A 144,179-nucleotide genomic window follows, 5' to 3' on the forward strand; every position below is an offset into this window, starting at 1 on the left:
CTCAATAAATATATATCCACACCTCTAAGCACTTCCAGGAGCTCTTACCCCCAGCCGATAGCGATTGGCTCGAGGGCACCAATTGTACACACCCAGTGCTCATTAATTAACCTCACCCAGGGGAGTCCAGCCCCCTCATGGGGCCCTCCCCGCCGCATAATTAAGCCTCAATGCCACCAACCTCGAGGACCCCCCTCCGCACAGGCCACTGTGACAAAAAGACATCCTAGCAAATATTCTACCTAAACTATAAAAAATAGGGAAGGGTGGGTGGGAGCTGTTGAGAAAATCTCCCAGTGACCCCTATTTCCTGCCTGAACCCTGCTTATAAACCCCTCCAACACCCCGTTAAGCCCCTCCCCCTATGACCCTCTCCTTAAGCACTCCTCCTATGACTAACTGCTAGTCAGCTCCCTACAAACCCTGTCAGGGGAGCCTACCCCCAGGCTTTGCCTCCAGTCCGGCTCCTACATGACAGGGTATTGTCTAATCGCTGTGCCCAACTATCCCCCCACAAATGACATAACTCTCTTGTTGGATAAAATTGGCCACAGCAGCCATCTTTATTGAACAATACAATTTTAAACAATAATCCAAAAACATTCCCACGGAAGGTGGTCCCCGAGGCCCTCAATAAATATATATCCACACCTCTAAGCACTTCCAGGAGCTCTTACCCCCAGCCGATAGCGATTGGCTCGAGGGCACCAATTGTACACACCCAGTGCTCATTAATTAACCTCACCCAGGGGAGTCCAGCCCCCTCATGGGGCCCTCCCCGCCGCATAATTAAGCCTCAATGCCACCAACCTCGAGGACCCCCCTCCGCCACAAAGCACGAGGTTAAACCCTTAACCCCGTGCGCCCCCCCCACATCCGGAACGCTGTTTCTATTCCCTCTTGTAGTCCCAAAGACCAAACATCTATCCCCACAGCATTCAGGTGCACACCGTCACCTCTCCAAAATGCCCCGGCACCAGACTCAAGTTCCCTGTGCCTCACCACAACAGCCCCGTTCCTGGCCATAAAACGCCCAATCGCCCTGTTAACCTTAATCCGTGCCTTATTGAGCTTGTCAGCCGACCTCGCATCCCTCCAATAATGGCGTGGCACGATGTCTGACCAAACCGTGATTAATTCCGGAAACATTACCCATAACCGTAGGAGATCAAACTTGATATCCCGTATCAACTCCCTAAATGGTCTGCTCCCAAGGTCATTCCCGCCTACATGCAGAACTAATATGTCGGGAACCCTATCGAGCCGAACAAAACGGTGAAATTCCTGCAGCACTCCACTCCATACCATACCGCGTTTTCCCAGCCAGCGAACCACCGCCTCCTCTCTATCCAAACCCAGCTGGCGGCCGTTCGGTCTGACATCCGCCCGTAAAGCTCCCCAAAAGACATATGAATGTCCTAAAATCCAAATCAGGCACGGAGGCTGCCCTAAAACAGAAAAAACACGGTCAACCTCAACAATCCCCTAAACGAACATAAGACCGAAAGCGAGACGATTCCCACCGCCCAATACGCTTAATCAACTCATCCCCAAATCCCATTCTAGCAGCCTCAGTTGCGGCTACAATGCGGAAAGAGTGACCCGCGTATTCCTCCCCCTTGAGGCCCAACGTCCGCAGGACTGCTCTAAACACACTTGTGAACTGAAACCGTGATAAAAAGGATCCATTCGCATGCATCAGCAAAGGATCCCTTTCCCTGCCCACTCTGACTTCCTTAAAAATCCTCAGGCGTGCCACCGGGCACATATCCGACCCTGGTACAGAGAAGAGAACTACCTTCTTCCCCCTCCCTAACTGATCCGTCTTAGACCTCCTCACCACTAGCTCTACCCTATCCGAGTATAAATCCACATCCTCTCCTAACAAACCTCCCGGCCTGGACACGCTTGGACTCACGAGCTCCCCAATCCGCAGTGCCCCGAAGAAGGCAAGCGAAAAAGCTACCCCAAACAACCTTTCCTCGAAATTGGAACTACAGACCTCCCCTAACTTCATGCCCATATTCTGTAACAACTGGAAAGACACCGGCCTTCTCTGATCCTGTACGACATGGCCTCTCCTCCAACCTTTCAAAGCCTGCGCAATCAGGAAATTCTTAGTGACGTCAGGCCTGCCGCCTGCACGAAACCCAAAAGCCAAGCCCGCCATGCAGCGCGTGATTTTTGCCACTGACCAACCAATCTCCTTACAATGGCCTATATATAGCAAGACAGCCAACTCGTCATCATCCTCCTTCAGACCTACTACCTCACGCCATTCTAACCAGCTCCGCCATTCCTGATTGTATGCCGACCATGTATTCGGGGCCAAGGATTCCCTGATGAGCTGATCGACTACCCGTCCAGCAGAGCCCAGAGCCGACTTGGGAACCCAGTCCCCTCCCTGTCCGCCTCTGGTGCCAACTCCCGAAAACGCTCCCACTGTGAACGAGATAAAGCATCCGCAATGCCGTTAGAGACACCAGGAACGTGCCTAGCCACAACCCACAAATTCAAAGCCAGACATTACAATACTAACTGCTGCAAAACAGTGACCACTGACGGTGAAGATGCCGACAATTGGTTAATAGCCATGACAACCTCCAAATTATCGCAGTGAAAACAAATCTTCCTATTGCGGAATAGCTCCCCCCAAACAACTACTGCTACCAAGATAGGAAACAACTCCAACAATGCCAAGTTTTTAACCATGCCTCTCTGCACCCAAGACTCCGGCCACCGGCCTACACACCAATGTCCCTGGCAATATGCCCCGAACCCACCACTCCCGGCCGCGTCTGTGAAAAGGTCTAGCTCAGTAGCGACGCATGTGTCTGACATCCACAAAGCTCTGCCGTTAAAAACTTCCAAAAAAGTTGCCCACACCCGCAAGTCCCCTTTCAACTCGCTACCTAATCTGACAAAATGATGAGGAAGAACCACCCCTGCTGTCGCTGCTGCCAGCCTCCTGCTGAAAATGCGGCCCATAGGCATAATGCGACACGCAAAATTCAATTTGCCCAGCAAGGATTGCAATTCCCGCAATCTAATCTTCTTCAACAGCAATGCCCTCCCTACCTCGGCCTTCAAACCCAGCAATTTCTCCTCGGGCAAGCGGCACTCCATATTCTCGGTATCAATGACAATACCCAAAAAACTGATCACAGTCGCAGGGCCCTCCGTCTTACCTGGAGCAAGCGGGACCCCAAAGTCTGCCGACACCCTTTCAACAGTCCTCAACAATAAGTCACATACTCCGGTCCCCCCAGGACCAATACATAAGAAGTCATCTAGGTAATGAATAACTAAACTACACCCAGAGACATCCTTAACCACCCACTCCAAAAAGGAACTAAAGGCCTCAAAATAAGCACATGACAAAGAACAACCCATCGGTAAACAACGATCAACAAAAAACTCCCCGTCCCAACAACAACCCAACAAACGCAAACTGGTTGGGTGAACCGGCAGCAAACGGAATGCCGATTCAATATCAGTCTTTGCCAATCTGGCCCCTTTCCCAAACCGCTTCACCCACTGAACAGCCGCGTCAAACGATGTATAAACCACCGAGCAGATGTCAGGGTCAATGCCATCATTGACCGACGCCCCTTTTGGAAAAGATAAATGGTGTATAAGACGAAACTTGTTCGCCTCCTTTTTTGGCACCACCCCCAATGGAGAGACTATCAAATCTGGCCATGGTGCCGACCCAAAAGGTCCAGCCATACGACCCAGCTGCACCTCCTTACGCAGTTTATCCTGCACCACCTCTGGATGCTCCCTTGCAGACTTCAAATTCCTCCTCAAGCCCCCTGAAACCTGTACGTCGGAAGGTATCTTAAAACCTTCCCTAAACCCCTCCTCCAACAACACGGCTGTCTGCTGGTCAGGATACCTATGCAGATAGCCCAGCATCCTTTCCAGCCGAACCGGTGTCTCCCCCTTTTGAATTACCGTCCCGTGACTTCCCTCTGAAGCATTTATTTGCACCATGGGTCCCTCCACACGAGGAACATTCATGTTTAAATTTGAATTTTGCCCCAAAACGACATGACCCGTCATTAAAGGCAAAGCAGAGTCCCTTCTGCATGGCCGTCCCATTTGTGGCCTCCCTCGGCCCCCCCCCCCCCGTCCCCACGAAAGGGCTGCCCACTTTTTGTGGGAGCCGTCACCTTTAACCATAAAGCAATATCCTTATGGTCCCAACGTATGTTAGGGCGAACAGCCTTCCTCTGCCTAAACTGCTCATCGTACCTGAGCCAAGCCAAGCCCCCATACACACGGTATGCCTCTCCTATCGCATCCATGTAACAAAACAAGCCTGAACAATTGTCAGGCGCCTTCTCCCCAATCACACTAGCTAAAATAGCAAATGCTTGTAGCCAGTTCGTGAATGACCGCGGTATCAGCCGGTACCGCCGCCGTTCCTCCTCCTCCTTCTTCTCCTCCTTACGGGGCCTATCCAGATTAAAACGCTCTAAAGGGAGCAATGAAAATATATCAACGTATTCCCCTTTCCAAATCTTCTCCCTCACCTCCTGCTTCAGGTGGGCCCCCAATGGCCCCTCAAAGCATACATACACCTCCCCTTTTGCAGTGTCACTGAGCCTTCCACTCTCCTCCTGCGTCCCAACACTGCCCCCTTCTGCCCCTGCACTACTGCTACTTTGCTCACCGCCGGATACCGGCACCCCGCTGCTCACCGGCACCCCACTGCTAACCGGCCCCCCACTGCTAACCGGCACACTATTACTGACTGGCACACTAATGCTAGCTGGTGTGCCCGCATTCTGCGGCACCCATGCTGCCGCCGGGGACGGCCCCGCCCCCTGCCGCAAACCCACCAACCAATCTGCAAAACCTCTCAATAATTCAGTAAAACCTCTACTCATTTCCCCTTGGAGGGCTAACCCTCCCCCCCCTGACTCTGCGCTAAAGCATTAACAGACATAGAGACAGACTCACCAGGCTGCCTGGGGGCTGTGAACCCAGCAGCCGCAGGTCCAGTGTCCTGACGAACTCCAGCCAATGAGGAAGGACCAGGTATTTCTCCATCATCTGCTGACGCTGCCATCACTCTTCTCCTGACATCCCGACCCTCAGGTACAGCACCAGCCGGCGTGACCTCGTTGGAGGCGGAGCCAGCTGTGCGCCTCTCGCTCCGTGTACCAGGCCTGCGGTCCTCAGCCTGTACTTCTGCCCCCCTGGCACGACTCACCCCGCGCTGGGCAGCAGCATGCCCCGCATGCCCCACCGCACCTGGTCCAGTACCACGCAACGCCGGATCTTCTTGCACGTGGGGGGATCCCCCCCGCGCGGAGGGTTCCGCCTGCTGGTTGGATTCCTCCCAGACCTGGTCCTGCGGGCGGAAGGTGCCCGGCCCACAGCCTGGCCTGGAGGGTCCCTAAAGGGGCTCCGTGAACGGCGCTGAACCCTGGGGGACACAGATGGGCTAAAGCGCTCCGGAGGCCTGGACCTCCGAGGCCGTGCACCCGCTGGAGCAGCCTCTTGCGTTGCTGCTCCCAGTCCCCCCAGCAGACCTGACATCTGCTGCTGCAGCCACTCAGTCCCTCTGGTGCCAGCTGCCTCCCTGAGGGCAGCAAGCGCAGCGGATACCTCTGCATCAGCGTTGCCTGGAGAAGCCATGGGAGATGTCACGCTGCTTAGCTGTTGAGAAAATCTCCCAGTGACCCCTATTTCCTGCCTGAACCCTGCTTATAAACCCCTCCAACACCCCGTTAAGCCCCTCCCCCTATGACCCTCTCCTTAAGCACTCCTCCTATGACTAACTGCTAGTCAGCTCCCTACAAACCCTGTCAGGGGAGCCTACCCCCAGGCTTTGCCTCCAGTCCGGCTCCTACAAAATGGGTATGAATGCATTCGAGCTTCTGTTAAACTCCTAACATGGGCGTCTGGAGACCGCACCTGACGTCACCAGGGAATCCCTCAGTCTCGGGGAGGAGCCGCACTTAGGTGTTAGTGTGTTTTATAGGGCTAATGTTTCTGATGTAGAACTACAAGACCCAGCAGGCCCATTAATGCCCCGCATGCTGGGACTTGTGTTTCGCCAAATCCCATTCAGGGGAGGCTTGCAGGGACTTGTAGTTACACAACAGAACCCAATAGTTTACTCTAATTTGTATACTTTTACTGCCATCAGCCCGGTGCCCACCACCCAGGGCCAGGGTTCTGCTGGAGGGGGGGGGGGGGGCGTTCACACTCCCTCAGGGACCCTGCCTGGGCTGTTTGGTCATGGTGATCATGTTTTGGCCGGGGGGCCTTATGTAAAAAGTGTCCCCCGACTGTGGCATGACACCGTTGGCTGTTTGAGCCCGATACTGGTTGCTGAAATATAGGAGCCCCTACTTGCTTTGTCCCCCCTATTTTAGGAACCAGGACCAGGCCAAGAGCTGAGTGCTGGTTATAGAAATACAAGGGGACCCAGCATTCCCCCCCCTGTAGTTCTGCAACCAGGACTGGCTCAATGAGCCCAGGGCTGGTCATTGCCAGGTGGGGGAACCACATGACGTTTTTTTTTAAATGATTTATTTAAAAAAAAATGTTTACATTGAGAAGCATTGCATGGATCTGACTGATCAGTGCAACACAAGTGGCTTGTATGTATTTGGTTGCCGTAAATTCGGAAGCCAAATACGAATGGCTTTGCCATTGGCAAATACGAAACCGGAGAATATGGCAGCTTAGTAAATCTGCTATATTCTACGTATTTTCAGCCGAATACGGCCGATCCTGGCCAGACCTGTTCGTACCACGGATCAGCTTAAATCGGCAATCAGGTAGTACAGAGGTGGCTTTAGACTTCATGGGGCCCTAGGCAAGATAGTGGTTTGGGGCTCTCCTCAAACCATCCATAGTACTACGTTTTTGATGTTGATTGCAGGCGGCATCGGCAGGGTAACATCCGGGGCCACATCTGGGGCCAGAAGTGTGTCCACGCTTCTGAAGAAGGAATACCCAAAACGCATTAAGCGATTCAATTGCCTGTGGACATCTACCCTGACATGTGAACGCTTTGCTGGCTGTGGGATACCCCACTGTGGCCCAGATCCGGAATGAGGGACTATAGTTGGACGCACGCTGAACATCTTGCCGGCCTACCTAGCTGTTTGCCTGGGTTTATGACTTGTGCTTTCAAGTGCATTCGTATACGTTTATACCTACACGATTTGTTGTCTCGATTTCTCCCTGCATATACAAGGGACAATTTCATCCACAGCCCTGGTATATTATATATGGTTGTACTACAGTGTAATCATCATACGGGAACATCTTTATTGTTGTGATATCCATTTTTATATGTAACAAATCAGGTGTTTTGGTGCGTGGTTAACTATCAAGTGCTCACTACATTGTACACCCCTTTCACATTTGTTTCCATGTACGAGTATTTTAGATGTTATACTTGGTGCACTTTGTAACCAGCTGCATGTGGTTTTTATTGCACAATTCTATACCCTTTATTTCTCATTGTTTATTGTGTACCAATCTGAGTGAGGCTCTAGGACTTATGGAAGTAGACTTAATACCTTTGTCATATTAAAAGTGAACTGACTACCCACATATAATGTAGTGGATGAAGTCATTTTGTGTATCCAAATATCTTTTATCCTGTTAAAGAACATCAAAGGGACTTTGGGCAGGTCCCTGTGATGTCATGACATCACAAGGTAGTCGTGCAATGTTCCTCAGGGAATGTTTTGGATGCCAGAGACCTGCTGGGCCCTAGGCAGGTGCCTACGTTCCCTTGTGGAAAATCTGTCTCTGAGGTAGCCAGTGGCATGTATGGGGTCATTGACTGACAAGGAGTGCTTGTAGGGTACATCCCGAAAAGGGTTGTGTATGGGCAGATCCCCAAAAATGTCAGGGGCGGGAACTATGGTGGGGGATGAGAGGGACGAGCTTTAGAAAAGTGAGTGTGGCCTTGCAGAAAAGAGGATGTGTAAGGCAGTCAGTGGCAGGGAAAGGGTGTCAGGAAAGAGGTAGATGGAGATGGAAAGGCAGTGGGTAATGCAAAGGCAGAGGATGATGGAGCGAGTGGCAGGAAGTGGGTGACAGGAGAAAGGTGATGGGAAGAGATAGTGGGAGATGGAGAGGCAGTGGGTAATGCAAAGGCAGAGGATGATGGAGAGAGTGTCAGGAAGTGGGTGACAGGAGAAAGTTGATGGGAAGAGAGGGGGAGATGGAGAGGCAGTGGGTAATGCAAAGGCAGAGGATGATGGAGAGAGTGTCAGGAAGTGGGTGACAGGAGAAAGTTGATGGGAAGAGAGGGGGAGATGGAGAGGCAGTGGGTGATATATATATAAATATATAGGCTGGAATTGAAGAGGGCAGTGAGATGGTGGAGGGAGGGGAGAATAGTATGCTGGAGAATGGGGTACAGTGTAATGATTGAGTGGGGGGACACTGAACTTATGCTAAAAAGGAAGATGAGGCAGGGAGACACCGGGCTGGGGGTCAGTAGTAATGGGGGACACTAAGATGCAGAAGGGTTAGATTCTAAGGTACTTGTTTCCTAGCACGGCCACAATTGCGCCCATCGTGTACCTTAAAGTTAAGGTACACGATGGACGCGATGGACCCGATTTCCTTTGAAATCAGGTCCATTTTGCAGGCAAAGGCAAAATCGGGGGCATCGCGTCGGTCGCATGCATTAACATGGCCCCCGACGCGACCGACGCGATGGACGCGATTTTGCCATAGGGTGCAATGTTAAAATATTTTTAACATTGAAATTGGGAGCATCGCGTCGGTCTTGTGCCATTATATATTACCTGTGAAGTTATACGCGTCCCCTCGCGGGGCGCGCTGCGCTCGCCACGCTTCGGGCACGGTGGCTCGCTGCGCTCGCCACACTTTATATTCTCAACTCCACGCCGACGTGGATAGTAGGGGTATGAAAAGGTTGGAGGACGCGCACCGCTGTGCTCGCCACGCTTCGGGTTGGCGTCAATCGTGGGGTGCCGTTGAGGGGCGAAAATTGGGGGTCTGGGGAATACTTTACATTGAATCCAATGTAAAATAGGGTCCCAGGGGCCCTATTCACATTTGATTCAATGTAAAAATCGGGTCGATCGCGTCGGTCGCATCGCATGCGATTTGGTCGCATGCGATGCGACCGACACGATTTTTCCGTCACGATCACCCTGATACAAATCGGTGTGGCCGTGCTAGGAAACAAGTACCGATTCTAATATTGACTGGAGCACTGACCTGCTGCTTTCTGCCAGGCCCTGCGCACATGCTTTCACTGCAGCCTCCTGAGCAGCCTTTCCGATGACCTCTGCCATCTTCCATACTCCACTCCTTCTCTGCTTACTGTTGCAGGAACTGGCACCTGGCAGCGACAGGTCCGTCTCCTCTCTCTATTCTATCTCTTATAAATGCTGAGGACGCTGCAGGGGGAGCACGGTCATCCCTTTGCTGAGGTACCGTGGGTGCTGAAATGTAACTAATGCACTAGTGAATAATAAATAGTAATTATAAAAATCTTTGGGGCTCCCCTTGAATCCGCCACTGGGTTTGGCATACAGAAAAGTGCTATTTGCATTGCAAACTTGCCTTTACACCCAACTGCGTACCAGCCTCTTATGTATAAAGGGGGTTATTCTGGCCCGTTCACACGGACCAGAACATTCGCACGGGGGTGGGAATATGCTCATGCGCAGGATAATATCTGCGCATGTGAAAAACATCCATTCACAGCCAGTGCGTACGAACACATGCTGTGAATGGTGGCAGCCAGGCCACCATTCGCAAGGCGGGGTTTGGTGGACTGCGAATCAACCAGAATAACCCCCAAAGTCTGTACTATGGGCCTAATTCATGTAAGTAACACAAATTATCCAGCAATTGGGCAAAACCATGTGCACTGCAGCTGGGGCAGATGAAACGTGCAGAGAGATGTAGATTTGGGTGTCCAAACTGAAATCTGAATTGCAGTGTAAAAATAAAGCTGTGTAACATTTTTGGGCTACATGCAAAAGCAGCCAGTTTTTTCACTGCACAGAAAAAAAAAAATAATACTTTTGCTCCCCCACATGGTTTATCCAAATACAAAGTTACTTGCTTTTTTGTTTATTTTTATTTACTTACACTGTGTTCACACTGCCAGTGTGATGAACACAGGTTTTACCCAGCATTTATATTCCGGGTACTGCAGCGCTTGACCCCCTTTCTCACTGTTAAGGCAAATTCTCGGGGGAAGCAGTTCTACCTAGCAATTTGCCTTTTAACACGTTTTGCAGTGTAAACAGGTCAAGCTGTGTTGGCATATCCAGGTCTCCAACCTGGGTAAAAAGCAGAGTTGGAGACCTGGGAAATTCAACATGAGTTGAATCATTCACTGAAAAACAAACCTGTGTTAAAAAGGCATTTTACTGGGTCGACATGCTTGACCCAGGAATTTGAAAAGCAGTGCGGTGAGAATGGGGTATTACATTGGATCAATCAGGCCCCATGTCCGCTTTTTTTACTGGTTCAGTGCAATGTGTTTAGGGACTTTTCTGTGTGTGTTTTGCTTTGCTGTAATGTCAACTTGCGTAGCAGCATTTGTGAAGATGCCCATCTCATCACTGTTTAAAATAGCATTTACTTTTATCCTAGCTGAGTGACAAGATGGTAATGAGACAGCACGCAAACATCAAACAAATGTAAACTGAAAAGCGGAGCGGGTGGAATTTGTTGTATCATAAAAAGATCACAGAGGCTCATCTGAATCTTTGGGCAGAAAAATCAGACACAGCCCCTGGGAGTGCCGGTAATAGCTGTCCTTTAATAATCCATCCTCAGCCCTCTTAGAAATGTATTCCCTTTACTAGTCAAAGTTTTCATAGTCTATTTTCTAAAACAAAAGAAACAAATGTATTAATTACTAGACAGAACATTATAATCATGTATTCTAATCATTAACAAAGTGAGTGTGTTGCCATGCAAATTATTGTGGCTAGATTGTAATGGGTTGAATAAGGTGCAAGTTGGGTCCTGTGCAGTGGCGTAAGTTTGTCCCAGTTGCCCGGAGGCAAGATGAAAATTGGTGCCCCCCCCCCCCACACACACAACCTTATTCAAAATATATATAGTCTGTTATGAAATATATATATTATACTGTATACTGTATGTATATACAGAAAGAGAGGGAGAACACACATACTGTATATTTCAGAACTCAGCCACAGAATTTTGATGGCTTTCAATTAATGGATTTAAACTGGCAGTGGTGGAGAGGTGCCCCCTTGAGAGCAGGAGCCCGGCGGCAGATGACTCCATTGCCTCCCAGAGTTCTGCCTCTGGTCCTGTGAGACATTCTCCCAGCAAACCTGAACTGAAGATTTCATTTTTATTTCATTCCAAACTCACATTGTTTTTTTCGGAGGTAATTTGTGTGTTTCTGTGCAGATCGCCATGAGTAGGTGAAAAGGTAGAGAAAATGTTAGGACCCAAGAACTAATTCAGCCCTGATCGCTGGGCTGCGAACATTTGGAGCCCAGCAATCAGACAGCCACCTTCCCCCCCTGAATGAAATCCCACCCCTGTGAGATCCACAGGAGGAGCTAATTATGTCACTTGTGATTCTATCAGAAGACCTAGAAAATGTGCACTGTTGTGGGTCCGTAAGGACTGAGTTTGGGAACCATTGGGTTTGAGGATGTGGGACAGGCTCACGGAGGTGTTGTATTGTTTATTTAAAAAGGTATAAAAGCACAGAAAATAGCACTTTTCGGTCATTTTCTATATGCCAAAATGCTAGAAAGCCTTTAATTTAATGAAAATGTGTGCTATAATTGTTCCTGCATTAATAACAAGTGCAAAGATCAGCCATTTGATATATTTTGTTATAGCCACTAACCACCCTTTATATGTTCCTGATATCTCAGTTGCCACCTATTTGTGGTCCAGGATCAGGAATGTTTTAAGAGAGGATGCAGTCTATGTGCACTCTCCTTCATCCGGGCTTCCTCTAGAGACCCTACTGCGTATGTTCAGATCTCCGGGAAAATGGAGCGGCGAGACTCTGGAGGGTAAGTATTAAGAAAATGGGTGCAGCGCGTCCGGTGTGTGCCCACTTGGACTCAGTAGCCTGTGTGCAACACACATGCTGCACCCATTATAATACACCACTGTTGTGTTCCTTACTTTTTCATGCACTTTCCCAGTTAGTTTTTGTAGAAAAGTCATGCAACATCACCAAGACTACTGCAATCCGGCATATGAGTTTCATGAAACAAGTTCACTTTAGCAAACTCCCTTCTAAATAAGTCAGCCCCTTGTGTTGGGAACAGAAGTAGCAAATAACAATTGTGCTGCCAGTTTAGCTTCTTAAGTAGTGTTATTGGTCAGTCTGGCACAGTGCATGACAGATATGTATACATTTTACTCACGACATCTGGCGTCTAATCTTCTTTTGAGATTTGTCTCTCTCCTAATTGTTTGATCAGCTGCATAGAAAATAAATCTGTCATGTCTGATACGAATGATATACAATCAGGAAATGCCACAGCTGAAGATAACTAACAGACCAGGTCTGGGCATATTACATGTAAATTGCCACGAACATGTTACCACATTATGCTATTTATAATATTCTATAATAAAGTTTATTTTATGAAAAAATCCAACATTTTTCCTAGAGGGGAATGGGGATGCAGTCAGGATAATGGTGTTCAGTATATCGATGCCTGCATCCCGTCTGCCCGAAGAAAGGCACTGGAATATCGTAAGGACCTAGATGCTGAAGCCAGAATACTAACAGCCAGCATCCCAATCTGTAAGCAAGCGGGGAGTGGTAGTGGGCACAGCTGGGGATGTGGGGGGGGGGGTAGGCAGTACCGAGGGAATTTAGAGATAAGCTGTGAGGGGAAGGTTAGGGTTAGGCTGCAGGAATGGGAAGATTAGGGTCAGGCACTTAGAAGGGGGTTAGGCTGCAGTGCGGAGGGGGGTGTTAGGTTTGGGTGGTGGGGTGAAGGGGTTATGGTTAGGCACTAGCGGTGGAAAGTTATGGTCGGGTTGTGGCGGAGTTAGGATTAGAGTTAGGCTGTTAGAAGGGAGGGTTAGGGTCTGGAGGGAAGGTAAGTATACTTACCTGACTCCTGTCATCATTTCCTTCATCAGGATTCTGGCTTCAGTATTCTGATTGCTGGTCATCCGAATGTATCCCCTACAACAGTGGTCAGGGAACTCGGTCCACATTACCCCACACAGTGCATGTTTTGCTGGTAACCCAGCAGGTGCACAGGTGTACTAATTAGTCACAGACACATTTTATAAGGTCCGCAGGTGGAGTTAATTATTTCACTTGTGATTCTGTGAGGAGACCTGCAAAACATGCACTGCGTGGGGTAATGAGGACCGAGTTCCCTGACCACTGCCCTACAACATACCTCCCAACTTTACAATGATGCCAGATGGGACCCCTGCGTAAAGCACGTGCCTAAAATTCCCATCTATACAGCATGAACCAGACCAAAAGAATGGTTTTATATGACTCTGTAAAACTCGGCAACCCTACTCCATACTTTATGAAGGGCACCCTTCTAACTTGTTCCATTGGCCTTGTGGAAATGACTTCTCCTAAACCCATGCACTTTGGTTGAAATTTAGGTCTTCCAGCACAGAATAAGTCATTGGACTTCACGAACAATCATTTGGCACTGTATTCAGCTACTTTATGGTTACAAAAACAAATAGAAATTAGTCCCAAGGTGCAATCTCTTTTCTTCAGCCGGATCCAAAGAAGGGGTCACCCCTCAACCCCGTGTAGGTACAGTTTTTGTTGGGATCCATTTCTCCCAACAAAAACTGTAGCTACTTCAAGGTTGCCTACCCTCTCTGAATGGCCGTGGGGCTTTCGAAAATTGTGTCTACCTCAAATCCAACCAGTCTCCCGTGACCCACCCTAGGCGGCGGGGGGGGGGGGGGGGGGGGAGGGGGGGGATTGTGCTGTGGGACCAGATGGCATGAATCATGTCATTGTGGCCCAATTCCCAGCTGTGCAATGCCTGTAATACCAATATTGCACAACAGGGGGCATGGCTACTATGATGCAATCGTGCTGGCCTTAACCCCCACACAATGAGTTTACCTCATAGCTCCTCCCTATCCCACCCCTTTTCCATCATGCTGGCAGCCCCGTCCCCCTGCCTTACGGAACTGGCTGCCCTTCCTGAGTCACTTATAGCTGTGTACGCTGTCACAGAGAATGTGCAGTGCTAAAACTCATAAGAATCATCTGCAAAATGGAGTGGTGTGCAACTTGAACACACCCTATTCTATATCATTGGGTTGTAAGGGGCATAACTCCAAGAGGGCGGGATGTATTAAAATACATCGCCACCCTTCGCCGCCCGCTGCGATGCCAGCGCATATGTACTAACATATGCGGCTGGCATTGCGGTGCGGTAACGGAGAACCCCCGCGATACCTGTACTGTGGTGTGCGGGGGGGTCTCCGTGATACCTGTACTGTGGTGTGCGGGGGTTCTCCGGCTCCTCCCTGCCACCTCCACGCCAGCGACAGCTAAGCAGGCTGTCCCCGGTGCGTCCTCCTCCCCCCTGCAGTCGGAAGGACGTCCGGCTGCATTGCTAGGGGGAGGAAGGGCTTTCCTTCCGGGTCCAAGAGGACCTGCAAGAAGGTAAGCCGGAGGGAGGGGAGAGGGGGGGGGGGGGGGTCGGCGAGGTGGCGGTGTTGCGGCGGGTGGTGAAAAGAAGCCCATGGGCTTCTATAGGGTATTGCGATACCCTGGACAGCGAAATCGGTGCAGCCGGGTAATAGTACATATGAAAATGCGGTAAAACAGGGGTTTTACCGCATTTTAATTTTGATACATCTCGCCCAGAGTCAATGTAGGCGCCAGTCTCCAGGCTCCAAGCCCTGATAGAGCACCTGCATGTATAGAAACACCTGTGTGGTTCACAGTGGGATCCAAATATGACCACTGCTCTTCTAACAAAGCTCTGCGGAGCACACGTACAGTTAATTTACTCTATCACAGGAGCCCTGCTAACACCTGCAATAGAGGACAAGATGGCTCCCATCTGGTACCACTCCACTTGTGCTGCAGCAAGCAATGGTGCACCTGCAGCTGCTGCTGTACTCACCGCCCATTCTCACACATCATAGCTGGAGCCCTTTCATTTTTTAGTTGGGGCACCAAAGTCCAACTTGCCTCCAGGCATTTGGGACAAACTTACAACTCTGCTGGGTGTGGATCCCTAGGTTGACAGGAATTAGGTTGACCATGAATGGTTGAAACATAAAAAAGATCAACATGCACTAGGTCAACAAAAGGTCAATCCATGCAAAAGGGCGATATGGACATTGCCGACACAGGAAAAAGTGAACATGAGTTTTTCTCTTATTTTGTGTCTATCTGTCGACATGGACCCCCAGTGTAACACGTACCCTCACATGGCTCACTTTACTGTTCCCAATTGTAATCCACTTAGATCGGAAAGTACGAACAAGCTATCTATATGAAGAAAAAAATTGTCAACCTTTATCATGTGTCGATCTATTGCGTGTCAACATGTTGTCAATGTCGAAATAGTGCATGTTGACCTTTTGCCTGTCGACCAATAGTGTGACTTAGCAATCGGAACCAATTTTTGCTGGAGTTATATATAGGATACTTGGGACACACTTTACTAGCCAAAGTTGTACAGACAGCTACCAGTAATACTTATAGCAGCGCTTGTAATGACTTGTGTCAGAACAGGGCTTTCAATTTTGTTTGAGGTGTTTATGGGGAAAGCTTTTCATCGTCATATGCAATTGTTGCACAACAATTCAAATAGATATCTTCTGCACATTGCAAGTTGCATGTTGTGTAAGGAGCGACATGTAACTAGAACTCAGTGTATAAAGGTTGCCATGGAAACAATGATCTCTAAGGGAGATAATGAAGTATATAGTTGGGAGAAAACTCCTCCATTCGTGTTACGTTACAGAACCTGCAGTATTCACAGAATAGAATCATTCTCTTTCTTTATGTGTGTTATTATAGCGCCGATAAATGTGGAATTGTGTCACCTGTAGAGGAATTCTATAGCAGATAGGTGTCTCCATGCGATTCTCTATGGAGCCAACCACCACGGTGCTGGCAATTTAACAGGTTGTATATACTGGGCAGTGGTAGTGTCAGGGTTAATCTCTGGGCCTGATGTTCCCCTCCCTCCCCTAGCAGAGCTCCCCCCTCCTCCCAGGAGTGGATGGCACATAGCCTGCATGTCAGCACAGCCTGTGCGCTCCGCATGCGCGCTGCCTGCACTGCAGATTACAGGGAGCAGCAGCAGCAGAGCCTCTCCAGCCAGCCAGCCCGGGGCAGCGCGCTCTGCAGATCCTGCATGCATGGCCGCCACAGGTAGGATGTGCACATAGCAGCACCTGCTTTATCCTATGAGACGGGTGATGGGATGCAGAGCCCTGCAGGGAACAGCCGCGAGTGACGAGGGTGTAGTAGGTGTATAGAAAATGCTGTGCCGCTGTAGTACTAGCCAGGACACAACCATCCTGAATGTGCTGCCTGGCAGGCAAAGGGTTACAGCGGGGACAGCGCTCCAGTGTCTGTGTAATACTGTAGCATTTCCCTGTCGCGGGTGGATCCTGTGCTCAGGACGGGATGAGGAGGATGTTGCTGATGTGGGGAAATGCATCCAGTGTGGGTGGGAGGGAATTGGGGAGGGGGGATGATGGATGGAGGGGGAGTTCCGAGCCTGTGACACCTTGTTTACACCCTGACCATTGCATGCACAGCCCACGCAAGCCCCACTCTCTGCATTAACTGTTTCCATACAATCACACATTCTGTATTAGCCATAATGGCTTTCTAACTAGGACCCTGCTGCTGCTGTGCCCAGCACTGCTCAGCTCCTGCCCTCATCGCTTCACATAAGGCTGCAAGTATGCTGTTGCTCTATACCTGTTGCCAATAACATCTAGGTCTAGCAACATTAACACATTCATTGCTGACTCATTGGCAAGGACACAGACAATTCCCAAAGCTGTAGGCTATCTAGCCACTGTATTGACTATTTCAGTACCACAGCAGCTATAATGGCTCTATAGATACCTTCTGAGAAATCCACCCTCTAAACCCCATTCATTATTCAGCTCACACCATACTTGCCTCCTTGCCCCTCTCCATAAGGGAGAAATGCTCTGTGCCCGGACTTCCCTGGTAATGTATGATTGCCATCACCTGTGTGTAACACATTTCTTATCAATTACCTAGCTCCCCACAGGTGATGACAATCCTACATTACCAGGGAAGTCCAGGAACAGAGCATTTTCTCTCTCATGGAGAGGGTCAGGTAGACAAGTATGGCTGACACCTTATATTGTTGTTTGTGTTGTAATATTAACCCATTATATACTGTAGGTTTGTTCCACTAAGTATTCTGCATGCAATCTATGAAGCATTTTATAATTTTGGTGGGTGTGTCACTGGATGTTGTTCAATTCAATGGTTCTTTACAACTGAATGGGATACACATTTTTCTTATCGGCTGTCACTGGTTGTGTCAAGTTGACAAGCATTTTTAAGTAACTGTGAATAGTGCAATAATAAACTGTATTGTAACATTTAGCTCAATGTATTAGGTTTACAGTTATTATTAGTTTAGCTTATTTGACTGGATTTTTATGAGTTTATTGGTTTTCTAATGTTTATTAAGTATGCACTAGACATTTTTGGAGGAAATAGTATTGATTGAAATAGTAATGGTTGATTGCTAATTACATGCTTATTCTACACCTATTATTGTGTGTTTAGTAAAATATTTTTGTTTTTTAGAATTATGACTGGTCGACATATATAATATGTATTATATGACTTATGTGATCAGAGTACCACCATTTTATTGATACAGTGATCACTTCTCATTACTATTACAGTACCATTGCTGGTACTTGTGTATTATCACAGCGCCCATTGCATCGCATACCACTAATTAAGGTATGCTATGGCATGCGATGGACCCGATTTCAGCCTTTTTTCCTGAGTATACAATTTTAAAATCGGGTCACATCGCATGGCATTACAATGGCATGCGATGCTACGTGACGCAATTTGCCATTGAGTTCCATGTTAAATGGCACCCCCAGACCAGATTTTTAATTGTATACCCACCCTGATGGTTAATAAATATGTAAAATGCCCCCACATTGTTAATGCCACCCCACTATCAACGCCAACCCGAAGCGTGGCGAGCGCAGCCCGCCCGCGAGGGGCGGCGGTACGCGTCCTCCGACCTTTTCATACCCCCACTATCCACGTCGGAATGGAGTTGATTTTATAAAGTGTGGCGAGGGGACGCGCATAACTTCACAGGTATATGCGTCCCCTCGTGGGGCTCGCTGTGCTCGCCACGCTTCGGGCTCGGTGGCTCGCTGCACTCGCCACACTTTATAAATTAAACTTCACGCCGATGGATAGTGGAGGTATGAAAAGGTCGGAGGACGCGTACCGCCGCCCCTCGCGGGCTCGCTATGCTCGCCACGCTTCGGGTTGGCGTTCATAGTGGGGTGGCGTTAACAATGGGGGGCATTTCACATACTCATGACCCATGAGGGTGTGTATACAATTAAAAATCGGGTCTGGGGGGGGGGGCATTTAACATGGTAATAAGGCATCTGGGTGCCTGTACAATTAAAAATCGAGTGAAATCGCATCGCATGCGATGCAACGCGATTTTTCATCGTACAATGCCCTGCGATGGAAATCGGGGGCGCCGCGATAATACACAAGTACCCCATTGCTTGCCATTGACACTGCAGATTGTGTTTGATTTTTTTGTTATTTGACACCAGAGTATAAGTACATGGCAGAGCTGTCTATATTATTGACATTACAGTATTATTTATGCTTATACTCTTCAGAGTGTAAATTATTGTTGCTTTTACCAATAGGTTCAGCCAATGAAATCTGCTCACATGAAATACATTTGCTACTTGGCAATATGTCACGTGTATAACATTAAGGCATCATGTTTGACATGCGGTGGTTTACAAGCACTTGAATTTCTGACCGCATTTATGCTGGGTACACACCAGGACGACAAGGGTCCGATCCCATCAATCTAGATCCAATTCCGACCGATTGGATGTAGATTGTGTGCTGATTGGGCCCTTTTCTGTCCTGGTGTGCTCCGATACCGATCCGATGTCGGTCGGTCATTATTCAGATCCTACCTGCAGCAGGTAGGATCTGAATAATGACCATACTCCTGGGTGCGGGTCGCCATCGGATCGGACCTACTCATCGTGCACATCATGAGCGGGTCGTGCCCCCCACGTCCATCGTGAGCGGGTCGGAAGAAACACTGATGACCCTCTCACATTATGCATCGTGAGTGTGTCGTCCTGGTGTGTACGCGCATTAGTGAGCATTTTCACTTATGGTTGGAGTTCGGTAGTGAATATTCATTTTATCACAATGTGAACACAACTAATTGGCGAAGGTGGTACTGGAAACTGTGCAAAAGAATAAAAATTCTGAGCTACAAGTGCCAATCTTAGTTGGTATAGGACTATATCATTTATTTTTGTTTAATCCCGGTGGGTAAGGCAGGTATAATGCATCATCAACACATATTCCTTATGAGATCTTCTGCAATCATTAGTGCCTTACTGTCAGAATATTGTTAGCAGTGAGAAATAAATGACAGCATGTGCTAGTACATGTCTGGCAACTTGCGTGAATTGCCCTTGCCTGGTGGCGGCAGACATGCAATATTTATCAGGACTGCATGCAACATGCATATTTAATCTTTTTTTTTTTTTTTTTTACACACCTGACCTAACCGTACCAATCATCAGTGTGTCTTATTTTTACGGTAGGATTGGGTTGTCAGAGATTGTGTGACGCATATTTAATTTGTGTAACTACACTTTCTTCCAGGCCTGGGCTAGAAGCTGCGGCTGTAGGTTCTAACGACGTCTCACATACTCTATAAAAAATGGAGCAGACTTTGGGCCTGATTATGATTGCATTTTTGGCACTGTGCATGTGTCTGAGCTTAGAATACACAAACATTGGCAACTGTATTTGATTGAGAGATGTGCACATTCCAGTCACATTTGCACTTTTGGCTACATGGGTGTAACTGGATGGCATGTGGGGTCATGCCTCTGGATTCAGTGGGCATATAGACAGAATTGTGGGTCTTGCAGAGTTGTCTGTGCACAAAGATCTGTCTGATTTTAGATGGATCTCAGATGCAAGTTATATTCCTTTCACACTTAGAATATTTCCGGGGTTATTGCATATGAACGCGCAACATCAAATCGCATGCACATCGCATGCAGATCGAAATCGGTCAGTGTGAAAGGGTCCTGAAAGCATATCCCGGGTCCAGCGTTCCAGTATTTCAAACCGGGTCTTGATTGGGGTTGGACCTGGGACGCTCACAGGTCTAGGGGCATTGTAAACAGTAACACGGATGTCCCGTTCACTGCACTGTAAAGGCGCAGCTGGGAGAGGCTGTCATCTCCCAGTGCTGCCCCAGCCCCGCCTCCCGATGATGTCACCCACCCGGCTTTATGCTGGGTTAGGAGGCATATGTGAAAGCGCTAGCAGGTAGGGTATTATAGGTAGGTTTGTCATAATGGCCCCTATTCTGATCGTGATGCTGGCTGTAGTTATTCCGGCATTGGCATCCTCATCCTGCTTCTGGTGCCCTTCTTCTGATGGTAGTTGGGATGCTGGCGTCGGTATATCCTGACCAATGGGATGCTGACCGCATCCCTTCCTGTATACACTGGACATGCTATATACAGGAAGAAAGGAGATTGGAGCTGTTGGCATGGTACTGTGCAATCATAAGACACAATAGAGATATCAACCGGATTGGGATCATTGGGTTGACCAAAGGAAGGTCCACAGGCCGTAAGTCGACACCTGAAAAGGTCGACATGGCTTTAGGTCGACGGGCTCATTAGGTCGACATGGGCAAGGTCAACAGTCAAAAGTCAATATGGGTTTTTCAATTTTTGGTCCCTGATGTTGACACAGTCGACATGGCCACCATAACAGTGCACCGTGTCCCCTCACATGGCTCGCAGTGCTCGCCATGCTTTGGGCAAGGTACCTCGCTTCTGCACACACTATTCTGTTCTCCCTCCGCGCCTTAGTGCATGGTAGGGCATGAATTACCGCCTGTCGGCACATCTCGGCTCGAAAAAAGCGAAACACATGTCAACATTTACAATGTCAACATAATGCTTGTGTTGACCTAATGAGCTTGTCGACCATCTGTGAAAGAAAGTCGACCTTGCTTTGGTCAATAGTATTTAACATAGAGATTTTTTTAAGGGCATTGTTTCTTAAAATCTATTTTTCTATTTAAATATATAGAGAACTCTCTCTGTTTGATGTTCATATTTATAGCTGGCAAACCCAGTGAGGTTCCATCTCCAACCTATAATTATACCTACTGATCGTTCTATAAACACAATCTTTGCACACAGTACACTAAGCTCATCCATCATGCTGCACAATTAATTGTATTAGTACACAGAGTGAACTTCACACTGAAGCATCAGGGCAAGCTTTTCTATCTTCCTGGATTTGTTGACACTTGAATACCATTGTGTATCTCAGAGCACTGCTGTGTTATTAGCACTATAGCACTATTACCTAGGTGTCATAACTTGTGCCGCACTTTTTTATTTACGAGCATGACTGTAAAGATTCTCAGGTACAAAGCAATTATGAGAATCAATGTAGAGGAAAAATGTGCTGGAATCACTGACTGATACACCGTGAGTCTAATATGCCAGAAAGAATACCCATTAGAATGTTCTGTTCCTGCAACAGCACCTATTACAGTATAAAGAAATAGGTCCACAATTTGATCTGGAAGTAAAGCAAAAAAGCAAGTTAATTGTGCACCTGGACAAAACCGTGTTGCACAGTAGGTGGGCAGATGTAACGTCTAGAGAGATTAAAGCTTGGTACACATGACATAATTATCATCAACAATATACTCAATAGGGATATCGTTAACAATATTTTTGTGCACAATCGATGTTATTTAGACCTGATTGCTGGGCTTAATTTGGAGAGCTCAGTGATTAGGTAATTGCAGGGTTGCCGACTTTTAAAAGCTCCTCCTTTCAGCAGGAGTTCAGGGCGGGGGCCTTAATCGTGACGTCATTAAGCCCCGCCCGCATGAAGGAACGTTACTTAATTTGCCTATCTCCGTGGAGGGGGCGGGGCTAAATGACACGATTATAGCGCTTTAGCCCCGCCCCCGAGATCAGTGAAGATAACGTAATTTAAACGCTGCGGTCAGGGGGGGGGGGGGGGGAGCCGCAATCAGGGGGGGAGCGGGGGCCCCAGAACCCAGGAGGGTTGCCCACCTTTCCGGGGGGCCGGGAGGGTGACCCGATTTTCGGGATCCTCCTGGCCATTCCGGGAGGGTTGGCAACCCTGGGTAATGTGACCCTGCCTGAGTGAAATCCCACCCTGTGCAAGCCTACAAATTGGTGTGCAAGGTTTTCAAAAAGCTTGTGAAAATATTGCAGTCCTGTGATTAGCAGCAAATACAGATGTAAGCCACTCACCATCTAATTATTATTATTACCAGTTTCTTATATAGCGCACACATATTCCGCAGCGCTTTACAGAGAATATTTAAACAATTCCATCAGTCCCTGCCGCAGAAGAGCATCTGTATTCCATACCACATATACACACACACAGACATTCTAGAATGTAATTCTGTTGGAAGCCAATTAACCTACCAGTATATTTTTAGATTGTGAGAGGAAACCAGAGTACCCAGAGGAAACCCACGCAAGCACAGGGAGAATATACAAATTCCTAATAGTAAGTGTATGGTGGAAATCAAATCCATGACCTCAGTGCTGTGAGGCAGTAATGCTAACCATTACACCATCCATACTGCCCGAAAGATTTTTCCAGTGTGTACAGTCTGCCATGGACTTACTCGGCCGCTAAGCTAAAAAACAGGCTGATTGGGGCTGGAGCTGACATCACACGACTTCCCTACAAAAGCCTGGGCATGCCTGTGCTTTCCCTGACACTCCCAGAAAATGTCCAGTTACCATCCACAAATGCCGGCTTTCTGTCATATCAACTTGCATGCAGCCAATGATCAAAAAAGTAGCGGGATTTTATTGCAGGATGGCTTTGGGCATGTGTATTACGATCCATACGAATGTGCACTCATTCGATTGCGGGAATTCGCAGCCATGCGATCAGGTCTGAATAACCCCCTATATCAGTTTTGAGAAATTGGCACTCCAACTACAAATCCCAGCATGCCCTGCAATAGTTTTGGCATGGTTAAATAGCAAACTGTTGCAGGGCATGCTGGGATGTGTACTTCAAGAACAACTGGAGTGCCAAGCTTCTCTATCACTGCTCTATATCATTACCGATGTGTGCTTCCACGGGTCGCTAATGACCCTCTCTGTCATCTGTATATGCAGTAAAATCCTGACTATATCGGCAACGACCGCATGCTCCTGGTTTTATTGTTACCGATATTGTTTAATGTGTATACACAATATCATTTGCTCAGGGAGTTCCAGCAAGTTCAAAGGAAATTGTTAACAATATCATTCATGGATGTAAGTAAGTAAGTAAGTTTTATTTTATATAGCGCACTTTCTCCAACAGGACACAAAGCGCTTTACATTAAAAAACAATGCACATAATACAGAGGATGTTGGTAGTACAGTAACAGACAAGTCACAGACAAAAGAAACCCTTGAGCACACAGTAAGCATAATGCAGGATTGGTGCAGCATTTTGGATAATAACTTCCATGGGTTGTGTACTCCACCCAGGTGCGGCAGCCATTTTAGGCTCTCTGCATAGGATTACCCTGGGTGGAATAGATTACCCTTAAGAGAAATTACCCTTAAGAGAAATTACCCAAAATGAGTGATTTCAGTGTATAGGTCCATGTATTTTTCATCCCATGATGATGATGATGATGATATGGTCTAATGCAGTGGTTCTCAACCTTTGTCCTCAGGGCCCCCCAACAGTTCACATTTTCCAGGTCTCTACACAGAATCACAGATGTAATATTAGCTCCACCTGTGATCTTTTAAAATGTGTCAGTGAATAATGAGTGCACCTGTGCACTTGCCAGGTGACCTGGAAGATGTGCACTGTTGGGGGTGCTTAAGGACCGAGGTTGAGAACCACTTGTCTAATGTATACCCAGCTTTAGATTTCATTAGGGTGTGTTCAAACTGATATAACACTTTCAGTGTAAAAAGAAAGCTGTCCAACAGTTGTGGGCTTCGTGCAAAAGTAGACAGTATTTACCTGCACAGGAAAAAATCTAAATGTATTTTCTCTCATTGCATTGCAACATGGTTTGTTCTAGATACAAAGTTTTACCCCTTTCAGATCGCACCTAATTACCGGGTTCATGCCGGTTTGTTGTCCAGTAATTGATGCAATGCGATCTGAAAGGGGTTTCCGAGTCCAGCAAACCGGCAGCAACCCAGCATTACGAACCAGTAAAAAAGGAGGGGTTCTTACCGGTTCATTGCCGGGTTGCTGTGCAGTGTGAACGGGTTAATCGGGACGAGCAACCCGTTTCCTATAAACACTAATGGAGGAGACAGCCCCGATGATGTGCCGCCGCTCTGCCCCGCCCCCGCATGATGTCAGCGAACCGGCAATATTGCTTGTTTTATACTGCTTTACTTCCAAATCAAATTATGGCCTATAGTACACTACTAGTACCAGTAACAATACTAGTACTAATTGTGTATTATATCAGTAAAGATGATCATTTCAAAGTATGCCAGGAATACATACCTAGTGGGTAGAGTATGATAATAATAATTCACAGCATATTGTAGAAAGTAAATGAGCAAAAAATAGTTAATTATGCAATAGTTTATTATGCAAAGCATAATAATGCAAAGAGGCACCAACTATCTTAAGCTTTAGAAGTCTGTAGCTGAGCCTTCACAAGTCACAGATGATTACAGTTCACAGTCACAGTACTATTAATGATAGCTGCCTACTGATTGGAAAAGCACACAATTCTCTGACTTTATGGATAAACCACTTTAGTATATACCTTAGTGTTCTTAATTAATCATTTGAATTATACTTGTTAAAGACTGAACTCGATTTATTTGTTTATCTTTAACTTCTATTGCAATAATAAAGAAATATACTATGTGTAAATATTAAGGCCCATAGACACTAGGTGATAGGGTTCGTGGCCAATAAAATAAAAAATATTGGCAGCAGGTCCCTATATTGTGCATACACACTGAATGATATCAGTAAACGGTACCTTTCAATGACATCACTGGCTATATAGTCAAATTGTCATGCATGTGCAGCAGACATTAATCATCATTAATGATATATATTGAGAGTACACACTAGATCATGGGTCCTCAAACTGCGGCCCTCCAGATGTTGTGAAACTACAAATCCCAGCATGGCTTGCCACAGTTTTAACACTCCCTTATAGCAAAACTGTGGCAAGGCATGCTGGGATTTGTAGTTTCACAACATCTGGAGGGCCGCAGTTTGAGGACCCATGCTAGATGATATTGTGAAAGATATAGGGCTATAGAATATGGCAGTATCTGTGAATGATAGATAATGATATGATAAAATTACTGGAACATAATTTCCAGTACAAGCGGGAAAGAAGGGTCGCTTAAACCCCTTTCATATTGCATGTTGTAAAGGTATATTGCAGTTTAAATACAGTTTTTGTACCTTTCAGATTCAACCCGTTTTACCCATAGAAAGCCATACAATGTAATTTTAAATGTTTTTTTCCTGCTTGTGGGCGGGGATCATGTGTGGTTATCATTTGTAGCAAATATCGTTTCTGAGCTGTTCAGACTGCAGGGAAAACGGCTCTGAAACGTGTAGGATCCTGCTTTTAACACATTTCAAAATACCAGTATTTTGTAATCGGTAAATTGATTGTGGACCTTTCATATTGCAGCTGGTACCGTTTTAAAGCAGAATGCCGTGTTAAAACTGCAATGTGAAAGGGGCTTTAGTTTCCAGAATGCACTGTGGCACGGGTTTTCAAACTCGATCCTCGGTTCACGTTTTCAAGGTCACCTGTAGATTTTAAAAAATAAAGTGGCAGATTGAACATAGGGCTGTCAATGAAGAGTCCTGGTGGGCCAACGTTTATCGCAGACCTCTTTAGTTTGCTGACATGTGCGCCCTCCCTTCCACATGACAGACAGCCCACCACGCTCCTTACATTATATTGTACCTAGTCATTCTGACATTCCATCTCTGCAGTACAGTAACTCTGCCATTCAATTATGATGCCTTTGTTACACCACGCAGGGCCCCAGGCGAGTCGGGGTGGGGGCGCCCCGGTGCCGGGGGGGGGGGTACCTGTCCTGCGGCGCTGTGTATTTAAATCTGGCGGCGGAGGCAGCGGGGGTCCCTGCAGTCCATTAGAAATCACGAGCGCTATCCGCCGGGCTATGCGGAAGCGCTTCTAGTGTGAAAACACTGGCAGCACACTGATTGGCTGAGATCAGCGTGCGCCGTGCTGCCAGAGTTTTCACACTAGAAGCGCTTCCGCATAGCCCGGCGGATAGCGCTCATGATTTTTAATGGACTGCAGGGACCCCCGCTGCCTCCGCCGCCAGATTTAAATACACAGCGCCGTAGGACAGGTAACCGGGCGGCACAAAATGCCGCCCTCCAGTGGCCGGCGCCCTAGGCAAATGCCTAGATTTGCCTAGTGGTGGCGCCGGCCCTGACACCACGTGTTTTACATGTGGTGCTGCCCATGTCGGGCCATTTCTACAAAATGTTTCAGGGTCATTATTCCCAAGCTACCCTTTAAAATACCATTTCTGTCATATGATATGGTATTTTAGGCATATTACATGGACATTCTAAGTCCAGAGAACAGAGCAGTATGATGTCCTCAGTACAACACCTACAGTATTGAGCAGCATTAAATCCTCTGTACATCATATAAAGTCAAAGTTATCTATTACTCCTTACACACTCCTAAGAGCTGCAACTAAGGGGGGCTTGTGGGGCACGTGAAGGGGCCTGATCAAAGACACCAAGAAGTCTATGTAACCCCCTAACACTGATGCCGCAGCCAGGAGCCTTGCAGTGAAGAAAATTAAAATAAACTACATTTCCAGCAAACATTTCTGCTGGTAGCTCAAGGCTTCTCAGCGCTGTAGTTTACTTTCCGTTTATTCAATGTAGTGCGGTGTAGGGATGGCCATTAGTGTGTTTGGCCCTCAATGGCTATCCCTTTTCTTTGACTAATTTGCCCGTGGGCCAATCAGAAACTGGGGCCAGGCTTCACGGGTGCCAGGGGCGGAGCTATGCTCCGTGTCCCAGCACCTTGATGGAAAAAAATAATGTTATGCTGTGCCATTGAGGTAGGGGCACCATCTGGCTCTCACCAATCAATGGTGCGAACGGCCCATTGACATTGCAAGTTTCTGCAGCCGTTCGCAGTCGAAATGCACAGGTGCAAACCCCGACCATCGTTTCAGGGGCCAATTTCAGTTCACTGCAAGTGAACCAGAATTGGCCCCACAGAGTGGTGCCATCATCAGCAAGCGCATACACACTTGCTGTCGGCGGAAAGGAGCAGGAGGGGTCATCATCCTTGTCTGTACAGGCAACAGGACGGGACTTTAACGACCCATGGGAGCACACATTGTGCAACATTGGAGGAGTGCACTCTGGGAAATATAACGGGAGCCGTCAGAAGTGCCAAAATTAGCAATATCGTTCATTATATTGCCCAGTGTTTATGGTGTTTTAAATTGGAAACACAAATAATAAAATATATATGCAAAGATACCTGCAATGAGAGATTTCAGGTGGTGTTACCAAATAGCCCCCCTGGGCTTGCAGAGCTCACTGGAGGACCAGAGGTTACCATAGCAACTGTTGGTAAGCAGAAACTAATGTTATATTTAACACCAGTAATAGCTCAGTGAAAACAATAATTTACTTGCATCAAAAACACTTTTGTTTAAGTATACATGGAAAACTTTAATTTCAGAGTTGTCAGCTGCCTATTTGGTAAATTTACTGTACTAAGATGGGAGTTCTTTTGAAAATGAGCCTTATTCAGATCTGATCGCAGTACAAATTTGTTCTTAAAATGGGCAAAACCATGTGCACTGCAGATGGGGAAGATGTGTGCAGAGAGAGTTAAGGTGCCCACACACGCACCGATCCCGGCATGCGTTGTGGGCTTAACTAGCACACATAGCATCGCATCGTATGCCTTGTGCATACGATGTGCATGCGATGCGATGCTATGCTAGAAAAAGCTAGTACAAAAAGTATGTGCAACACATACTTTTTGTACTGTGCGATGAGGTGCCGCGGGAGCGCGCACCCCATCGTATAGCATCGCACCGCCGGGATCGGTGCGTGTGTGGGCACCTTTAGATTTGTGTGAGTTATTTTGTTTCTGTGCAGGGTAAATACTGGCTGCATTATTACACTGCAATTTAATTTTCAGTTTAAACACACCCAACCCAAATCTAACTCTTGCTGCACATGTTACATCTGCCCCACCTGCAGTGCACATGGTTTTGCCCATTTTGAGAACAGATTTGTACTGCGCCCAGATATGAATAAGGACCAGGGGATGTTGCCCATTGTTAAAAAACAAACATATTACCTCATTTACTCTAATTCCTAAAATACCCATCCTGTACATATTAGAAATTCTAGAAAAACAAAGGATGCACATACAAATTGTATTTAGCTGAGTGCACATACTGTAAGTATCTGCCCAACATGGATGTATTCTATGAAACCTATATGTTCTTTTCTTCTTTTGAGTTAATGTAGGAAACCTTTGCTCATGAAGTCATTAATTTTAATGAACTCTGCAGCCTTTTGTCCTAGTCATCCAAGGAGCCTTGATATCTGATGAAGACGTTTGTCACTCGTCTTTCAATAAATATTTTAAACCTCAGTTTAAAACATATATAACAGTTCCCTAGGCTATATTATGGAAAAGCAGTGTGCAATAGTGAGATGTTACTACTCAGTGTACTGCTACTATGAATGCACTGGGAGCTGAACTTTTTGTTCACATTAAAAGAGTTTTTAATAAAAAATTTTTTTTTTTACAAATTGTTCTATAAGGTATAAATATATATTTCTTACTGCTTGCTGGCTATTGTGAATGCATACTGGGGGTTCTCAAAGTTGATAGATAATGTATAGATTCACAGGGATGCAGTCAAAATCCCGATGGTCAAAATCCCGAATGGTCATAATATCGACAAGGACAAAATCCCGACAAGGACAAAATCCCCACAAAGGACAAAATCCCGACAAAGGACAAAATCCCGACAAGGACAAAATCCCGACATTTAAATTCCCGACAAGGACAAAATCCCGACTCCCGACAAGGACAAAATCCCGACAAAGGACAAAATCCCGACAAGGACAAAATTCCGACATTTAAAATCCCGACAAGGACAAAATCCCGACATTTAAAATCCCGACAAGGTCAAAATACCGACATATAGAATGTACAGGTGAAACAGTCAACATGACTTTCCGTCGACAGGTCGCAAGGTCGATGGGTTTTTTCACTGTCTTTGGACCCGACATGTGCCGACAGGCGGTATTTCATGCTCTACTATCCATTAGGGCGTGGTGGGAGAATAAAATAGTGTGCCGAGCGTAGCGAGGCACCGTACCCGAAGCATAGCGAGCGATGCGAGGGGCTGCGGTTCACTTCCAACTGTGTCGATGTCGACTGTGTCGACATTCACACAAAAAAACTGTGAAAAAACCCATGTCATCCTCGCGACCTGTCGACGGAAAGTCATGTTGACTTTTTCACCTGTACATTCTATATGTCTGTGTTTTCACCTTGTCAGGATTTTAAATGTCGGGATTTTGTAATTGTCGGGATTTTAAATGTCGGGATTTTGTCCTTGTCAGGATTTTGACCCTGTGGATTGGATTACTGAATCCAATACACAGATCGAGCGATTATCAAATGACTGCGCATGCATTCAGATAGTATTGCGCATGTGCTAGGCCAAATAGCGGCAGTAATAGTGAAAGCATCTATTCACAATCCCCTCGTAATTTGACTGACAGGATGTCAGCGTTTGGGGGTGGTAAGCTGATGTTTTCTGGGAGTTGTGCCTAGGCATTTTAAGGGCGGCTCTATGACGGCTCAATCAGCCTGTCTCTGTCGCAGAAGACCCATAGGGTCAGACTTATGGTGCATACACATGGAACGATTTGAAGGACAATGTGGGCGTTCCTGATTAATGTGAACAACCAATCATTCAAAATGTTCCATGCTTCATTAACGATGCGAGCAGGCAGGATATAATCATTTTAAGGACGAAGAGAAAAAAGGGGCTGCTTTGTAGGGAATGCACTAATAAAGAAAATTAATAAAATATAACCTTTATTGATTTATTATTAATAGTCCCAGATTATTATTATATTTATAAGCAGACCCTTTTTTCTCTTCGTCCTTAAAGTATTGTACAATTGACTGCTAGGAACAGCACCCCCATCACTAAATTCTAATAATATTGGGTTTCCGCAAATTACTGATCGAACATTATCAGGTGTGCAGATGTGCAAAAGGCTCCCCAGTGGAGCAAATGATGCGAGAGGATATAATCATGCCAGAGTAAACCACTGATATAACTTTATAGACCCCCAATACAGGTGTGCACACACAAACCATCGAACGCCTTTGGGTCTCCTGCAAATGGCGGAACAAGCGCCAATAGGGAACATCATGTCACCCTTTACAGTCCTATTTGCAGGAGTTTATGTGGCGGAAAAGTTTGGCTGCAGATAAGCCATTTGAGCGCATCCTTCACGAGCTGACGCTTCTTTGATTATTAATATTAATTATTTATTGTGATTACTGTGATTACTTGATTTAATATGCTCTTTCATAATTACCAGTTGTTCTTCATCAATGTTTTTATTCTTCATTGATTCCTATCATTGTCATGCTCTTTCATCATTAATTATTTACTAAATTATAGCCGTTATTCGTTAACACACGTCTTCATTACTGTGTCAGATGTATGATATTGCAGGTGTGAATGTGTCCAGAAAACACCCCCAGTATCCATGTCATTCCGAAGCGTTACGCGTCCTCCCGACCTTTTCATACCCCCACTATCCACGTTGGCATGGAGTTAAGTTTATATAGTGTGGTGAGCGCAGCGAGCCACCGAGCCCGAAGCGTAGCAAGCGCAGCGAGCACAGTGAGGGGACACGGAATACATGGGGACACGGAATACATGTTAAGTAAAGTGCTGCGCTCGCCACGCTTCGGGCTCGGTGGCTCGCTGTGCTCGCCACACTATATATAATCAACTCCATGCCAACGTGGATAGTGGGGGTATGAAAAGGTCGGAAAGGACGCGTACCGATGCGCTCGCCACGCTTCGGGATGACGTGGATACTGGCGGTATGAAAAGGTATTCAACATCACACAAACATATACACAGGGTTTTTACACACATATGCATATACGGGAAGCGGTCATCTATTAGAATGAACTTAGGTCTACAGTCATTAGGTCGACCCCACTAGGTCGACTGGCAGGAAGGTCGACCTGACTTAAGGTCGACATGGGCCAAGGTCGACATGACTTAAGGTCGAATTTGCATAAAGGTCGACATGAGGAAGGTCGACTGGTCATAAGGTCGACATGGGTTTTTCACTGTTTTTTGAGCCGACATGTGCCGACAGGCGGTATTTCATGCCCTACCATCCACTAGGGCGTGGTGGGAGAATAAAATAGTGTGCCGAGCGCAGCGAGGCACCGTGCCCGAAGCATTGCGAGCGAAGCGAGCGATGCGAGGGTCCGATTCTCATTGCCAACTGTGTCCGTGTCGACATTCAGATCAAAAAACAGTGAAAAACCCATGTCGACCTTATGACCAGTCGACCTTCCTCATGTCGACCTTTATGCAAATTCGACCTTAAGTCATGTCGACCTTGGCCCATGTTGACCTTAAGTCAGGTCGACCTTCCTGCCAGTCGACCTAGTGGGGTCGACCTAATTACTGTAGACCTAAGTTCATTCTGACAGATGTACCGCTTCCGCATATACACAGGGTGTTCTGTCACATGTGCATATACACAGGGTGTTCTGTCACATATGCATATACACAGGGTGTTCTGTCACATATGCATATACACAGGGTTAAAATCGCATGCAATCGCATGCCTTTTTAGTGTTATGGTGCGATTTTAGTGTTATGGTATGCGATACGATGCCAAAATTGTACAGGGTGCAGTGAATAAATGAAATCGCATCGCATGCACAGAATAGTGACATGCGATGCGATTTCACTATGCTTAATGCCCCGCTACGAAAATAGCGTACTGGGCGCCGTGATAATACACAAGTACCAGATCTGTTCATTTCCTTTAAATGGCAAATACAGTATACTCCAGGGTATTCATGGAATTTTGTATAAGGTGCAGTTTTTAAAAGATTAACTTTTCATATTATAAAATCTTTCAATCAGGCTTTAATTAGGTAGACATAGTGACACATACATTATTTGGTACAACACAATCATTCAATCCGCTCTCTGTTAGCAGGTTTTGCTGTGAAATGTGCTTTTTTTGGAACAGGTGTTCTGAAGATTAAATCTGAAAAGCTATTAGATGTGTTTCACGCTATAACAAAAGCAACAAATGTTAGACAAGCAGTTCCACGCTCGAGTGCCCCTACTTTATTACAAATCCAGAACACGCTCCCAGTACCTGTAGCAGCCGCGCCAGGCTTGTACTAACCACTATAGAAAGGAAATAGAGGAAAAATTTAATATTATTATCATTTATACCACTAAGGTGACATTTCAATTAGTACACATCTAAGCTGTGGATTCCCTTAGGGCTGTTTCACACAGTACGGTTCCTGCCGCACGGTGAAATCCCGTACGGCCAGGGAGCCGTGCCGCACTCAGCAGTTGTGAATGGACACTATTGTGTCCATTCACACGGGACGGCCACGGCCCGGCCGCACGGCTGCAGCCGGATCCCCCCACTGGAAGGGACGGCTGCCGGGCTGTGGCCATCCCTGCCATTATAAAATTCTGAGTGCGGCGCGGCTCCCTGACCGTACGGGATTTCACCGTGCGGCAGGAACCGTACTGTGTGAAACAGCCCTTAGAGAGCCAAAACCATATGTTGAAGACACGACCGGTAGATTAAAACAAAAAAAATTTGCTGAATATTTTGGGGCAATTAAAGAATTGAAGTAAAATGGGAGTAAGTTACTCAAGAGACCTTAAAGAAACAAAACAAAAACCTATATATCAGCTTATTACATACAGCTAAGATTCATACTATGGGGGACATTTAGGGGGACATTTACCAAAATGGATTCGTAGAAAAAAGGTGTATCCGTAGGGAGAAATACACCTTTTTTTTACGAATTTGTATTTTCGGGATTTACAATCCCAAAAATACAACAATTCGTATTCCTAAAGATGGGACATTCGTATTTGTAGTTACAAATACGAATGTCCTACACCATCGATAGGATACGACAGAAATCACCATTCAAAAGAATGGTGGTTTCTGATTTACTAAGCAGCCGTACGGATAATTCGGCTGCTTAGTGGTGTAAAACACCCACGCAAATACGACAGGAAAATAGAACACCATTTTCCTGTTCTATTTGCGTTTTAGCCTGCACGGATCAGTCAGATCCGTGCAGGCTTCAGTGTAAAAAAATAGAAAAATTAAATAAATAAAAAAAAAAACGGCGTGGGGTCCCCCCCACAGCCGAAACCAGCACAAGGCTGACAGAGCCTGGAGCCGGTAATTAAAAATCAGGGAACCCGACAAATAGGGGTTCCCTGATTTTTAACAACCAGCCCCAGGCTCCTGCTCTGGGGCTGGTTCCCAAAATACGGGGGACAAAATGACTAGGGGTCCCCCGTATTTTAAGAACCAGCCCCAGGCAAAACCAGCCAGCAGGGTAATGCCACAGCCGGGGGGAGACTTTTTATGCAAGTCCCCCCGGCCAAAGCATTAACCCTACCGACCAGTCAGCCTGGCCAGAGGCCCTGGGGGAGTGGGGACCCCCCCAATAAAGGGGCTCCCCCCCTCCAGGACTTACCTGACCAGGCTGAAGCCTGGTGCTGTCCTCGATGCCCCTGGGCGGTGGGCATCGAGCTGATAGCGGTGTAAAAAATAGAACAAACGATTGTTTTTTACTGTGGCACTACAAGTGCCAGCAAGCCTCCCCAGCAAGCTGGGACTTGGAGAACCACAAGTCCTAGCCTGCTGGGCATTAAAGGGCCCGCTGGGTCTTGTAGTGCCACAGTAAAAAAAATAGTTAAATAAAACACACTGACACCCATTTTAAATAAAAGTTTAATACACACATTACACACATACTGATACTTACCTATCTTGATCCCGTTGGTAGGTCGCTGGCTCCGGTGTCGGCGGCTCCGTGTCGGCGGCTCTGTGTCGGCGGCTCCGTGTCGGCGGCTCCGGGGACGGCGTCCTGTCCGAGGATAATCCATGTTGGACCTGTGGAAGGAAATCCTACTCACCCAGGTCCTGCATGGATGGTCTTCTTTCTTCATCTGTCGACATCCAGGTCTTCTGACAGCTGCTGGCGACTTCCAGCAGCTGTCTGCATCTTCCGCAATGCTCCCCGGCTTTCAGAGCCAGGGAGAACCTTCCTCTTCGGCGTCTGGGCTCAGAATGAATTCTGGCCAATCAGGAGCCGCCTAGCCGCCTAGCGGCCAATCAGGAAAGGTCTTTCCTGATTGGCCGCTAGGCGGCTAGGCGGCTCCTGATTGGCCAGAATTCATTCTGAGCCCAGACGCCGAAGAGGAAGGTTCTCTCTGGCGCCGACGGGACAGAGTCACTTAGACTGCAGGGCAATTCCAGCCACAAGCCATCTGCATGAAAGGGGATCCCGAACACGGAGGAACGCTGAATGGAGCCTGACCAATATAGAGACGGGCTCTGAAAACACCCTCTACTCTCTAACTACACACAGGGAATCCTCCTCCGTTGTACAGGTATCCCACCACCACTGAAATTGCTGATCTACACCGTCTGCCATGCTCTGTTGTATTAACAACATGGTAGCAGGTACCTAACAGCAAAAGTAGGAATGGTGCTTTTTTACTTATTTCCATCACACTGAGAACCAGTGCCTGTCCTCTCTCATTACTAGAGTCCGCTGCTGGAGCAAGACTTTTCTAAAAGCAGAAGGTGACACTGTTTCCATGTGAATTATTCTTTTGATATCCCCTATCCTTTCTCACACTCTCTTGCTAAACGAGAACCTATACTTTTCACTTCTGACACTCTCTCATTGGGAATACTGCGTGGCATTCTTGCATTGCAATGCCAGCATGATAACAAGGTAACTTTGCCCGCAGTTTACCCAACAGCAGAAGTGCAACTACTCTATCTCTCTCTGACCCTAGAGCGCAGAGACGGACTCTCTCACCCTGAGTCCAATGCACGTATGCAAGACTCAGGGAAATTAGTTGGTCCAATCTGACTTGCTGAAGGGGCCAATACTGTAAGACTGCAATCATTGCACAAACTGTACTTACACACAATTTATCGCTCCAGCAGAGGAGCAGATTGATTGAGTAATAAAAGTGCATACCTGGATGGACCACTAATCAGCCATTGTTAATCCAGATATAGGATATTGTGTACAATTACTAACGTGTCATCGGCTTTCTTGATGAAAGACATTGTGTCAACAAATGGGAGAGATCGTTAAACGCCCAGTTGTTCATAATTGACTGACCTATTATTGAGGTGCCCTCTCATTGAATGTACTAACAGTAGCCTGTGAAATTGATGTAGAACAGCCTGATTGAATTAGCCAATCCTGTCTCAGTGTCAGCCCCCTTTTTTTCTGCTGCTGATAATGCCCTGCTTTACTGAATTACTTGGATACTGTTGTCATTTTTGATTGCAACATTGTGGCAACAGCCGGGAGTAGCTGTTTATACCCAATTTGTGTCTATAGCCGATAAACAAATTGTTTAGGTTTCTTGACCACTCTCAGTCGACACGTGTTAATGACGACATCCTTTCAGGATCTCCAATTTGCCCACAGCTGACTGAAAAATTATTGTGATATCCCCTTATTGAGTGTACTAACTGTAGCCTGTGCAATTGATGTCGAACAGTCTGATTGAACGAGCCAATCCTGTCTCAGTGTCAGCTTTTTGTTGCTGACCATGTCTGGTTGCACTGAATCACTTAGATGCTTATGTCAGTTTTGATTAAGTATTGTGGCAACAGCCGGGAGCAGCTGTTTATGTTCATTTTGTGTCTATAGCCGACAAACTATGGTTTAGGTCTCCTGACCATCCTCAGTCAACACGTGTAAATGACGACATCCTTCCAGGATCTCCTCATTAGTACACCTATAATAACTTGCGAATTGTGTATAACAGCCTGACAGAACATTAGTGCCTACTATTGTAATTGTGTGAGAAAGGCAATTTATTCTTGTCCTACCTATCTTACTCCTAAATTGGATAAAAACAGTATCCAATAACTGTAAATAGGAAAGGACTCGGTAGTAAGAATTATTGAGATACAAATAGTTTCGTTTAAACCACGGTGACGCATAATACAGCAAGCAATACCTGCCATATACGCAGTCTGTTTAAACAACTTATACACCAACCCATGTCAAAAGAATATAAATTTTATTAACATGCAGATCTCAGTCTAAACAGGGAATTTTTCCCTTGAATTTTCTATAAACACCCTTCAGACGATACCTAGCTGACATAGCAATTAGCTTCGCTAGAGACATCCAGAACTATTTGTTCGGATACCGAACACATAAATTTGCATAGCATATTTCTTTAAAGCTCACTGCAAAATAAATGTTGTCTGTCCCTGTCTGTCTTATGTTTTCTGTTGGACAAAGTAGGTCCGCCCTATATTAAAGAAAATACATTAAAAGTTAAGTTTTAACACTACTATCAAAACACAAGAGTGCCCCAAAAAAAGAGTCCACTTTCCCCTCTCCCCCATTGCATTTACATTTTGGACTCAGGGGAGCACCACCAACATACTCAGACCCACTATCCCGTAAGGGACATTACGTCTATAAAGTTGGTTATAGGCAACCCAGGCCAAACCCCACCGGAGTGGTGAAAGGGGTCCTCTTTGACCCAATTCACACTTGGCGGGAAGAACCTTGTGCGGCTCCCAAACCCCTTCTCCCTGATATTCAGCCTGGTCAGGTAAGTCCTGGAGGGGGGGGGACCCCTTTATTGGGGGGGGGTCCCCACTCCCCCAGGGCCCCTGGCCAGGCTGACTGGTCGGTAGGGTTAATGCTTTGGCCGGGGGGGACTTGCATAAAAAGTCTCCCCCCGGCTGTGGCATTACCCTGCTGGCTGGTTTTGCCTGGGGCTGGTTCTTAAAATACGGGGGACCCCTAGTCATTTTGTCCCCCGTATTTTGGGAACCAGCCCCAGAGCAGGAGCCTGGGGCTGGTTGTTAAAAATCAGGGAACCCCTATTTGTCGGGTTCCCTGATTTTTAAATACCGGCCCCGGCTCCTTCAGCCTGGTGCTGGTTACAGCTGTGGGGGGGACCCCACGCCGTTTTTTTTTTATTATTTATTTATTTTTCTATTTTTTTTTACACCTTGCAGCCTGCACGGATCTGACTGATCCGTGCAGACTGCTAGAAATAATTCGTATTAGCAGCCGTATATACGGCCGCTAATACGGATGGTTACACCATCGGAGGGTTACAAAGCAGTCGTATCTGACTGCTTTGTAACTGACCCTCCGGAACACGAGTTTGCATACGACTTAAACAGTCGTATGCAACCGTAGGGAAAATACCAATACGAAAAACTAGGTTTTTCATATTGGTAAATTTCCCCCTTAATAGGATGAGACATTCAGAAAGTGAGAGATTTGGTAAGAAAATTCCAGTTTTTTTTAAAGCGGCAATCACTTACACTGCAAAACCAGTTTGATTGAAGTGTAAATGATTGCCGCTTTAAAAAAACTGGAGATTTCTTACCAAATATCTCATTACATTTCACCCAATGCCTTTTTATGGGTAGGGTTGTCATACTATAACTTTAAACTGGGATACTCATGAATTACACAGATACTGTGGCTGTCTGACTTCAAGCCAGCCATGTCACCTGGCTTTAAGCAGCTAGAATGTGAAAGTATTGTAAGCCTACATATGTATAGGCAGCGATACTGCTATTTTCTTACAAGTCATCATCTGGTCTTCAATGCACAAAGATACACCTCCTCACAGGTGCATTGACAAATATTGGCAGGTCTGAATTTTCTGTGAATGTGCCATAACTGAACCTTTTGCAACTCCATTTCCACCTCTTTGGTTGTAGGAATTGATCGTCCCAGATTGCGTACTATTCTATATAGCCGCATTTGTGTGCGATCCTTCTCTTTGCAAATCCACAGAAATACAATACACAAATTGGCACATGTTCAACTTTTCATTAGCTAATTGGATGTGTCCTACAGAGTTAACCCCTGGTCTCTTTTGCATACTGTACCACTTTGTGTCAGGGGCTTAAGTCACCCAGAGGCAAGTTGGAGTTTGGAGCCCCCCACCCCAAATGTGGTGTGTGTCAACATTCACCTGTGCGTATGATCTGAGTGAGGCCGATCCTGTGATCATATGTGATGCACGTAAGATCTGAAGATGCTGCTAACCACCGGTATTATGAAAATAACATAAAATCTATTGTGTGTCTGGGAATAGTGACACGATCCAGATCGCAAGCTGATCATTCTGATGTATGGCCACCTTTACTCAGCTTCCGATCACACTGACAGGGAAGCTCCTGCACTCAGGTACCTGGCCTGTGCTATGTTCATAGGTAGTACAGCTCCAGTTCTGTGCTTACTCCTATGTGTCCCCCCCCCATCCCCACAGGCCCTAGTGTGTCATCACATCCCCTTCCCCCCACGCACACACTCCAGGACCCAGTGTGTGTGTGTGTGTGTGTCACCATGGGTGTTTGTGTTTGTCACCATGCCCCCCAGCCAGTGTTTGTCTCACCCACTCAAGACCCTGTGTGTGTGTTTGTCATCATGTCCCCAACCCCCAGTGTGTGGCAACATGTTATTGCCCCCCCTCCCCCAAGACCCACTGTGTTTGTGTCACCATGTGCCCAATGCCCAGGACCCAGTGTGTTTCAACATGTCCGCCTCCCCAAAGTCCCTCTGTATATGTGCATACCTGTATGTGCCTGCACTTTCCCCTGCCACACCTCTTCTGACATTTCTGCTTCGTTACCACTGACCTTACTCCTCCTCTTCTGAAGGTGATGGAGTCCTACTGGTAGCTGGTTAGAAGCAATGTGGAGAAACCTGAGGATGGCAGGTAAATATAATGTTCTGGAGTTTTTGAGGTGTATAATGCAGATTTAAGGGCCTATGTGCAAAGAAAATGATGTATAAACATTGGTTTCTACATAAAATAATGAATTGCGCAGTATGCTTATAGCCTAAACCTATTTCCTGCAGCAGCTTAATTTGCGCTGCAGATCAGTTCCCATTACGATGGTCTGACACCTATGTAGAAAATGTGACCCCACTGGGAACCTTAGGTTCCAAAAAATAAAGTATGAGACATGGGTGCCATGAACCAAGAGAGAATGTGCTGGAGTCAAGCTCCCGATGAAGGCGTGTGAACACGCCAAAACGCGTTGAGCCACAGCATTCCTGTTCCAGCTTAATATTGGAGAACATTCCGGGGGAAATTTACTAAAGGAAATTTATAAAAAAATAGGTGTATTTGTATCCAGAAATACACTTATTTTTGACATTTACTATCCCGAAAATACGGCATTTTGTATTCGTATTGACAGGGCCGGTGCTAGGGTGTCCGGCGCCAGGGGCGTAACTAGATATTCCTAGGCCCCATAGCAAAAGTTTTTAAAGGCCCCCTATTTAGCAACTGATGGTAATAAAGGTATGTAAAACATATTACTTAGACAGTAAAGATGGGCCCCCTTCTGCTCTGGGCCCCATAGCAGCTGCACTCCTTGCACCTATGGTAGTTACGCCCCTGTCCGGCGCACTCCTGCAAACCATACATTTTGCGCCCTTTCACATTGCCATTGCAACAAGCTGCAGCCCGATTGTGGGAGCTTATGCAACATGCGATCCTATGAAGGATCTCGGGTGCATGTACATGTATGCATACACCATCTCAGTACTGTGTCCGCAAAATGTTGCAGGCCTAAAGGTGCCCAAACACGCTGCGAGGATCGCATACGTTATGTGCTAGATCGCATCGCACGGCATGCATGCAATGTGTGTGCGATGCGATCCGAAAGCAGTACAAAAAGTGTGTGCAGCACATACTTTTTGTACTGTGCGATGCCCGCAGGAGTGCACATCGCATCGCACCCTGCTATTGCAGCGTGTATGGCCACCTTTAGGCACATAACCCAGCCCATTATTTAAAAAGTGTCTAAATTAATATAAAAAAAAACTACAATTATTAAAAAAATTGTTATAAACATGTATAATAAAAGACTCACTGTTCTTTTGCTGTTTAACTCTTGTGCAGTCCCTCCTCTTCTATCTGCGTAGGCAGGATGCTGAGGACGCTATTACACCCCTCTCGTGACTGAGGGGGAAAGCAATGGGTAGGGGGCGGATCCGGACATTACATATCATCCAGGCATTCACAGACAGTCCTTCATGCCTCAGCGCAAGTGTCCGTGAGGAAGAGGGGGCAGGTCGCAGGAGGAGGACAGTGTGTGCGTGGTGCAAGGAGCAGCTCTCTATACTGCCGCCCGCTGTGAGACAGGTGCTGTGAGCGGCGTGCAGGAGGCAGTGACAGTGAGGGCTGAGGCAGCTTAAGCAGAGCAGGGAGGGAGACAGCGCCTTTTCAGCATGGCGCCTCCCTGCTTTGCAGGAGCTGCTGAGTGGGTAGCGCCGGCCCTGCGTATTGATGTGCTATCAATACGAATACGAATTGCCGTATTTTCGGGATAGTAAATGTCAAAAATAAGTGTATTTCTGGATACAAATACACCTATTTTTTACAAATTTCCTTTAGTAAATTTCCCCCTCCATCTCACACCTCCTTCAGCTAAAATCCTTGGAATTCCATATCAGACTCCATCCGGACCAGTTTTATATCAACATCTTGGATCCCAAAATTGAGTTACACTCTGCAGCCACTAAGCCAGGTACTGCCATACCTTAGGAACTGCATTATCCCACCACTGCGTGACGTTTGGGAATCCACCACTGGGAAATCTCCAGGACTTTGCAAATTCATCTTTAAACAAGGATATGCATACTGTATTATATGGTAAATATATGCCTACTGGTGTTGTTTTGGACACAAAACTAATTCTACACAATATTGAATGCTAGCTGGAAAATTCATATTCATCAATATTTTTATTATTGATTTTTTACAATTTTTACCGTATGTGTCTGCAGCACATTTATACTTTGAAAAAAGTGGAAGTGACATTTATCCCGAGGTGACCAATGATACCTTTCAGTGTACGCTGAACAGAATTCTAATGTAAGTTCCATGACCCTTTCTGCATTGAACTGAATGCAGTCTGAAAACTGAAAGATACCTTTATGTACACACCTGCCCGAAATTTAATGTGAGTTTCTCTTTGGGGTTTCTGTACGGAGAAAATGGAATGATCTGAAGTGGAGCATTTAAAGCCATCAAATTTTAAATCATATCCAAATCTCCCAGAGTCTCCAGCACTGATTTATCTCAAACTTTGTATTTAAGACACTGGGCCTATGTGAGGAGGGACCAGTGAACAAGACACTGGGCCTATGTGAGGAGGGACCAGTCGACAAGACACTGGCCATATGTGAGGAGGGACCAGTGGACAAGGCACTGGGCCTATGTGAGGAGAGACCAGTGGACAAGGCACTGGGCCTATGTGAGGAGGAACCAGTGGACAAGACACTGGGCCTATGTGAGGAGGAACAAGTGGAAAAGACACGGCCTATGTGAGGAGGGACCCGTGGACAAGACACTGGGCCTCTGTGCAGAGGGACCAGTGGATAAGACACTGGGCCTATGTGAGGAGGGACCAGTGGACAAGACACTGGGCCTATGTGCGGAGGGACCAGTGGATAAGACACTGGGCCTATGTGAGGAGGGAGCAGTGGACAAGGTACTGGGCCTACGTGAGGAGGTTCTATGTATCCATGTATCTATCTATGTATCTATCTATTATTATCAACTATCTAATTAAATAAAAAAAAATATATTATTTACTTGTTCACGTGTTTCTTCAAATTAGTAATGCTGATGTGAATGCACGACTGCTGATGTGAATGTACTACTCGTTATTCCATTACTTGCACTTATAGTCATCGCAAATTATGCGCTTATTTTATTTGTTAATGAGCGTTATAGATAGTTATGATAAAACCTTAATAATTGAGTGTTTCCAAAGTAAGCAGGGGTGTGTGTTGGTTAAAATGGTTAAATCCACAGTATTTCATTCTGTGACCGATACAAATGTAAAATGCTACCGAAATAAATCGTATTTTACTGCCTGTTGGCTGCATATGTGTGTTGTGACAAAGTGTGCATTATAGATAGCAGATATGACAGCAAGTGCCAGGAGCAGATGCACTAGACATAGACAGGAGATGCAGCTTCCCTGTGAGCACAACAGAGTCTCACAGAGTACACAGTACACAACTCATGCATATTACAGTAAATATCAGGAAAGTGTAGTTAACATGTACCCTGGTTATGTAGTAATGGGTGCGCTATGACTGTCCGCAGGTCGTGATCCTGATGGTCAGTATACCGACATTGTACTCCCGGCAGCCGGTACTCCGACAGGGTTGAAATCTTGTAAAGCCCACATTAATATGTCTGCAGGTTTCCCCTTCCCAGTAGGGTAGAGAAAAAACAAGTTTTCATTACCATGTACTCCTTCTTTCAGATACATTTGCATAACTATTTGCTTGTGCAGGGTTTGGAACACATCAATAAAGTCTTACCATACAGACACATTTGCATGTTTTATGTGGTTATGTTAGGCACATTTCATGTCATACTTGCCAGCAGGTGGGCCACTGCCTACTTTACTAGGGTGGCATGGATGGAATTCAGTGCATTTTCGAGTTACTTGCATGCTCTTCTGGATGGCTGGGAGTGCCATGTGAAATTCAGTAGCTTCCTGGCAGTTCAGGGAGAGCAGGCAAATATGTTTTACATTGATATGCCTTTAGTCTGTTCTGGTCAGGTCTACATAAACTCATAGTGATGGGGATGGGGGTGCAGTGGTGGTAATGAAGATGTCGGAGCCATTACTCATATTTTTATACAAAAAATACCTTAATAATACATTGTGTTATTGAGTGGCATCGCAGGGACAGAGCTTTCTTGTAAGCTCTGTCCCCGCATGTGACATTCATGCGAATTATTGCATTACCATTTGGCACGATATCACAGCTCATCCTACATATTCTGACAAAGGAGGTCCTTATTACCAACAGCCATGCTGCGGCTGCATCAAAACTGAAAGTGGATAAATCAATGGGGCCAGATGGGATACATCCAAGGATACTAAAAGAGCTCAAAGGGGAGCTGGTAAAACCAATAACAGAATTATTAAACCAGTCACTAGCTACTGGAGTAATCCCAGAGGACTGGAAAACAGCGAATGTAGTCCCACTGCACAAAAGTGGAAGCAAAGAAGAGGTAAGCAACTATCGACCAGTGAGCCTTACATCAGTAGTAGGGAAAGTGATGGAAACACTCTTAAAAGAAAGAGTTGTAGAATATCTCAAAACCAGCAATTTACAGGATCCAAAACAGGCATGGGTTTACTGGGGGAAGATCATGTCAAACAAATCTTATTGACTTTTTTGACTGGGTGACTAAAGTAATAGATCAAGGTGGGGCTGTAGATGTAGCTTATCTAGACTTTAGTAAGGCTTTTGACACTGTCCCACATCGCAGACTGTTAAATAAACTTGAAAGCTTGGGATTGGATTCTAAGATAGTTGAACGGATAAGAGCGTGGTTGCAGGACAGAAAACAGAGAGTTGTAGTAAACGGAGTACAGTCAAAGGAGGGAAAGGTTACAAGTGGAGAACCCCAGGGATCTGTACTTGGACCAGTGCTTTTTAATATCTTTATTGGTGATATTGCAAATGGAATTGAGGGTAAAATGTGCCTTTTTGCAGATGACACAAAGGTATGCAACAGGGTAGACACACCAGGAGGGGTAAAACAAATGATTGATGATCTAGGTAGATTAGAGGAATGGTCAAGAGCATGGCAACTACAGTTTAATGCCAAAAAATGCAAAATCATGCACTTGGGTTGCAAAAATCCAAAGACTGAATATAGTATAAATGGCACTATAATGGAAACTACTGAGGAAGAGAGGGATCTAGGTGTCACTATTTCAGGGGACTTAAAGGCAGGTAGGCAATGTAACAAAGCAATGAAGAAGGCAAGTCAGATGCTTGGTTGCATAGGGAGAGGTATCAGCAGTAGAAAGAAAGAAGTAATAATGCCACTGTATAGGTCATTGGTACGACCTCATCTAGAGTATTGTGTTCAGTTCTGGAGGCCATATCTCCAGAAGGATATAAATACATTAGAGACTGTACAAAGAAGGGCAACTAAAATGGTGCATGGCCTACATCACAAAACGTACCAGGAAAGACTAAAAGATCTTAATATGTATACTTTAGAGCAGAGAAGGGAAAGGGGGGACATGATAGAAACTTTCAAATATATCAAGGGTTTTAACAAGGTACAGGTGGGAGACATTCTTCACAGGAAGAGGAGCAGCAGAACACGAGGACATGCACTGAAACTAGAGGGAGGAAGATTCAGGGGAAATTTGAGGAAGAATCACTTCACAGAAAGAGTAGTAGATAAGTGGAATAGCCTCCCATCAAAGGTGGTAGAGGCAAATACAGTAGTACAATTTAAACATGCTTGGGATAGGCATATTGATATCCTTACAAAAAAATAAGGATCAAATATGGTTTAAGGTAACATGTTTAAAAAAGGGGCAGACTAGATGGGCCAAGTGGTTCTTATCTGCCGTCAAATTCTATGTTTCTATGTTTCTATCATGGTCGTCGTTCCCCCCACCGTCACTCCCTTCCTCGCCGGCATCAGCAAGTGTGTATAGACTTGCTTGTGCCGTCACACCACCGGGTCAGTACCACCACCACTAATATCTGCGTCAGGGGGGTAGGCAAATGTGTATAGGTCTTTTCTTGTTGTGTGCACTGCTCTGTACAATAAACAGTATGAGCAGATGTGTTGCAGGTGTTGTCCAGACAGCTTGTGCTGGATCTCAGGGTTGTGTTTTGCTCTGTACAGTATATATACAGCATTACAGCAATCCACCATTTTTATCTTCAGTTTTCTGGAAGCAGACAGGAGGTCTCATGACAAAGGAAAAATTGTTTTACACCAACATAGGTTGGAGTAAAGTAAAATAAAAAAAGATAAATAAGTTAACTGTGAAATTACTCTGAACCGTGTAAACTGTATATCACATAGGGGGTTATTCTAGTTCACTCGGAAAGGCATAATCACTCTCTTACGGACAAAACCTCGTGCACTGCAGGTGGGGCAGATGTAACATGTGCAGAGAGAATTAGATCTGGGTGGGGGGTGTACTTCAAACTGATATCTATATTGTAGTGTAAAAATAAAGCAGCCAGTATTTACCCTGCACAGAAACAATAAAACACACAAGTCTAACTATATCTGCATGTGTTACATCAGCCCCACCTGCAGTGCACATGGTTTTGTCCATTAGAGAGTGATTGTGTCTTTCCAAGTGAACTAGAATAACCCCCATAATCCACAACAAGCTTGGTCATGGCAGAGTTTGTGCACAGAATCTATCATGCATCCTTACCATGCAAAACAACTTTCCAGGAATGAAGAAACTGAGGCGAAGCATCTATAGGCATACACATTAACCAGCTGCAATTAGATACAATGCCTTTTTATTTGGGCACACCTTCCATGAACCTATGGCTTATTAACATAATACTTTACCTATATTTTTTACTATATAATGATAAAACAGAATATTAATGTACAGCATATGACTGTATTTTGAATTGTTTATGCTAAGCAACATGGTATTCATAGGACAGCTTTAGATAACATGAATATGAAAGCTAGGAATACGTCAAGCTCTTCGCAATGGGAAATAATTTGTCTATAACCTCATACAGTTAATACATACCATCGGTTCGCACCAGGAACCGATGTTTATACACTGAGACTGCGCATATTCGCATATGTGCATGTGCAGGGCTGCTGTGCCGATGCCTTCGGCAACTTGCATAGTCATTGTGGTGTTTGCACAAGGGGGACGGGATGGAGGACAGGGGGTGTTTGCATGTGAGATAAAAATGGTGGGTGCGCCCAGGAAATTGCTGGGCATCCCCATGCTAACGCAGGCGGACACCTGCCTTCCAGGGGCGGGCGGCTTACATGTAAGCTGTTTTGAAAAAAGCCCATTAAAGGGGCTGAAACATCAACATATACACTGGCTGTTTGTTGCATCATTTATTCAAGTCCCCAGTGCTGCGGTTCAATACTGAGGGCACGGGGCCCATACATTTGGTCACAGAGTTGAGTGCCGGCATGCCGTCTATGTTTATATACAGGGCCGGATTATAATGGAGACACAAGGGGTCAGTACCCCTGGGCCCCCCTCAGCTAGGGGCCCCCTGTGGTTGGCATGTATTTTTCAAAAATTATATATATTTTTTTTAGCTAAAGGTTTTGTGCATGGGAGTGGGGTAGTGCTGCAGCCTCACCTATCTACCAATGTGACAATGATTAATGGTGCTGAGCATTGGGATCCAAGGCACACTGACTGCACAAGTGTGCAATGCATTACTGGGAGTTGACTAAGTCCCATGACACTTTGCACCAGAGGGCAGAGGCTGAGATGTTTGTGCTGAGCTCTGATTGGTGGAGCTCATTACATGCTTCTCAGGCCCATGGAGAACAGCAGCAGCAGCCTAGTCATGGGAGGGTTTTTAATCAGAGGCAGCACTGGGACTGTGAGGTATCCTACAGAGTACGGTGCAGAGGGACAAATATAGGCTTTTCATGTGGTATGTATGTGTGTGTATATATATATATATATATATATATATATATATATATACTATATAAATAGATGTGTGGTTACCGGCACTCCCAGATACATATGACAACTGCTCGGGTGCTGCACTTAAAGAAATGGTTATAAACAAAGATTATACTGCCTTTACTCTGTGTTTTGACAGTGTAATATTCTCCCATGCAGTTTGCGGCCAGTAATGACAAGTGCAAGGGGGCCCCCCTTTCTAAAGTGCCCCGGGCCCCCCGAAGGCTTAATCTGGCACTGTATATGTATAGTATATATGTATGTTTTTAGAGGTGCCTTCCTGATACAAGGATGTATAGATGAATAGTCCCCACCGTCAAATGAGGACACAAGGCGGAACTCTCAGAAAATATCAAAAGGGCTACTCAAAGCATAATTTAAGCATAAGTGAAGATGAAATTGGGGTCAGACATGGGTCGTCGACAGTTTCAGGGCAATAAGCACGTTCACCAGGATGGCTGACAACATGATGGCACACTGTTAGCCGGGGGGGGGGGGGCAACATTTATCATGCCTCCGGGGGCGACTGGGGCAAACATAGGCCACTGCCCTAGGGGGAAATGGGTACTTATTTCCTAGCACGGCGCCAGCGATGGAAATTGTATCCATCGGGGCCCAAAAAAATCACGTCGATCGCATCGCATGCAACCAAATCGCATGCGATGCGATAAACGCGATTTTTACATTGGAACCAATGTAAAATGGTCCCTGAGACCCGATTTTACATTGGCCCCAATGTTAAATGCCCCCAGACCCCAATTTTCATTGTTTCCCCACCCTGATGGGTCAAATGGCCCCCCCCCATTGTTAACGCCACCCCACGATGAACGCCAACCCGAAGCGTGGCGAGTGCAGCGAGCCCGCGAGGGGCGGCGGTACGCGTCCTCCGACCTTTTCATACCCTCACTAGGTAGGGTGGGTATACAATGAAAAATCGGGTCCATTGGCCCATTTAACATTGTTCCCTATGTAAAATCGGGTCCATCGCATCGGTCGCATTGTATGCCATTATAATGGCATACAATGGGCCCAATTTTACATAGGAATTTAACATTGATTACAATGCATTCAGTGTTAAATCGCGTTGGTCGCATCGGTCGCATCGCATACCTTAACTTAAGGCATGCGATGGACGCGATTTTTTAATTGTTGGTGAAAAGGCTAAAAATAGCCCTAAAATCGCGTTGGTCGCGTCCAACGCATACCTTAAGTTAAGGTATGCGATCACCCACGACGGGCGCCGTGCTAGGAAACAAGTACCAGGAAATGTAATAAGCTCCAATGTGGCACAATTGCAGATGTTATATGATTTTTGCTGTGGGATTTATATTTGCATATTGCATAAAGGCATATCGAGTCTGGTTTTGCCTTAAATAAAATCTCCCCTTTAAATTACGCTGCCAAAATGTTTTGCCATATTGGAGCGCAGTATATTTCCCCCTTATTGTCTGCAGCCAGTGGCTGGAAGCTACAGTAGCTGATCCCAGCACTGACATCTGAATAGAGGCTGTATAAGGCACTTAGGAGCATTCACTTTTATTTTTAAGACACATACATGTATTGTAAACACTTAGGAATCCTTACCAACTAAGTTTTATGTCTGATGATAGTGTTTAGAATTTAGACAGCAAACGACTTGAGCTTTTGTTAAATGACACTAACTTTCAAGAAAAGCGGCCAGCAAAGAAGAATTGAAACCATTTAAGGTCAGCCACGAGTCCTTTCTTGTGTTACTTCTAAATTATTGAAAATAAGCTATGGCAGAGTTACTGAATCCAACATTAATAGACATAGGCGTGCATTGCTCATTACATTAGGGTGTGCATCTCTGGAAAAACATTTCTAAATGTACGTAGATCAGGGGTTGAGGGATGTGGAGGGTGATCAGGGGCTGAGGGCATAAGAAGGTAATGAGGGATTAAGGATATTAATGAAGTATTGAAGAAGGTGATGATGGGCTGAGAAAGGTGATGAGGAGCCGAGGAAGGTGATGGGGAGCTGAGGAAGGTGATGTGGAGCTGAGGAAGGTGATGCAGGGCTGAGGAAGGTGATGGGGAGCTGAGGAAGGTGATGAGGAGCTGAGGAAGGTGATGAGGAGCTGAGGAAGGTAAGGAGGAGCTGAGCAAGGTGACGAGGAGCTGAGAAAGGTGACACAGAGCTGAGGAAGGTGACGCGGAGTTCAGGAAGGTGAGGTGAGGAAGGTGATGAGGAGCTGAGGAAGGAGTTGACGAAGGTGAGGATGAGCTGATGAAGGTGACGCAGAGCTGAGGAAGGTGACGAGGAGCTGAGGAAGGTGATGATGAGCTGAGGTTTCTGGTCTGGACTTTTTAGAGTGACTAGAGACTGATCTGCAATTAGCTCCACAGCTACAGTAACTGTGACAGCCCAGGTGGTGAAGTAACTTCTACAGGCGGTTAGGGGGAATCAATGTTTGTTGCTGGGTTTTTTTCTGCCTGTGGGGCAATGAATCAATATGTGTTACTTATTCCTGTGAGGGCCAATGAGTTTTATTTATCTATGTAGGAGCTATGTGTGTGTTTGGGTTAATGAGGGGCAATGTTTTATTGTTGGGGGGGGGGGGGGGGTGGCCTATTCTTTCAGCCTGGGGCCACAACCTCAGGTCACAGAGATGTAGGGGTGATCAGGGGTTGAGGGATGTGGAGGGTGATCAGGGGCTGAGGGCAGAAGAAGGTAATGAGGGATTAAGGATGTTAATGAAGTATTGAGGAAGGTGATGAGGGGCTGAGGAAGGTGAAGAGGAGCTGAGGAAGGTGATGCGGGGCTGAGGAAGGTGATGAGGAGCTGAGGAAGGTGATGTGGAGCTGAGGAAGGGGATGAGGAGCTGAGGAAGGTGATGTGGAGCTGGGGAAGGTGAGGAGGAGCTGAGGAAGGTGAGGCGGAGCTGAGGAAGGTGAGGAGGATTGAGGAAGGTGATGAGGGGCTGAGGAAGGTGATGAGGAGCTGAGGAAGGTGATGGGGAGCTGAGGAAGGGGATGAGGAGCTGAGGAAGGTGATGTGAAGCTGAGGAAGGTGAGGATAGCTGAGGAAGGTGAGGAGGAGCTGGGGAAGGTGAGGAGGATTGAGGAAGGTGATGAGGGGCTGAGAAAGTTAATGAGGAGCTAAGGAAGGTGATGGGGAGCTGAGGAAGGTGATGCGGAGCTGAAGAAGGTGATGCGGGGCTGAGGAAGGTGATGAGGATCTGAGGAAGGTGATGAGGAGCTGAGGAAGGTGATGAGGAGCTGAGGAAGGTTATGTGGAGCTGAGGAAGGTGATGCGGGGCTGAGGAAGGTGATTAGGAGCTGAGGAAGGTGATGAGGAGCTAAGAAATGTGATGTGGAGCTGAGGAAGGTGACGCAGAGCTGAGGAAGGTGACGCAGAGCTGAGGAAGGTGACGAGGAGCTGAGGAAGGTGATGATGAGCTGAGGGTTCTGGTCTGGACTTTTTAGAGTGACTAGAGACTGATCTGCAATTAGCTCCACAGCTACAGTATCTGTGACAGCCCAGGTGGTGAAGTAACTTCTACAGGGGGTTAAGGGGAATCAATGTTTGTTTCTGTTTTTTTTCTGGCTATGGGGCAATGAATCAATGTGTGTTACTTATTTCCTGTGAGGGCCAATGAGTTTTATTTATCTATGTAGAAGCTATGTGTGTGTTTGGGTTAATGAGGGGCAATGTTTTATTGTTGGGGGGGGGGGGGGCAGGGGGGGCTATTCTTTCAGACTGAGGCCACAACCTCAGGTAACTGAGATGTAGGGGGTGGGGAGGGGTGGGGGGTATTTACAGCGAATGTTATTTAATATAAACTATCTCTCAGGGCAGTGATTTGTATTGTGCTACCTTTTGTTTTCAATGCACTACCAGACTTATTATTCAATATAAAATAATCCCCTTAACATCTAGGGATTCCAAGTATCATACTCAGGTCCCTAGAGACATAGCACCAGGCAAATATATAACATTTTGAGATGATATTGGGTACTCAGGGTCAGATGTACTTCGCCTTGGAGAGTGATAAAGTTAAGAGAGTTAAACTAACAGTCAGCTCATGTAATTTTTTCAAACACTGTGATATGGCAGTTAGGGGCTTATTAGCTGTTACTTTATTACTCTCTAAAGATTAGTACATCTGCCCCATAAATTGTTATAATCAGTGTCCTGCTTGTATGAAATTAAATTAATACTATCCCTTTGCTACATGGGGAAGACTCCCGGATCGACAGAATGTCAAATCATATTGAGAAAAGACTGTATAAACATTATTTTTCTCACTGTCTTGTAGATCACGGAGCTCATAGTAATTAATCAGGGTTTATGTAGCAGCAGACATTGTGTCCATCTGTTGCAATCGCAGTAATAACATCACGCTGATAGGATGGGAGTCATAGATATTCACACCATTGCTGATCCGTGTTGTTAAGCCCACAGACTGTAGACTGCATCAGACGCTGGATCAGGATAACAGTAGCCTCCCAGCTGTTATTAACAGTCCACATACTACAACCAGATGGACAAACTCAGATTATTTCTTTTAATGAACTAGTTTAGTTTTTTTTATTAATACTGCTACATTTCTTTTTCTATTCTCATTGTGTATTTGGTGCTGTCTTTTTTGGTTTTGTGTTTGTTTTTTGTTCCATTTCAAAACTTTTTAACCCCTTCCCGACGCAGCATGTTTTTGCCTTCCTGACAGAGGCCTTTTTTTCAAATCTGACATGTATCACTTAAGTGGGGAAAACTTTTTTTTGCTTTTACTTATCCCAGTGATTTTGAGATTGTTTTCCCGTGACACATTGTACTTTAAATTAGTGGTAAATTTTGGTCGATACAGTTTTTTTTTTTTTGTGAAAAATACCAAATTGTCGTAAAAAAATGGAACATTTTGCTATTTGCAAAATGTTCCATTTTCTGCTTGTGAGACAAATAATCATACCACTCAAAATAGTTAATAACTAACATAGACCATATCTAAACTTTATTTTTAAATCATTATTGCAAGCTCCTTTAATTTTTTTGGACACTAGGGGGCAGCAGAGTCTAAATTTTACACATCATACAGTTTAACGCTGCTTTTGGCTGTTCACGTTTGAACAGCCAATCGCAGCGATCGCCCATGACGGGGGGCATCGCTGCCCCCCCTGGGCAATGAGGGAGGATGTCTGCTGTCAGGGACAGCAGACATCGTCCCTCTGTCACCGCGTCTGTAGACGCGGTGGCACTTTGAAGTCATGACGTACATGTACGTCATGTGTCGGGAAGTACATCCCAGCCATGACGTACATGTACGTCAAATGTCGGGAAGGGGTTAATTATCATCAGTTTAAACTACATGATGGCAAACCTATATGAAATTGTATAGGCTGGGGCTAGTACACACAGATGCATTGATGATGATAATGACATTCACATCAGTTCCTGCCCCAGTGGAGCTTACAATCTATATTCCCTACCACATGTACACACACACACACACACACACACACACAGACATTCTACAGTTAATTTCATACTTGCCTACTTTTGAAAACTAGTTTCAGGGAGATTATAGTTGGTAAAAGAATTTTGCACAGCGCCCCATTGAGGGTGTGTCTTGCACCACCCAAAGGGCGTGTCTAGTTCCAGATTGTGAAAAGAGATTGTGAATGTGGCACCTAGAATCGTTGGTGTGTGCTGCTACATCAGAGAGGAATCTTGTAATATGACTTATATCCAAATGTAGATGAGCCCCAGAGCAGTTAGTAAGAGCTACTATACTTGGTAAAGTGCTGGGAAATGTGCAGATGATTCAATGTAAATGTATTAATCTCTCATTCCTTTTTCCCCACAAATTTAGCAGTATAATATGGGTCAGGTGAAATGAGGGAGATTGATAGACTAAAGAGGGAGAGTGGGAGATTTCTGTTATTTCAGGGAGTCTCCTGCAGAATGCAGGAGGTTAGGCAACTATGGTTAATTTGTTGGTAGCCAATTAATGAGTAGGAAACCCATGCTATATTGTTCTTGGCATCATCAACTATAGTACTGGTTTTAGACTCCTTCCCCAGCCCTTTAAAGTACAGGATTACTGAAAAAGGTTTGAATATCAGTGTGGTCTCGCAGGACCTAGTAAGCTATCAGGCCCCGGAGTTTGGGAATGTCTTCGATACTTGTGTCAGCTTCTTGTGTTTAAAACTTTTTGTCACATTGTTCAAACTGTGCCTAGAAATTTGATTTCCTGCAGAGATGCAACTGGATGGTGCAAAGTGCTACCCAGGATCCCAACTCTAGCGTCTTTTGAATTTCATATTTAGAATTGATCATTGTTATTTCTATTTTAGTGGAAGGATTCACCATGTAATTACCAGCAGCAATATTTAGGAAGTTCTAAGGTTTCATGCAATAAACATGTGCCATTCAGGGCAACTCACATTGGAGCTGCTCCTAGCGATTCTATCGCCATTCGCCAGCCACCGCTACCCACCACCAGCCGACTGAAGGGAGAGCGTGCACGAGACACTCGCGCACCTGTTCCGTCTGAGCCTTCCGCCGCCCTGCGCCGGCTCCCTGCTGTTCCCCCCCGTCGCCGCCAACAGCCCCCACTAACTCTGCCCGTCTCCCTGAAGTGGGGACAGGCAGGGAATCCGCTCTCCTCCTCTGTGAGAAGCTTGCACATCCCCATCAGATGGAGCGCCTGTCCGCCAGCCAGCTCAGGTCATTTGGCGGTCCTGCAGGCTAGATGGGAGGCGCTCCATCTGCATGTCCATTTTTGATCAATAAGGAGCAATCTACACAGGAAAATATACAGGTCACAAATTTGTACTCATATTATTGTATTGAGGGGTCCGAACCTACGGTAGAGTTTGACATACAGTAGATTAGTTACTGCTATAACAAAATACAAGCTATGAATGTGTTTGTGCAGGTTTCAGAGTGTTTCCTTATAACATGTAGTAACATGGTACTGATTGTCTATATATATGTCAAGTGTATCTGAAATACTACCATCTGCTGGCAGAGAGTGAAACTACATCTCTTTCTCACACATGCACAAACACATTGGCCGAACCAAAATATTTGCTTTAAATCTGTGGAAATCAGATAATGGCAGTATCCTGATATTGTAAGTATTCTAAATTCTAAAAGAGAAATATTAACTTGGCAATAATAAATTAAATATTTGCATGGTCCACTGTGTTTTAATAGACCTGTATTTAGGCTTGTATAACACAGCTGAATTTCTGTACAGGCTCTTAGATAAATTGTCTTCCAGATTTTATTTGAAATACTGAAACTCCAGCAATGAATTTCTGTTGTCATAGTGCCATCTTGTGGACACCCACAGTCATGAATCAGACACAAATTGGTACTTGTGACTTATCTGGGCGCCCGATTTTCTTCATCGCACCTAAAAATCGCGTCAAATCGCATCGCACACAATCAGATTGCATGCGATGCGATTTGCCGCGATTTTAATATGTGAAGGCACCCAGATGCCTGTTTCATATGTGAAATGGCCCCCCAGACCCCATTTTTAATTGTATACCCACCCTGATGGCTAAATGCCCCCCATTGTTAATGCCACCCCACTATCAACGCCAACCCGAAGCGTGGCGAGCGCAGCGAGCCCGCGAGGAGCGGCGGTACGTGTCCTCCGACCTTTTCATACCCCCACTTTCCACGTCGGCGTGGAGTTGATTTTATATAGTGTGGCGAGCGCAGCGAGCCACCGAGCCCGAAGCGTGGCGAGCGCAGTGAGCCCCGCGAGGGGACGCGGATATCTGTGAAGCCCACGAGGGGACGCGTATAGCTGTGAAGGTATCCACGTCCCCTCGCGGGGCTCGCTGCGCTCGCCACGCTTCGGGCTCGGTGGCTCGCTGCGCTCGCCACACTATATAAAATCAACTCCACGCCGACATGGATAGTGGGGGTGTAAAAAAGGTCGGAGGACGCGTACCGCCGCCCCTCGCGGGCTCGCTGCGCTCGCCACGCTTCGGGTTGGCGTTGATAGTGGGGTGGCTTTATCCAGGGCTATTTTTGTGCAGGCTCCAGCAGGAACTGTGGCCCTTATTCTAGTTCACTCTTTCTGACAAAATATTTCTTAGATAGACAAAACCATGTGCACTGCAGGTAAGGCAGGTGTAAAACCCCACCCAAATCTAATTATCTCTGCACAAGTAACACCTGCCTCACCTGCAGTGCACATGGTTTTGTCCATCTAAGAAATATTTTGTCAGAAAGAGTGAACTACAATAAGGGCCTCAGTTCCTGCTGGAGCCTGCACAAAAATAGCCCTGGCTTTATCAATGGGGGTCATTTAGCCATCAGGGTGGGTATACAATTAAAAATGGGGTCTGGGGGGCCATTTCTCATATGAAACAGGCATCTGGGTGCCTGTACATATTAAAATCGCATCAAATCGCATCACATGCAATACATTAGCATACAATGCAACGCGATTTTCTCTTCAAGGGAATTTCAAGGGAAATCGCGTCAAATCGCATCAAATCGCATGCTTAGGGTACTGGCATACAATTTCAACATCGGGCGCCCAGATAAGTCACAAGTACCCACAAATTTGTTTGAAAATGGGCAAAACCATGTGCACTGTAGGTGGGGCAGATGTAACGGGCGAAATTTAATAGGGTGTGATTTTTAGGCATGTTTAAAAATCGCACCAAATCACACTTTTTAATATCGCATTATTTGGCCGAATTTCGCATATTTAATGAGATGCGAATTTCGCGGCTAAATAGCGGTGATAAAGTGCGATATAGTGCGATTTTATTAGTCATGAAAATGTGTGATTTTCAGTCATGAAAATCTGCACATTTTCAGAAATGTGCGATTTTGGTAAAAGAAAAGTGAAAAAAACAAAAAACAGCGTGGGGTCCCCCCTCCAGAACATAACCAGTCCAGGTCTCAGAGCCAGTCGTGGTTTCATAAAATCACGGGGCAGCACAAATAGAGGTCCCCTGTATTTTACAAAACCAGCACCAGGCTCAAGGGCCTGTCCTGGTTCCCAAAACACGGGGGACAAAATGAGTAGGGGTCCCCCATATTTCAAGAACCAGCACCGGTCCCAACCAGCTAGCAGGGTAATGCCAAAGCCGGGGGGAGACTTTTTATACAAGTCCCCCCCGGCCAAAGCATTCATCCCCCTGACCGGTCAGCATGGGCAGGGGTCCTGGGGAAGTGGGGACCCCCTACCCCCAAAGAAGGGGTCCCCCCCTCCACAACTTACCTGCCCATGCTGAAGCCTGGGACTGTCCTCGATGCCCCTGGGCCATTGGTGGATTCATTTTTTTTGTAGCTGAGGACAGGGCTTTCCAACGAGCCCAGCCCGTGTCTCTAGCCCCCTGGGAACCAAAGATATCGCCTGGCAAAGCTGTAACGTTTTTCCCCATAGGATAATATGGGACCCGTTAATTCCGACTCCCACCCAATTCCGACGGGTGCCAATTTCTCCCCTGGCATCACAGAAGCTTGTAGTTGATCTCATTCAATTCCAAATCGCTGGGCCTTCAATATGATATAGGTGGGCTGGTCCATATCGGTCAATCGGTTCCAGAGATATTGCGGATAAACCAATTTTTTAAATGTGAATTTTGGCTCAATCCATTTGGCATTATGTGAATTTTGGCTCAATCCGACTGTTATTATGTGAATTTTGGCTCAATCCGTGTGGCATTATGTGAATTTTGACACAATCCATGTGGCATTATTTTAATTTTGGCTCAATCCATTTGGCATTATGTGAATTTTGGCTCATTCCATTTGGCATCATGTGTAGGGTGGCCAATCCCGGGATCGGGATCGGCGGGATCCTGGGATTTGGCCCCCAAAACGCCGGGATTTCAATCCCGGGATTGGAGTTTCCAATCCCGGGATTTCGGGATTAGACTGCGCATGCATCGCTCAGACGTTGCCCGACTTCTCCCGGCAGCACTGCGCAGCGTGACGAGATCAGAGGTCACGCTGCGCAGGCAGAGGTCGCGTCCGGCAGTGTGATGCCGCGCCTCCCGCCCAGCGAGCAAGGAACCCGCCCGCCCAGCAAGCCCACACGCCCCTCCCCACGCCCAGCAAGCCCACCCGCCCAGCCAGCAAATCCACCCGCCCACCTAGCCAGCGAGCCAGCACGCCAGCCCGCACCAAGCAAGGAGCATGGACGACCCATCCCCCCACCCAGCAACCCAGCTCCTGGCAACCCTGCTGCACCCTCAAATGAAGGTAAATGTGGGGCAGGCAGGGTGTTTTTTTATTAGGAAAGCCAATCCCGGGAATCCCGGGATTGAGCATTGTTCAATCCCGAATCCCGGGATTAAAAAATGCCCTGGGATTGGCTTCCCTAATCATGTGTAAGGGGCAAGTATAATGGGGTCTAGTATTTTGTTGCATAATTGTAAAGGTTGTATATGGTGTGGTACACTACACTCAAGGACACGCCCCCTGTTGAGTGGCCACACCCCCTTTTCCGGAGCGCGCACAACTACATCCTTCACTTTTGTCGCCATGGTGGGTCTGCATACTTTAAATGCCAGGGCCTATTTTTAATCCCATTCCCACCCTCTCTCTGCCGCTCTCTTAGCATGTACACTGGCACCACTAACACCGCCCCTCCCCCACCCAAACCCTATTTTATCATGGTGCCCCCCCTGTCATTTTATCCTGGATCCGCCCCTGCATGCGGGGCATTAAAGGGCGCGCTGGCACTTGTAGTTCCACCGTAAAAGAAATAGTTAAATTAACACACTGACATCCATTAAAAATAAAACTTTAATACATCCAAAGCCCACACATACTGATACTTACTTATCTTGAGCCCGTCGGTAGGTCCCTGAGAGTTCTCTCAGCCAATCAGCAGGCTGCCCAATCCCTCCCCCCCATCCCCGTTGTGTTCCAAAATCTGTTTGCAAACATTCCAGCCCATTAGCAGTGCTCGAGATATATGACAGTGTATTTACACTTGGTGTACAGCTGAGTTTAAGATATTAATCTCTGCTACTAGACAAATTAGTCTCCAGATGCTTTGTAGTGTCCAAAAACGGTAATTCACACATCCTGTTGCTACCTACAGTCCTGTGTGTATAAAAATAAAATAGTACTTCAAATCTTCATGATCTATCTGAAGTACTTATAAGCTTCTGTAAGTTTTAAATTCATAATTGTAAAGGCCTATACACGTTGGGCGATTTTGAGCCGAAAGCAGCTCAGTTTTTTTGTTTGAGCTGCTTTCAGCTTGGCAGCGATTGTTTACGCCCGCAGATATTGGTATTACCAGTAGATAAGCAACAGGGTGGGTGGCTTTTTCATAGCATCCTGCTATGGAAAGTCATCCACCCCCCGGGAAAATTGCTCTGAAGGGCGAAAATCATTCTGTGTATACACTGAGCGATTTTCAGCCCAGCAATTTTCCCCATCATCATCCATACATGCTCGGCAAAATCGCCCAGTGTGAATGGACCTTAATAGTTATTAATAGATTAGTATTTGTAACTGGTTTGGATAGATAGTGTCCTGCGCTACCTTCTTATGGCTGCCTTAGGTTTGACACTTTGGTCTCCCTCAGACCATGGGATGCAGAATAGACGTTATGTAAATGTGACAAATATATCAGGCGCCATAAGATAAAATAAGGAGATTTTAATGAATAAAACAAACATGTAATATAAAAGCAACTTGTGGATTCTCACCCCTAAGGGTTTTTGGAGCCAGTGGGAGATGGAATGAGGGCAGGGATGCAGTCCGGAAGTGCACCCTGCCTGGCTCCAAAAAAGCTTAGCACAAAGTCAGTCCACAGGTGTAGATGGTGTCAGTCACTCCAACGCGTTTCGAGCATCACAGTGCTCTTCTTGTAGGGCACAGTGACTGGCCAGTCACATTTACTTGTGACATATATTTGTCACGTTTACATAACGTCTATTAATAGATTAGATTATACTAGTTAAAAGTGCTTCAAAATGACGGCTCAGTCCCTATCTGCTCCTACCTCTAATCTCTGTTTTCACAGCTCCCTCTGTCCATATCCAGGAAGTTTGGTACATAAAGCATCATTTATTCGCTCGCATCCAGTCTCAACTGACTTATATTTGCGGCTGGCGGGACAAAGACTGGGCAGGTGGCTGACATTATGTGCATCGGCCCACCCGCATATCCATGGGAACGCCCATCGTTTTCATGGGAACGCCCATAAAATGCTGGCCATTCCCTTGACCCAGCGCCGCCAATGTCCCTTGTCAGTCCCTCCGTTCTGCAAATTGATCGGAAGGAGATTTACGCGCCGCAGCCGTTCACAGTCAGGATTTGCACATGCACAGAATTGTGTATGTGCAAACCCTGACTATCGGGGCAGGGGACAAATTCGTATCACTACGTGTGATCCAGAATCAACCCCAACTGTGCACGCACAATTTTACTATCCTTCACTAACTGCTCATGCACAGGTTTACTGCCCCCCCACTAATCACGCATGTGCAATTTTACTAACTCCCATTAATTACCCATGTACAATTTTACTAAGCTGCACTAACTACAAATACACAGTAATAATATCGGTCTCCGATAAGATCCAAGGAGGTACCAATTATTATTTGAGTTAAATTAAATTTGCCAACCCTAATGCGGAGTATACTAGACATTAATGTCATTTTGAGGTTAATATTCTTGTTTTAAAGTGGCTCACCATTGGATCTGCTACTAGCGCTAGGGCTGTTGAGCCTGACTAGACGTTGGGTTTGAAAGGGTTAATAATGGTACTAATCATTTATTACCCATCTCTTTGCTGGATTGCAATAACTACTGGCATTGTTCTTACCTATTGTATATATTTGCCATTACAGATGGTGAAAAAACTCATATCTTTTTATTGTCTTTGCAGTGGCCCTTTGATGTTTCTCACAGTCAAGTCTAACAGAAAAAATGCCTTTGGTTAAGCGAAATATAGAACCACGGCATTTATGCCGAGGAATAGTGCCAGATGCAGTCACCAGCGAGCTAGAGTGTGTCACCAACAGTACCCTGGCAGCGATCATCAAACAGCTGGGCAGCCTTAGTAAGTAAATCAATAAACCATTCTAATGCCAGAACAGAGGTGAGGATCATGAGCATTCTGGGAGTTGTTTTGCACATGGGGTGTTGCCCATAACAACCAATCAGATTGTGTTTCTTATTTACTAAGCACCTGCTAGAAGATAATCTGATTGGTTGCTAAGGGCAACATCCCATCTTCAATAGAACTTCCAATCTTAGTACATTTACCCCATGGTCTTAAATGGTTTTAAAATAATACATCTTGATATTAGGATGACTGATTGCTAATAAGCCAGTAATACTAATACTGAGTAGTATCGTAAGTATGCGACTTGCACAACAAGGGGTGACAATAGTAGCATTAATTGTACATACATTCATTCAGCGTAAGTGTATTTATTGCTATTTGTCCTGCCCATGATGTAGGCCGACATGCAGAGGACATCTTTGGAGAGTTGTTTAATGAAGCAAATAGTTTCTACATGCGGATGAATTCCCTACAGGAAAGAGTGGACTTACTTGTCATCAAAGTCACTCAGCTGGACTCCACTGTGGAGGAAGGTAACCAGTCATTCTTTATCCTTGTCATAGGTTATTGTGTACGTACATGTGTCATCTTTCAGTATGAATCATATACACCTAAAACATAGTTTTACAGTGATTTCACTGTTACTGTGTATATGACGATTATCAGCTTCTTGTTTGCAACATCAAAGCAAACGTCCAACTTCGTACCACATTACAAACATCTCTTACTTGAAATGTCTCCACCTGGTTTCCTAATATATGCCTCAGTTTTGTTTCTGTTATGTGTTGATATTCAGAGTAAGGTGATATCAGGAGAACATCCTTATTCAACAAAACACAAAAGCATCCCATTCGATGTCTAGGTTTATTCCCGATATCTAACACAACTAAGCTGGTGTAAAATTGAGCAGACACTAATTAAAATAGGGGGAGGAATTCTAGACAGCAAGAGCCAGCCCTAAAAATGCTCCTCTATGTCCTTGTATCTCATTTCAGAATTAAATCTTGTACTTGTACAAGTCTGCAGAACTAGATAACTCGGTGTTCCCAGTTACCATGAAAGCTGTTGTTGCGCCCAGCTACAGTACTTCCCCTGTATGGTGCTTTCTCCTGTGCAGTCACCACACTCTTGCTCCACAAAGAAGGGCTAGTGTGTATAGTATAATAATCAATATTGTTAATGATGCGCGCTCCACTTTTGACTTTGGCTATATAGCCAACGACCCACATGTTCAGCGAGTCCCGTGACATCACTGAGCAATATCGTTTGCCGATATCATTAAGTGTGTACACTCATAATCGTTGGACCAGCCACACCGCCATTTATAGTTAATTATATCAACAGTGCCCCTAGTCATCTAGTGTGTATGGGGATTTACTGTGATCATTGGGCCTGTATATGCCTCATGTACTGTATTACATGAAGTACTCTGTTTGGAGTAAACTATATCTTGTTACGTGCTAATTTTGCATTCTTCAGGGGGAGATGACAATCACTCTAAAATCAAACATTTGGAACCCCCCTCCAGAAAGCCTGAGGATGGCATGCCTTCTTACTGCAAGTCTTAAGATTATTTCTCATTTTACAAACACTGGGGGAGATGCACTAATGGGAAAATGCATTTCCCCATGCACTAAAATCTGATCGCCGGGTTTTCGCAGTATAAGGTAGTATTCAATGCTCCGGCAAGAGTACGGCAGCGTAGCCTGTTTTGGATTCGCCGTCCTCCCTGTCCGCCGCCAGCCCTCCCTCCAGGGCCGTCTTTTCGTATGGGCTGAATGGGCACTTTCCCAGGGGCCCCAGGTGTATAAGGGCCCTATGCTGATAGCTGAGGATCCCCTTTTTCCAGTGATACCAGAATTTTGAAAATCGGCCTCGGGGAAATGGAGATATCCAACTTCAAAGCAGCAGTCCACATCCGACCTGTTAATTGCACTTCCCAGGCAAATTTCTCAGGTTCTCTCTGACTTAAAAGTATTCTCCAAAATATTTATATATATTCCAAAAGCTGGGACTCTCCCCTTTCTGTCGACACTAGCGGCTTGTCTCTATCATGCCCAGAACCGGAGATATCAGCCTTCCAGCAGCCGGTCCCTGCTCCAGCTCCAAACGTCTGGTGTACAGTTTTATATTTTTGTCAATGGATTGCTCTGGCTCCTGATCTCTGATCCCCAAGTTCCCAGCACCTCCTGAAAGTTGGGTCTCTCGTTTTTTATACTATTGAAGGCTAAGAAATCTATTTCCAGATAATGGCGATATCTGCAGTCAAACAAGCTGCCCTTCCACCGGAAAATGACGAATATTAAGCCCACTCCATTATCCAGCCCACCGCTGCGTATAAAACACCCCCTACCTCCCTGGAAGTCATTTACAAGGGACCCTTCATTCAGCTCAGTGCCCCCTTCACACGTTAGTGTTCTCCCTCCCACCACCTGTGCAGTAAAGGAGTAATTAGCAGAAGTTACTGCTCCAGGTCCTACATGTTGAGTGGAAGATAGAGCACCCACTGCCACCCGTCAAAGCTGCTGCTGATAGCACCCTCCACCCCTAGGAGGGGAGAATGGGTAAGGGCCCCAGTGCATTGCTTTGCCTAGGGGCCCACACTGCTGTTAAGATGGCCCTGCCTCCCTTGTCAGGGGCTCGCTGCCCCTGACAGCGAAAATGTTCTAATCCGTCCCACGCCTCACACAGCAGGGAGGACGGTGGAAGGCAGGGGGATGGACCTGCTGCTGGACCCATCTTCCCTGTGGTACCTTCTGTACTGCATGCATAGATGCCCGTGTCCAGGGGCTGTACTGCCTCAGCTGCCCCCTTCCCTACTCCCCCTACTGTGACAACAGCTGTATACTGTGTGTCTAGAATAAAAAAAAATCAACAAAAAATATAAATATATTAATGTGGTGCTTGTAAAGAAATAAAATTAGCAAGATCCTTCTAATAATAAATAAACTGACTTTTAGACACCAAATTACAAACTTCAGTTTACCTAAAAAAGATGTTGAAAGCAGAACGGAGAACTTCACAAAAAAAAAACAGTGAACACAGTTCTCCATTTTGGCATTGAATACACCTTCCGCAAACAGTGCTGATTTTCCCATTGAAAACCAAAAGTGGATTGCAGCGACTATGAAACGGTGTATTGGCCGGCATTCACTGTTCGCTTTTGGCAAACAGTGATCATTGAATATGGTGAATATCATTTTGGGAGAAGAAAAATACTGTTTCGCTGAAAAACAGCCCTGTTCACCGAAAAAATAAAAAAAAGGTGAATCAAGAGCTTTGAATACTGCCCAAAGAGTAACGCCGGAAAAAGCTGTCTTTTTCTATAGAAGCCTATGAGCTTCTCTCCACTGCAGTGTCTGAGGGATACTGTACATCACAGATCCCTCCCAGCATGCCCTGCGGCCGGCGCCATCACTCTGCCCATGTGCAGAGGGACACCCGGGTCTCAGACCCGGAAGTCCAGCACCAGAGCCGCTTTGCAAAGGACAGCTCTTATCGCAAGAGCTGTCCTTTACATTAATAATGGCATATGTTAGTGCATATGCGATCATGAACAATGTGGTAGCCGGCGGATGCCAGTGATGTGGGGTGGCGGATGTTAGTGAATCCCCCTCCGCCCACACACTACCTGTATATATTATAAATGTGTGATTTATAATAAACATGACATTCTAAATAGTTATGTAATCCAGAAAGCATGACCATGATTCTTGGGGGTATATTTACTAAAGATTGGCGCAGTGAGAAAGGGCTGTTTCACTTATAGTGTAGAAGGGAAATCTGAAATTATTTTGCTACATAAAACAAGAGAATTGTGTATTGATCTAAGATGTCCATGTGCACCGTGCGTTTTGGACCGGATCTCATTGCATCTAGTTCAAAACTCGTGCAATATGCTAAAACACCGTGCACTTTAAATTACGTGCGATGCGCTCTAGTCCAAAATGTACATTCTGCACACACTTTTTGTACCTCACGATATGATGTATAAGGGAGGGCGCTTCGCGTCACATGGTAAAGTAGCACCGTGTGTTTAGCTTTAGCACTATTTAGTGAACTTTTCCCTGATAGAAGTATTTTGAAAGACTGCTAAAAATACCATAAGAAAAAAAAAAAAAAACAAGTATCTCCAAAGCACTGGCAGTAATTGGGAAGATCTGAAGTTCAATTAATTGGAGCATTTATGCCCTTTCTCCTCTGACACAGTGCCCATGCCCAGACGACATACTCATATGGATCATTTGTTTCCTAAGTGCTATCAGTATATTAATTCATTAATCAGGCCATGTGTTCCCTAGGAAATAATTAATTTGAAGATGAGTAAATGGCAGCATAGACCATGCTGTACTAATAAAATGTCACATTTTAATGCAGCTCATGATGAAGGGCCCAAAATGAAATTGCCTTAATTATGTGCACATTACAGCTCTTATTAACATTTCCCACACAAATCTTCTTGATGCTCAATATATAGCGGAGAAAATGGACAAATACCTCCCATACAATTAAGACAAGAGTGTGAGATTTTTAAATATTTCTTTTTTTTTAAACATTTTATTTGAGTATCTTACAATGAGGCATTACAGGGAGTGACATAGATACAGATCTGTATAGATACACCTAGCCTCTTGGCATGGATTCAGTACTGAATCCCGGCGGTCGGGATCCCGGCGTTCAGAATCCCGACGCCGGAATCCCGACAGCCGAAATGCCGACAAGGGGGGGACGTGGATCGCCCCCCCTTGCGGGCTCGCTGCGCTCGCCACGCAGCGGGCCCGGTGCCTCGCTACGCTCGGCACACTAATTTATTCTCCCTCCAGGGGTGTCGTGGACACCCACGGAGGGAGAATATGTCGGTATTTCGGCGGTCGGGATTCCGGCGTCGGGATTCTGAACGCCGGGATCCCGACCGCCGGGATATTAACTGCATCCCGTCGGCATGTTAATCTGCATTTCTAGTCACGTCATTCAGTGGCATGACTTAGCAGTATGCTGCTTTGTAAATAGGATGCACAGGCAGACTCTGTTGATTAATATTATATACTACATGCGGCATGCCTCTATCCTCATATGGGATGCCACCATTGCAATGAAACGGTTCATGAGATTTCATCCCTGATGCAATGTAAAGACCCATACACACTGGGCGACTTTGAGCTAAAAGTCGCTCAAAACAGCAGATTTGAGTGACTTTCAGCTCAAAGCCGCCCAGTGTGTATGGCCCGGGGCTGAGCGGTGACCGCTGCTGCGCACTCCCGCAATATCGTTGGGAAAGCCCGCTCATCTGCTGGTTATACCAGTAGATGAGCGGCTTTCAGGACGGTTTTGCATAGCGCTCCGCTATGCAATGCCGTCCTTCCCCCTCCGTCGGCGCCGGGCAGGGGGAAAGCCGCTCTGTGTGTATGCACTCAGTGGCTTTCCCCACAGAGGTAACAGCGGTCATCGCTGTTCATACACGCTGGGCATAGTCGCCCAGTGTGTATGGACCTCAAGAACACAAACTGTGTGTCAGGATCTAAATGGAATGGGTTTCCATGGCTGAGCAGATGCATGCAAGCCTTGCATCACTGAGTCCAATGCCAAACGTCGGATGGAGTGGTGTAAAGATCACCGACACTGGTCTGTTGAGAAGTGGGAACATATTCTGTGGAGTGACGAATCACGTTTCTCTGTTTGGCAGTCAGATGGGCGAGTGTGGGTTTGCGTACACCAGGAAAATGTTACCTGTCTGACTGCATTGTGCACATTGTAAAGTTGTATAGTTTGGTGCAGGAAGGATAATGGTATGGGGCTGTTTTTTTAGGATTTGGTCTAGACCAGGCATGTCCAACATTGGCCCTCCAGATGTTGTGAAACTACACATCCCAGCATGCTTTGCCACAGTTTTGCTATTAGAGAATGCTAAAACTATTGCAAAGCATGCTGGGATGTGTAGTTTCAAAACATCTGGAGGGCCAACGTTGGACATGCCTGGTCTAGACTCCTTATCTCCAGTAAAGGGCAATCTTAATTCTACAGCATACCAAGACATTTTGAGCAATGCTATGCTTCCATTTTGTGGCAACAGTTTGGGGAAGGCCCTCTTCAATTACCACGTGACTGTGCCCCAGTGCTCAAAGCAGGAACTGTAAATACATGGTTTGATGATTTTGATGTGGAAAAACTTGACTGCCAACCCATTGAGCACCTTTGGGATGAACTGGAACAGAGATAGCAAGTCATGTCTTCTCATCCAAGATCAGTGCCTAAGGTCTTAAATGCTACAGATAGACTGGGCACAAATTCCCACAGAAACACCCCAATATCTTGTGGAAAGCCATCCAAGAATAATGGAAGCTGTTATAGCTGCAAAAAAAGCGACAATTCCATATTAAAGTATATGTATTTGAAAAAAAAAAAATCATTACAATCCCTTTTGGTGTAATGGTCAGGTGTCCTAATACTTTTGTCTATATAGTGTATGTCATATGCATGCTATAATAGAGGAACATTTCCATAAATGACAATGAACAACAAAATGAAATAGATGAAGAGTGGGGTAAAGAGGGAAGAAAATAAATACTGACATCAATCCAACATGATCATTGTCAGTCACAGTTGATGGTCAACTGTACATTCTGTACTGTCCATATGAAGACAATCCTAGGTTACCTATCTAAGAGGAAACCAAGTTGTTGTTTCAAACAATTTTCATATGAAAAATCTTTGCTGGGAAGGCCGAGTAAGAAGGTATGGTTCCCATTTTTTATAAAATTGTTTGACACTATTTTTGATACCAGGTAATGCACTGTGTCTATCAAAATAGTGTTAGGATCTGGGGGTATCCCCGCCAACCCTAACTCCATTGCCTCCGCCTGGAATCGACGGACGAGTGCAGGGCTAGGCTTCACCTGGGCAGACCAGACACACACAGCAAGACAGACTGGAACAACCAGGAAGACTCACTGGAGAGGCAAACTGAGCTTGACAGGCAGGACAAGCCTCAGGATACGGGAACCAACAGACTGGACAGGTGGGGTAATGCCAAGGAACCGGGAACACTCTGGACATGCAGGACAGAACTATAACCAGCATGGGACTGAATAACCAGAGGGTTTATATAAAGAGCACAATGTGGTGCTGATTACACATTGCCTACAGGTGAGCACTGCAGGCTAGAAGCCTAATTAAGACACACCTGAGTCCTGATAACACACCACTGAAAGGAAGCTGCAATGGCCCAGGCTGACCACTGGAGGCCACCAGCGAGTAAACACACACACATGCTGGAATAAACCCAGGGAGCAGAATCCAGGGAAAACAGAAAAACTGCACATTTACACCGATCCGCTGGAGGCGGATCGTAACAGTACCTCCCCCCTTAAAGAGGGGTCAAGGGACCCCGATACCAGGTTCTCCAAAACCCTGGCAAGCGGGTACAAACAAACCAAAACAGGAACAAGCTGCGGCTGCAGCTTGTAACAGTATTGTTAGGATCTGGGGGTATCCCCGCCAACCCTAACTCCGTTGCCTCCGCCTGGAATCGACAGACGAATGCAGGGCTAGGCTTCACCTGGGCCCGTCTCGGCTGAAGGGCGAATTAGATCCGCCCCACTCCGCTACAGGCAGGTCTTAAGTATGGACAACTCGTCCGCCGAGGCCAGGAGAGAACAAGGGGATAAACTAGCTAGACCCAATGAAGGCGGGGAACCCCAGAATCACAGCTGAGTGAATGACACAGGGAGATGCCTACACAGTGGTGAACCCGCTAATGACCTGACTACGGGAAGCGCAGGTAAACGCAACAATGCGGATTGGTCTTAAAAGATAACAACAAATGAAAGTAGGGCCAGGATGGTATAACCCAATGGTGAATAGCAACAATGCTAAAGTTGGCACCAATAACAAAATCTCACTGAACAATCAGGAATGTAAAAGGATATACTGGGGGAACCCCCGGAGGGTGTCCCACCCGGACTCACGGTGACAGGGGTGTCTCGGACGGGACTGTCACGGACCACGGCACCACTGCTTCCCTCACAGGTATGGAACACTCTGGATGGTAACAGGTTCTCAGGACAGAAGCAGCAGGTGACTCTGGGTAGGAGGGTGCAGTAGATCCGGGACCCACCGGAGACCAGACACACACAGCAAGACAGACTGGAACAACCAGGAAGACTCACTGGAGAGGCAAACTGAGCTTGACAGGCAGGACAAGCCTCAGGACACGGGAACCAACAGACTGGACAGGTGGGGTAATGCCAAGGAACCGGGAACACTCTGGACATGCAGGACAGAACTATAACCAGCATGGGACTGAATAACCAGAGGGTTTATATAGAGAGCACAATGTGGTGCTGATTACACATTGCCTACAGGTGAGCACTGCAGGCTAGAAGCCTAATTAAGACACACCTGAGTCCTGATAACACACCACTGAAAGTAAGCTGCAATGGCCCAGGCTGACCACTGGAGGCCACCAGCGAGTAAACACACACACATGCTGGAATAAACCCAGGGAGCAGAATCTAGGGAAACAGAAAAACTGCACATTTACACCGATCCGCTGGAGGCGGATCGTAACAAATAGATAGGATCCAATAAAGCAGCTTGCAGCTCCCTCACAGAAGGGGCAGATATTGAATGCACATATTTCTACTGATATTAAAATAATGTTGTGTCTGTTTCTTCCAAGTTGACCCAAAAACTGCTCAATCAATTTCCATAAAAACATTTTGTAGCGGATACTTCTAGAAATAACCTGCAGTTGTTTTATTTCAAGATGTCAAGTTAAAGCTCAGCAATAACAAAAATAAAATTTATTGGCATTATCCGTGCAAGACATAGGACATGTCTTCCCCCAAGTGTTGTTTTGAGGTAATATACTGCCAAGTTCGAACAAGTATAATGACAGGTATATACAGTAGTACAAAAAAGAACTAGAGAGCGCACTGTGTTGATCTTTTAATTTATTGTTTTACTCAATAATTATTAAATTCAGTAAATACACATTAAAATCAAATCAGTAAAAATACATACATTTACACAATAAAAAAATATTATTATTAAACATCTGACTGTAGCCACTTAAAGCCTGATTTTAGATCTTTATAGCCGGTCCCGGGAGCAGACGCATTGGATCCGGGTGGCGGCCGGTCTGCTGGCGACCAGCGTGGCTCCGATGTTGAAAGAGCTGGCACTGGGAGCTGACGCGGCTGCAGGATGTTAATCAGACCCGGGCGTCCAGGATGGAAGTACGTCTCTCGCTGCACCTTTGCCGCTAACAAATCCAAATGACCAAATCCATCTAAATCCATCTGAATCCATCTAAACACACTACTATTGTGTTAGCGGCAAAGGTGCAGCGAGAGACGTACTTCCATCCTGGACGCCCGGGTCTGATTAACATCCTGCAGCCGCGTCAGCTCCCAGCACCAGCTCTTTCAACATCGGAGCCACGCTGGTCGCCAGCAGACCAGCCGCCACCCGGATCCATTGTGCCTGCTCCCGGTACCAGCTCCCATACCATTGGAGCAACACCGGGAGTAGCGGACACCTGGGAAAAAGATCACCGCTGCATCCACTCTCCCACATCAGCCGGTAATATGTTTGCTTATTTCCATCAGGAACACTGTTGCTAATTAAAAGCAGTCGTTAAAACTGCATTCATACTAAAGGGAACTTTTGTGCTATTACCATCTAATTGGGAACTTTCTAAACTATATTAAAGCCTAATCGATGGATATAAAAATCTAAAATCAGGCTTTAAGTGGCTACAGTCGGATGTTTAATAATAAAGTTTTTATTGTGTAAATGTATGTATTTTTACTGATTTGATTTTAATGTGTATTTACTGAATTTAATAATTATTGAGTAAAATAATAACAAATTAAAAACACAGTGCGTTCTCTTGTTCTTTTTTGTATTTTACTTTGCTGCAAATACTTATTAGTCTTTCTATGGGAGCAGCAATCTGAGCTGTGGACTTGAGATATAGTTATTTTTGGAAATAGAATTAATTATAAGATATTTGAATAAATTGCGCCTGATTTACCTATCCGGGTATTTTTTCTATTATATACAGTAGTAAAAGGGGCAGGTGGAGAGGCCGCTCAAGCTGGACTCCAGTGGGGTGGTGTGATAGCACAATAGCAAATGGGCCGAGGCTGGCGGCCTGGCTCGCACACCTCTAGAAATTACCCTGGCGTCCCCCCCCTTAAACATGCTAACTAGGGGAAAACACCATTGAAGTCTCAAAAAATTAGCTCAGTGAAGTGATAAAGTGCCCGGTTTTGATCACCGGGCCAATCAGCTCCTAACTGTGAAGTTACAGGCCTGGTTTGAAAAATGTCAGGTAGGAGCTGATTGGCTGGCGATAAAAACCAGACACTTTATCACTTCACCGAGCTTAATAAATCCATCCCAGAATCGGAAAACCAGCTAGTTTGAGAAGAACAGCTTAGTTTGCAGGGACTATGGCAGCGTAATGTTGGAGCTACGGACTGAAGAAGAGTGAGAAAATAAGTAAACCCTTATGTTCAAGAGCTTAAAAGTGCCCTTGAGTTTGTTACTTCCGCAAATGGTGTTTTCTCAGCAGTCTTCAGATAGACACTGCCAGTGATCACATGGGGAACAACAGCGAATTACAGTAGGTGAAAGTACTCAAGTATTTGGAATAACATAAAAATGTTGCTAACTACTAATATGAGAGTGAGACTGGGAGGTAAAGCAAGTGTACATACTGTAAATATTCTAAAATTCTATTGAACCATGGCAAGGGGAAAATACCAGAGATACTGTACCGTAATTGGCTATGTCTTTCAACATTGTTCTGCCAAGTAGTCCCTACTTTAAAACAACATACTGAAATTATTATGGGCATATCGAGATAATTGCCACTAAAGGTAATGCATGGTTATGCGAACATGTGAACCTTGTACCCAAGAATGCACAAAATAACTCTTTAACAATTATATATTGGAGAGGTTTCCAGGGGAGATGAGAGCGTACAATTCTATAAAGACTGTCAGTAATGTAGAAGTGTAGCAGTGCGCTATTCTCCTTAATAATCTATCAGTGTCAGGATCACCCGCACCACACATAGGGGTTTATTCTAGTTCATTCTTTCTGACAAAATCCTTCTTAGATGGACAAAACCATGCGCACTGCAGGGGGGCAGATGTAACATGTGCAGATAGAATTAGATTTGTGTGAGTTATTTTGTTTCTGTGCAGGGAAAATACTGACTGCTTTATTTTACACTGCAATATAGATCTCACTTTGAAGAAAAACCCCACCCAAATCTAATTCTCTCTGCACAAGTTACATCTGCCCCACCCGCTGTGCACATGGTTTTGTCCATCTAAGAAGGATTTTGTCAGAAAGAATGAACTAGAATAACCCCCATAGTAAGTAGCAGTCTAGGAGAAAATAAATAACTGAAGTATGTGCTACCAAAGATGAATGCATTTGATGATGTGACTTTACACTAGCCTAAGTGTAGGGAAAGTTAGTTCTATATATATAAAGCAACACTTGGGGTCATCAGGTATAGCATAAAATGTTCAGCCTAGAACCCCCCCAACCCCACCAAAAAAAGTATTATTATTGCAATTTTATCCCAATTGTCATTAAAGGGCCCTTTTTAAGGCTGAAACAGAACACAGGCAATAACATATGTGATTTGTGACATGTTTTTAGTCCCATGTGTTATCACAGAAAAATCTAAGGGCTAATTATTGGGGATTTTGCTTTGTGTGTCTGAGGCACACTGCAATACAGATCTCACTTTAAAGTTAAACCCCCCAAAATCGAATTCTCTCTGCACAAGTTACATCTGCCCCACCTGTAGTGCACATGGTTTTGTACATTTAAGAAGGAATTTGCCTTTGCGAGTGAACCAGAATAAGGGTCTATATAAAAATTGCAGGTACTCTTTACTTAGAACGGCGCCCACGATTTTGATCGTGGGCATCGTTAGTAAAAAATCTCGGGCATTGAATGCACTAAAAAATCGGGTGCGATGCGACCGACGAGATGCCCGCGATTTCCCATAGGGAACAATGTTAAATGTCTCAATTGACCCAATTTTCCTGTTCAATGCCTCAATTGACCCGATTTTGTCCATAGGAAACAATGTTAAATGGGCCACAGAGGCCAAATAGGCACTCTGAAGTGTATAATGGCCACCCGAATTGTTAACGCCACCCCACGATCAACGTCAACCCGAAGCGTGGCGAGCGCAGGGTACGCGGACAGCTGTGAAGCCCGCGAGGGGACGCGGATACCTGGAGAAGGTATCCGCGTCCCCTCGCGGGGCTCGCTGCGCTCGCCACGCTTCGGGCTCGGTGGCTCGCTGCGCTCGCCACACTTTCTATTCTCAACTCCACACCGACGTGGATAGTGGGGGTATGAAAAGGTCGTAGGACGCGTACCGCCGCCCCTCACGGGCTCGCTGCGCTCGCCACGCTTCGGGTTGACGTTGATCGTGGGGTGGCGTTAACAATTCGAGTGGCCATTATTCACTTCAGGGTGCCTATTTGGCCTCTGTGGCCCATTTAACATTGTTTCCTATGGAAAAATTGGGTCAATTGAGGCATTGAACAGGAAAATCGGGTCAATTGAGACATTTAACATTGTTCCCTATGGGAAATCTCAGGCATCTCGTCAGTCGCATCGCACCCGATTTTTTAGTGCATTCAATGCCCGAGATGGCCATGATGGGCGCCCTTCTAAGTAAAGAGTACCAAATTGCAGGGCCACAGTCAGTTTGTTTTCACAGCCTCAAATGAGTCTTCATAATTCTTTTGTGTTTGTGTTTTCAGTATCACTGCAAGACATTAATATGAGAAAAGCATTTAAAAGCTCCACAGTGCAGAATCAACAGGTGGTGTCTCGGAATTCCATTCCTAATCCAGTTATGGAGATGTACCAACGCTGTGACAAGCCTCCACCACTCAATATCCTGACCCCTTACAGGTGATAAAGGGCATGCAACTCATATGCTTCCATGTGGCATTTGTTATCCACCTATTTTCAACAAGAGTAAGCTTTAACCATTGACCTTTTGTCTGTCGACCTTGCCCATGTCGACCTAATGCTTGTGTTGACCTAATGACCTGTCGACCTAAACTAATGTCGACCTTGTTGCCTGTTGACCTAGTGGTGTCGACCCAATGCTTGTCGACCTAATGACTGTATCTTGTCAACAGTTCACGTCAGCCATCACTGTAGCAGGGAGATTGGCTTTAGGGTGCTGGCCCCATCCCACTAGCCAGACACAGCCTACTTACAGCCCTGGTTAGAATACATGATACATTTGCTGTGTTCTAGTCTTTTTGTTCCTTATTTAGGATTACATTGTATTTGCCATTCCTTCAGGACCATCCACCTTCTGACAGTGTCTGTGACCGTCCGTGTGCGGCTGTTCTGTGGGCGGACTCACGCTCACCATGAGAGTGCGGAAAACGCTCGGTGTGCACGTCCGTACGCACGTTTCACCGTTCCGATCAGAATAAGGCCCTATGTGCCTATCTGTTAGGAACGCAATGGACATGTGCCATTGAAAGTGCACATGGCATATATTTTGCATGCCATGATGGGCAGACCTGAGTCTTCAGAGCCATTGCAAGATAAATGCTCTATACTAGCATCAGTAAAAGTTAGGGTTTCATCTGCAAATGCTGAAATAATAGCCATGCCTCAAGCACAATATATTAACATGTAACCATTTCCCCAAAGTGTCTTAGGAAAGGAAAATCACTTAAAATAAAAATGCCCAGTATTTGCAGGAGATGTATGGAACATAACTGAGGGTCAGAAGAGCAGTATATTTGGATAAAAACACTTACAGAGGGAGCCGGCCTCGTCTAGCGGGGGTCTGGCGGTTGGATCGGAAGGGGACATGCACGCACGAGAAGCTCATGCGTCCCCTTCCAACGGAGCCCACCACCACCTCCACACCACTCCCCCGTCGGAGCCCCCTGCACCCCCCCCCCCCCTAACCCTGCCCATCTCCCTGAAGCGGTTTACGCCCCCCGCCGCCCAAAAGCTGGGACGCTCGTGTGTGTGAGACGCTTGTGCGGCCCAGTCAGATGGAGCGCCTCTCCACCAGTGATCGCCAGCGGGGGCATTCTGGCAATACCCGGTGCTGAATGAGAGGTGCTCCATTTGTAAACCTTAGTCATGGGTGCATTGGGAATAATACATCACTGTACCTGTGTGGAAGCCGTTGTCAGTCTTGTGGGCCCCAGATCTTTACACTGCTGTGACCAACCACAAATCTCCACACTTAAAATAATACCCCACCTCCCCCACTGGGCTCAGGCACCAAACCCTCCATCAAGTAGACAAACAACGCAACCATAATACTGTACCTCAAATATCACACATTTCATCACCCCTCTCCCAGTGGAGCCCAGAAGCACCCCAGAAATTGTTACAACCCCAGATAGCACCCACTCCTGTCCCTTTAACAAATGTCAGATATGGATATAGATGGACGCCCTCTTTAGATGAGTATTTGTATTTTTAGTGTCAGGTGCTCTGTGAAATGCTATGGTAGGGGGGGGCATCTTTAAAAAAAAAAAAATCACTGAGATTGTCTTCAATAATAGTAATAATAATAATAATAATAATAATAATATATATATAAGTATGCCACGCCAGATGTTCCTAATATTAGAGGAGATCTAGTTGAGAATACACACTCGCATAAAGAATTTGATGTATCTTATGTAGGAGCATTTGGTATTTTTTTCAACAGTACAAGGCTACCCAGTATGTCCCTCATTGAATAATTATTATCCACCCTTTTAGGGATGACAAGAAAGATGGTCTCAGATTTTACACAGATCCTTCATATTTCTTTAATCTATGGAAGGAGAAGATGCTGCAAGCTACAGAAGACAAAAGGAAGGAAAAGAGGCGACAGAAAGTATGTACAAAAATATAACACGTCCTTTTACATTATTTTCTACTGTATATAGAACTAAAGTTCATAGTAGATTTTAAGTGACTGTGACTCTTTGTGCATGTCTGTATATGACTCTGGGGATAATTGTCTAACTCTTTGCATATTGCCTATGTGTGACTCTGGGGGTGCTTGTGTGTCTGATGCTGGGGGTGAATGTGTGACTCTTTGCACATGTCCTTTTGTGACTCTCTGGGTGATTGTGTGTGACTCTGGGGGTGCTTGTGTCTGACTCTGGGGGTTACTGAATGTGACTCTCTGGGTGACTGTAAGTGACTCTCTGGGTGATTGTTTGTGACTCTGCACATATGTAGCTGTATATGACTCTGGGAACAATTGGCACATGTCTTTATGTCACTCTAGGGGTCATTGGGGCAGATGTATTAAGCCTGGTGAAGAGATAAACTGGAGATAAAGTGGAAGGAGATAACGCACCAGCCAATCAGATCCCAACTGTCATATTTCAAACACAGCTGATTGGCTGGTGCGTTATCTCTTCCATGTTATCTCCACTTTAACTCCAGTTTATCTCTTCTCCAGGCGTAATACATCTGCCCCATTGTATCTAACTCTTTCAACATGTCTATGTGTGACTCTGGAGTTGCCTTTGTCTGACTCTGGGGTGACTGTGAATGACACTGGGGGGGGACGTGTGACTCTTTGTACATGTCTGTGTGTGACTCTGGGATTGACTGTGTGACTGTTTGCACATGTCTGTGTATGACTTTAGGGGTGACTGTGTGTGTGTGACATGTTGCACATGTCTGTGTGTGACTGGGATTGACTGTATGACTGCACATGTCTGTGTATGACTTTAGGGGTGACTGTGTGTGTGTGACATGTTGTACATGTCTGTGTGTGACTGGGATTGACTGTGTGACTGCACATGTCTGTGTATGACTTTGGGGGTGCCTGTGGGTGACTGTGAATGTTATGGCTGGTGTGAGGTATCACGGTGTATGAATCTGTGTTACTATAGGCGTGACTGTGATTGCGTGTCTGTGTGACTCTGTTGCCTGAGTACTTGATCTCTTTATATTTCCTTATTACCTTGCAAAAATACAGGTACAGGTACCATAAGACCGTGAGCTTATTTAGAATAGGGTTATAGAGGCATATGTTTCACAATTCACATTTGTAATGCAGATGGTATAGCTATTTTTTGCCCACATTTGCAATGTGAAAATGATTAATGAGACTGATCAAAAGGGGTGACAGCAGACAGCATGGTGAGCACAACAAAGCTCCTTGGGGGCTCGCTGCGCTCGCCACACTGCGGGAATGGTGGCTCGCTACGTTCGCCACCTATTCTTTTCTCCCTCTATGGGGGTCGTGGACCCCCACGAGGGAGAATAGCCGGTGGCCGTCGGGAACCCGTCAGTTGGTGTTTTAACAGTCGGGATCCAACGTCGGGTATATGACTGTGGGGATCCTGACTGTCGGGACCCCGTCCGGCACCCGATTAAAGCCAGTCCTGGTGAAGAACGAGAAGCAGTGTGATAGTGTAACTCTATATCACTTCTATATCACTTCTTCTGGATCGGGTCCTTGACAACCAATGCTTTTGCATTGATAGCCGATGGCGGCTGGAACATGTGTCACTAAGGGCTGATTGGGAGCCTTTGTCTATCTCTATATTGTGAATTAGTAACCCACTGGCTGCCACAGGGTGACAATGACAATCTGGAGATGGCAGTCCAGAGCTTGGTAAATCTGGCAGCTTTGCAGCCCCATACCAATGGAGTCTGTGGGTGCTGTTGGAAATGGAGGGACGGCAGCAGATATCAGAGTTATCTGTTGTGATCTTTCTATAGTACATATGGGGATACTAAATATTTGTGGTTACCTATATCCTGCAAATATTTAATGATAAATAGGCCCTATAATCTTTGCACGCATGTGCCTGTCTGACTGCTGTATACCCACACAGGTGCTCTTCCCATTCCACCTCCATGTGCCTGTCTGACTGCTGTATGCCCACACAGGTGCTCTTCCCATTCCACCTCCATGTGCCTGTCTGACTGCTGTATGCCCACACAGGTGCTCTTCCCATTCCACCTCCATGTGCCTGTCTGACTGCTGTATGCCCACACAGGTGCTCTTCCCATTCCACCTCCATGTGCCTGTCTGACTGCTGTATACCCACACAGGTGCTCTTCCCATTCCACCTCCATGTGCCTGTCTGACTGCTGTATACCCACACAGGTGCTCTTCCCATTCCACCTCCATGTGCCTGTCTGACTGATGTATACCCACACAGGTGCTCTTCCCATTCCACCTCCATGTGCCTGTCTGACTGCTGTATGCCCACACAGGTGCTCTTCCCATTCCACCTCCATATGCCTGTCTGACTGATGTAATCCCACACAGGTGCTCTTCCCATTCCACCTCCATGTGCCTGTCTGACTGCTGTATACCCACACAGGTGCTCTTCCCATTCCACCTCCATGTGCCTGTCTGACTGATGTATGCCCACACAGGTGCTCATGTGCCTGTCTGACTGATGTATGCCCACACAGGTGCTCTTCACATTTCACCTCCATGTGCCTGTCTGATTGCTGTATGCCCACACAGGTGCTCTTCCCATTCCACCTCCATGTGCCTGTCTGACTGCTGTATACCCACACAGGTGCTCTTCCCATTCCACCTCCATGTGCCTGTCTGACTGCTGTATGCCCACACAGGTGCTCTTCCCATTGCACCTCCATGTGCCTGTCTGACTGATGTATGCCCACACAGGTGCTCATGTGCCTGTCTGACTGATGTATGCCCACACAGGTGCTCTTCACATTTCACCTCCATGTGCCTGTCTGATTGCTGTATGCCCACACAGGTGCTCTTCCCATTCCACCTCCATATGCCTGTCTGACTGATGTATTCCCACACAGGTGCTCTTCCCATTCCACCTCCATGTGCCTGTCTGACTGCTGTATACCCACACAGGTGCTCTTCCCATTCCACCTCCATGTGCCTGTCTGACTGATGTATGCCCACACAGGTGCTCATGTGCCTGTCTGACTGATGTATGCCCACACAGGTGCTCTTCCCATTCCACCTCCATGTGCCTGTCTGACTGCTGTATACCCACACAGGTGCTCTTCCTATTCCACCTCCATGTGCCTGTCTGACTGCTGTATGCCCACACAGGTGCTCTTCCCATTCCACCTCCATATGCCTGTCTGACTGATGTATTCCCACACAGGTGCTCTTCCCATTCCACCTCCATGTGCCTGTCTGACTGCTGTATACCCACACAGGTGCTCTTCCCATTCCACCTCCATGTGCCTGTCTGACTGATGTATGCCCACACAGGTGCTCATGTGCCTGTCTGACTGATGTATGCCCACACAGGTGCTCTTCACATTTCACCTCCATGTGCCTGTCTGATTGCTGTATGCCCACACAGGTGCTCTTCCCATTCCACCTCCATATGCCTGTCTGACTGATGTATTCCCACACAGGTGCTCTTCCCATTCCACCTCCATGTGCCTGTCTGACTGCTGTATACCCACACAGGTGCTCTTCCCATTCCACCTCCATGTGCCTGTCTGACTGATGTATGCCCACACAGGTGCTCATGTGCCTGTCTGACTGATGTATGCCCACACAGGTGCTCTTCACATTTCACCTCCATGTGCCTGTCTGATTGCTGTATGCCCACACAGGTGCTCTTCCCATTCCACCTCCATGTGCCTGTCTGACTGCTGTATACCCACACAGGTGCTCTTCCCATTCCACCTCCATGTGCCTGTCTGACTGCTGTATGCCCACACAGGTGCTCTTCCCATTCCACCTCCATGTGCCTGTCTGACTGCTGTATACCCACACAGGTGCTCTTCCCATTCCACCTCCATGTGCCTGTCTGACTGATGTATACCCACACAGGTGCTCTTCCCATTCCACCTCCATGTGCCTGTCTGACTGATGTATGCCCACACAGGTGCTCTTCCCATTCCACCACCATGTGCCTGTCTGACTGCTGTATACCCACACAGGTGCTCTTCCTATTCCACCTCCATGTGCCTGTCTGACTGATGTATGCCCACACAGGTGCTCATGTGCCTGTCTGACTGATGTATGCCCACACAGGTGCTCTTCACATTTCACCTCCATGTGCCTGTCTGATTGCTGTATGCCCACACAGGTGCTCTTCCCATTCCACCTCCATGTGCCTGTCTGACTGCTGTATGCCCACACAGGTGCTCTTCCCATTCCACCTCCATGTGCCTGTCTGACTGCTGTATACCCACACAGGTGCTCTTCCCATTCCACCTCCATGTGCCTGTCTGACTGCTGTATACCCACACAGGTGCTCTTCCCATTCCACCTCCATGTGCCTGTCTGACTGCTGTATACCCACACAGGTGCTCTTCCCATTCCACCTCCATGTGCCTGTCTGACTGATGTATGCCCACACAGGTGCTCATGTGCCTGTCTGACTGATGTATGCCCACACAGGTGCTCTTCACATTTCACCTCCATGTGCCTGTCTGATTGCTGTATGCCCACACAGGTGCTCTTCCCATTCCACCTCCATGTGCCTGTCTGACTGCTGTATACCCACACAGGTGCTCTTCCCATTCCACCTCCATGTGCCTGTCTGACTGCTGTATGCCCACACAGGTGCTCTTCCCATTCCACCTCCATGTGCCTGTCTGACTGATGTATGCCCACACAGGTGCTCATGTGCCTGTCTGACTGATGTATGCCCACACAGGTGCTCTTCACATTTCACCTCCATGTGCCTGTCTGATTGCTGTATGCCCACACAGGTGCTCTTCCCATTCCACCTCCATATGCCTGTCTGACTGATGTATTCCCACACAGGTGCTCTTCCCATTCCACCTCCATGTGCCTGTCTGACTGCTGTATACCCACACAGGTGCTCTTCCCATTCCACCTCCATGTGCCTGTCTGACTGATGTATGCCCACACAGGTGCTCATGTGCCTGTCTGACTGATGTATGCCCACACAGGTGCTCTTCACATTTCACCTCCATGTGCCTGTCTGATTGCTGTATGCCCACACAGGTGCTCTTCCCATTCCACCTCCATGTGCCTGTCTGACTGCTGTATACCCACACAGGTGCTCTTCCTATTCCACCTCCATGTGCCTGTCTGACTGCTGTATGCCCACACAGGTGCTCTTCCCATTCCACCTCCATGTGCCTGTCTGACTGCTGTATACCCACACAGGTGCTCTTCCCATTCCACCTCCATATGCCTGTCTGACTGATGTATTCCCACACAGGTGCTCTTCCCATTCCACCTCCATGTGCCTGTCTGACTGCTGTATACCCACACAGGTGCTCTTCCCATTCCACCTCCATGTGCCTGTCTGACTGATGTATGCCCACACAGGTGCTCATGTGCCTGTCTGACTGATGTATGCCCACACAGGTGCTCTTCACATTTCACCTCCATGTGCCTGTCTGATTGCTGTATGCCCACACAGGTGCTCTTCCCATTCCACCTCCATATGCCTGTCTGACTGATGTATTCCCACACAGGTGCTCTTCCCATTCCACCTCCATGTGCCTGTCTGACTGCTGTATACCCACACAGGTGCTCTTACCATTCCACCTCCATGTGCCTGTCTGACTGATGTATGCCCACACAGGTGCTCATGTGCCTGTCTGACTGATGTATGCCCACACAGGTGCTCTTCACATTTCACCTCCATGTGCCTGTCTGATTGCTGTATGCCCACACAGGTGCTCTTCCCATTCCACCTCCATGTGCCTGTCTGACTGCTGTATACCCACACAGGTGCTCTTCCCATTCCACCTCCATGTGCCTGTCTGACTGCTGTATGCCCACACAGGTGCTCTTCCCATTCCACCTCCATGTGCCTGTCTGACTGCTGTATACCCACACAGGTGCTCTTCCCATTCCACCTCCATGTGCCTGTCTGACTGATGTATACCCACACAGGTGCTCTTCCCATTCCACCTCCATGTGCCTGTCTGACTGATGTATGCCCACACAGGTGCTCTTCCCATTCCACCACCATGTGCCTGTCTGACTGCTGTATACCCACACAGGTGCTCTTCCTATTCCACCTCCATGTGCCTGTCTGACTGATGTATGCCCACACAGGTGCTCATGTGCCTGTCTGACTGATGTATGCCCACACAGGTGCTCTTCACATTTCACCTCCATGTGCCTGTCTGATTGCTGTATGCCCACACAGGTGCTCTTCCCATTCCACCTCCATGTGCCTGTCTGACTGCTGTATGCCCACACAGGTGCTCTTCCCATTCCACCTCCATGTGCCTGTCTGACTGCTGTATACCCACACAGGTGCTCTTCCCATTCCACCTCCATGTGCCTGTCTGACTGCTGTATGCCCACACAGGTGCTCTTCCCATTCCACCTCCATGTGCCTGTCTGACTGCTGTATACCCACACAGGTGCTCTTCCCATTCCACCTCCATGTGCCTGTCTGACTGATGTATACCCACACAGGTGCTCTTCCCTTTCCACCTCCATGTGCCTGTCTGACTGATGTATGCCCACACAGGTGCTCTTCCCATTCCACCACCATGTGCCTGTCTGACTGCTGTATACCCACACAGGTGCTCTTCCCATTCCACCTCCATGTGCCTGTCTGACTGATGTATGCCCACACAGGTGCTCATGTGCCTGTCTGACTGATGTATGCCCACACAGGTGCTCTTCCCATTCCACCTCCATGTGCCTGTCTGACTGATGTATGCCCATACAGGTGCTCATGTGCCTGTCTGACTGCTGTATACCCACACAGGTGCTCTTCCCATTCCACCTCCATGTGCCTGTCTGACTGCTGTATACCCACACAGGTGCTCTTCCCATTCCACCTCCATGTGCCTGTCTGACTGCTGTATACCCACACAGGTGCTCTTCCCATTCCACCTCCATATGCCTGTCTGACTGATGTATGCCCACACAGGTGCTCATGTGCCTGTCTGACTGATGTATGCCCACACAGGTGCTCTTCCCATTCCACCTCCATGTGCCTGTCTGACTGCTGTATACCCACACAGGTGCTCTTCCCATTCCACCTCCATGTGCCTGTCTGACTGATGTATGCCCACACAGGTGCTCATGTGCCTGTCTGACTGATGTATGCCCACACAGGTGCTCTTCCCATTCCACCTCCATGTGCCTGTCTGACTGATGTATGCCCATACAGGTGCTCATGTGCCTGTCTGACTGCTGTATACCCACACAGGTGCTCTTCCCATTCCACCTCCATGTGCCTGTCTGACTGCTGTATACCCACACAGGTGCTCTTCCCATTCCACCTCCATGTGCCTGTCTGACTGCTGTATTCCCACACAGGTGCTCTTCCCATTCCACCTCCATGTGCAGAGGCTTCTTGTTATCATCTGTATGATAGTGTATAGTGCTGCATTAAGAAACACATTACTTTAAAGTAGTGTCTAATATTTCCCATAATATGTACATCTATTAATTATTGTACATATACTGCTTGGAATCTCACTTCCATCTTCTGAGTCATGTTGGGGCACTCTTTATTTCCCGTGTCACATGAGTACATTTTAATGTATTTATTTAATTAATAAATGTGAATATATAAATGGTTTTACAATAAATCATGATGCTGGATGGTACAAAAGTTGTTCTGTTGAACTTAATGTTTGGACTCCTGATCTATGAGGCCCATAATATCCTATACCGCTATAGATGACAGCCTTATTCTACTCTCCCATCTGATGGCAGAGTAACATTGACATTTTGGGGTGAGATAATCGCTGAGTATCACCACACAGAGTAAATAGCTCAGTCTGGTAGGAGAGCTAGTGTGCCTAGCATTGATGTGTATATATTGTGACATGTTACCATCTTATCCCCCAGAAATGTCACGCAATGATACTGTAGTTTGTATTTAGACCCATCAGGATGTTCTGTACATTGTCCACAGCCTATGTGCGTAGGGGGAGCAGTGTGTACATTCAGCCAGGGGCTGTTGTCTGTATTTTGTTGTGATCTAGTAAGTCCATAGTTGCTCTAACTTGTTGTCTGTACTGAGAATAATGCAGTCTAGCAGGGAGAGAGCAGCAGACACTGTGGGGTCCTGTCATGTTTATGTGGTTTTCAGATGGTTTCTGTACCCTCATTATAACGGAATCGGGACATCTGTCAGACCACACTTAGGTCTACAGTCATTAGGTCGACCCCACTAGGTCGACTGGCAGGAAGGTCGACCTGACTTAAGGTCGACATGGGCCAATGTCCACATGACTTAAGGTTGAATTTGCATAAAGGTCGACATGAGGAAGGTCGACGTCATAAGGTCGACATGGGTTTTTCACTGTTTTTTTTTACCCGAATGTCGACATAGTCGACATGGACACAGTTGGCAATGGCTTCGCTCGCAATGCTTCGGGCACGGTGGCTCGCTTCGCTCGACACAGCTTTAATAACCTCCTCCACGCCCTAGTGGATGGTAGGGCATGAAATACCGCCTGTCGGCACATGTTGGCTCAAAAAACAGTGAAAAACCCATGTCGACCTTATGAGCAGTCGACCTTCCTCATGTCGACCTTTATGCAAATTCGACCTTAAGTCATGTCGACCTTGGCCCATGTCGACCTTAAGTCAGGTCGACCTTCCTGCCAGTCGACCTAGTGGGGTCTACCTAATGACTGTAGACCTAAGTTCATTCTAATAGATGACCGCTTCCCATTATAATTTGTCTTTTACATTAGTGACTTATAGTTTTCACCCAGAAGTCTTGATTACTCTCGTCTCACATATCTGCCGATCCCAAATATAATCCTTACATTTATATTATTTATTCGTTTTCCATTTATATCTTACAACAGGTCAAACACATTTCTTAGGTCATATTTTGGCTGGCAGAGCATTGCACTGTGTGCTTCCTAGTGATCACTAAATGCTTATTTATTTATCACTATGGGGGATAGAACTGGCAATACTCAAGGTATTGATCTGTACAGCATATGACCCTGTGAACCACAGACGCAGACTGGAGATGTTACGCTTCTGAAGTTAGTAGAGGGAGCACCTGATCAATAGGTCATAGAGTGGCGGGCTGCCAATGCTGCTTTAAACTTCCAGTTGGGAAACCTGTAACCTACTGTAGTTATCTATGAGCAGGGACTCCTAAGAATGATCCCTGACCAATAAAACCTCCAATGCAAAGTGTAATATTTAAGGACACAGGGAGACAAACCATGCATGCTCCCAAGCTACTGTCAGGATCCTATATAAAGAGTATGAAACAATATGATTGGCAAATAAAAAGTGTCAGTGTTATCTACCTCACAAGATATTATATTTAAGCTATTAAAACAGTGATAATCATGTTTATTTATGTTTTCAGGAGCAAAAGCAGGTGGAAGATCCCACCAGGGAGGTAAAGAAGGTGCGCAAAGCCCGGAACCGGAGATTGGAATGGAATATGATGGCGTATGATAAGGAGTTCAGGCCAGATAACAGGTTCTCACCATCTCCCTATAATGTGACTTCATCCGAGGGATCACTGTCCCCTGATAATAGGCAGGTTCCATGCACAATATGTCAGCATTACAATCACTTCAGCCTGGGATATAGATTGCAGATTACAGTTTGATATTTTCTTGAAGCGTTCAAATAGTTTCTTAACTACAAACAAGTCTTATATAAACAATGTACTGTATGGCTATTAAATAATGAGACTGTACGTGTAAATCATATACTGTACATACTGTACTATGGGAATTAACCCCTTGAGTGGTGGGTTTTCCTGGGGCAGGACAATCTTCCTGGGGAGGGGGTAGTGCTCGGTAGCGGCGGTGGATAGTGCGCTCGGATGTTCGGGTGCTTGTGTGTTCAGGCACCTGAAAATATGAGCGCCCGAGTGCTCGCGGCAGCTCCGAGTGCTCCGCACCGGCAGATGGTGGTGGAGGGGAGTGATCTGCGGTGGCGGGGAGTGCCCAGCAGCGGCAACAGCAGGGAGTGCCAGGGGGGTGTGACAGGTGAGTGGGAGGTGTACAGTATGTAGGTGCGCGCCAGTGCTAGAGGCACCTACATACTGTATTGTGGTATGCCCGCAGATTGTATGTCACAAATATGTGTTTGAATGGCAGAAAAAGATTTAGAGATGGCTTTGAGGATGTCGAAGATGATGAACATCTAGGAGGGCCTTGCATATCAAAAACAAACAAAGGGTGATATTTAATAGGAGTCGATTTGTGTTTTTTTTGCAAAATTTTCGCGTTTTCCCGTTTTCGCATATTTAATGAGATGCGAAAAACGGCAAAGATCACAGATTTTGCCGCAAAATCGCACTTTTAGAAAGTGCGATTTTAACTCGTGCCGGAACTCGCATCCAGATGTTTTCAAATTGAAAAGTATACAATTCGCATATTTAATGAGATGCGAATGTGGGAAATGTGTCTTAAATTCGCCAAAAAATCAGACCAGGTTCTGATATGCGAGTTGGCCAGAACCCTGCACAGATCATTGAGATCTGTGCATGGTCCTGAGGTAAAAAATGTGTTGTTTTTTTGGGGGAAAAAAATTGTGTGGGGTCCCCACCCCTGAGCATAATCATCCCCGGGCTCATTGAGCCGGACCTGGTTCCAAAAATATGGGGGACAAAAAGCGTAGGGGTCCCCCGTATTTCTGAAACCAGCCCCGGACTCTTGGACCGGTCCTGGTTACAAAAATCTGGGGGACAAAAAATCTGGGGGTCCCCCGTATATTGAAACCAGCACCGGGCTCCAACAGCCCGCAATGTCATGCCACAGCCTCGGGACACTTTTTACATAAGGTCCCCCGGCCGAAACATGAGCACAGTGGCTGGTCAGCCTTAGACGGGGTACCTGGAAGAGTGGGGACCCCCCCAATAAAGTGGTCCCCCCTCAGGCTTCACCCGTCCAGGGCTGAAGCCCGGGGCAGTCACCTGCGTCCCTGGCCAGTGGGCGCTGGCCTGATAGGGTTAAATCTTTCAATCCTAACATTGCTTTATAAAGGAGAACTACAAGTGCCAGCAGACCTCCCCCGCAGGCTGGGACTTGGAGAACCACAAGTCCCAGCATGCGGGGCATTAATGGGCCCGCTGGGACTTGTAGTCCACCTGTAAAAAAGAATGTTAAAAGAAAACACACGCACAGAGAAGTAAAAAACTGAAGTGCGAAAAATTCTCATTCCATTAAATGTCACCCAAAATGTCAAAATGGCAAAAAAATTATGAATTGACTGTCTACTCAACATCCGAGATCAGAAATGGTTACCATTGTCAAATAAACTGTTAGGCAAGTTTTGCATCAAGATCTTAATATGACAAAAGTTTATGCATAGATTGGGCCTGATTCTGATTGACTCACTTAGCAGCGTTAATTTGCTGCTTAGTGAGACAACTAATGCTACACGGCGGATGAATGAATGCCTGCCCTCCGCCTCCGCGCATACTTTCCCAGAGCATTGCGAATGGATATTTTGCTTAAACAACCATCGCCGACCATCAAATGATTTCCCCCCTGGTGGCAAATATAAGTCAGTCTTGACTGACCTGTATTTGCGCCTTTCTGGGTACGAGAACGGGGCGGGCCGCTGATGTCCTGTGAAGTTTTGAACCGGTTACTGAGGTAAAGCGCAAAGTGACACCGCATTTGAGGGAGCTGACAGCGAATGAACTACAGCATGTGTGATGTGGTGCAGAAGGGGAGTACAGAGAAGGGGAACAGAGTTATCATGTACTTAATACCTGTATAAAGAAAAAACGTAAATTATAGCACCAGGCTTGTTATTCAATAGCCATATTAAAGATCTAATATATTATGTAGTATTCGTAAGTATAGTTAGATAATCTGAGTTTTATAATGTACAGTGAAAATGATGCTGTATTACTATTTTAATAGGAAGGACATTATGTAATTTAATATTTAAGACAGCATGGTTTTTAAATGTACTTAATATTGACTTTTTATAAAGCTGTTTTTATTGACAAAAATTAGTACATTGATTAACCCCTTTCATCTGGGTGGGATTTTACAACATCATTGATTCTGTGTTGTCTTCTTTGTCTAATAAGATTTTCTTTCATCAAATACTGTAGGTCGTATGCTTCAGATCTTGATCACTCGTATCCTGCTAGTCCCAATCACACTACTCAGCAGATCCTGGCTGCTGTCCCTCACTTGACCGCGGAGAACAAAGAGATCATCCTAATGGCCAGTCAGGCGCAAGAGCATGGCTACCGCTCATCTGCTCCGGGTAGCCGACAGAACAGTCTAAACAGAGTGCAGCCGGCTCATGCACCACCGCCACCAGAGGCCATTCTCAATGGCCCACGGCCCCAGGTCCTGAAGGATTATGGGTAAGTGACATATCTGATCATGTTTCAGAAAGCAACTGACAAAACTTTTTTTCATTAACTCTCTCAATGCTGAACAGACGTTTACATGTACTAGTGTTACAGTACTTGATATCAGTTGGTTTGACTGGTGTTGTGAATGGAAGAGATTTGGAGACTGGCCAGGGAGAGTCGGCCAGGGAGTAAAGCATATACAATATGCTTTGTGGCTATGCATTTGTGTTTTATACATAAATAATCAAGCCCCACATGGTAAAAGAAGAAGTACATGAAGAACATAAGACATTTGCCTTGTATGAGACTAGATAGTTTGTAGTACAGCTACTCTCTGATGGATAGTGAAGACTGAAAAATACACAATGATCGTGATTTATTGATTAACCATGTCTTATAAAGCGCAGCAAATTCTGTTGCACTTTACAATTGGAAACAACAGTGATAGTACAAAACTGGGTAATAACAGACGGGGATAACATATTTTCAACAGGAAGTATTATAACATATATTTTGCTTTTACATAACATACGCGTAAATATCTGTATTTTTTTTTACATTATTTCTTTCTCAATGTACTCCCTGATGTGTATATATACAATATGCTAAAATCAATAAAAATTGCATTTAAAAAAAAAATAAAATAACAGACAGGGATAGTGGAAGGAAGGCCCCTGCTTCCAAGCTTACAATCTATAGAAAATGCATCCATTTCCTGGATCAGTGGCTCACATAATGGGGACAATGCAGAACGAGGCATTTGTGTAACTTATGTTTACTCTGTTCACATGCCCAGAAAAGCAGCTGATGCATGTACAGTATGCAGACTGGGGTGATTTTGGCAGTTAGGTTTCCTTAAGCCTGGAAAGGCAAGACAGGGGAGAGAATGGGATGGATGCAAAGCAGCAGACAGATATACACCTGAGAAAGGTATATTATTAGCAAGTCAAATACATAATGAGAGTGATTACCAGGGCCAGCTTTAAGGTGGGTACACATTATCCAATTTTCGGTAACGATACGCACGAAAACTATATAGTTAACAATATCGTTGTACATATCGTTCAGTGTGTGCCCACTATATCGTTAATCACACTCTTACTCTGTAAACAAAGGCCTCGATCAGCCTGTCTCTATTGCAGAGTTGTGCAAGGGTTACAGTTACACGCACACTTGCACAGACTGGGAACATCATGTAATTGGGAGCACATTGGGTATGGATTTGCAGCTTGCTGGCCATTGGCGACATTTTGCAGACTTGCACAGGGCAGGCTTTCCCTCTGTCTGGTCGGAGAGTATCTAATCGCAGGCCGCTTCAAATTTGCACAGAAGCGATCAAGTCTGAATAACCCCCATAGTCAATGTACATGATTCTGAGTTGGGAGTAAAGCAAATGAGCAAGTATTATTATTATTATTATAATTTTATTTATAAGGCGCCACAAGTGTTTCGCAGCGCCGTACAAAGGAACAATACAGGGAGACAAAGCTTGGCATAACATTGAATAAATAACAAAAATACAGTACAAATAAAAAGCACCACAGTTCAATACACATTACAGCTTGGATATAAGTAGTGAGGACTCAATCAACATACAACTAGAGGCTAGATGCCAATGATGGAGATGAGTATGCAGACGAAGATGGTCACTGAGTGTTGGAGTATAGGAGAGCTGTGAGTGACATGTGAAGAGAAGAGGGCTTTGACAACAGGAGGGAAGAGGGCCTTGCTCAGAGGAGCTTACAATCTAGTAGGAAGGGGAGACAGACAGATTACAAGAGGTGCACGCGAGTGGGTGGTGGTTAGATAGCAGGATGTAAAAAGGCAAGGGGTCGGAGAACCAGCTGGTTTATGCAGTGGAAGGGTACGCTTTGATGAATAGGTGAGTTTTCAGTGCCCGTTTGAAGCTTTGCAAGGTCGGGGAGAGTCTAATGGAGCGAGGGAGTGCGTTCCACTGAAGGGGTGCAGCACGGGCAAAGTCCTGTACTCTAGCATGGGAAGCAGTGATCAGGGTGGATGAGAAACGACAGTCGTCAGCCGACGGTAGAGGGCGGGAGGGTGTATGAATGGAGATGAGGTTAGAGATATATGGAGATATATGCAAGTACTTTAACTCTGCACTTTGGCAAACCATGTTGCAAAACTATGGGTGCAAATACATTTATTTTTGCATGTAAAGAAATTACATATGTAGCCACACTCATGGTAACATTGTCAGGCAGCCTGGCGCTCCGAGTTGCAGGCATGACTTGCTGCTCCAAATAGGCACTGGCGGACACGATGCAGCCATGGGAGGGTTGCTACATCTGTACTGGCTGTAGCTTTACACCGCACTCACATCTGAATCTCTCTGCACATCTGCAATCTTTCTTTTTTGCTTTACTCGCAACTCAGAATCACAGCCAAGTTCATTTAAAATAAGTTAAAAAAAAAGGCGGGGGGGGGGGGGGATAAAAAAAAATCAATGTTTTCATATAATTAGTGACGCCTTATTTTTATAATGCTTTAGTTTTATAATAAAGCATGTTTTCTTTTGTATTGCCTATGTCAAGAAATGTAAGGACAGCTGCTGTCGATTTTTAGCTGAAGTGTTGTAGTTTGAGCTGCTTTCAGCTCAAAAGTCGCCCAGTGTGTATGGGCCGGCGGTGAGCTCTGGTGCATGCTCCCCCAACATCGCTAGTGGCCGCCGCTCATCTGCTGGTATTACCAGCTCAGAAGGGTTAAAATCGGTCAGTGAGCCTGATTCAGTAAGGCTTGCTAAGCAGTAGTCGTTCGCTGCTTAGTGAGCCCCATTACATCGCTTTGCTGAATGGCCACCCCACCCACTTCCCCACCTCCGAATCCCCTTGGTACCATGTGAGAACACATCCCCTTGCATGCATCCGAAGGGGAGAGAAATCATTTGATGGTTGCCGACCATACAATGATTTTATTTTCCCATTTGTAAATAAGTCAGTCTGAACTGACTTTTATCTCCATTGGTGCCCACCGAAGAGTAGGCGAATGCTGACGTCATGTGACGCACCCCCCCCCCCCACCCGGCAGGCATCAGCCCGCCCACGTTCCCAGCGGTACACCCAGCATTTTCTCTCCAGCTGCCCCTTCCCACCCCCCTACTCATGCGAACACCTCAGCAACTTTGATAGTCGCTAAAGGCATTCGTACAGCGGCCCTGCACATACTGTACACAAATATGCACATGCGCAGAGGCGCAGCATCAGTCCCCAGCGCAGAAATGCCGGGGACTGATTCAAGCTGAATCAGGCCCCGTGTGTATGCACTGAGCGATTTTCAGCCATTTTCCCCATCATCGCTCTCCATACACGCTAGACAAAATCCCCCAGTGTGTATGGGCCTTTACTCATGCTTTGTATGGGGAGGTTATAGTCGGCAGTGGCTATTGCAGACTGCGGAGAATTGATAAATATGGAAAATCCCCATCTTAATGCTCTTAAATGGTATACACAGTCATATACATTAATTACAGGAAAGCATTGGCCATAAAGGGGACATCCAAAAACCATAACTTTTTCCATTACAAAATATAACTGTCTGTACAGAGGCAATTACTGCATATGGGTGAGGATGTAATGGTAGCCAATTATAGCGGCTGGGGAAAAGATGGAATATTGGCCCTTATTCTGGTTGGTGCGGTAATATCTGCGTGCGTTCGTGCCGCCGATGTTTTGTGTCTGCGCATGTGCAGAGGCGTCTCTGCGCATGTGCGAGCGGGACGCACGGCCACATTCAGCATGAAATGTGTACACTACGAACAGGGGGTGGAGAGGGGTGTGAAGGGCTGTTTGGGCTCATTACCATATGTTTACACCCTGCGTTTCATGGGCGTTCCCATGAAAACGCTGGGCGTACGTATGGTAATGCGGCCGTGATGCACGTGTAGGGGGCGGACATATGACATTGCCGGATGTCAGCTGCCCGCCCAGATACCTGCTTTTGCACGGAGAAATGCCCATGTGGGTCCGTCTAAGGTTGCGGGAGCTGCCTGGCCACTCGGTCCTGCATTCGATGGTCTGCGACCATCGAATGATGGGGGAGGTTCCCTGAGATGGAGGAGGTGTATTCATGAGAAATACACGTGCGGTCCGTTCGGACAGCTTCTTACCGCGTACGGACGGAGTTGGCGATCCGTATGGAAGGCGGGGTTTAGGACGCACGGTGCTGGCCGCATATTCGGATCCGGCCGCACCGATCAGAATAAGGGCCATTATAACATCTGACTTTCAGCACCTTTTTGCCAATATAATGGCGTGCGTCTTTAACGCTCCGAATGCAAATCAGATATGTCTTCTCACTGTATTATTAGACCGGGAATGGATCGACAATGGACCAACCGGAATTTGTTTTATAGTATATCAGTTGTGGACAGGGATGCAATGGAGCCGAGTTAGAAAGTCTCACACAAAACAGCTCTATAAAGTCAGACATACAGCTGTTTTTGTTTGATAACTTGTATTCGGTAATGATGTAAATCAATGACAAGTACACAATGACATGACCTATTTTTATATATATTTTTAAGTATATTTTTGATTACTAAGGTTAGAAATAAATAGAAAATTAATTATTTGTTGCAAATGTGCGGTAATTGAGTGTTTGGAATTGATTTTGAGATGGGCGGGGGGCGCTGGGCTGCCCCATTACCATATGGGAACGCCCAGCGTTCCATGGGCGTTCCCATGAGAACGCTGGGCGTTCTCATGGAAATGAGGCAGTGACGCGGGTGTGGGGGGCGGGCAGCTGACATCACCGGATGTCAGCTGCCCGCCCATATCCACGCCAGCGTGCACGCAAATGTAAGTAACTGAAAAGTCACTTATATATGCGTGCACGCTAAACATCATTCGATGGTCGGTGACCATCGAAAGATGTGGGCGGTTACCCGAGCCATGCGAATGGATGTTTATGCAAAACATCCATTCGCAGATGTTCGGGCAAAGCCGCACTTTGAGGGGGCTGCAGGGGGGCGGTCGTTCGCCGGGCGGGGTTTGGTGGACTCGCAAGGCTGTGAATTCAACCTGAATAACCCCCTATGTCCGAATTTATAGACAAGCTATATGTGTATGTCTATAGCACCAATTCTTGAAGGCCGTGCAAGGTCTATGAGTGTATTATACATTGTATTCAGTACATCTTTAATGCTTCATTTTTTATTATATGTTAATAAATGAATGAAACACCAGTTTGGACCGTGCCCAGGGCTTCCTTTATCCATTTCTAGATTCATGTTGAGGGTCAGCTCCTCTTTACATGTCCAGACTGGAGAGGATATTTATCTTATTATTGTGACGGGGACACACAGGGGCCGATTCATACCTGCTCGTAGAGCCGTGAATTCGACCCCTCTGTCGGTGGTTGGGGTTTGTGCATGCGCATGTCCCCCCCCGCTGCCAGCAATTTCAGCAACATTTACGTTCGCCAGAAAACTTGCTGCCTAGTTGACAGGCTTCCAGGGTGGACACCCGGCGTTTCATGGGCATACCCACAAATGGCGAGTGCGCCCATAGAAAAGTTGGGCAGGCCCCAGAAAACACAGGAGTTCCCCTGCCTGCTCGGGATAGGCAGTTAACATCACATGACGTCAATGCCCATCCCCAATTCGCAATTTAGGTCGTTTGACCTAAAGATGGTTGACAGTCATTAGGTCGACACCTTTGGGTCAACATACTACAAGGTCGACAGGGGTCTAGGTCAACAAGGGGCTAGGTTGACATGTTATTAGGTCGACACAATCATTAAAAGAAAATACATGCATCGCCTTGAATGTAAATAATATAAATAATATATATAACCAATTGGATTGACTTTACAATAAAGTTTATATCGAGGAATGGTATTAATACATCTTAATGAAGGTAAAGGTATATTAAAACACTTAAAACAATTTGTGATAAACATAAAATAAAGTTTAAAGTAAATGTCAGCACAATGGACACTGTCCGTTCCTATATATGCCTGGGAAAATCTGGGGCTGACTTGGAATGATATAGTTACCGTCCGCCTTTAGGGAATAAGGGTTCCGATTGTCCTGCAGATCATGAAATGGAACCTCTCCTTCAAGGTCAAGGAGGGTCTGGTTCTAGGTATGAGTCCCTTTTATTTGTAATCCCAATGGTAGGCTTGAGGCCGAACTTTTAGTTGGAACCCGATGGTATGGGTAAAAAGCAGTCCGTCCGTCCAGGCTGGTTTGGAATGTGGAGAAAGTCATGTGGTGCCTGATGCACACTCTATAATAATAAGCTCTGCTATATCATATAGAGCAATTAATTGAGGTTCTTGGAATATTTATTGGCCAAGAAATACTAGCCCACCAACCGCGTCAAAGTAACCTCAGATGTTCTGGTGGGTCCCTAATACTAAGTTTGAACCTGGGACGTAGCACCCCAAAAAAGGTCAGCTGAAGCCAGCGACCTCAGGGCAGCACACAAGTGAATATATAAGGTATTAGTGAGTTAATAGGAAAGAAGCCATAGCTAGGGGTCAAAAAGTGTTACTTAAGTGAAAGTACTAAAAAGTATAATTAGTGGAAAAATAAATAGTGCTAAATGTTATGGTGTGCCACCCCAAGGCAACCTAGCCACGCCAACCCAAGGGGAGCCGCGCCCCAAATCCATCCCTAAAACTAGCACAATATACAAATGTTCAGGTCTTACCGTAATTGTGCCTTTAGTTCCAATGTGCAGTATGTGAATACCAGGGACCAGACTGGTTGTACCATTAGGTCAATTGGAATGTGTCCTGATTGAGAAATTGTTGCCGCCAAGAATCGCTCCACTAACGCGTTTCGCTAGAATATACCGGACACATGTATACCGTGTCCATTGTGCTGACATTTATTTGAAACTTTATTTTATGTTTATCACAAATTGTTTTACGTGTTTTAATATACCCTTTACCTTCATTAAAATGTATTATTAATACCATTTCTTGGTATAAACTTTATTGTAAAGTCAATCCAATTGGTTATATATATTATTTATATTATTTACATTCAAGGCGCTGCATTTATTTTCTTTTGTTTTCTCTATTATTCAGGTTTGACTAGACCTGTCTCTTTTGCAGCAGCCAAACAAAGCAGAACAGCTCACTCATTGCGCTCCCTAGTTATCTCCGCCCTCCACCAGGAGACGGAGATACAATTTTTTCGACACAATCATTAGGTTGACATGGTCTAGGTCGACAGTCAAAAGGTTGACATGGGGTTTTTCACTGTTTTTTGAGCCAACATGTGCCGACAGGTGGTATTTCATGCCCTACCATCCACTAGGGCTTGGTGGGAGAATAAAATAGTGTGACGGAAGCATAGCGAGCGCAGCGAGCCATGTGAGGGTACGTGGTGCACTTAAACTAATGTCCATGTGGACTGTCGAAAATATCTGTGAAAAACCCCATGTCGACCTTTTGATTGTCGACCTTGACCATGTCGACCTTATACTTAAGACGACCTAATGTCATGCCGATCTTGTCCCATGAAGACCTAGACCATCGTCGACCTTGCAGTATGTCGACCCAACAGTGTTGACCTAATGACTGTCGACCATCTTTAGGTCAACCCAATGATCCATACCCCCCCCCCCCCCCCCAAAAAAAAAATATATAAAAAAATAAAACTAAAGTCCTGGCTGCGTGCAGAGGAAAAAAATGATTTTTCCTCTGTGGGGCGCTTGCACATGTGTACACATCTGCTCACAGGCCCTTATTTAAATATTCAGATCTGATCGCAGTACAAATTTGTTCTGAAAATGGGCAAAACCATGTGCACTGCAGGTGGGGCAGATGTAACATGTGCAGAGAGAGTTACATTTGGGTGGGGTGTGTTGAAACTGAAATCGAAATTGCAGTGTAAAAATAATGCAGCCAGTATTTATCCTGCACAGAAACAAAATAACGCACACAAATCTAACTCTCTTGGCACATGTTACATCTGCCCCACCTGCAGTGCAAATGGTTTTGCCCATTTTGTGAACAAAGTTGTACTGTGATCACATCTGAATAAGGGCCACAGTGTAGCGAGGGGATTTGAGTGCGGGGGGCGTGCATTCGGCAGGGTGGCATTAAATTGCACGTTAGGCTCCGAATAAATGCAGCCTAGTGAACAGGTCTGAATTGGGCCCACAGAGCAGTTAGCGTCATCACATACATTTAAAGTTGTACATTTAACATGGCCAAAACATCTGGATCCGACTTTTTACCGAATGTTTCTATTCAGAGCTAAAGGATCCGACTTTAAATGAACTCGGATGCTATTACATTGTCCGACTTCGCAAAATGGACATTTCAAAAAATGTCACCAAATTAACTATTTTATATAAGTCAAACTTTATCATTTAATATCATTTAATATTTGTCCAGGCAGACACCATTGATCAAGTTCATTTAGAAGTCCTGCAGAATAATTGTCACAAAGTAATCATTAATTTACTGTATATATAGAAAATTAGATAGTAGATGCAAAAGTACAATAGTAAAGATAGAATGCAATAGGTTAAATAAAAATATATTTTGGATCAGGTAGAAGACAATTGGTAATATGTACACCAGTGGTTCTCAACCTCGGTCCTCAAGGACCCCCAACAGTTTACATTTTTCCAGGTCTCCACACAGAATTGCAAATGAAGTAAATCGCTCCACCTCTGGTTCTTTTAAAATGTGTCAGTGAATAATGAGTACACCTGTGCACCTGCAGGGTGACCTGGAAATCATGAACTGTTGGGGGTACTTGAGGACTGAGGTTGAGAACCACTGATGTACACAACACTGGTACAGTAGCAAGCGGTTGTATATTAATACCAAATACAACATACACGTGTCACAAGAACTATAGCTCAGTGTCTGCAGTGATGTCAATTCGAGTTGCTAGTAGCTGATGGGAAAAATAGACCCAGAATCAAACAAAGCCAGAAGTTCTGTACACAAGTATGTCGTCATGAGTCTGCCGCAGGTTGGCAAGGGATGATCCATGGATGAATTCAAGAACAAAGCCAAGGGTCAAAGTCCAAAAGACCAAACAGCTGAGCCAGGAGTCTAGAGTGTAAGCACAAAAATCAGGCACTGGTGTTGTAGTTTTACACCCTTATATAATGCAAGGGTTCAGGGGAGCTATGACATCCATGAAGGTAAAGTTTTTTTTTTAACATGATTTTCTGTAACCCAATTGGTAGGCTCACTGTTCCTGTGGTCCAATAATCTGGAACCAAATCCGGCAGTGTGCATTAGCATTTTTCTTGTGTGACATATATTATTAAGTAAACAAGTACATTTACCCCTACTCTAATCAGCTATGGTTCACTCAAAAAGGCTGATTCTAAAGGCCCCCATACATTAGGCAGACTTGTCCAAAGGACAGGTCGGACCTAATCATCCTGACAGCTCCCCGGGGGTGTCAAACACAATTTGGCACTTGATGTGCAAGGTTTTGCATGTGATAAATCGCATGCGGTTTATCACATGCAGTCCGCACATGCAGTCCCCGGGGCTGCAGGCGGTGGGAGCCGTGAGACTGGCAGGGCGGGGGGGGGGGGGGTGGGCTGTTGTGGAGAGCCAAGTATGTAGTAGGCAGGGAATATCGCCGAGGGGACCACAGCGCCGGGTACTGGGAGCGCAACCCAGGTAGAGGGAGCAACGGTTGCTGCGCAGGGAGCCGCTCCCTTCAGCGGGAGCAATGGGCTGCCTGGCAAGTCTATTTCTGCTTTGATCTAGAAGTTTCCAGATGTTTTGCCCATGATAAACGTACAACTTTAAATCTATGCGACGGCGCTAATTGTTCTGTTGGCCTGATTCATACCTCACTAGGATGCAATATTTGTCACCCCACTGAATGCATGCCCCCCCCCCCCCACCATCCGAGATGTGTACACATCTGCTCGCAAGCACCCGCACAGAGGAGAAATCCTTCAATGTTATTTACCATCCAAGGAATTTTCCTCTACACGCAGCCAAAAGGAAGCCCAGGACTTAATTTTTGGTTGCACGGTCTACTGCGAATTGGGGGTGGGCGTTGATGACATATGACGTTAACTGCCTATCCCGATCAGGCAGGGGAACTCCTGCGTTTTCTGGGGCCTGCCCAGCTTTTCTATGTGCGCACCCGCCATTTGTGGGTATGCCACCCTGGAACAGCCCCTGCCTGTCATTTGGGCAGTGAGTTTCCTGGTGAATGAAAATGTTGGCGAAATTGCTGGCAGCGGGGATCTGCACATGCTCAGTAGTGCCTATGTGCTTGCACAGACCGCAACCACCGACAGAAGGGTCGAATTCCCTGGTCTACGAGCAGGTCTGAGTGGGCCCCTGTGTGTCCCCGTCACAATAAGAAGATAAATATCCTCTCCAGTCTGGACTGCAGCTTTACATGTAAAGAGGAGCTGACCCTCAACATGAATCTAGAAATGGATAAAGGAAGCCCTGGGCACAGTCCAAACAGGTGTTTCATTCATTTATTAACATATAACAAAAAATGAAGCATTAAAGATGTACTGTATACAATGTATAATACACTCAATGGCAGGTATTCAATGCTGTTTGCGAGTGGTGACAGCGAGCAGGGCTTCCTGCTCGCTGTCACCACTCACCCTGACAGCATTCAACACACTCTCCGCATACGCCAATTCCCCCTCGCTCCGTTTTTTGAGCGAGGGAGAATTGGCGGATGCGGCTCCAGAAGCAGCGAGACCCGCGGCTAAAAACTGCGAGGTTTCTGCAGCAGCCGTGGGTCTCGCTGTTTTGGGGAATTCTCGCCAGCCTGTGACGGCGAGGATTTCCCCAGAAGGTTGAATAGAGCGAGCGGCCGGCGCGGGGGTTAAACAGCGAGGATCGCTGGTTTTCAGCAATCCTCGCTGTTTAACCCCCTCGCCGGCCGCTCGCTGCGGCATTGAATACCAGCCATAGTATTCATAGTACACTCATAGAGTGAATTGGTGCTATAGACCAGTGGTTCTCAAACTCGGTCCCCAGTTCACGTTTTCCAGGTCACCCGACAGGTGCACTCATCATTACTGTCTGACACATTTTAGAAGATCCACAGGTGGAGCTAATAATTAATTTTATAATTATTTCTAACCTTAGTAATCAAAAATAGGTGATGTAATTGTGTACTTGTCATTGATTTACATCATTATATATAGCTGTTTTGTGTGAGACTTTCTAACTCTGCTCCATTGCATCCCTGCCCGCAACTGATATACTATATAACGCATTCCAGTTGGTTCATTGTCGCCCCCATTCCCGGTCTAAAAATACAGGGAAAAGTCATATCTGGTTTGCATTCGGAGCTTTAAAGACGCACGCCATTATATTGGCAAAAAGTTGCTAGAACTCGGACGTTATCCTTTCCAATTTTCCCCAGCCGCTATATTTGGCTACCATTACATCCTCACCCATAAGTAGTAATTGCCTCTGTACAGACAATTATTTTTTTGAATGTAAAAAGTTATGGTTTTTTGATGTCCCCTTTATGTTCAGTGCTTTAATGTTATGTGTGTATATGAATGTGTATACCACCTCACATATGGGTCTATTTATAATAGGTAAGAGCATTAAGATGGGAATTTCCCCTATTTATCAAAACCAGCTTGAATCGGTCCCCGGCGTATTCGCATCCGGGACCGATGGTGCGGCTCTGTACACGTGCAGGCAAATATTTGTGCATGTGCAGGGCCGCTGTACGAACTCCTTTGACGACTATCAATGTCACCGTGACATTCAAACAGGTAGTGGAGGGGGCGGGCAGGGGGCGTCTGGAGGGGTACGCACAGTGTTTTATGGGTGTCCCCATGAAAATGATGGGCGTTCCCCTGGGGACGCGGGTGGGCCGATGCTTGCTTGAGGTGGGAGTTTGATGTCACATGATGTCTGCGCCTGCCTCCTCTTTGCTGGACTCCGACAGAAATGAGTCAGTTCAGACCAAAAAACTGGGGGTCCCCCGTACTTTGTAACCAGCACGGCTGTGGCATGACACCGCTCACAGGACAATCCAATGTTACATTTAATATTTATTTTTTTACCACCAAATCATCAGCCCGGTGCCCAGGGATGCCGGGGACAGTGCTGGGCTTCATCCCTGGACAAGTGAAACCTGGGAAGGACCCCTTTATTGGGGGTGGCATTCCCCCCAGGTACTTCATCCAGGGGCTGATGTGACGGTCAGGGGACCTTGCATAAAAAGTGTCTCCCGGGGTGGCTGTTTGCTGCCACCTTGATACTTATGTTGCAGCAATCGGCTGATATACCTATAATCATTTACCCTGTATTTGTCCTGTATTGTCTTCAACTGTAAATTACTGTTTATTTTTTTTTTTTTTCCCTGTTTGATTATGTGTACTCTGTAACTGGGCGCTGCGGAACCCTTGTGGCGCCATATAAATAAAGGATAATAATAATAAAACGGCTACATTGGGGACCCTAATAGATGGACAATCTGCATCTAGCATGAACCTGATGCAGCATTCAATGGTGTGACCAATGAAGAGGCTCCAAGTAATAATCTCAGTCCGTGCACACTCAGGTGCACAGCTGTACACTAGAAAGGGGTTTGTAGCAGTATTTTTCTTTTAATACAATAGTCCAAATGTAGTAGCTTGTTCTTGTATGGACACATTAATGTTAATTGATTCCATCTGCCCTCCGTTCCATTTTTCCCAGCTGAACTGAGAGATGAGACCTAACTGTTGCCACGGTAGTGCCTGTCCTGCTTTCCCATAACTCCACTCTATCAGCCACCCTGGAAAGACAGTTATGTTGCATGGCTCAAGTGTCTCTCGATTTTTTTAGACAAAGTCAGAAATATCTTGTGATTTTGGGCGATTTTTTAGTAACGGAAACGATGCAATTTTTAGTAAAGGTGCGATTTTTAGTAATGGGAATGTGCAATTTTTTAGTAACGGGACTGTGTGGTTTATTAGCAATTTTTTTTTTTAAACAGCGTGGAGTCCCCCTCTAAGCATAAACAGCCCTGGGGTCTTTGAGCTGGTCCTGATTTCCCAAATATGGGGGGAAAAGACGGAACGGGTCCCCCCATATTTAGGAAACTAGCACCGGGCTCTTGGTCCATCCTGGTTCCAAAAATATGAGGGACAAAAAGACTGGGGTTCCCCTGTACTTTGGAACCAGCACCGAGCTCCAACAGCCAGCGGTGTCATGCCACAGCCAGGAGACACTTTTTATGCAAGGTCCCCTTGCTGTCACATAAACACCCTGGCTGGCAGGGCTGAAGCCTTGCGCTGTCCCCGGCATCCCTGGGCAGTGGACACCAGGCTGATAAAATGTAAAATTGTACATTGGATTGTCCTGTGGAACAACAAGTCCCAGCTAGCCTCCCCCACTTTGATAAACCACAAGTACCAGCATGTGGGGCATTAAATGGCCCACAGGGAGGGAATTCCTAACACCTTTTCAACACATATTTGAGAAACCAGGACCGGCCCGGGGCTGGTTTTGCTCAGATCGGTGGAGGGACAGGTGGCGGGAGGTTTCTCTGGTTCTTTGGTAAGCTGCAATCCTTGCAGCTTACCGGGCCAACCAGAATGACCCCCTTAGTGCCATGCGGAGCATGTGCGACCTAAAAAGATCTATGCTCCCTTGACTTTATTTCCGATCATGACATTGGGCAATATGTGGGTTTTTTCAAAGCCATTACATATTTAAAATGTAACTCACTTTGTTTTCTCTTGTAGTGGTCAACAAGTGCCGATGACGGAATATTTTGTGCCTCCTGCTCCTCCTCCACCACCACCTGTGATTCCTTCTGCACAAACAGCCTTTGACAGCCCGATTTCAGCTCCCACTCCTGCAGCTCCCAATGCCGTGGCCTCTATGTCGTCATATACCCCTACCCCTCCTCCAGCCCCACCCTGTCCTCAAACTGGTTCTTTGGGACCACCAGTCGCACCACCACCACCTCCGCCAGGTCTTCCAACTATTACAGCTTCACCTGTTCACTCAGCTTCTCCTACCACTGCCACTTTAGAAACAAGGAAAGCTCAGATCCCACTCATCCCTATGAGTGATGCCAGGAGCGACCTCCTAGCTGCAATCCGCAGAGGTAAGTGAGGATGTAACACTAAATCTTAATTTCCTATTATCCTAAAACCTTATTATAGAATCGCAGATACGAGCAAATTGACAAAGATAAGCAGCAAAATGTTGTATGACACCCATAGAGGGAGAATAAATTAGTGTGCCGAGCATAGCAAGACACCGGGCCCGCTGTGTGGCGAGCACAGCAAGCCCACAAGGGGGGGGGGGGGTGTTTGCGATCCACGTCCCCCCCTTGTCGGGATTTCGGTGGTCGGGATTCCGGCGTCGGGATTTTGAATGCCGGGATCCCGACTGCCGGGATTATAACTGCATCCCACACCATCTTTCTTGATCTGTTTAGCATTGGTCATCTGATATTCTACGACCGCCGGGATTTCATATCAATCCCGATGGTGTTGCCAGTGTCTGCAGTTCGGTCCCATCAGTTTCAGCCATGAGAGAAAATCTACTCACAAACTTGTTCTAATGCTACAGTATAGTTGATGTGAACCATTCTCCTACACAAAAATAAAATAGAATGATAGAAGAGTTATGACATACCATATATGGAAAGAGTAGAGTGTAATATTATGCAGCCGCCAGCTATGGAGTTATGAAGGCACATTAAAATTCTCTTGTGGATGAAACCAACATTAGATCTTCTCCCTTGTGCCCACCCTCATGTTAGCTTGTAACCAACAATGTGAATATAAATGTGGCAGGGAGGGCAGGAGCTGGCTGACAAATTTTGGCCTGGGGCAGATGCAAGTAAGTGGCCCTGGCTTTTCTATGAGCGCTGGGAGATCAATGGGAACAACAGAAAAAAATAAAACAAAAATAATGGTCCCACTGACAAGAAGAATCCCACATAAAGATGTAGCCCTGCTCATTGTGACTGCAATTAAGCACATCCGCAACTTGTTAGCTACAGCAGTGGCAATGAACAGTACCAGGAATGAGGGGTGTAAGTAGGGCCGGTGCAAGGTTTTTCGGAACAGTAGGCAAAACTCTAGCTTACTGCTCCCCCCCGGCCCAGTCCGCCACTGTTGGAAAGATATAAAGATGTTCACCTTGGTGATATTAGTGCTTTGAGAATTATGGTGCAAGTGTTCCACCTGGCTGCTTTGTGCAGGAACAGCATATCTCTTGGGGACTATACAAGTAGTATAGACATATGGACACCCCATAGTGCATATCCTGTGACATAAAATTCAGCATAGAAATGTTTAGTTTTCATATAATATTGTAGTTTAATAGAATAAGAATAAGATGATTTACAGTTTGTTTTCATTTTACATTGAATTTTATATTGCACAATATAAAGAGAAACAATATAGACTTCCACCCACATTCAGAAATGAACATATGAAGAGACCAAAATAACTTGTATCTTTATGTTCTCCTGCAGTGTTGCTATAAGTTGCTACAGTGAAAACAGTTCTACATCAAATTAAAAAAAACATGTGCAGTTTCATATTCAAATTCACACATTACCTTCGCATAGCCAGTGTTTGTGACCTGAACCTGATAACTGGCAATTCAGTGACAGCCAGTGGTATTACTGATGCTGTTTGTACAGACAGGCACAATGGGGCAGATGTATTAAGCCTGGAGAAGAGATAAACTGGAGTTAAAGTGGAGATAACATGGAAGAGATAATGCACCAGCCAATCAGCTGTGTTTGAAATATGACAGTTGGGATCTGATTGGCTGGTGCGTTATCTCCTTCCACTTTATCTCCAGTTTATCTCTTCACCAGGCTTAATACATCTGCCCCAATAGGCCTTATTCTAGTTCACTCTTTCTGACAAAATCCTTATTAGATGGACAAAAGCATGTGTACTGCAGGGAGGCAGATGTTACTTGTGCAGAGAGAATTAGATTTGGGTGGGGTTTTACTTCAAAGTAAGATCTATATTGCAGTGTAAAAATAAAGCAGTCAGTATTTACCCTGCACAGAAACAAAATAACTCACCCAAATCTAATTCTCTCTGCACAAGTAACATCTGCCCCCCTTCAGTGCACATGGTTTTGTCCATCTAAGAAGCCTTTTGTCAGAAATAGTGAACTAGAATAAGGCCCAATGTGCTAAGGGCCAGATGTATCAAGCTTCAAAAGTGATCAAATAGAGAGTGATAAACAGCCAGCCAATCAGCTCCTATATCTGCCATGCCACAGGCTGGGTTTGAAAAATAACAGGTAGGAGCTGATTGGCTGCTTTTATATCACTGTCCACTTTATCACTTTTTGAAGCTTGATACATCTGGCCCTAAGTCAGAGGTGGACGTTGCTGCAGCTCTGTACTTTTATGCGCCAAAATGTGTAAGCGCTAAGCCGTCCGCTCTCTGAGTTCCTGCGCGCAGTTGCACGTCAATGATTCCAGATAGTCCATCATTAGTGCACCATCACATCCAGCATTGACAGTTGCAGCAGGATATATGTCAGGCACAGGGCCTACATCTGAGCATAAACTCTGTGGGCGTTATTCAATTGTTTTTCACCTGCATTTCAGCTCGCTATCCCTGAGGGTGGTGAGCTGAAATGTGCAAATGCTTGGCTAAGCCTGACCATGATGAGCAGGATATGCACAAAAACATCCATCACTTTAGACAGGAGATCGGGCACGATATAACAATTGTGTCTGAGCATAGGCTCTGTATGCTTGCGGTGATACACTCAGATCAGTCTCATTACACGCACACAATATGACCTTTTTGTGCACTCTCTTCAGTCCACCTCCCAGACAGCGCCCAGGAACACCCATCGCTTTGCAATCTCTGATGCTTGCGCCTCTGTGCACAACAGCGCCTTTGTGTGTACAGTCAGGGTAACACATGTGCTGTAGGAAATACAGGTTGAGTATCCCGTATCCAAAATGCTCGGGACCAGGAGAATTTTGGATAACGGATTATTCCGTATTTCGGAATATTTTAATATTTCAATTATGTATTATGAAGTATCTTGCATGTTTGCTGTATAAACACATAAAATACACACAAATATATTTTATTACCACATAAAATACACACAAATATATTTTATTTGTTCAAAAAACAAGGTTTCAAAACATGAAACAAAATTTGTGTACTATCTCAGATATTGAATTTGAATGCCAAGCAATCATTTTCTTGCACATATATAGTGCCAGTTACATATCATGTCACCAGTAATGCTGTTACAAATGTCCCCAGTGAGTTTTAAGCAAAAAAAATATATTTTTTTCACTTTCTGGAATGTATGGTTTTCGGAATAATTCGGATAACGGATACTCGGATACGGGATACTCAACCTGTACATGAATCATTTGCAGGCTTTGCATGTGTGTCCACCTCTGTATCAGGCCCAGTGTATACATTAGTATACATCAGTGATATCATTTGGTCTTATTTATCAAGGCTTGCAAAGAGATAAAGTGAAGAAATGAATAGTGGACTGCAGGTCCATTTGCAGTAAACAGCAACTGATAACATATATTTTTTGGAAACGCTACTACTGTCAGATTCACAATTGTGACTTATATTTGTTATTCAGGTATCCAGCTTCGAAAGGTTCAAGAACTGAGAGAACAGGAAGCAAAGAAAGAGCCCGTTGGGAATGACGTCGCCACAATCTTGTCGCGCAGAATCGCTGTGGAATACAGTGAGTCGGATGATGACTCAGAACTGGAAGAAAATGAGTGGTCTGATTAAAGAATCAGAGTCTCCATGTACAGTGCTTATAACACATTGTAATGACAGTGCCGATTCTCACTAGACTTTTGCAATGCATACATCATAACTCCTACATTACTGTAGCTTGCTGGTGAGCTGCTGGTATCACTTAGCCCTGTCTGATCATGTTTGTGTAGATTTATCTGGCTGAAGAGTTCCACTTGTCTAGTTGGATCATCTACTGAATGAATATGGTCAAGCGATGTGTCCTTTTAATAGTGAGCCACAGTAACAATATACACAAACATACATGTAGCAGCTACTAGCAGTCAGCCTAAGGATAATTCAGCGGCACTGTTTCATTTTGTTCCTTTCCTTGTTTACTATTTCTGTATGTGGTAAAAAACTAAAACTACAGAAATATGAGATGAGCAGCAGACATGTTATGTGTATAAAGAGCACATGTGCCATAAATGTAGCTTTTTATGGGGTAAGGATATAAAATTATATATATATGAAAGAAAATAATTAAGTATACATTACATTTATTTAATTTTTTACTCTTATCTCTTCCAATACCTACATCCAGTCACTAACTAAATCTTATCATTTTCACTCAATTCTTTATAAACCAATTTTTTTCCTTGTCACAGAACACAGGGCTTATGCTGGTTACACATCTATACAATCCACAGGCCAACCACCCAATAGTGGGTGAACAGGCAGACAGTTATATAGGTGTGTGTATGCAGGGCCATTGCAGGAGCGTTAGCCGCAGCTTATACTGCCCCTGGGTGGTCGGAGGTGACATCTTAAGTGCTGTTTAGTATTGGACAGCCTCTCAGTGTCATTGAAGCCCGTACACAAAGAGCAATGTCTAGCAAAGTATGTACAAAGCTCGCAACAGGCTCACAGGGTTCAAGCTGGGACACAGTGAGCCAAGTGATCACAAAGGTGTATACCTGGCTTTATTCTCTCCCCATGTTCCTGTTTCGGTAGGTTATAATTGCCACTGCCAGACATTGCACTGGATCCTAAATTTCAGGATAACACCTCTATGTTAGCTGTAAGTTTATCTAGAGTTACACCTAGCAACACATCAGAGTTGCTATGGTCCCAGCTAAATACACTGTTGACAAGTGAACCATTTTGCCATTCTTCCAAAACTACTGCCTACTGCTTCAGTTGGAATCTGGTGATCTCTTAGCCAGAGACAAGGGTATCGCTCATTTTAAGCCCTTTATCCTGGAACTCCATCAATTCTGTTATAAATAACTGGCAAATCTATTGTGTTTACCAATTTAAATAGTCAAAGGGTATGTGTAACTTCTGATTGCTCCTGCCGGTCATCACCCCACAACTCATCAGTATGCCACAGCACTGGCCAAGCTACATTTCTGTAGCAGGTAGTAGTGCACCTTCAACAGTTACTATAAACTAGGGTTGTCTATCAATGGCTCTATCATCAATGTTTTATAACCAACAGGGAAAAACATCAATGTTTGACTTGCCTATGCCTCAGACCATAGTTTGCAGTCACCGTCCACCATTTTATCTCCAACTGCAGATGCACACCATTGGTAGTCCCCATCAAAAGACAAAACTATTTGGCAACACCACCAGTGGTTATCCATAGGTGGTTGTTGGACAAAATGAGACTAACCCTTTCCAGAATCCTATTAGCCTTGTTTTCTCCTTGACCTTAAATAATCATTAGTGCTGCTTTAATTCACCAGAATGCCTCTCCCAAAGGCCATTTTTTGGGTCCCTTGCTCCCTGTAAAGCAGGTCCCTCTTATTGCTTTATTAATTATATCCTCATGGCATATACATTGTTTGCATACTGTTCTTGGTCTCTGTTGGAGCCAATTCTTCATACCGTACTTAAAGTCTCCCTGTAAGAAAATCAGTTCATTCACAAATAATAGTAAGTTCATGATGTGGTCAGGTAAATTCCTTCTCTCACTGTGGGCCAGATGCACTAAGCTTCAAAAGTGATAAAAAGGAGATTGCTAAACAGCCAGCCAATCAGTTCCTACCTGCCATGTCACAGACTGTGTTTGAAATATGTCAGGCAGGAGCTGATTGGCTGGCTGTTTATCACTCTCCATTTTATCACTTTTGAAGCTTAGTGCATCTGGCCCTGTGCCTCAACCACACAAAATAAGTGGGAAATAATAAGTACAGTCTCTATGACTAATCAGACAATTCATTTCTTTTCTGCATCACCCACTTCAGAGTCTGCAGGGCTAACACTCTTCTCCCTCAAACAGTGGAGTTCATCCAGTCTCCTAGGAAACCATATTTGAGCCGTAGCATCAAAGCATCTCCCTGATTCCCTCTTTGCATCTTGTTGACGAATCATACAGTGAAACTTTAAATAGCAAGTGCTGTGCTAGTTATTTTTATTTTCCTCATTCACATTGAATTCTCATTCCATGTCTTCAAAACATCAGTATGTTTCTCAAACAGAAGAGCACAATTAATCTTCTTTTAGCAGTTGTAGGAGCACTTTCTGGGCTGATGTTTTATATATATATAGAGTACTTGGTGTTTATTAGATATAAATGTTTGAGTTCTTCAGCTGTTTTTAAACTCCAGTTTCTAAGAAATTCTTCCAATCTGTCAATTGGCCATCTGCAATGTGAATTTTAAGCCTAGCTGGTAAGACAGAGATGACCACATATGAATTTAATACACATATTAATTTAATATATTGTAATACAGTTCAGCTAGCAATCACAAAAGGTTCAGCTTACTGTGTTTCCGCTATAATTCCTGTACTGTGCCCTATCTTATATCTCACCGGATTCTCTGAATTAAAACCTCTCCTGAGAGATAGATCCAATTTCATCAATGTTTTAAATTACAGAGATAAAGTAGCAACCAATCCGCTTCTAACTCCGTTTTCAAACCCAGCATATAACATGGCAGCTGGGAGCTGATGTCCTAGTACTTTATCTCCATCCGCTTTATCTCTCTCCAAGGCTTAGTACATAAACCCTATAATGCTTTGCTTCTTAAATCAAAATGGTAACTACATATTCTGCTTCCAATAAGATTCGGATACACAGAATGGCAGTTGCTGATAATCATTTTATTTAACCATCACAGGTGCATGTAAGTGATGTGTTAATGTACACAGGTGGTCCCACTCTTCATAATAGTAGCCCAGATTCTGCAGCAGCCAGAGTCTTTGATTATTGCACAGGTTAACAAACTCGGTCCTCAGGACCCCACACAGTGCATGTTTTGTAGGTCTCCTCACAGAATTGTAAGTGAAATACTTAGCTCCACTTGTGAATCTTTCAAAATGTGTCAGTCAGAAATGAATGCACCTGTTCACCTGCAGGGTGACCTGGAAAACGTGAACTGTGTGGGGTCCTGAGAACCCCTGGATTATTGATATGTGTTCTTTATCAACTAGACCTTTTTTTTCTATTTTGCTAGTCAAATTGTGAGGTATAGTTAATTATGTTGGGTAGGAAGATGATTTAATACATTCCTAGACCAGAGGTTCCCAAACTGTGTGTAGTGGCATCCTGGGGTGCCTCAGAGCACTTGCAGGGGTGCAAGTTGGTGGTCCAGGACCAATTCAGGAACGATTTGTGATTAGTTTATTAGGCAGTAAGTGCTGGACAGACATAATTAAAACTAAGGATGACATATAAACACTATTTACATATTTTTTTAATTTCTCAATAAGAAATATTAGGACTAGGGGTGCAATTTTTTTTGTTATTCTAGGGTGCTGTGATTCAAAGAAGGTTGGAAACCACTGCCCTAATGCCCTGATAAAATACTGAAATCTAATGGATGAATAGAAAATTTCATGAAACGTTTAGGAGATGTGAAAAATGCGCATGAATGTATTACAATTTATTATAATGTAAACCATGTGGGATGGTGAATACACTTGCGCTGTCTTACGATGAACGTGACTTGTGTCCCCAAGATGGAACTCGGCAGACGTTTCTCCAATACGTGAACAAAGATAAGGCAGCAACAGTCAGTATTTATCCCACTGACAAATCACATAAGAGGGTATCACCCTCTGCAACTGACCTCTCTGCAGAGCCCTATGGGCACGTAAAGGTATCTTTAACAGGTTATTTCCAGCCTTTCACTCTAATCGGATCAGAGCTCACCTTGTATCTGTGCCCTATAGTCCTTGAAAGGTTTCTTTCACACCGATCAGTCGGGAGATAGCCCAGTAATTAGGATCCAGATGGGTGAAAAAACACTTTTATTCGGGTCACAGCAGGTACATATATCCAAGTAACAATAAAAATTACAGTAAAAAACTTCTTAAAATTGCAAAAAATAAAAGGTCCATACACTAAGGGGGTCCAAAGGAAAACAAGACCTCCACCTCTCACTCACCCAGGTTAGAGACGAGAGGACACTGGAAACCCCAAAGTGCTCAGCGTCGGAGAAACGTCTGCCGAGTTCCATCTTGGGGAGACAAGTCACGTTCATCATAAGACAGCGCAAGTGTATTCATCGTTTTTGTAATCGGAGATTGTGTTTTGGGATTGGTAATCCCTGGTGTATACGCTGTTTCAGTCTTGTGGCGCAGATTACTTAAACAAATTTTTGTATTTGTAGCATGTGGGATGGTCATCAGCGAGTTATCCACTGACCATTGATTGTTCCATTGATAGGTAACCTTGATGGTGTGAAACCATCTGCAAGGGAACCAACAATGTTTTCAATAACCGTTGGTCACCTCACTTTACAATTCATTCGCCTGTGGGCCAATGACAGCTCAGAAGCGGGGGGTTGGTAGGACTATCATGGGTTGGGAGGTGGAGCTAAACTCAGTGACCCAGTACTTTGCAAAGAAAAAAAAAATCCTTGCTTGTGCATCATCAATGGTGGAAAGCCATCTGGTTTTCAGCCATCTATTGGATACTTTTGAAACATCAATGGCCGATGGCCACTCCTACTGTACCATGCTTGATTTGAAGACATCATCGCATGGTTGTAAACTTTTTGCAATAAGTCTGCAGTGATGGAATAGGGGCTACCTTTAGCGTAAAACACAGCATGCATTCTGACTCATGAATCCAAAAGACATACAGGGTGAAATTTAATAGGATCAGAGATACAGAGAGTGAGAGATTTGGTAAGAAATCGCCAGTTTTTTTAAAGCGGCAATCACTTACACTTCCAAATCAAACTGGTTTTGCAGTGTAAATGATTGCCGCTTTAAAGAAACTGGAGATTTCTCACCAAATCTCTCACTTTTTGAATCTCTCATCCTATTACATTTCCCCCACTGTATCATATTACCACAAATACAAAGTCATTCCAGGCTTTTTGTTTCATACATTATATTGCACAACACTGTTACACTTTACAGGAAAAGATTTAAACTTTCTATCATTAAGGCATTGACACGCACAAAACAGATATATATATATATATATAGTGAAAATAATATTTGAAAAGTTTAGAGACTAGTGTTTGGAAGTTTAATACAATTGCAAAGATTATTGGAGTATAATATAGAACAAGTTTTATACTAGAGTAGCTAGATAGGGTGAGTATGCCCACTTCACTTCTGAAAATGGTGGGATGTATCTGTTCCTCAGCACTTGGCAAAGCATTTTGATGCTTGGTGGATGTGCGCAGTGATGGCTGTATATATATTATAAGGGGACATACTGTATGATCAGATATTGACTGAGGAGTTGTTTTGAGGTACAGCTGCGGAGTCAGTAACACACTAGATAGGATCAAGCATCGCTGAAATACTGGAATCTGTAGGTAAGGGGACGATTTTCCCTAACGTTAATTCTGAAACATTAATGTGTTGAAGTATCAATCTGCAGTAGTACAGTAAGCCTTTTTTATAGCAAGAGAATATGGGTTAGAAAACTGTGTGACAGATTTACCAAAGCTTGGAAGGGGATAAAGTGGAGAGCGATTAAGTCATAACCAATCAACTTCTACCTCTATTTTACAAGCTGTGTTTGGAAAATTACAGTTAGGAGCTGATTAATCTCTCAACTTTCTCCAAGCCATAGTTAGCTAGTTTCAATCTACCCTGTCCAGGAGAAGCCCAGAGAGGAGACTCTGTGGTCAATTTAGGGGTCAGGGTCGGGCTGTCACATCACTAGGCCCTGTACCTGTCATGGCAAGATAACGTAATTCACAGGGCAGGAGGCGGGTCTAAATTACATAATACTGGTCCACCCCCTCTGTATGATGCTGAAAATATAAGGTATAATCTCCTACATCTGCCCTCTTCACTAGGAAGTGGGCCAGAAGCCGGAGACCTGGCTACTATTATATGGGTGAGGTAGACTGCCCCCCAAAAAACGTGAGTCTCCCGCAAGTTGCTGGAGAGAAGGCAAGTATGCTCTAAGCTGTGATAAATGTTACCACTTTGTTTTTGGTTTCATAAGATCCTGTATTTCTAGTGATGTAATTTTTAATAGAGACACATGTTTTAGTGGAACCTTTTGCAAAATAAGCTTATAACAAACGATTCTCTTCTACATGCAATTGCCTTTATTTAGAATCATAAACATGTAAAGATAGAAGGGTTGTCTTCAACACTTATATTTCCCAGGATTCTCACTAAGGGCCCGATTCACAGCCATGCACAGGGGCGGCGGGAGGGAGCTCGGTTGGGCACTGTTTACCTGCTCGCTGGGCTCTGAATACTTATGGCACAGGGAGCAGATAAACAGCACCCCGCCAAGCTCCCTTCCCCCCACCCCTGTGCACTGCTGCGAATGCGTTCGCAGCCGTGCACACCAGGAAAATCACTCACCAACGAATGATTTCCCCCTGCCCGCAGCGCTGAGTAAGTCTAGACTTGTGAATGCCGTGGGGAGAAGGAGGCCGCTGCTGACATCAGCGGCCCTCCCTACCAATGGCCAGGGAAGGCCTGCATTTTCTGGGCCACTCACAGAAAATGCAGTGATTACGCCCCCAAATGCCTGGCGCCCAGCAAACGGTGCGCATGTACAGTCTTTCCATAACTGTCAGGGCTGCAAATTCGCAGCTCTGTGTACTGGTCTGAATCAGGCCCTAAGGCCAGTAATTGTCTCACAGTGGGACTATTCTATTATCCCCAATAAGCCAGCACATGCCGTGGTTTAGCTGGGATTTTGTTTCACCTGTAACCCAAAAACAAAAAAATACAGGTTTCATTGAAACCGCGTGTATTCGGATTCAATTTTTTGTTTTCGGACGTCCAAATTGGATACACCCGGAAAAAAAACCTGCGAAAAAACGCTGATTGCATATTGGCCTAAGCCGTTACTGTAGGTAACAAAGTATCATGGGAGCTGAAGTTTTGGAACAGCTGGATTATGAAATAGAGTTACCTCAAAACTGCAAGTGGAAAAAGCCAAAGTAGGGGTCCAATCCCCCACCAGTGAAAGGGTTAATATATTCACTGTCTGGTGGCTCTTTTAACCTGTGATCTTGGTATACATGTTAATGCCTGTATTTATATCTTACTGTACACAGCTGTTAACCGTAAGTACGTGTTCTGTGTAGTGGACTTGTGTATGCGCACACTTGCCCAGGACACGTAAGGTATCAGTATAAGCTTTACTGCTGTATTGTTGTCCATAGGACCACATTGAAATGCTGCTTGTTACTACATTATTTAAAGAGGTTGATGTATTTGTTTTAAAAACACAGAGCCAATAACACTTGATGCATGTGTTATTTAATGACAATAAAGGTATTAAGAAGATGTGTGTTGTTTCTTGGTTAATTAAAAGGTTATTGATTCATACATTTATGGAACTTATGGTGGGTACACACTGGCAGATATATTGGCCCGATCAAGTGATATATCTTTAAGTGACCGGCCAGTGTATATACAATACCGTCGCGGCTGTGCAACACAGCCAATGGCTGATACTGTATATCTAAAGATATATTGGCACAGCATGCTGTTGAATGGGTGATATGCTGACCCCTGTATAGCGCTGCAGGAGCCAGCAGCTATTGGCAGCTCAACTGAGCGGCACATGTAAATGTGTCCACCCAGTGATGATGTCAGTCACAATGCATCGGGCAGGGTATATGGAGAACACACTGCCTGTTCTGTTCAAAGATGTATCTGCAGATCAATTGATTTGATCGAATATCCTGTTCTTTGTTTACAGATGTAGCCGCTGTCATTCAGTGGGAGTCTGGCGGTCTGATCGCCAGCCACCGGAAGGGGACACGCGTGCAGGAGACGCACATGCGTCCCCTTCCGATGGAGCCCACTGCCGCCCTCCGCCACCTCCACGCCATTCCCCTGTCAGTGCCCGCAGTCCCTGGCCCCCCTAACCCCGCCCGTCTCCCTGAAGCGGAGATGGGCAGGGTTCACATCCCCCGCCGCCAGAAAACTGGGACAGGCGTGTGCATTTGAAACACCCGCATGTCCCAGTCAGATGGAGCACTTCTCCGTGATCACCAGCGGAGGCATTCTGGCGACCCCCAGCGCTGCCTGAGAGGCGCTCCATCTGTATGTAATGATTTTTCACATTGTCCAATAGATATATATAGTGGTATTCATTAAAACATTTCCTGATTGAAATAAGAATTTTACATAAATGTATTCCAGTAAGTTTGTTCTTTTCATAGAGCACAGGTTCTCAAAGTTCGTCCTTAGGGACCCACACAGTGCATGTTTTGCAGGATTCCTCCTCACAGAAGCAAGAGAATAATTAGCTCCACCTGTGGATCTTTTAAAATGTGTCAGTGAGTAATGAGTGCACCTGTCGGGTGATCAGGAAAACATGAACTGTGTGGGATTCTGAGGACCGAGTTTGATAGAGTGTCATATCTCCCAACATGACCCTCTCCAGGAGGGACACAATGCTCTGTTCCTGGACTTCCCTTTTATTGTATGATTACCATCACCTGTTTTGAGCAGGTTCATTGCTAAAACTACAAGTTCCAGCATGCCTTGCCACAGTTTTGCTATTGGGGAATGCTTAAACTATGGCAATGCAGGCTGGAAAGTGTAGTTGCACAACAGCTGGAGGGCCACAGTTTGGACATGGCGGCACTAGACCAACATTCCATACCTCCCAACATATCCCTCCCCAGGAGGGACACAATGCTCTGTTTCTGGACTTCCCTCTTAATGTATGATTACCATCACCTGTTTTGAACAGGTGAATTGATAAGAAAGGTGTTTCAACACAGGTGATATCAGTCATTAATTAAGAGGGAAGTCAAGGAAATAGAGTATTCTGTCCCTCCTGGAGAGGGTCATGTTGGGAGGTATGGAGTATGTTGCACAGTTGCCTACCCTCCTGCATTCTGCAGGAGGCTCCCTGAAATAGCAGCAATCGCCCTCTCTTCCTCATTAGTCTAGCAATCTCCCTCATTTCCCTTAACCCACATTACACTGTTAGTTTTTGTGGAATAAGGAATGAGAAATTTACATTGAATCATCAGCACCATTTCCCAGCACTTCTCCCTGAATCTAGTTTTCAAAAGTAGGCAAGTATGGTATGTTGTTAAAACTTAAATTTTCAGAAATCTATTTTGTCGTGAGTTCCATTTTGTCACAAACTCTGAATAACTGAAATTTGTAAAATGTAGAATTTGGTAAAATAACTTCTGTGATCTGTGGTAGAAATGTAATGTAAATGAAAGTACAGGTCAGTAATTACCAGTAGTTTCATGTTACTGCTCAGAACTGTCTCTGTTACCTGTCATGTATATAAGGCAGAAACATTCAAGCATAATGATAGTTTAGCATGAGAGGAGGGTTTTATTGCATGTAATCAAAATATTTTTTGCATACAAAAAAGTGCCCGAATATACAGGGGCAGATCCAAGATAAAATGACAGGGGGGCACCATGATAAGAGGGAATGGGAGGGGGAGGTTCTAGGGGTGCCAGTGTACATACTAAGAGAGTGGCGAGAGAGAGAGAGGAGGAGAGCAGAGAGAGCATGGGAATAGGATTATAAATAGGCCCTGGCGTTTAAAGTACACAGGCCCACGAAGGCGTGCTCTGGTAAAGGGGGTGTAGCCACTCAAAAGAAGACATGTCCATGATTGTAGTGTGCCACACCATATACAACTTCTACACATGATGCAACAAAATACTAGACCCCATTATACTTTCCCCTTACACATGATGCCAAATGGAATGAGCCAAAATTCACATAATGCCACATGGATTGTGCCAAAATTCACATAATGCCACACGGATTGAGCCAAAATTCATATAATGCCACACAGATTGAGCCAAAATTCACATATTGCCAGACGATTGAGCCAAAAATAACAATGCTACACAGATTGAGTCAAAAATAACAATACTACACGGATAGAGCCAAAATCCACAATATGCTTCATAAACAGGGACATTGCGCGCCGAACGCAATCATTAAAAAATTGACACCATAATGCCCATCACATGTTAAGCCACACATCATAATGTCCATTACGTATTATGCCAAACACCATAATGCCTATTAAAAATTATGCTACATATAGTATGAGATGTTTGCCTACATGCTCATTGCCAAGGGTTCCATGCTCATTACCAGGGGTTCATGCTCGTTGCCATGTGGTATTACATGCTCATTGACAAGGGGGAATACATGCTCACGCTAACTGGGGGACAGCCGCCGGCGGGCAGAAGTGACAGCCATGACAGCTGGGCTGCCCAGCTGTATTTAGAGCACTGCAGGTCCCGGCTATTTGATATAATACCCCTTTCACACCTGAAAATGCAGGGAATAACCCGAGAATATGGTCCCATTTTGCATTTACTGGTGTGAGGGTAAGAGAACCCCCCCCCCCCCCTTTTTAACCGACTATGGGGGAGATTCTCTATACTAAAAATGCTGTAAAAACCCCGTTATCTGGGATTTTACCGCATTTTGGGATGCTCTAAGCATCCCCCATCGGGTTATCGCGACGGGGGGGGGGGGGGGGGGGGCATTGCCAGAAAAATCTGGTGATGCCCCATAGAAGCCTATGGGCTTCTAACGTGACCCACCTCCGCCCCGCACCGACCCACCACCGCCCAGCACCGACCCCCACTGCCGCCCCGCACCGACCCAATGCCGCCCTGCACCGACCCCCGCCGTCCCGCACCGATCCCCCCTCACCTGTGTCCAGAGCCGTGATGCCAGGAGGGGAATTGGCAGCCGTTGGACCGAAACCGGGTGGGGGTTGGAATTAGCGAGTCCTATGTTATCCTATGGGGAAAACATTCCAGTTTTGCCTGGCGGTATCTCCGGTTCGCGGGGGGCTAGCGACACAGGGTTGGGTTCGTTGGAAAGGCCCGGTCCTCGGCTATGACAAGGGGTCACGTACCCCTCTGAATCCACCCATGTGAATATAAAAGGCCAATGAGAAGCACAAGTAATTGATCACAGACAACAATACAATCAGCTGTAACTAATGATATACCCAAATTACTAGATAATCTACTGTAGTATCAGCAATGTGCTTAATCTCAGAGCAGGGCTATCTGCAGACATTACAAACACATAAGGATATACTGTAGCAAAAGAGATTGATCAAAAAAAGATACCACATAATATATTATATTTCCATCTTGATTGTTTATTATACAAAGAAACTACAGTTTTTGAAATTTTAAACAATTTTATATAAATAATAACTAATAAAAACCCATACGTAACATTTAAAAAACATGTGCTGTCAGAGTGCTGAAGCATAGATTTATTGTAACTTTAATATCAACATGTATGGGGCACATTGATCAGCGTGCATAGGCACTTCAACTATGTGTGTTATTGTTTCCACAACCTGCAGTAATTAAAATATTTGACATTTTATGCAAATTTGATTGCTAGCTGCAGGAAAGACAGAGCTGCCCACATTTTGGGATAAAATACTTAAAGTGGAACTGAATAAAATACATTTTGAAGGTACTGTAGTTGATTTATAACTTGATGTCAGAGGTATTTATAAGTATATTTTATTCCAACAATTAAATTGTATCTCCTATTTGTACCCGATTGTGGTGGTTATCCAATGGCAGAACTAGTGGGTGGTGAGCCCAGGTGCAAAAATATAATTTTTGCCCTCCTCTAACCAAACCAAGTTCACAATATGCAACACGGCAGTGGGTGACAGAAAGATGCAGAGGGAGGCAGAGTGTGAGAGTGGGTGACAGGAAGAGGGAAACAATGGCAACAGTGGGCCCGTTTAGATCTTATGGGCCACGGTGCACTGCACCTGCTGCACCAATAGTAGACCTGACTTTGTGGTTGTCTACCCATTGCCACCAAATGCTATTACAGGTTAATACAATATAGTTATATTATGATATTTTTCAGTGGTTATATCATCTTAGCAATGCACTGTAACTATGTGGAAGTTTTGTGGAATGGTTAGATATACTGAACAACTAGCTTAGATGAAGGACAATGGTGTCACATCCAAGATTCTACAGCATGTGAAAGATGGGTGTGGTATGGTGTTCTAACAATCGGTATACCGACGGTCAGTATCCCGACATTGCATTCCCGACTGATGGTGCTCGCTCACCACAGGATCTATTCTCCCTCTAGGGGGGTAGTGGATCCCGAATATTGGGCATTTAAACAGTTGGATTGCAATGTCGAAATCCTGACTGTCGGGCAGTCATCCGGCACCCGTGTAAGATCACTCTCCTCTTCCTCTGTATCTGTTATGTTTTTCATTTGGCTAGAGTAGGTGTAGACAACCTGTTGCTCTCCAGCTGTTATTACACTACAAGTCCCAGCATGCCTTGCCACTGTATAACTTTTAATAAGTGGACATGATAACTGTGTCCTGTACACTTTACGTCAGAAATTCTCATTTGAGAATGTATAATGTGAGTATTGGAGATGATCTCCATAACTTGCAGTAACTTTATGGTGGTTCACGCTGTATAAGCCAGTTTCCCAAAAACAGCCAGTCCAGGTTTTAAGGAAATACATGCTTGAGTCCGGATGGTTAAATCGAAACCTGTCAGGACTGTGTGGGCTTCTGGCATTAGTTCACTGGACTTACCTGTGGCAAACCAGTGGCGGGGCATGAGAGTTTTACATAGTTGACATGGCAGGTGACACAGCAGGGGTTACAGCCATGTAGGTGTGCGGCACTATTGTGTAATGGTTGTAGGGATGGCCATCAATGGTTGCCATCGATGGCGATTCTGCAAGCAGCCTAGTAACTAACTTAGGGAGAAATTCTTTAAATTAGAGAACCTCCTTAAAAATGAAATGCGACACTGGATAGACAGTGTGAATTTACAAAAGTATGCTGAAAAACGTATGATTCCCAGAGGCCTTAGGATTTTTAAGCCATCTGTATTCAACGATGATCCACAGTTCCAGGGAGAATGGGAGAAGATTCTTGACACTTGTTCTCTGTCCTTAATTGATCTGGTTATTAAATATAGACAGGAGAAAGCCAGACAATTGGAGACAGAGATTAATTTGTTAAAGAAAGATCCACTCAGCCATCTAAAAGAGTTTAAGGAGAGAGACAATAATGTTATGAATAAAGTTAATAATTTTGAACAAACATTGCTAGACACCAAATGTAAGAAATTTAAACGAGATCTTGCAGATTATCAAGAGGGACAGGTGTGATCATACAAGAATAAGAATAGAAACATACAGTCAGAGAGAATTAGGGATATGCCAGTATACCCCAGGAGAGGTAGATCCCGGCAGGACACCACTTCCCACTCGATGCAGAATCGTCGCAGAGACAGTTCCAATCATTGGAGGAATAGAAAAAACTCATCTGCCCAGTCCCGTCCATCCAGAGAAAATTGGGATAACAACCCTACCCAAAGAGAGTATAAACCTATTAGAGATATAGATAGAGGTGCCCGTCCCAAACAGAGGACCCTAGAAGGAAAGAACAATCAGGACAATGGTTTTTTTTTAGATCCGTCACAGAAAACCCACACTCTACAGAATTCGCACAGAAACCAACCATTAGGCACACCAAAAAGAAGAAGGGCTTTAAGTTTCGAGGGAGACGAGGAGGAAATCAGGTCCAGTCTAAGATACTAAAACAAAAGGCGAATAGAAGAGTTACCAAAAAACAAACCATCTTTAACTTATCATCTAAAAAACTCACTTCAGCAGACATTTCATTGTTAAGTCGAGGGTTGAGCTTTGCCCCGTCCTCGACGCCCAATATTTTCGATCTCTTTGTCGAGCTCAATCGTTTTGTACGAACGTTGAGCCGAAAACGCTATTTTGCTAAACAGAATTTACTAAAAAAGAGGGAGGAAGCAATACCGATACTTCTGGACAGTGGAGATCAACTAGCCCTAGAAGATCTCCAAGATCTACTAGCGGAAAACACCTCTGCCACCAGTCCCGAAAAAATCTTTGACTTGAAGAAAGAAGCTTCAAGCAAATTCAAACAAAAATCTGATTTTTTTACGATTAAATCAAAAGGCCACTATCTTGATCGTTTTTACAAAATTACTCTAAATGACTTTAAGACCTTGTGTAGCGAAATTAACACGAACAAGACAATGGAGAAAACCAATTTAAATAAATGGGAGTCTAAAGCCCTTAAAAACTCAATGAAGGATACCGAAATTGTAATCAAAGAGGTGGACAAAGGGGGGGATTGGTGATCCAAGACCGCCCGACTATATAGCAGAAGCATTACGGCAGTTGAGCGACTCTAATTTCTATAGAAAACTTACCACCAATCCTTCCCCTTCATTCTTAAAATAACTTTTTGACCTTTTTGATGTTGCTAAAAGTGATGGGGTCCTGTCCAAGGATGAATTTTGGTTTCTATATACAGAACACCCCCTCACACCCATTTATTATCACCTTCCCAAAATACACAAATCCCTCACTGCACCCCCGGTCACCCTATAATTTCCGGTATTAACTCCCTCACTTCCAACTTGTCTTTTTATGTTGATATTTTTCTCCAAACACAGGACTCTTCTTTAAGGTCGTACATCAGAGATTCCACACACTTTTTGGAAAAAATACAAACTATTGTCTGGAAAGACACATATGCTTTCGATGTACAGAGCCTATACACACATATCCCCCACAATTTGGAGGTTAGATGTATAGAAGCCAAATTGAATAGAGATGGGGACCTTGAAGAGAGACACAGACAATTTATCACAGATTCTATTAATTTTATCCTTACTCACAATTACTTTTCCTTTCTGGACACAATTTATTTACAGGTGATGGGGACAGCCATGGGGACCAGATTTGCGCCGAGTTATGCGAACCTCTATATGGGTGAGGTTGAGGACAGTCTCATCGGGGGAGGGGTGGGGCATTCAGTGCGAATCTGGTCCTCTATGGCCGTTACATTGATGATTTGTTTATAATTTGGGATGGGGACCTTGTTCAGGCACTTTATTTTGTGAATCACCTTAATACCAACACTTTTAATTTGCACATTACCCACACGTTTGATCACCAGAAGATTGATTTCTTGGACTTGACCCATGAAATCAAGGAGAACATGATCTCAACCAGTACATTCTTTAAGGAAGTGAGTACGAACAACTTCCTACACTTTTCCAGCTCACACTACCCTACATGGAAATGCAACATACCAAAAGGCCAACTGTTACGATTAAAAAGAAATTGTTCAGACCACTCTACATTCTTGGAACAAGCAGAAGAGCTTACTGGCTCATTTAGGGATCGAGATTATCCTGATTTTTATTTTAAAAAAAGCCCTTGCAGAGACCCTTACTGTGGAGAGATCATCTCTCCTTAAGAATAAATCAGAAAATAGGAGATCCAAGACAGAACGACACCCAACTAACAATGAGATTGCTTTCATCTCAAAATTTAATGATCACTATTCTAAAATTAAAAACATCATCTCGAAAAACTATAACATACTTAGGAATGACCCACTATTGGATAGTACACTTCCCCCGAGACCTGCATTTATTTTTAAAAAGAATCGTTCCCTAAAGAGCCTCCTTGCACCCAGTCTCTTACCATCTCAAAATGTAAAACAAGAAAGTCACAATAAACTCACTTGGTTAAAATCCAAACCCAATGGTTTCTACAAATGTGGGGCTAATCGTTGCCTCACGTGCCAATTTATACCGCACAAATGCACAAGCATCTTTATGAATGGTGAGGATCAAATCTTCCACATAAAGAAATTCATAAATTGCAATACCTGTTACGTTATTTATGTCCTACGCTGCACCTGTAACCTCTCCTACGTGGGTCGGACAACCCGCCCACTGAAACAGAGATTTTTAGAGCACAGGAGAAACATTATAAACAAATTATCTACACATATAGTGTCTCAAGACACTTCTCGACTGTGCACAATGGGGATCCCAGCTCTTTGACTCTAATAGGAGTGGAGTCGATCCCTGTCACAAAAAGGGGTGGAGACCGCTTCAAATCTCTGTGCAGGAAAGAAGTCCATTGGATGTATCGGATGGACTCTCTCTTTCCTAACAGCCTGAATGAAACTGTAGAAATCAATAGTGTAATTTAAATAATTTAAATTGACTTCAGCTTGTTCACAATACATTGCAAATTATATCCTATATTATAATAACACTATAAATTATATTCTGTCTCTTTGATCAGTGCCCGTTCTTCCTTACCAGTGCCCGTCTATACCCTTTCAGAGTGGGGTGAGGGAGGGTAGAACAAAGGGGGAGGGGGGGAGGGAGTTGGTACCTGTTAGCCAACATGCAACAGATAGAAATGAAATAACAATAGTAATAAAGTTGAATCAAATAGATCCAACAAAAAATAAATAATAAATAAATAATAAATATCTAGGAACACTCATACGGTTCTTATATACATCAAGATCGATGGCCAAAATCGATCCATATTTCCATTTATATTTTATTTTATTCTTATTTTTATGTACATATGGATTCTCTGTATATATGTATTTATAATATATCATTGACCTTTGTTCACCATTCTTATTATTAACTATTTTTTGTATCAATTTATTTTACTATTGTTACTTCTTTTTATTATATTGATTCATTTATATATCCATTTTTACATCTACCTGTATTTCTAGACCTATTCTCTTCTATGCTATCTGAGTGTATTATGACGATTAGCCATGTTATCGATGACCTGCATTGTATATTATGGCTATGGCGGTTCCCATGACAACCTGTTAATTAACCCATACTGTGACCCCATTGGGTGTATCAACTGATGACCTGCACCTCTTGACACAATGGGCGGTATTCAATGAGGCTGATTCGCCATGTTTTTATGGCGATTTTGTGCTGTAAGGCAAATTTTTGACTAAAACGGTGAATCACCCTATTCAATGACCAGATGGCGAATACATTTCAAGGTTTTTTTCGCCATGATTCACCGAGTAGCAATCGCTATCTTTTTATGGTGAAGTGGAATGTGAACTTTTAAAATAAAGTGTTTTGTTTTTTACATTTGGTGTCAAAAAATCAGGAATTTTATTCTGAGGAGGGGCATGCTATTTTTATTCATGTGCTGTAAGCACATGAATATATATTTAATAAAAAAAAAACCAGACCAGCCAGCAGGGGGCCGGAGCCGAGCCGCTCAATAGATATTCATATATTCACTGCACCCGATCATTACATATGCATGATCGGGTGTAGTAAATATACCCGGTCCCCTGCTGGCACCCCCGGGGGGCAGCCTGTGCTGCCTGGCAACCGGGGAGCCCACCTCCCCCCCACAAACGTTCTGGGGCAGGCAGGGAGACTTCCCTGCCTGCCGCCGTCCTCAGGCTCCCTGCGGCATCGCCGCAGGAGTTAAAATTCGCCGGTCAGGGGCAGTGAGCCCCTGACTCGTTGAATACTGGAGCCGGCGAGGCTCCAGAACGCAGCGAGCAGTGGCGAATGTGCAGCGAATCCTAAACAGGATTCGCTGCACATCGCCAAAATGCTCATTGAATACTGCCCAATGGCCAGTATTCAATGCCTCAGATTCACCGTATTTTCTTGCGAATCAGGCATTTCGCCGGGTTTACAGCGAATTTTCTCACACAAAAAACAATTCACCCTATTCAATGAACAGAATTCGCTGCAAATGCAGAGCGAATGACTGGCGATTTGCCATTTGCGATTCACCGCAATTCGCCGGTGGTTTTCAATGGGGTTTTTAGTGGAATTTGCCAGGAGTGTATTCAATGCTGAAATGGAGAACTGCTTTCTCCAGTGATTTTCGCCATTATTCTCCAATTTGCATTCGGCATCTTTTTTTGGTGAACTGTTATGTGCTCTTTTTAAATAAAGGTTTTTTTTGTTGTTTTTTTTTGTCTCAAAAAATCATTAAATTGTATTATGTGAATGGTCTTGCTATTTATTTTACTGGTCATGCAGCACAAATATATTTGTAATTCTTTTTTAAAAAAATGTAAACATCCCCAACACGCCGCCCGCTCTGCTCTGCCAACCCCAGAAGGGAAAAAGGTGGGACACTCAGCAGCTGTCAGTAGGGAGAGACCTGTCCAGCAGCAGCAGTCGCAGTCCCCCGGCTCCGGCAGCAGCTGTCACTAGGGAGAGTCAGGTCCAGCAGCAGCAGCAGTCGCAGTCCTCCGGCAGCCCCAGCGCTGTGATAGCAGAGGTCAGCGCCAGGGCTGCTGGAGCCGGAGGTCTGCTGCTGCTGCTGGACCCGTCCTCAGGCTGTGCGGCATCAGAGTGCTCCCCGCCGGGACTCCGCTCTATCCCCTGCAGTGGCAGTGTAACCGCAGGAGCAGGTGAGAGAGCCAGGAGCACAATTCGACATAGGGGGTAATTTTCGCCGCGTTGAATACTGCGGACGGGCGGCTGCCGGCGAATCTCCCAGCAGGGAGAATCACGGCAAAAGTGCAGTGAATCCTACTCAGGATTCGCTGCCGCCCGCCACCTCAGGCCATTGAATACTGGCCAATGACTAAATACGTATGACATCTATTGAATTGTCACCATATGCGGCCAATATTATTATGCCATAGTGCAGATTACCTATCCTTAACATTAGAAACTTTATTATGCCCCGCCAGATGAGTAAATTTAAATATATCTACCAGTTCCCCGTCCTGACACTGGACCCAAGCGAGGCTTGATACGCAAGCGCCACGACTGACACTGTCAGAACGAGGCGTGTGACGCACACCAGCTACCGCGACTTCCGGGTATATTCATACTCTGACGATGCAATATCACGTGACCGGACAGTCCGGACAAGGGATTGGATGGACTGCCGGTTACCATGTGAGCAACACATCAACTTCTTGCTCATTTTATGCTCTCTCCAGCCGATTGGCTGCATTCCTTTCTCCTGCCAGATTAATAAACGTCTGAACTACAATTTGGAACACTCGTAAAACTATATGAATGTATTTAATATTAAAAAATTTGTGATGTCATTTGCCTTCTGTTGATCCTACTTTTTTATGTATATCAAATACCTGTAATGACAACACAGGTGCTAAGTGTTAATTACTCATGTATGGGTATATAAACTCCATGGTGAATAGTACCCACTTCACATTTGATAAAGCTGCACCTTTCCAAGCAGCGAGACGCGTCAGTGGTTTATCTTGGACCGGACCTGCTGATCCCCATTTGATTTCCATCAACTGGACCCTTGAGTGACCCCAAACATACAGAAAGTGGGAATTTCCAAGTCTCTCACGCAATACTTGAATAAAGGTGAGTCTAAGGGTCCTCAGATATCTTCACAATTTCCAAGAAACAATTCTCAAAAAAGAATGGAAAAGAAAGGAGGGGATCAGTTGTTATGCTGGTTCAAATTGTAATATGTCACGGCCTGGACTGTCTGTGTTCCCGGCACTGACCTGGGTGCGCCAGTGGAGGGCGCAGGGAACTGGAAGCGAGGAGGCTTGAGGTAGCTGGAGCTCATGCACGTAGACAGGAGGGAGATGAACTGCCGGGGACACAGAGGATTGGCTGAGACCTAAAGCAGAGGCGCGGGGTCTAAGCCGACAGTGGTATTCACCAGGGACCCCCGCAAGGGGATATGGACTTCGCTGCAACTGCCGACCAGGTCGCGGTCTTCTGCCCAGGTTCCCCTGTGGCTTTGGCAGAATTGAGGCACAAGAGTCTTTAAACGGGGTACTTAAACCATCGATGGTGGTCGATGGCACTGAATGCTATACAGCAACACAGAGGGTACTTGAGAGATGAGAGATGCGGCCTGGAAGCCGAGGATGACACGAGGGTAACACAGGAGGGCGCAGGAGACACTGGAGACACTGGGGACACTGGGGCGGCTAGGGAGCCGATACTTGAGATCACTGGGGATCGCTGGAGCGGCTAGGGAGCCGGTACTTGAGATGACTGCGGATCGCTGGAGCGGCTAGGGAGCCAGTACTTGAGATCACTGGGGATCGCTGGAGCGGCTAGGGAGCCGGTACTGGGGATCACTGGGGATCACTGAGGCGGCCTGAGAGCCGAGGGGAGACGGGCACGGAACCCACGGATAACCGGACACTGAGCAAGTAACCTGGGCTGCACGAGAAGACAGGATCACACGGCAGATGGAAACACGTGGAGACTTCTGGCAGGAGTGGAATGACCAGGACGCTGAGAGTAACACAGGTGACAGCGGACTCAGGAAACCGGACCTCTGGAGCACGTGGGGAGTCTTGACAGGAGCTTAACGCTGGAGAACTCACAGGTAAACTGATGAGTTGTTCAAGACAAGGAGGAGACTGTGAGCTGGGTTTTTATCCCTCCAGGTGATTAGGGAATCAGACGCAGGTGATGGAATCAGCCGCAGCAGCAGCACACAGACCAGGAAGTAAGTCGGAGCTTACCTGGATCATGTGACCCGCAGCCCGATCAGGGAATACACCTGGAGCTCACAGTGATGCAGGGGCGACTTGGAAACAACAGACATCACGCCAGGGATTGCCGACTGTGCCGGCAGCCGACCTACGGAGGACACTACCCCAGCGTGCCGGTAAGGGGCGCATGCGAGCAGTGCGAGAACCGGGGTTCATGACAGTACCCCCCCCTTTTAGGGTGGGCACCGAACACCCTTTGGGCTTACTCGGATTGTCTTTATGAAAGGCTGCAATCAAACGGGGAGCATGCACATCTGCAGCATTGATCCAGCTTCTTTCTTCCGGGCCATAGCCCTTCCAATCGATGAGGTATTGGATGTTTCCATATCTTTTGCGAGAATCCACCACCTTATCGACCTCGAATTCAACCCCTCGATGGGTATAAACTCTGGGGAGCTCAGGAGTAGCACTTTGGAACCGGTTGAGAACGAGAGGTCGCAATAAGGATATGTGGAAGGAATTTGGGATTTTCAGGTAAGGTGGTAACTTTAGCTTATAAGCTACCGGGTTGATCCTTCGGATCACAGGGAATGGCCCAATGAATCGGGGGGCGAATTTCATGGACGGGACCCGTAGGCGAAGATTTTGAGTGGAGAGCCATACTTTGTCACCAAGTTTTAACTGAGGAACTGCTCTTCTTTTACGGTCAGCAAAGAATTTGTATCTTTTTGAGGCTTTCTTGAGAGAAACATGCACATTTTTCCAAACTTGTGAAAAATGCTTGAGTGTGGAAGATGCGGCAGGCACTTCCAAGGCTGGTAAAGGCTCAAAGATGGGTGGTCGAGGGTGTTGACCGTAAACTACGTAGAAAGGAGAGTAGCCAGTAGCTGTGTGGTATCTGAAGTTGTGAGCAAATTCAGCCCAAGGCAGCAGACTGACCCAGTTGTCTTGTGACGAGGAGACATACAGGCGGAGGAATGCTTCCAGATCTTGGTTAACTCTCTCTGTTTGCCCATTAGACTGCGGGTGGTACGCTGTGGAAAAGTTCAATTTTACCTTCAGGGCAGAACAGAGAGCTCTCCAGAAGCGGGCTACAAATTGCACTCCACGATCGGAGACAATATCTGCAGGGAGTCCATGAATTCGAAAGATATGTTGAATGAAGATCTGGGCGAGCTTGGGAGCAGAGGGCAGGCCAGTCAATGGGATGAAGTGTGCCATTTTGGAGAACCGGTCTACCACCACCCAGATGGTATTACATTCTTGAGACTTAGGGAGTTCAGAAATAAAGTCCATGGAAATGTGCGTCCAGGGACGCATGGGAGTGGGCAACGGAAGGAGAGCACCTGCAGGAGACTGACGATGGACTTTATGCTGGGCACAGGTAGGACATGAGGCCACGAAATCCTGGACATCCTTTTTCATGTGAGGCCACCAATATGATCGGCGAAGAATTTCCAGGGTTTTGTGAACGCCTGGGTGACCGGAGAAAGGCGAGGCATGAGCCCAAGATAAGACTTTGGGCTGGAGTTCTGGTAAAACCAGCATCTTTCCTCGAGGTGGCACGGGTGACACATGGGTGGCGGCAAAGGCCGTAGGACTGATGATAGGATGCTGTTCTTGCAGCACTGTGTCATCTTCCATAGAGCGGGACAGTGCATCGGCTTTTGCATTCTGGGACCCAGGACGATAGAAAATTTTTAAACTGAATCGTGAGAAGAATAAGGACCAATGAGCTTGGCGGGAATTAAGACACTGGGCTGTCTGGACGTACAGTAAGTTCTTGTGATCTGTGAAGATGAACACGGGAAACTTGGCCCCTTCTTACAGATAACGCCATTCTTCCAGTGCAAGTTTAATTGCCAACAACTCCTGATCGCCAATGGAGTAATTTTTCTCGGCAGGGAGGAATTTCCGGGAGAAAAACCCACAGGGGTGCTGTTTGCCATCGTCTGTAACTTGAGAGAGCACAGCACAAACACCCATGTTCGAGGCGTCGACTTCCAATAGAAAGGGTTTGTCTGTATTTGGCTGCCGGAGGATGGGGGCAGATATGAAGGCTTGTTTTAGCAGGTGGAATGCGGACAAGGCTTCTTCGGACCAGATAGCTGGATTGGCACCTTTTTGGGTGAGAGCTGTGATGGGAGCGATGAGGGTGGAGAATCCTTTGACAAATTTTCTGTAGTAATTGGCAAAGCCAATAAAACGCTGGACTGCTTTGAGAGTGGTTGGTTGGGACCAACTGTTGATGGCTTCGAGTTTTGCGGGATCCATTCGCAACTCTGAGCCAGACACGATATACCCTAGGAAGGGTATCTGGGGAACTTCGAATGTGCACTTGGAGAGTTTACCGTACAATTTATTAGCACGTAAACGGGACAGTACTTCTTTGACTTGAGAACGATGAGACTGGAGATCTGAAGAAAAAATTTAAATATCGTCGAGGTAAACAACAAGATATTTATATAGGACATCTCTAAAAATTTCATTGACGAATTCTTGAAAGACGGCAGGTGCATTACTGAGACCGAAGGGCATCACTAGATACTCGTAATGCCCATCTCTAGTGTTGAAGGCAGTCTTCCATTCGTCGCCTTGGCGAATTCTGATCAGATTGTACGCCCCTCTCAGGTCAAGCTTGGTAAAAATTTTTGCACCTTTGATACGATCAAATAACTCAGTGATCAAGGGAAGAGGATAACTGTTCTTGATGGTTATCTCATTGAGACCTCTATAATCTATGCATGGGCGTAACCCTCCATCTTTTTTTTTCACGAAAAAGAATCCTGCACCAGCAGGGGAGGTAGAGGGTCGGATGAAACCTTTCTGGAGATTTTCTTGGATATACTCAGACATCGCTTTGGTCTCAGGGATTGACAGAGGATAAGTACGCCCCTTAGGAGGGGACTTCCCAGGGAGGAGATCGATGGGACAATCCCACCAGCGGTGTGGAGGCAGAACATCAGCGGCTTGTTCACTGAATACATCACTGAATGCATGATACACTGAGGGAAGACCCGGAAGGCTTTGGACTGTGGAAGATCGGACCGGAGTTACTTCAGTCAAGCAATGTTTCTGGCAATATTCGCTCCATTCCACAATTTGGAGAGATCTCCAATCGATACGGGGGTTGTGGAGTTGTAGCCATGGTAGCCCTAACACAAGGTCATAAGAGGATTTAGGAATGACCAGGAAGTCCATACATTCTTGATGAAGTACACCTACATGGAATGAGACAGGAACTGTCCGATACACAATATCGCTTCCGGGGATCCTGCTTCCATCCACCGCTGTTAGGAAGTGAGGCTGGGAAAGAGGCAGAATTGGAATTTTACACTTCTTTACCAGCTCGGCTGAGATAAAGTTCCCTGCAGCCCCGGAGTCTGCCAGGGCTGAGACTTGCAGGGTACCCACCGGGGACACAAGGGCAACAGGTAGAATCAAGTCAGTGGTGGGAGGAGTTTTACTGAGACAACCTAACCTGACTCCCCCACTGCAGGTTAGGACTTGGCGTTTCCCGGACGCTCGGGGCAGGACCCAATGAAGTGACCGGGGGCGGCACAGTAAATACATAATTTTTCTTTCTGCCTCCTGGACCGTTCTTCTGTAGATAACCTAGATCTACCTATTTGCATAGGTTCTTCTGTAATGGTTGTCGCAGGACGGTGCTGAGGCGGAGGCGGAACTCGGGGAACTACTTTCTTTAATTTTTCTAGACCTCGCTCCCTTAGGCGCAGGTCTATTTTGACACATAAGGAAATTAATTCTTCAAGCTGCTCAGGGAGATCTCGGGTGGCAAGCTCATCTTTGATGCGTTCTGAGACGCCCAACCAGAAGGCGGCTGTTAACGCCTCATTGTTCCATTTGAGCTCGGAGGCAAGAGTCTGGAATTGAACCACGAATTGGCCCATGGAGCGAGAGCCCTGTTTGAGGCGGAGAATTTCTGTAGAGGCTGATGCAGGCCTTCCTGGCTCATCGAATATCCGTCGGAAGAGAGAGACGAATCTGTCATAATCGGTGAGAATTGGATCAGATCTTTCCCAGAGGGGTGATATCCAATCTAGGGCAGAACCAGTCAGCAGGGAAACAATATATGCTATCTTGGTCCTGGCAGTCGGAAAGTTCTGTGGTAGAAGCTCAAATTGGATGTCACATTGGTTTAGAAAGCCTCTACAGCCTTTGGGATTGCCATCATATTTATTAGGAGTAGGCAGCTGAAGACGAGGAATATATGCTGGGGCATGAGTGGCAGGCTGATTAGATACCGGTGGCGGAGGTGGCCGGAGAGACTGCTGGAGGGAATCCAGACGAGTGGACACATCCTGGAGGTATGTAATCACCTGCTGCTGCGTCGCTTCTTGCGTTTCTATACGCGAGGTGACATCTTGGAGAGCCGCTGGCCCCACACTATGGTCGCGTGCCGAGTCCATCGGTCTTGAACAATCTGTCACGGCCTGGACTGTCTGTGTTCCCGGCACTGACCTGGGTGCGCCAGTGGAGGGCGCAGGGAACTGGAAGCGAGGAGGCTTGAGGTAGCTGGAGCTCATGCACGTAGACAGGAGGGAGATGAACTGCCGGGGACACAGAGGATTGGCTGAGACCTAAAGCAGAGGCGCGGGGTCTAAGCCGACAGTGGTATTCACCAGGGACCACCAGGGGATATGGACTTCGCTGCAACTGCCGACCAGTTCGCGGTCCTCTGCCCAGGTTCCCCTGTGGCTTTGGCAGAATTGAGGCACAAGAGTCTTTAAACGGGGTACTTAAACCATCGATGGTGGTCGATGGCACTGAATGCTATACAGCAACACAGAGGGTACTTGAGAGATGAGAGATGCGGCCTGGAAGCCGAGGATGACACAAGGGTAACACAGGAGGGTGCAGGAGACACTGGAGACACTGGGGACACTGGGGCGGCTAGGGAGCCAATACTTGAGATCACTGGGGATCGCTGGAGCGGCTAGGGAGCCGGTACTTGAGATCACTGCGGATCGCTGGAGCGGCTAGGGAGCCGGTACTTGAGATCACTGGGGATCGCTGGAGCGGCTAGGGAGCCGGTACTGGGGATCACTGGGGATCACTGAGGCGGCCTGAGAGCCGAGGGGAGACGGGCACGGAACCCACGGATAACCGGACACTGAGCAAGTAACCTGGGCTGCACGAGAAGACAGGATCACACGGCAGATGGAAACACGTGGAGACTTCTGGCAGGAGTGGAATGACCAGGACGCTGAGAGTAACACAGGTGACAGCGGACTCAGGAAACCGGACCTCTGGAGCACGTGGGGAGTCTTGACAGGAGCTTAACGCTGGAGAACTCACAGGTAAACTGACGAGTTGTTCAAGACAGGGAGGAGACTGTGAGCTGGGTTTTTATCCCTCCAGGTGATTAGGGAATCAGACGCAGGTGATGGAATCAGCCGCAGCAGCAGCACACAGACCAAGAAGTAAGTCGGAGCTTACCTGGATCATGTGACCCGCAGCCCGATCAGGGAATACACCTGGAGCTCACAGTGATGCAGGGGCGACTTGGAAACAACAGACATCACGCCAGGGATTGCCGACTGTGCCGGCAGCCGACCTACGGAGGACACTACCCCAGCGTGCCGGTAAGGGGCGCATGCGAGCAGTGCGAGAACCGGGGTTCATGACATAATAACTGTAATGGGGCATATACAGAAGATGGATAAATGGGCGTACCCAACTCACGGTAAGTAGAGCGGTGTACAGACACGTAGCGGTTTCTTGTCCTGGTCCTCTCTCATTAGTCTACCAATCTCCCTCATGTCACCTAGCCCACATTACACTGTTACACCATAGTTTCCTCCCCTCCTGCATTCTGCAGGAGACTCCCTGACATGGCAGCAATCTCAATCTCTCCCTCATTAGTTTACCAATCTCCCTCATGTCACCTTGCCCACATTATGCAGCTGTTACATTTTTGGGATATATTTACATTGAATCATCAGCATATTTTCCCAGCATTGGTGATAAAATACAATGATCCCTATGGCTACCTTCATGTCTTGTGGCCATTTATATGGAACTACATGTAAGACACAATAGATGAACAATCCCTGACATGTATCAGTGACTTTTCTTTACCAAGTATAGTATCTCTTACTTATTGCTTTAGGTATCATCTAAATTTGGATAGAAATCATTTTAAAAGATTCCTCTCTGATGTAGCAATACACACCCACACCTCTAGGTGCCACGATCACAATGTGCATATATGGAACTAGACACGCCCTTTGGGTGGAGCATGACACTCCCCCTCAATGGGGCGCTCTGCAAAATTCTACTACCAACTATAATCTCCCTGAAACCAGTTTTCAAAAGTAGGCAAGTATGACCCTCCCCATGTGCAGCAGGCTGAGTAGCCACAAACTTACTTAGCACTGAGGTAGAATCTGGACAGTTTAGGGCCAGAGCTGATGCAGATGTCCTCCCATTATATGACTGAGTCCAGCCTGAGTTTCCCGGACACTCCCTCAAAACATCCAGGTCCCCCCACTTATTGCTGTCCGCCTGTCAATCAGCCAGCGTACGGGCTGTGAAGAAAAGCCCATACTGTCTTTCTGTACACAAATAATGTGCAGTACAATCCGTGCACACGCGCAGTCCTTCGATAATCAGTGGCGCATCAGTCAAAGCCCAGTGTGAAGGTCTGAAACAGGCCCCATCTGCATGTCATCCGGGAACCAGTCCCTATGACTTCTCTGGTAAGCCCCATGCCTTAGAAATTTTACTCAGTAAAGGCTGCTGGTATGTTCATTTGGGGAAGGAATGGGGGAGGGGGTTCTATACTCCTGTAACATTTGCATGGCATCAGTGATAGCATACCTCCCAACAGTCCTGAAAACCGCAGGAATGTCCCGGTTTTCGGAGACATTCCCACGTTTCTCCCGTGGCCAGCAGTGGCCCGCGGCGAGGGGGGGTCTGTTGGGAGTCCCCCCTGTCAGCTGCTGAGCAGCGGTGAATTAATGCTGTGCATAAATGCTGTATGTGCACAGCATCTATTCCCGCAGCCAGGGGGCTGGGGGCATGGCTAGAGGCTCGCAGAGTCTCTGGGTCATGCCCCCATAGCGCCAAAACAGAGGTGTGGCCTCACCGTGAGTATAGACCATGCCCCTTTAATTAGGCCACGCCCCTAAAGTCTTTGGTGCGCCTACGGTGCGCAGCCCTCCTCCGTCTCGCTACAAGTTTGGAGGTATGGTGATAGTCACAATCTCTTGCGCAGATTTTATGAATTTGTTCTTTAGATTTTTAAGAAGAAAAAAAATCATACTGAGTAATAGTATTAATATCACCGATGGTATTATTTATGATTCAGCCTTTCAGTACTTGCAGTACATTTTCGTACAATAAATCATTCCTTTTGTCTGTTACACTATTTAGTTTTCCTTTTGTAAATCATCTGCTCCAGATTCCATAATATAACTGCTGAAAGATCATACATGTGCAGTGACTGATATACCCCTCAGTGACATTCAGTTGATGTTTCTGTAGCTGTGGGACAATTTTTTGTGCATGCTAAGCATTGTATAGTTATATTTAGACACAAGCTGACACAACACTCTGCTTCCAATCTCAAGGTAAATACCCAGGTAGTCTTTATTAACTATATACCAACCACAGTGGTGTAGCCACAACATACTGAATGCGAAAAGTTTTGGGCAACATGATGTAATGATACCTTGTAAGGACAGTAATGGCTGCTGGTAAAGATACAGTTCCCACAATGCTTATGCTATTTGCTCTATTCTTGCCCTATTTTTGATTAACTGACCCTGTTTAACCTGGATGCATATGTATCTGAATGCCAGGACTGCGCCATCTGCACACTAGGTAAAACTTCTGCTTGCTGCCGCCACCTAGGGCGTTATTCTGTTTCACTCGGTCAGATGTGTGTTCAGACGTATCGGACCGAACGTACCGCACACCCATGCGGTGAGCGAAGACACTCCTAAAGGCCACAGCATCCGTTCGGATGGACTGCCACATAAGAGGGAGTGGCGTGGTTCTGCATGAACACCACCGTGTGCAGACTGAACTCACAAAGTTTGCGCGGTCTTAAAACGCCCTCTGTTGGAGATTTACACAGCACAGCACGAATCCGCACGGAACTCATGCTTCTAACCCATTAAACAATTATCCAAACTCTATGGTCTTTATTACTTTGTTTCAATTAAATGCTTTTCTACCCAAATTACACTTTACATTAACCCTTGCGACATTTCTATGTATTCTTTAGAATGTGGCATTTTCCAAACTACCTGCGTTTATGTGTCCCACATTTTTACATACTGCATTGACCTTTTCACCACTACAATCTTGTGTTTAATCAACACCCCTTCAATTTGTATAACTGCCACAGTTGTGTACCCATTATGTAATCTACATATAATATTTTTCATAAACATTACACATTATAAATAAATAAATAAATAAATAAATAAATAAATGGCATTTTTTGAGTTTTCAAATATTGGGTGACATTTAATAGAATGAGAGTTTTTCGCACTTTTTAAAATCGCACCATATCGCCGCAAATCACACTTTTTTTGCAGTTTTCATGTGTAAATCGCATATTTAATGGGATGCGAATAAGCGGCTAAAAAGTGCGATATGGTGCGATTTGTGGCGAATTTAAGTCATGAAAATGTTCACATTTCAAAACTTGCGATTTCTGGTTAAAAAAAACGTTAAAAAAAACAGTGTGGGGTCCCCCCTCCTGAGCATAACCAGCCCCAAGCTCAAAGATCCGGTCCTGGTTTTAGAAAGTGCGATTTATCGCCAAAAAATGCGAAAAATGGGCCGTTAAATGTGCGATTTGGCCAAAAAAATGCGATAAAATGAGAAATCGCAGTTTTTATGCGAAAATATCGCAAAAAAACACAAATCGACTCCTATTAAATGCCACCCATTGTGTCATGCAATGCTGTCACTTCCATATACTACATTTCCATACATATGTGGTACAGTACGTGTGTGTACTATGATAGCATTGCAAAACACAATTTCTGGATTGGACTCAAATGTGTGCTTATGTGTACATGTGTTTGGAAAACCAGTGTCTGCTGTTTCCAATGTTTACATTCATGCATTAATTATTACGGTCATATTTATGGCCATCACAAACTAACCTAACCCTTTATTCTGAAAACACACACCGCACACCCCACCACTAGGCATCTTTGATTCCTGGAGATTACCCCCCCACACACACCTTCATGTGCACGTGTGCGCCTTGAAAAGTGGGTGTGGCTTTGTAAAACGGGCGTGACCTCTTCAGAAAAGTGGGCATGGCCTCTAATACAGACGTGTATTGAAGTCCCTATTGTTACATTTAATAACACATTTCCACTACACAGAGATACCTCATACATCCTCCCCTCACCCTGACACCAGTGACAACAACTTCACAGCAACCTCCCCCACCCCCTCACTTCTCTATCATGCATATCTGCCCCAAACACTGACCGTCCACACACAAATCCCCTCCCCCTCCACACTGGCTTCACCATTTTCACAGCTGATAGCACAGACGGCAGAGGTCCCCAGGGACTGATACACAGTAGCAGCCGGCTTATCTCTCCTTTGAGGCTCAGTTTGGGAGGAAGCACTGCTGCAGCATTCTAAGCCATTGGCTGCACAGTGCTCCTCCATCCTCTCATCTCCCGTGGTCCAGTTTAAATATTTCTGGAGGTAGAGGGAGCTGTGGGGTGGGCAGCAACTCGCAAGTGCTGGAGACGGATGCACTGTCAATCTTAAGCACCATATAATACCTAGGTACAACAAACACAAAATACACATACCAACATGACTCTTAGGGGGGAAATCTACTAAGGTAAAAAAAATGCACGGTGCCTGTGTTGACACTGTGCTGCTCCTCCCCTGAATGGCACTATTGGCCGGCCATTAGCGCCATTCGGGGGAGGAGCCGCATGGTGTCAACACAGGCACCGTGCAGCTCCTCTGACAGTACGGCTAGTTCGGGACATCATTTTTTGTTTTGCCAAGACCCCCTGGACTACTGCAGGAAAGAAGAGGACCAGATCTATACCAGATTAGACCAGTGAGTATAATTTCCTTCCACAGGTCCCCTATGGATTTCTTCGGACCAGGACCCCAGGACACCGGACCAGGAACCCAGGACACCGGACCAGGACCGAGGTGTACCTACAGGCTCAAGATAGGTAAGTATGTATGGGCTCCGTGTGTATTAAAGTTTTATTTTTCTTATGTGGCATTGTGCTTTTATTTAACTATTGGTTTTGTGGTGGAACTAAGAGTCCCAGCAAGCCCATTAATGGGCCACATGCTGGTACTTTTAGTTCTCCAAGTCCCAGAATGCATTCCAGGCTTGCTGGGACTCATAGCTCCACAAAAAAACCCATTGATTTAATCTATTTTTTTACACTTTATCAGCCCGGTACCCACTTTTTCAGACTGGCCAGGTAAGTCCTGGAGGGGGAGGACCCCTTTATTGGGGGGTCCCCACTCCCCCAGGACTCCTGCCCTGGCTGACTGGTCAGTAGGGATGAATGCCCTGGAGCCTGGGGCTGGTTTTAAAAAATACAGTGGAGCTCTGGTGTTTTTTAACACCAGCCTCGGCTCTTTGAACCTGGTGCTGGTTACGGCTGTGTGGGGGACCCCCACGCCATTTTTTAAATGTATTTATTTATTTTTCTATTTTATTTACACACTGCAGCCTGCACGGATCTGACTGATCCGTGCAGGCTGCCTATACAAATTCGTATTAGCGGGCATATACATGGCCGCTAATATTAATGAATACGACATAGGGGATTACAAAGCTTTGTAAATTCCCTTCCGGAATACGAGTTTGCATACGGCTAAAGTAGCCATATGCATTTGTATTCATTCCTATGTATTCGTATTCTTAGTAAATTTCCCCCTTAAAGTACAATACACATACAAATCAACTCACCTTACATGGCCTCAATAATAAGCTATATAGAAAAATGGCAAATTAAATATGTTAGAAATTTGACAAACAGGCAAAACATCACCCAGTTCACACATGAGTGGGCCCCCAACCCATTACACCAAAATCAGTATGTAGCCTACAGGTGCAATGTTGATGAATGTCAAATAAACTGTGATGTGACCTTTTTAACACATTTTAAAGTGTGTGTGTATTTATAACGTAATCAATTACTTTAAAATATTATATAGTATGTTGTCCATTCACACAGATACCTGAAGTAGCGTGCCACCACACAGTCCCGCAGATGGTATCCCCGGATGCTGTCACAGGTGCGGGATGGTTGCAGGGCAGTGTCTTGAAGCTCAGCTGTTATTACTTCCGACTCGGGAAAGGGAACATTTTACACCTCACAGCGATGTTGTGCAGGAAGCAACACCCCCCCCCCCCCCACAATCCTTGCCCCCATTTCTGGGGAATATTGCAGGTCACCAACAATGCGGTGGAGCACCCGAAAACGTCCCTTTAACAGGCCAATCGTGTGCTCCACCCCTTGCCTGGTGGCGCATGCGCCCCATTGTATGACTCCTGTGGGCCTAGTGTTGGGAAACTGTAAGAAGCAGCCAGGACGTGCAGGGGTAACCGGAGTCACCCAGACTCCACGCATCACAGCCTTCCAGCTTTTATAGTCATTGCCAGATCCCGGTTTGTCGGATAACATGAGAGTCATGGGCACTTCCGGGAAAGTGGGAATTGAAGGCAAGTATTTCCATGGATGGGCCACATACCACCATCACATTGAGCGAGTGGAACATCTTCCTGTTATGGTAGATCTGCTTGCTCCGTGATGGTGGTATGAATGGTACATGGGTCCCATCCACAGCCTCTTTCACATTAGGGAAGCCAGCAAGTTGTTGAAATGCCAGCTTACTCCTATCAAGGGTTTCTTGGGCAAAAGACATGGCCATAAAGTGCCCCTTTCGCCTAAACATGGAAGACTTCACACGCCTCAGGATTCTGCTGAAAGCAGGCTGGGATATCCCAGCAAGTACTCCCAATACTTGCTGGAAGGATCCTGAGGCGCAGAAATGCAACAACGCCAACACCTGGGTGAGTGGCGGTATTGCTGTCTTGAGCCGATGATAAGGTTCCATATCACTGTCAATTAAAGAGAGAGTCTCTAGAATAACATGTGGGGGTATCCTGTACCTAGTAAGTACCTCATCATCGGGCATCCCAAAGAGGGTCACGACCTGGCCTCCTTTGGCATCAAGTGGGTGGAGCCGCAAATTGCCCCTCCTTGTACACATCATACACCATTGCAGCTTCTGATAACTGAATGAACAGAAAATACTCACAATTAAAACAATGTATTGTTAATGTTCAAAAACAAACACAATTTTACAACTATTTTTAGTTCTACAATACATACAGGTGAGGGACAGCCCGTATTCTCCATTGTGCTCAATGGATGGCAAATGTTTTCTGAAACAATGGACACAACATTTAAGTTGCCACACACCACAATTAAACATATATGTAATTACCATGGACAACATTGCCACCAGTTAGACCAGTGCTTGCAAAAATGTTACAGTAGCAGCATTTTGCATCAAAAATGTGCCTCTGATACTGTATCCTAGCCACCATTCAAGAGGCAAAAGTGTGCACAGGTAACATGCATTATTTAGCCAACCAATACTGTATATGTAAAAATGATGTTGGGATTGTGAGAAGACGCCTTTTAAACACATACAGAAGCATGCAGTAATAATTAGTAACTTTGAGACAGATATCATATCCAAACTTACCTTGTTACTAAAGACACCGAAGACACTGGGACACAACTACATTGCAGGCATCCCATATACAGTATATAGGCCCCTTCAGAGGCGTAACTATAGCACCACAGCCCCCGCGGTCGCGGGGGGCGCTGTGCATGTGTGGGCGCCGGGAGGCTGTGGTGCTATAGTTAGCCCCCTCTCGCCCATCCGCCGCCCGCAGCCTTACCTGTCTTCAGTGGTGGTCATTCTTCTGCTAGTGAGATGGACCACAATAAAATGTTCGCCCCATATAGCAGACAGTTCTCTGAAACTGTCTGCTGTATGGGGGCGGACATTTTGTGTTGGTCCATCTCCATAGCAGAAAAATGAAGCCAGCAAGGGAGCCGGGATCAGCAAGACAGGTAAGGCTGCGGGTGGGGGATGGGGGAGCGGGGTGTGGCGGGGGGGCGCACCCCATTAATGGCGGGGGGGGGGGCGCCCAGTTCATAGCCACTGGGCCCTTTACATGTGTTTGCCATGACATCAGGTAATGCTGTTGGTTGTTTGAAAATCTGCCATGGATTTCTTTATAGTACTACAATATAGCACCAACATGCACAAATACTGTACATATACAGAAGCACAAAGTAAGATCTGTCATTTCAACAAATAACTCCATTTACTACATTTCAACTTGGCCTGGGTGTAATTATAACAATCGCACACGTGCGTTATTTTCAGGCGGGATTAACGGTGGAATACCGCTGGAATTCCCGCCGGATTTTCTGCGTGTTTTTCACTGCATGAACTCTGAATGTTCTCCGTGTGAGTACGGAATGCTGCGAGGGAGGGTGGGCGTAGGGTTGTTTCAGGGGTATTTATAGAGGGCCAATCATAAGGTCCCTTTGCTACTAACATGTCTGGTTCTGCTATTTCAGACCCAGAGCTAATCCAAGCAAAAATGGAGTCCATGACCTCCAATGTGCGGCAGTGGGCCAATCTACAGCGGAGGAATGAGGAGCAAGGCAGCACATCACAGGCTGGACAACATATGGCATCAGCAGAATCATCACGATCACAGCAGGTGCCTTCCCAAGAGATAAGCCAGGCCAGCACTGCCAGTGCATCAGAAACTAATCCTGGCAGTCAGAGGTCAACAGGAACAAAGAAAAAAAATAAAGCATTTCAAGAGGAAGAACTTGCAATATTGGTACCCCGAGCACGGGAGTGGATAGATATTACAAGCAAGAGGCTGATGCTCACAATGAAGGACAAAATATGGGACAAAATACAGAGTAGATCAATAAGGTGGCACCACAGCATCGTGATGTGGATTATGTGAGGCAAAGGCAAGTGTGTGTTTGTACTTATGTATTTGTTTGTGTAAAAAGTCCAAACAGCTGTATGTCAGGTGTACCTGACAAATGTGTATCTGGTGCTATAGAATAGGTAAATGTTGAGTTGTGTGCAACTCTGAAAAGAGGGGTGTGATGGTGCACATGCACGCTGCTACTGTGGTGAGCATTGCAGTGTCCGTTGCAACATTCTGGATAAGGGATGTTTAGTAAGCAATACAGGATAAGTAAACCATTGCTTATTTTTACATAACACCCACAAATAGGTTTGTCAATGATGGTTATATGTGTCTGAAGTATGGGTTGAAATAGACTTGGATGCGAAATACACTTCACATGTGATGTTGCTATGGGCAAATAATCTGAGTGTACTTCTTATTTATCTAGCACCCTCTACAAGATAGTAGACAGGATGTCATTGGTTGCCCATAGCAACATGACTTGTAAAGTGTATATAACATCTTACAAAATAAGACCCCATGGGGTGTATGACACCTTACTGTCCTATGAATCTGAGTATGGGAGGAAACATATAGATTTTTTGACTTTATACACTTCAACAATTATATCTATTTGGATTGGTGTGATAAGTAGGTGCCATGAACATACCATGTAAAATGGGTACATTGCTGTAAGTGCAATGTACATGCTTTAAATTCAATGCAAATTATGTTGACAAAATGAAAACAATTGGTATATTATGTAATCAGTGGTCATTTCTCTTTTTTAGGTGGCATGATTTCAAATGCAACCTAAAGAAGAAGCTGAGAGGACGGTGGAGGCACAGCCAGACCACCGGGGCATTCCGGTGGAGGCACAGCTAGACCACCGGGGCTGGCAGAATGCCCAAACATCTTGCGCTGACCTCCCTGGATCTCCTGGCACAGGATTATGTGACAATCGAGGAGATCCGGGGAGTGGCCAATATGGACAGCGAGCTCCCGGTGGAGGTGTTTGCGGCTTAGCTTGGAGGTAAATGTTGAACGTGGTGTTTTGTTGTTTGCTTCCATTGTATTATAGCATAAGTGTAAAATGTTTATTTACCCCTATAGTTTTGGACCAAGATGGGCCTCCACCGTCCCCAGGCACTCCAACCACAGAAGGACCTCCCACCCCTCAACTTGGCCATCAACGTCATGGTCCCACACAGCCCGAGGGGGATATTGGTGAGCAGCGGCTGAGGGCCATTATGCAGCAGGGAGTGGAAGCGGCAGAGTGGCAGGATAGTACCCAGGAGGTCCTGAAGGCAATGGCTTTGATTTACCAGGTCATAGCCGAGCAAGCCATCTGGCAAAATGACCTCCTTAGCTGCCAGAATGACCTCCTCAGCCGCCACAATGATCTTGTGGCAGAGATGATCACCACCAACAGGGCCCTAGTCTCTGCCATTTCTGCCGCTAATCCACCTGCACCACTCCGTGCTGGCCGAAGGGGCCCACCATCACCCCATTCCTCAGCAACTGCCCCCCAAACCCCCCAGCCTGACCAGGCCAAAGAGCTGCGGGCATAGCGAAGGGCCCAACCAAGGGCAAAAGTGCACGAAAAAAATAATGTGGTGCTATCCGTATTGATCTCCACCATAATTTTTGTCCTTTGTTGTGTGGCCCAGCTTCTTGTGGCCAATCTCTATCTAATTCCGTGCAAAGGGTACCAAAATTGCATGTACCTTCCCTTGCAATGCTATTTCTTTGTTTGACAGGTATGTCTAAAACGTAAAGAAAAATAAATTGAAACTACTAGGTGGCACATGTGAAAATGACGATCCCTCTTTCTTCCTTCAACTAAATTCGATAAATGAGGTACCATTTTAAAGATGAAGTTCTCCGCTGAACACCTCAGCATCTCGCCCAGTGTAGGCCCCTTAAGATGATCAGTTTTGCTGAGCTACTCAAATGGCTACAAATGAACCGGTTAATCCTACTACAAACCACCAACCTTGCTATAAAATAATTTTATTTAAAATCCTTTTATTTGCATGCAAAATTTTCTAAATAGGCTAAAACCCATCGTAACAGGCTTACCAGCGAATGATTTATACACTGGGCTCAAGTCATCCCAGGCTCAGAGTAGGCGGAGACCTACTCAGTGGTGCGATGGAAAAAGGCATATCTGGCAAGAAGGTGACATCACAAACCCTCCCCTAAAACTCTCAGCCATGCCCAGCATTTTCCGAGGCTCACTTAACATTTTATTGTAGCATGCATGCACTTTTCCTCCCCCAGACTCCTATTTCCTATCAACCACTGTGCGAATGGCGTGTGATTAGTAAGTAGCAGAATATCATTGCAGGATGGCCTCAGGCATGCATACTATGGGCCTTTTACATGTGCAGTGTATCAATAATCGTCCGCTGTGTTAATTTGCAGCCATGAGATTAGGTCTGAATATCCCCTATGAAGAAGACATCCTTGTTGTACTCAATGCAGTTGGCAGCAGTGGAATATCTAAGATGTAGCCTCCACACTTTCACTTGGGGGGCTGCAAAAAGTGTATTGGTGGCAGGGTGGGGTTGGGGAGGGGCAGAAGGTTGAAGTTTTGCCTAGGGTGCCGAGAAGCTTTACACCAGCCCTGAAGTCGGGACCCTTAGACTGGACTGACGAGTATATCAGGAACTTGGGAGGTTAAATGTACAGAGGGAGCTGCACTCATTCATTTGGCCAGCGCGCCACAGCTTTCCATCTCATTCACCAAGATAGGGACGCACAAGCCTCTCACATGATCACGCGTCCCATTCTCGGCAAACGGCATGCCGAAGTGGAAAGCTGTGGCGCACCGAATGAGGGTGGCTCCATCTAAAACTTCTGCGCTTTAGCCAGCATGGACCAACAGGCATGAAAGACCATCTGTATCAGCTGCCATTTCACCATGCACCTTGCAGAATTTATCTGATACCTGGCACAATATTATTTGATTTTTGTCTACGGTGTCCCTGTGTTTTGCATAGTGGGGGAAGCGCAAGATCTACTTAGGGAAGAGATGTTTGTATGAAGCTCATTTTGTGAAGAGCACTCCGCTGGTCCAGGACTTTAATGCTGTCTCCTTTCTTGGTCCAGGCATGAGCTGCGGCTCTCACAACTCCACAGGTCAGTCATGGGCCAGTCCCTGGAAGCAGGTCAGACATTGGGGGTTTTTCTGGTTGACTGTGTAACATCCATTCGTAGGCCCTGCGAGGAAATCGCCCTTGTGAATGGGTGGAGCCCTTGTGAATGGGTGGCGGCAATGATACTGCGCATACACATACACGCACCATCGGAGCCACTGCGAATATTCTGGTCCATGCGAACAGATCAGAATAAGGCCCATTCTGTACTGCAGATCACCTCCAGCTCAATACAATGGACCGGATTCAGAGGTGGACAGTGCAGATGTCGGACGAAAGCGGATGATGATTTCAATCTGCATGTGAGTCAACATCTTGTTGGTTACCACTCAAAAATGCATATCGCACACCTCCCAACTTATAAGAATGGGGAATTCCATATACATGGTGCCGGTGGTGCGCCGGCGCTTGTGTCATCACAGAGCGTTAGCGTCAAAAACTGTGTCATGCAGGAAGAAAAGGTGTGGGCTGCCAGTGTTTGGGAGGGACTGTGTATGGAGGAAAAGCCGCAGCAAAACTCGCTCCGACCAATACTACTGTGTGCAGGCGGATCATCTCAGGGCTGCCACTGCCATCAGGCACCCCACTGGCAGGCGGCTGGTCTGCTAGTAAAAACAGCACTGCATGCAAGCATGAGGGGGTCATTAGGAGGTGCCTGTGCACACCTGGCACCCCAGTGTAATCGCTACCTAGTGAACAGGTAAACACTGCCTACCACCCGTCCAAACATCTGCTCCCCGTGGTGCCCGGATCCTCTTGCTAGCATGTGAGGGGCTGTGTACATGAACACATCCCCTCGCATGTGGCTGAGCAGGAGAGAAATTATTTGATGGTCGCTGACCATCGAATGATTTTTCTCCCCTTCGGTATTTGCCGGATTCAGGATGGGTGCTGTCATCATGTGACGTCAGGAGCCTGCCCCAAGCAGACGTCGCCAACCTGTGTTTTCAGGGAAATGCCTGCCATGGCCTTCCCCTCCTGGACTAATGGCTCAGTGAGTGCTAAACTGGCTGAAGCCACTCGCTCCTGTGGTTTGTAAACCCCGAACATTGAGGATGGGTCCGAATTCAGACCATAGCGAATGCGTCTGATCGTCCTCTATGTTTAT

At 45.8% G+C, this 144,179-nt stretch overlaps 1 protein-coding gene across 2 annotated transcripts; it reads left to right on the forward strand.

The window, feature by feature from the left end:
* The first annotated feature begins 16,220 nt into the window (after positions 1-16,220).
* LOC146035671 (actin-binding protein WASF3-like) lies at positions 16,221-112,896 on the forward strand. Of its 2 annotated transcripts, none has more exons than XM_083159256.1 (9): positions 16,221-16,378; positions 60,045-60,218; positions 60,623-60,757; positions 73,031-73,184; positions 75,024-75,141; positions 84,530-84,705; positions 87,248-87,508; positions 101,185-101,552; positions 105,059-112,896. In XM_083159256.1, the coding sequence occupies exons 2-9, from the start codon at positions 60,086-60,088 to the stop codon at positions 105,214-105,216; spliced, it is 1,503 nt and encodes a 500-aa protein (XP_083015382.1). In that variant the 5' UTR covers positions 16,221-16,378; positions 60,045-60,085; the 3' UTR covers positions 105,217-112,896. The 2 variants fall into 2 exon arrangements, with proteins under 2 accessions (XP_083015382.1, XP_083015383.1); XM_083159257.1 differs by having other exon boundaries at positions 84,530-84,645.
* Positions 112,897-144,179: the final 31,283 nt, after the last annotated feature.

Source organism: Crinia signifera, chromosome 9 (genome assembly GCF_055691185.1).
Source record: "Crinia signifera chromosome 9, ASM5569118v1, whole genome shotgun sequence".
Lineage (NCBI taxonomy): Eukaryota > Metazoa > Chordata > Amphibia > Anura > Myobatrachidae > Crinia > Crinia signifera.

What these genes read in the sequence shown, in the direction of transcription:
- LOC146035671 (XM_083159256.1), top strand. Translation starts at nt 60,086, where the DNA reads ATGCCTTTGGTTAAGCGAAATATAGAACCACGGCATTTATGCCGAGGA. An exon ending in AGGAAAAGAGGCGACAGAAA is followed by an intron (nt 75,142 to 84,529) that starts GTATGTACAAAA and finishes TTATGTTTTCAG; the next exon opens with GAGCAAAAGCAGGTGGAAGA. An exon ending in CAGGTCCTGAAGGATTATGG is followed by an intron (nt 87,509 to 101,184) that starts GTAAGTGACATA and finishes TTTCTCTTGTAG; the next exon opens with TGGTCAACAAGTGCCGATGA.